This window comes from Rattus rattus, chromosome 7 (assembly GCF_011064425.1).
Source record: "Rattus rattus isolate New Zealand chromosome 7, Rrattus_CSIRO_v1, whole genome shotgun sequence".
In the NCBI taxonomy this organism is placed as follows: Eukaryota; Metazoa; Chordata; class Mammalia; order Rodentia; family Muridae; genus Rattus; species Rattus rattus.
This window is the reverse complement of record NC_046160.1, coordinates 107,538,481-107,682,659: the sequence shown is the minus strand read 5'-3', so window position 1 is coordinate 107,682,659 and position 144,179 is coordinate 107,538,481. Positions and strand designations below refer to the sequence as shown.

General features: G+C 40.0%; 1 protein-coding gene across 2 annotated transcripts; it reads left to right on the top strand.

The window, feature by feature from the left end:
- The first annotated feature begins 42,087 nt into the window (after positions 1-42,087).
- Flrt2 (fibronectin leucine rich transmembrane protein 2) lies at positions 42,088-133,407 on the top strand. 2 transcript variants are annotated; one of them, XM_032908233.1, is made up of 2 exons: positions 42,088-42,774; positions 129,174-133,407. In XM_032908233.1, exon 2 carries the CDS (start codon positions 129,567-129,569, stop codon positions 131,547-131,549), a length of 1,983 nt encoding a protein of 660 aa, XP_032764124.1. In that variant the 5' UTR covers positions 42,088-42,774; positions 129,174-129,566; the 3' UTR covers positions 131,550-133,407. The 2 variants fall into 2 exon arrangements, with proteins under 2 accessions (XP_032764124.1, XP_032764125.1); XM_032908234.1 differs by lacking the exon at positions 42,088-42,774 and adding an exon at positions 45,852-46,120.
- The last annotated feature ends 10,772 nt before the right edge of the window (positions 133,408-144,179 follow it).

Genomic DNA, 144,179 nt, shown 5'->3' with positions numbered 1-144,179 from the left:
TCGAATCTTAATTTTCCACTGGGGAAATTGATTAAGGTCATTTGTTTTATTGTACAGTGAGTTTTAATTTTTCACTGAATAATTCCAAAGCCAGTACCTAGTCCACCTTAATGAACCTATTTGACTCTTAGAGTTTTATAAAGATTCAACTATTAATGGCTCTGGCTTTCAACTAACTGGGAGGAACTACAATCTGCATCACTCAGAAAGTAAGTTCATTAAACTATGGTCATGCTTTCAGGCTTAAAATTTGGGAAAGTCTTAAGTGGTAGCAGGGTAGTTCAAATGTTCTTGGAAGCTAACAAATGCAGCAGTATCCTGAGGTGTTATCATTCCTGAAAAACCAGGGTCAAATTTGCTTTTCAATATCTAGAGATAATAATATCAACCTGCAGCATTGATTTTTTTTTCTCCAAGCATGTTCGAAGCTTCTACGGTCTAGACTCTACTGACATACAAATGCCAGTCTGTTGCTCGTGTCATTTCTTTGATATATGTACAGATGTAAATGGATACATAAAGCTCTCCTCATGTCCTTACCTTAATTTCTAGCTCTGCTTAGGTATCCATGGCCACCCATCAACCTGCAATGGTGTCATTTTCATCTGGCCTTTGTCTATTCAGTACAGAAAAATCCCATTGCCGTTCAGGTGCAAAGCTCCAGGGCTCTGGACAGTGGATGACTCATACCTCAAATTACCTCTTTCTCTGTATGAGTATGTCTTCTTCTATGAGTTTCTTAGACTATAATAATAGCCTGAGGGGTTCATTCCAGGTGACGGCACTGCCATCTGAATGCAACAACATCCTGGAAAGGAGCAGGTAGGTGGTTTGAGGTAAAAATCTTAAGATACCTCATCCTGTCTAACTGGCAAACATGGATTTGCATCCCTTCCTCCCAGAGTCTTATCTTCTGAGCTCTATAGATGTACCTCTCTATTGTCTGGTACTATTGATTGCCATGGAGTAAATATTGACTCTGTCACAGCCAGCATCCAAGGATAGATTGTGACCATTAAACGGCCATATATATAGTTTGCCATTAACAGACATAATGACCAGGCAAGTTAGAGCACTAATCTTTGAGAGATCTGTGACTAGCACAGTAGTCTTCTGATTGGTTGGTTTTTTTTTTTTTTCTGATGATATTTTTTTCTCTTTTGAATGTTTCTCCTTTAAAAATGAAATCATGCTTCTTTAATTTTGTAGAAATGTTCAGTAAGGAGTTCTCAAGAATTTATATCTAGTTGTCCGGTGAGTGGCATATGACATCTTTTTTGATGACATTGTATCTGCCAGCTTGAGCTGAGGGCTGTCTCTGACCTTTGATCTCGTACAGTAGTGTTCTGTTCTAGCTGTCTTGGAATCATGATATTTGGCCTGGGTTAAAAGAAATTTATTTTCAAAACGCAGATGGTGAGCTCTCGAATACACTGACCTTGCTTTTACATCTCTTGAATCTTCCACATTATGTGTTTACTGAATGCTAATTGATTGGCTGAAGGATTTGTCCTGGTCTGACACTGTGTCTATGAATAACACTTCCTAATTACTCATAGTTATTTCTCTGAGTGTCATGTTTTGATACAACTTATTGGGGATAGTAGATGAAGGAGGTTGGAAGGCGAGGACTAAGCAGTTGGAGCTTCATAATTAAAATCATTTACTCCCAAGATATGTTGCTAGTTAACAGCTGGGGGAACAAAGATTTAGCTCTCTCAACACTTAGTGTGTTGGAATTTCCATTTAATTATGAGGAATCTTTCTGGGCTAATTTTTACAGATTTCTTCATGAAGAAAGCCATCCCTCAATTCAAAAGGCACAATGTAATACCTGATGTACAGACACTGAAATTGAGCATATGACATATGACATACAGTACTTAGTATTTGTATAGCTGTCCATTGGGGAATTGGAATATGGAGTCTGTGAAAGTTACTTACCACTGTCACCTTGGCTGAATTTTAAATTAGTGTGCAAACATATCTCTGGGTGTGCTATGGAGGCTTCCAGGGAAGGTTTTCTGAGAAAGGAAGACCCATGCTGAGTGTGAGGGTCACCATCACCTGGGCTGAGTTCTAATTTAAATAAAAAGTAAAGAATGAAGTGGATGTTTGCATCCGTCTTTCTGCTTCCTAACTACAGACATGAAGCAACCAGCTGTCTTACTTTCTTGCCATCATTCCTTCCCCACCATGATGGATGGATTGTCCTCCCGCCAAAACTGGGACCCATAATAAATCTTTTCTTTCCTAAGATTCTTTCTCAGGTATTTTCAGGTCCTTTGTTATAGCATGGAAAACAGAAGCAAATAACAGATTTTTCATGATCAGAATCAGAGAAAGTCAGTCTTAGTGTTATCAACACTCTGCCTTGTTATATAGACACTACAGGCCTAACTCAAGCGCAGTATGTGTGTGTCTCTGTGTGTGTGTGTGTGTGTGTGTGTGTGTGTGTGTGTGTGTGTGTGTGTGTGTGAGAGAGAGAGAGAGAGAGAGAGATTTGGAATATTTAAAAATGTCCATGGCATAGTTATGTAACCTATACAACAGTCATTACACGGTAAGAACTGAATCTTGTTACCACAGCAGCATCAGCAACTGTGACTCAGAATGACAGGCATGATTCTCCCCATCACATGCAGCCTCGGGATCTGCAGTATTAATAAAGCAACCTCCTCACATTAAAAGCTTTTAATGAACAGCAAGAGGCAATTAGGAAGTCCTAATTTAAATTTTTCTGACACACTTAGTACAGGAATGGCAGCAATGTGTTCCTCATAAACAGTACCATCAAAATCAATCTCGTTTTCTCTTGTCTACTAAAGAACAGGATACACTCTCTTTGCTGCAGCCTAATAGCTTAAAATGTCCAGTATGAATACCCCATGTTTTAAGTGCACACTATGTTTTAACTAATTCTATTCTAAAACACTTGAGGGTGGGAGAATGCACATCGTACTAAGTCTTGTAGTCTGGATTCTGGCATGACACCTAAAATAAATGAGAAGGTATTTTCAACAAAAGTTTAGAAAGCAATAGTCTGATGAAATTGAAGGAGCTTTTTAAGGTGTACAGCACCTTATCAGTGTGTATGTGTCAACCATTTACCCACTAGAGAGGAAGAAGCAGGGAAATCAATGTAACTCATCTCTTGTTCTGAGAATACTATTCCAGAAGAGTATGAGTATGTATGAGAATACATACGGGAGTCACAATTGCATAGGAAATAAAGTGATATGCCTACCACATCTGAATTCTTGATATTTAACTTTAACCATAAATCTCCATATAATTATAATTATTACATGATTTTCAGTAGGAGACATTTGGTAACTGACATGTATAAACATGTGTTTTCTAAGCAACAGAATATAATTACAGTTAGACATACCAAGAGCTCGGCTTCTGGACATAAAAAGAAACTCATCATCTTCTGATCATTTTTTAATTATATCTTCCCACTAATTATATACTTAAAAAGCATAACAAATATTTTATCACACTTTATATATAAAATTTAATATATTTCATTTCATTGCATATATTACCTGTGTATCACTACATTATTAAATGAAATACATATTATTTATCATATTATACATCACATACAATTAAGTATATATACATATATCACATATCACATGTAATGTATCATATGTAATATATCATCCTACATCATATATTACACATTACATATCACATATTACATGCCACAAGTCACATGTTACATGTTGCACATTATTTTTATATATTATACTGTTATCATCTATTGTTATTGTATGTCATATATCAAATATCATATATCATATAATATATTATATATCAATGATGTATATCACATTAATCATATTTCAATCATGTATTACAAGTAACATATTGCTTGTTACATGTTACGTGTGAGTTGTATGTTTTATGTTATATGTTACACATATCACATCTATATATACAGATGTATTTTATATATATATATACATATATATATAGATATAGATATAGATATAGATATATAGAGAGAAGAGATCTATTTATGTATTCCAATTCATGTATGAGTATTTGTTAAAAAGGAAAAATATGTTATAATTTTGATTTTAGTAAGCCTACCTTAATGGAGAGTTGCTTACTTGGTTTTAGAAAGCCCAAAATTATTTAACCATTACAGATAATAGATAATTAGATGGATAGATAGATAGATAGATAGATAGATAGATAGATAGATAGATGGAATAAAGATGTGTACTATCTAGAGAATTTGTTGGATAGCTCAGAGATAGACGTGTAATCTGCCCACAAGCTTGTATGGTCTGAAGTTTGACCATTGTATACTTCAGCAAATCCCTTCTTATGCACCATCCAATCACTATGGTAGAGAAATAATGTATGTTTTACGACATATTTAGTTGATATTCTTCTATTTTACACTAAAAGAGATCAAAATGATAACTGAGGACACGACAGTGACAATAGACTCCAGGATATGTCAAGATCACTACAGCCTTCCTGTGCTTTCATGGCCAATGTTTGTTATCTTCTTTTTCTCAAGGATCACACAAAAAGCATCAACAAAACCACAGATTTCCTCTTAGTAAGTTTAATTTTGGACATGTACATTAAAATATGACAGAATGTCAAGGTCTTCACAAGTCCTAAAACAGTTAAGTCTAACACAAGTTCATATCATAGTATTTCACAGATTTAGGGCTAAGATTTTAGGAACACCACCCCTGCCCCAAGGATGAAGCTTCAATTTCCATCCAGTGCATCAGCGGGTGAAAAGCCAAACCAAGCACAGAATGAGCAGCTATCACACTAAGAAGACAGTGCCATCTTAGACACTGAAGTGGAGACGAATAGGTGGCACTGGCTTTTTTAAGAGTAGTAATCTCATGATTTTTATCCATTTTTTCCAAATTCCCAAGAACCATTTCTTTACTAAATTATTACTAAAAAATTCTTTCTCTCTGATTCTTATTAGCTTATATATAATCTGATATAACAACAATCTCCTTCATGCATGGAATATCTCTGTCACTGTATTAGACTCTAAAGAAGTCACAAAGGGTCCTTGAAGAAATGCAGTTTAAAATTCTTGAAAATAACTTTGAAATAATAATGTGCATAATAACAATATAACAAACACCTACGGAATATAAAAAGTCTTTGGCATTACTTCACACACATTGGTAGAATATGCAGCAGGTCAAAGTCATAGAGATGGATTTCCTTTCTGTCTTATTTTGGGATGATGCTAGGTTCTCTCTATAGTTTTAGAATACAATAGTTGCAAGTAAGTTTGAAAGTTGCACACATGTGCAGGGGAGGGAAGGGGAGGGAGGGAGAGGGAAGGAGAGGGAGGGGGAGAGTGCAAGACAGAGAGACAGAAACAGAGACAGACGGAAGCAGAGAGAGAAATAAAGAGAGAGTACAAAGGGAGCTCAATCATTATATTACCTCTGTGGTAAGTAAGCACACCTCATTAGCAGTCTTAAAGCTTTAAAATCACTACAGCCAAAACACTAACCTTGGTAACTCTGGCTTCAAAAGCTGAACCATTATCTAGTATGTCGTGCTGTTTACAGCACTCAGTATCCATTTGGTGCCTGCATAGTTTTGCTTCTTTCTAGACAAAGGTCCCTCTCAGTGTCCTATAGCAAATGCTTCCACCAAAGTTCGTTAATGCACACGTTAACTCCCTTCACACATGTTCCACAGCACTGTGAACCTCTGTCAGTGTTAGAGACTATTTCCTACTGTTCCATCTGTATGGATCTGTGACTGCAATGACCACCAAATGTAGCAGCATGCTAAGACTGGTGTCATGATCTTCAGGAGGACTAGAAGCCTCTGCCTAGGTTTTATAGATTCCTTGTTCTTGGATACCTTCCCTAACAACACTACCACCATGCTGAGATAAGCAGAAGCCAGATGGGTAGGATATGGGCAGATTCCCCACAGACTGAGCCAGCTTTGCTCATAGGCAACAGTCAGAACCAACTACCAAAGAAGGCAGTAATCAGCTTCATACACAGGGCCCTGCCCAGCATCTGTTGATTTTACCCTCATCTGCTATGTGACTACATTCAAATGAGACCTGACAGAGGCTCTTTGTTTAAACCAAATTTTGTCAGGATTCTGATCCTTCTCCAAAGCTCGTCTCTGTACTTACATTATAAATACAGTTTTAGCAATAATACCTGGAACTGGTGCCTAGGAAGTATCTCCCAGCTTTTTTTATCTGATGAACTGTTTTTTTTTTTAAATCAAATCAATTTTCCATCCTCAATCTATCCCCATTTGACTTCTATCATGTCCTGATTTCATTAAGAATTCTTCTCCTAACATACATTTTCTGCTGATAATTATTTTATTTTTGTTTCTCAGGCATGTTTGGCATTTTTTTCAATTAAATTTCTCCTTGGAGAATTTCATACATGCATGCATCTGACGCACTGCGATTGTTTTCATCACACCCTCTCTCTTCCCCCTCCCACTTTGTCAAGCCGCTTCTCTGCAAGCCTTTTTCCCACAGTTACTCTTTTGTAATTCCCTGAATTTGACCATGGATGTGGACTTTATCTTTGGATCCAGGAGTGGTTATAAATGGGTCTACAATTGCAGACAATGGCTTTAATACTCTTAGCAACCATCAGTAGCCAATAGTTCTCTAGAACTGCCTTGTGGCCCCATGAAGTCCTCCCCTATCCATGTGATTTGACTGTTGACAGGCTAGTCTAGTGAAAACCAGTGCAAGAAATGAAAGCTGCTGTGAGTTCATGGTTGCAATGCCTGTGTCATGCTCAGAGGGTAGCATTTAGAAGCCCTTCAACTCTTACATTTTTAAAAAAATGTATGTATGTACGTATGCATGCATGTATGTATATATGTATGTGTGATTGCATATATGTATGTCTTTAATTATTTATTATTTTATATTCCAATCATTGCCCCCTCCAAGTCTCCCCCTCACAGTGTCTATCCCCCATCCCCTTCTCCTCTGAGAGAAGGAGCACTCCTGAGTATACCCCTATCCTGGCACATTACGTCTCTGGAAGGTTAGGCACATCCTCACACAATGGGCCAGTCAAGGCAGCCGTGATTGGGAAGAGATTCCACAGACAGGCAACAGTTTTAGGGCTAGCACCTGCTCTAATTACTGAGGGATCCACATGGAAACTGAGCTGCACATCTGCTACATATGTGCAGAGGGTCTCAGTAGAGCCAGTGTATGCTCTTGGTTGTTGGCTCCATCTCTGAGAACTCCTAAGGGTCCAGGTTTGTTGACTCTGTTGGTCTTCCTGTGGAATCCTTATCCCCTTCAGGACCTTCAGTCATTCCCGCAACTTCCAACCTCCAACATTCGGCTGTGGAGTAGAGCCTCTCAGAGTACAGTTATGCTAGGCTTCTGTCCGCAAGCATAACAGAGTATCATTAATAGAATCAGGAATTTGTGCTTGCCCGTGAATGGGTCTCATGTTGGGTCACTTAGAGGGAGGTATGAATATCCTCTTTAGGATTATTACTTAACTCTCTCTTATTCTCAGATCTTAAACCATGAATCTCTTCATTCACCATTATTCGCTGAAAAGAGCAACTACTCTGATCCAGACTGAGAGTAACATTTATCCGTGTGTGTAAAGATAAATATTTAGAAGAGAGTTTGCCATGTCAGAATAACAAAACAACAGCAGTAGGCTCCCACCTATGGACTCGTCGACTGTGAATTTTTGACTAGGTTTAAAGAAACCTCCATCAATTTTGTCTTGTGGAGTGGGCTTCAAACTCAATCACTGAACTAGCAGCTGGTTACCTCCATAATAAACATGTCACTATAACATCAATGGGCATAACTTGCGAGGTAAGTGGTATTACAGCATACAATGCAGAGATTGGATGATATCTGTTATGGCTTCTCCCACAGTAGCCTGAATATTGCCCTCCAGAACTATGTTCCAGGAAAGGAGATTCCAGTTCAACTCTAGCTTGATTTCTCTATGTGATACATCCATTATGTGTGATGTCTGTAGCAATAAGGTCTTAACACATAGTTCTAGTAGCCAACTTAGTACTACAGCAAAAGCATATTGTTTGGGGGTCCTTCAGGTTTTCTTTGACCAACCGGTTATTAGTGAGCTATCATATATCTGGCACTCGGGTTTTTATTTGATCGTTCATGGCTTCTGGGAATAGCATTATCTGTCCATGTAGCATTCTCTATTTCAAACTAAATTATTAAAATGTATTTTAATTAGAATTACCTAACAGCATCAGAGAATTCCAAACACTTTGTCTTATGCCCTTAGTTCTGTTCAATCCTCCCCTTTTTCTTCAACTGCCCCGCCATTCAATCGCTTCGCTTCTTATATCTAACCACACCACAGATGTATTAATTTTGGTGTCCAAATTATCCTACACTATGAATATGTGTTGTGTGTGAATATAAAGGCATACACAAGTATCTAGGAGGAGGGGACATAGTGAAGACAGCAGTCAGGGTGATGAGACTCATCCAAAAATCAAAGCATTGTCACCGAGAAATTTGAGAAAGTCAATTAGGATGAGTGAAGGCTAATCACTGGTAAAAGAAAAAAAATTGTGTGAGTCAATGGCAGAATTTGAGTGTATGGATATAATTACTGAATAAATGAATATTTATGAGCATTCACACATGAATATTCAGAAAAGAAAATCTCAAAAAAAAAAAAATCAAGACCTCAATTCTAAGGGAATCTTAAAGGATTGTCTAGGCAGGTAAATAAGGAACAGTATTAAGGAGGACACCAAAAGTGACAGAGCTGAATAGGGTCCTCAGAGACAAAGGAAGGTTAAAGACTATTATTAGAGATGCTTGAGGTCACGAACCTGTAAGTTGCTTGGGAATTTCTTCAGACCCAGTCAGTTTCTAGTTCAAATTGATTGCAGAATCACAAAAAAATGGACTAACTTGGAAGAGAGATATAAAAATGAGACGATTGTGGGAAATGAGAGGCTACAGAGATTGGAAAATGAAGGGGCTTGACATCACTGAGGAAGTTGTCCAGAGTTCTGACAGGCTGAGGCTATCAGTTAGTCAGGAAAGCCTCAGCAGCAGAAAGCACAACTTCCCTCTTCTCACACAATAATAATGAGGTCTAGCATTTTTCAAGTTGCTCACTGATTGATGTGGATTATAGATCAAAACCCTGAGCATAAATGCTGAGGAGATGGGTCCATTGGTAAGCTGCTTGTTGCGGAAGCATGAGGGCCTATTTTCGATGGTCATCGTGTCCTGCATATGGCGTTTCATGTATTACTTCATGTGGCCAGGAGCAAGTAAATACAACTATAACCCAAGTTCCGAGGGGGTAAAGACAGGAAGATACCCAGAGCTCAGTGGATGGCCAATCTAGACAGGAAGTAAGCCTCAGATGCAGTGACAGACTTTGTGGTAACAGCAACAACAGCAATAATAATGATGATGATTAATAATAAGAAGAAATAATGATAATGATAATAATAAGAGAGTGATTGGAAAAACACTGAACCTCAGGCTACTATTTCTTATATTAACTATAGTTACTACAATAGGCCCAAGTGGCTGACACAAGTCTTTTCAATAAATTGAATTCATATGAGTTACTGGTCATCACTTCCTAAGAATCTAGGATTAAAAAAAAAAAACATGATGTTGTTCTTCTTTCTCACTTTCATACATAGAATAAATATCTAGATGTCTCATGGTTTAAAATCACTTCAAATTTCTCAGGCACTTTTTTTTCCCTTAACAAATGGTATAATGAAATATAATACAAATGCACCCGACCATTTTTCTTTTTTTTTTTTTCTTTTTTTTTTTTTAGATAAAGAGGCACAGCTGCTTTAGACTGGGACAATATAATAACCTCACCTTTTAAAAATGTATGGCTATTGAAGTAGCAGCTTAATTAACACTCCTACAGCCCAGGTTCATTCACAAGGTAGTGAACTCGGTGGAGGTGGCTTCTGGCCAAAATAGGACTGATAAGTTGTTAATTAGCTTTCCCTGTTATTTGTCTGAAAGCATTCAGTCTGTAAATGAGAATCAAGTGTATATTACAGTTACGTAAATTATATGAAACCTGATGCATTAAGGCTATGTAAAAATAGTAATGGGTAAAAAAAGAGAAAAGTATACCTTCATTTTCCAAAAGAATTTTTGTTTATGTTCTGCTTTTTTCCCCCTCTCCATTTAGTTTTTCTATATCAAACAGCTAAATGAGTGATGCATCACGATGCTGAAGCTTCCTTTGTCAGGGATCATTTTTCCAGATTCCTTCCACTGTCATTTTCCCTCTTGTCTATAAAGGCAAAGAGTCAAATTGATTCCACTCAATTTCTTCCAGACCTGCCACTATTGTTTGATAAGAGCAGAAAGCCAAGGGCAAGCCCATCGAGGTTTGGAACACCCAATGGCAGAATTACTTGAGAACTCTGGTCCACTCTATCTCTGTAGGTGAGCTGTAAATTTCAGTACTTTCCTTTCTCTGCCTGTATTTCTTTATTGGCACACTGTAGCAACGATCGTCGACCCTATTATGGACCTATTTCTAAAGTAACATTGAGGTTTTTAGACTCTTCTTTTCCTCTTCAGTGTCAACCTCTCCCTCAGGGACCCTGGTTTCTCTTACTAAGATGACCAGCATTTCACAGAAAAGTACAGACAAACTACTGACACGTGGCTCTAAAACACTGAGACCGTTATGCCACATTTGGTTTCACTAATGTTAGAACACGTTCCAGACGATTGTATCTACGATAATGAGTGACATTGTCTCTACCCCCCAGTTGCAAATCTTGAAGGCTAGAGATTTAGTAAGGTGTCAGCAATTATAAAGTTAATATTGTATATGGAGGTCCTCTGACTGCAAATTCGATATTTTCTATATAACATGGCTCTAAAGAACTTTAACACATGGGAAGGAGGGCACTCATTTAGGCCAACACTAAAGCAGTAAGATGCAACACTTGTCTCTTTTCCTTTTGCTTCTTTCCCCTACAGCTTAGAAAGTCACACAACACGGGACTTAAAGAGTTGGAGTTGTTTTAGTATAGAGTGATTGGCTCTTAAGATCTTGGAATGCATAGCACAGTGGAAGGTGATTTGTTCCTCCGAATGGATGAGTGCTGGTTGATTGTAAGATAAGTTCAAGATGACTTGCTCTTGTTTTCCTTCACATGGCCCATCAGACAAAGGATGGTGTAGCATCACCATCAAATATTGGTGAAATATTCTCATCAAATATTGGCATTTTTATCTTTGACCTCCCAGCCTTTAGATCTGTGAAATTTTTTCACCTTGCTAAGTATTCTGTATTTTTATAACAGCATAGAATGAACCAGGGTTCATCTTCTACCGACTAAGAGTTAGGATCTCCCCTTCTAAAGGGATGTCTTCTACCTGTCCAACTACTAGACTGACCTTTGAAAAGGCTGTGTGGCTATTTCTCCTAAAGGAAGAATTCCCTCTGGAGAGAGGGTGGAGACTCACAAGGACCAGGAAGCAAACAAAATGTTCAAGTATCAGGAAGCTTATAAAAGTTACAGGATTCACGAGGCCCCGTTCCATGATTGCACGCATAAACATTTGCCAGAAGAAACTTTTCCTGGCAGAGCAGCCCACACGTTCTACAGAGAGTCCCAGGGATGGCGCTTTCATGACTCCTTGCCAATCCTGAGGTGGGCTTGAGAGGGATGGCAGACGCTTTGAGCTATCCACACGCCCATATGTGTTCTCTCATCTGCAATGCCATAAGGAACTCTAATACTCTCACCGATTCCTTAAAAGGCATGAGTAGAATAGTTTCTCGGATTTGTCATCCGTGCCTTACCCAGGCAGGGATGCTTGATCATATCTCTCAAGATAACGTCACACAATAGAAAGTTTGTGTTAATCTCTCCAGTGACGCTATTCCTAGGTCACACTGATTACACAAAGAATGAGCTATAATCCTTGGGCAGTGAAATCACAGCCTTGTAAACTAACCTACATTCCCAGTGATCGCAAATACACCCATCTTCGTTCAAAAGACCTAGATTATGAGAAGCTGAAAGACTAAACAAACGGAAAAAAAAAGTTTACAGAGTGGGCAGATGAGGACCCAGGCTTGGAAAACAAAACTCGTGTGGAGAGTTGAGATAAGAGAAAGCCGCATAAAGTGAATGAAAATGCAGGAAATCAGTTTATAGGGGGAAGGGAGTGGAACAAAGAGGAGACCTGAGTCTCTGAGTAAATGAAGTCGCAGGAGAAGACCTGCTTCCTCTGTGTGTCTGTCTCTGTCTATAAATCACTGCTTTTAAGGGGACTTGAAAGATCGCTTTTCCTTACAGCTAGTGCTGGCAAACCCACAGGTTAGGTGTACTATGGGGTCGTGTTTGTATAAACTATGTTAGAGATGCATTCGGACAAATATTTGATAAGTTGGGTGTTTTTGCCTGAGGATTTCAACAAACAAAATTGTAAAGAATCCCAGCTCAACAGGGAAGTGCTTAGGTCAACCACAGAAAACAATAATTTTGCTGAATGGCATTTTTAAAAATAAGTATGTCTAATGAATTACTTGCAAATAATTCTGTCTATACATATAAAAAAAAAACACTGGAGAGGCTCAGGAGTATAAGTAATATTTCAAACTGAGCTTAAATTACCAATCACAGGGACCTCGTGATCTTTGGCATTGTCCTGAATTTTTTTCAAATACTAAGTAAAATATCAGCCATAGCAAGGGAAGATAGAAAACTATCTTTTGTAAGTGGATGAGGAATAATACATTTTCCTTGGTGACGCTGATTCTGTGGCATCTATTGTGTGATGGTGACAGAAAAAAGTGACACCAAAGACATTAATCACACAAAATCTGTCAAGATGGAGGGACACAACTAACAATTTCTCCATCACACCCAAACCCACAGTCAGGAGAAAAAGGAGATGCTCTGCTTCCCCTGATAACCAATTTAATTAGATGCCAACCGCGAAAGCCTGGAGCCAAGGAAGACAATGGACCTATTTTCCTCTTTTATAACAAAGACATTTACAAATGGACTGTATTTATATTTACGAAATTTCATTTCATCAGATTAAGATTTGAAATGAATAACCTTTAGGTCTGGTCACTAAAATTCCTAAAAGATTAAAATTTAAAATTGAAAGGACAAATGGATGTGATCAATAGCATTTATACCATTTATCTTAGAAACCACATTTTCTGCCCCTTGGAAATTCTTAAACATTATTGCTCTTGTGTATTAAGATTTAAACAAATATCAAACCAACAGAGCCAAGTTTTATGTAAACATTAGAATGGCATATGTTTTTGTGTACACATGTTTTAAATTTCCTTTTTGAGGGTTTTTCAAAGTAAGTATAGAAGAGAATGGAATGAAAAAACCGTCTTTGGCTTTTAAATTTTAAAACTATTCAAAGATAGGTCTTAGGGCCCTGGGTAGTGTTTGTATGAATTGTTTTTTTTTCTTTTCTTTTCTCCCTATTCCAGTTATTAACTAAATTAGAGTTATTACCCAAGAATAGAGGTCCCGGAATCAGGCCCAGGGGGAACTTGAGGGCAATGGCTTTTGTGTATGAATTTGTGCTTCTCTATTCAAAGAAAGCCATTCACACTTTCAATAACTTCCTTTGTTTCCATCAATGATTTGGGGGAACAAAAAGGGAAGGAATAATATAGTGTATGCATGAAGTTCATTTAAAAACACAATTGGAGTGGTTAAAAGCAAAAGCAGGCCATGGTGGACTTTCTATTCTGGGCTTTAAATGTTCAACCCAGTGACAGTTGTTAGCAGGTTTTGCTGGGAATCAGTGCAAGTAACCACCATCTAACGTTTCCTCTCACGGTCTCTGACGTCCACTAAGAAGCAGGTTCTGTGTCCTTTCTGTATCTCAGACTAAATTAAGCTTCCTCCATCGAAGCATTATTCATTTCTCACTGAGCGAAAGTGATTTCATTTTTATTTTTATTTATGGCACCAGCCACTGTATTTTTACTGTATGCTCATCCTGGGAGTCTAATCAACGTGGAGCCTCCTAGAGTAGCCAATACTGGTTAGACCTATTTCTTGCCTGCAGGCTTTTGTTTTCCATAAACATCAGGTATAATGCACATGAAATAAACCTGAGGGAGGAAAGGATGAAAATTAGACACATTGTAATGGTGCTCTTAAGGGTGAAGTAAATTCCCTTCTGCAGCTTTCTCAATTGCTTTATGACTGAATGTGAGGGAGAATGACCATAGAAGACCATTGGATTCTGCATACAATGCTGGTACTCATATACAAACTTGGGTCACTTGCAATCTCTACATTTCAAAAGGCAAAATCTTACCCCATAGCTAGTTGATGTTAGTGCTAGCTAGTTTTCCTTCTGCACTAGCTGCAACACTGCTTGAAATTTAACGGCACTGTTAGGTTGCAGATAAAGGAAAAACAAACAAACAAACAAACAAACAAACAAATCCTACATCCTGGAATACTTCTCTACTCCCCATGCTTAGGTCTTAAGGTTTCCCCAAATACAAAACTTATTAATGAAATGTTTTCTATGATTTACAGTATTTCATCGGTATTTCTTCATAATGTAATGTCCAATGGTATCTTCAAATAGCTTTTCATAACACGTGCCTGCGCTATCTTTACCTGTCTGAACAGGACAATTTTATCTTCATATAAATATGGAACTTGGATACATAGCATCATTAGTTTTGTAAAATGTATAAATGCGACAATGGGCATATCATGTTAGTTGTTTTATTGTGAATATTATGAAATTAACATTTTTTATCTTAGTAGATTCTTTTAGATACCACATGATATCGCCTTTTCAAGTTCCACGTGTTTCCCCATCTGTGCGTTTGTTTCCACACACCCTTGAAAGCAGAGTTCCTTACTGAGAGAAGATCTAAATTGACTCTGCTATATCACTAAGTTGCTCTCTGAATTTCAACAAATCTCATAAAATCTGTGGCTTTTATCATAGCAATCATAGAAAAATAGCATAAGTTAAAACACAGAAAGAGGACAATTCTTAAGAAAATAAGCTATGTATATTGTATGCACAGAAATAGAGCCACTAATCTAGAAGACAGAATGCATTGAAAGAAATGAGAAATGCAAAAACGTGGGTATTGCCGTCCTACTTATGGAAATTTTAACATGTGAATGCACACTTGCATGCCCACATGCAAACATACACACACCCTACAGACATACCACATTCACTTTTTCTCCCTCTGAAAACACAGGTAAAGGCATCCCCGTGTATGGTGGTAAATGACCATAGAAGGAAAATAATAACCATGAAGTTCTGAGAAAAAGAAAAAGAGAAATTAAGAGAGCTTGGCTTTAAGATGGTTCACATTGCTGCTTTTACACAAATAGCAAAAAATATTTTATAAACTCTCTGTACCTAAAAATCAAACAGAAGGGAAAATGTAGTTAAATTTAGGTAGAGATATTTGGCCTTCAGTGCTAACAATTGTATCCCTAAAAGGGGCTTGGGGAACTCAGTGGTCCTCTCAGAAGGGAGGAGAAAATGCCCTTGTCTATTCGCCATGACTGCAGTCCGTGGTCCTGTCATTTTCATGAATTCCTGGTTTGAGTAGAAAGCAGTTCCTTCCTCAGCGCTGCAGAAACCGAATGAAGAGGATCTAAAAACGCCATGAAAATGTGGCAGGAACAAGACCTTGGCTCAAAGGACAGTTCTGCTTGTCGCTTTATGGGCTGCAGGGCTTTCGGGAAAGTATTTATTTCTATTTTATAAGCCTTGGTTTCCTTATCTGTTTGTGGAGATAACAGAGCTTTGCAGGGTTGTTACAATGGTATACTTTATCCATTTAATTCAATAAATATTTATTGAGTATCATATCTTGCCATTCCTTAGGGCTGGGATATAGTAGTGAAGAAATTGAATTAAAACTTAAAAAGTGCCCAGCTCTTGTGACTTACCAATGGAAGAAAAAAACTACATAAAATAAGGAAAAGGTGCAGAATGGTAGGTGGGGAAAAAATGTAATATAAACAAATGAAATTCCACAAACAGAGACTGGAAGTCCCCCTCAGTGGGACAATTTCACTTTAAGTAAGTTAAGTTGTTTAGAAAAATCCTTGTTAGGGTTTGAACAAAGGGGTTGGTGGTTGTTGTTGTTGTTGTTTGTTTTTGTTCTTGTTTTTTTAAACAAAATTTAAAGCCCCTGCTAGGGGTTTTAAACAAAGACTTAGGAAAGGTACATGGGTATTCTGTACAGATAAAGCTAGTCAGATATCTGGGGAGGAGGTGGGGGGTGGACTCGGAATCTTGACAGCCAGAGTTAGAAGACCCTGCCCTGCAGAGGGAAAACTGCAACCAGTGCACTGCAGGCCAATGAGAAAATCGGAATCTATTTCTCATTGGGGAGCTTCAGGGTAGAAGCCTATGGTTCTCACTGCAAGGGTGTGTGGAGCCTCGTGATGACGTCGACCTCCACTCTGAGCAAGAAGGTGCTGAAAGAATGCGAGCAAAGGAGACTTAGGACAACACTTCCTTCCAAGAGGTCGCCGTGTTCACATAGATCAAATGATAGCAAGCATGGAAGGAAGAAACAGCCGTGAAGCAGCGACCTTGCCGATAGGTAGTGGCGACTTCGGTTTTAGAGCAGGGACTGAAAGGGTCCTTTCTGGATCTGCTTTAAATATGCTGACAGACATGGGGACAGATTGTGAAGACTTACAGCTGGACTGACGCCCACTTGGCACAACCACTTTGTACAACACTCACAATCTCATCACATCAAAAAGCAGTTGTCTCAAATGTGGTTCTCGGCCTTAACTCCTTAGAAGATACGGACTAAGCATATACTGCTGGTGCCTTCATGGAGACAGCATCCGTCGCTAACTCGGAAATGAGCATTTACAGAGATGGGTTTCTCTGGACAGTTTTATTTGGTAACTTTCCCCAAAAAACATTAGTAAAAGGCACATGGTTTCCTTTTCAAACATTGGGGCAATTTTGGAAGAAGTGCAGTGAAACTGGGGAATAAATGTTTATGAAAATCGTTAGGTGTAGGCTGCATTTCAATCCTAGGACAGAGAAAATGGACATCAGGTACTACGATGTATGAAGAGCACAGTGTGGAGGTGCCAGGGCATGTCGTAGAGGTAGGTGTTCTTCCAGTGAAAGTAAAATCTGACATGACTGAGTGTGTCTGCAAAGTTACATTTGATACATTTATCCATAGAATTCGTTTGAGATATAATTGCGGTGGAAGCATAAATTGAGTTGTGGGGTGGAAACCAAATCTGTGCCAGCTCGTCTGTCGATATCTGGTGAGTATGATAGCAATGTGTTTGTACATCAGGAAAGGAAAAACAAATATCTCAAAAATAAAATGGAAATTATCGGCCACTGATCGTCTCTCAGCTTGATTTAAAAATTAATAATGTGACCATGAGCAATCAATGAAGGAGGGGAGAAACCACTTGGGTTTTCCCTAGTGTGATTGACCCTTTCCTTACAAACAGCAAATATAGGAGGATATTTGATGAGACTTCCTAATGCTGTTAAATGAATGGATCCTAGATTGAGGCCAATATAATACATTTTTCCAAAGAATGACAATTAAGAATGCTCCTACTCATACTGTAATTTTAATTCCTTATCAATGGTTGACATATAGGTATTTCCCCTGACATAAAGAAATTCCTCCAAAACTAGCTGCTTTTCGTAAAATCCGGGAGCTAGGGAGAAAGGTGCTTCTTGAGTTTTAAGCTTAGTGTTTTGGATGTAGAAGTCAAAAGCCTGGCTGTTTAGATAAGGTCTGAGTGAAGACCCAAACATCTGGCTTCCTCTGAGTTCATCCGATGGTAAGAGGTAGACCCTGAGAGAACAGCACAATGATCGTCGATGCGGATGGAGTTGCTAGGTGACTATGAAGAACAATGGGAAATGTTATCTTTTAGTAGTTTTTAAAGCCAGAGATATAAAATAAAGATCATTTGGTGGTCTCAGGGAGTGAGGAGGTCTGGTGGGGTGTGGGGAATGGAGACGGGGGAGGAGGTGGGGGATGTGGAACGGTCTGAGGGTAGACTGGGAAGGGGATAGAGTCTGGACTTTGGGAAAATGGTTAAAGAATAAATAAATTAATTAATTTAAAAAAGAAATAGGTAAACACAATAAAGCTGTCTGACAGCTGATTGTGCACAAACAAAATGAAAATTATGACTTGGAAGAGACTTCATTCATGGGACATCACTTTTTAAGAAAGAAAATAAGAGGTTCTTTTCTTGCTAAAAAGGATGAAAAAATGTCTTTGGTGACAAATTGCTATGGGTCATTAATGAAAGAGAAATAAAAGTGTTGGGGGACAGATCAATGCAGCTAACACGTTTTAACAGCTCGGGTTTGAGGTCAGATCAAAAACCTTGAACATTTGAGAAAGTTAACACCAAAAAAAATGACTTTTGAATAAAAAACTCCAATAGAAAAGCCTTTGACTGCTGACTGAGACAGATGCAGATACTTACACCCAACCAATGGACTGAAGTCAGGGACATCTATGGTTGAATTATGGAAAGGCTAGAAGAAGTTGAGGAAGAGGGCAACCCCATAGGAAGGCCAGCAGTCTCAATTAACCTAGACCCCTCGAGGATCTTCCAGACACCCGACCACCAACCTGGCAGCCTGAAGCCCCAGACACATCCACAGCAGCAGACTGCCTGGTCTGGCCTCACTGATAGAAGAAGTACATAACCACTGATCACAGAAAAACACACATGGTATGCACTCATTGATCAGTGGATATTAGCCCAAATGCTTGAATTACCCTAGATGCACAGAACACATGAAACTCAAGAAGGATGACCAAAATGTGAATGCTTCACTCCTTCTTTAAAAGGGGAACAAGAATACCCTTGGCAGGGAATAGGGAGGCAAAGTTTAGAACAGAGGCAGAAGAATACCCATTCAGAGCCTGCCCCACATGTGGCCCATACATATACAGCCACCAAACTAGATAAGATGGATGAAGCAAAGAAGTGCAGGCTGACAGGAACAGGATGTAGATCTATCCTGAGAGACACAGCCAGAATACAGCAAATACATAGGCGAATGCCATCATTAAACCACTGAACTGAGAACGGGACCCCCATTGAAGGAATCAGAAAAAGGACTGAAAGAGCTTGAAGGGGCTTGAGACCCCATATGAACAAACAATGCCAACCAACCAGAGCTTCCAGGGACTAAGCCACTACCCAAAGACTATACATGGACTGACCCTGGGCTCCAACCTCATAGGTAGCAATGAATAGCCTAGTAAGAGCACCAGTGGAAGGGGAAGCCCTTGGTTCTGCCAAACTGAACCCCCAGTGAAAGTGATTGTTGGAGGGAGGATGGTAATGGGGGGAGGATGGGGAGGGGAACACACATAGAGAAAGTGAGGGGGAAGGGTTAGGGGGATGTTGGCCTGTAAACCGGGAAAGGGAATAACAATCGAAATGTAAATAAGAAATACTCAAGTTAATAAAGATGGGAAAAAAAAGAGATAGAGACTTGAAATCCCAAAGAGTGGGAGGCCTGGAGGGAGGGGAAAGGGGTGGGGATGATGTTATCAGAAATATTTTAAAATTTTAGTAATCTTTGAGTTCTCTTAGATCAAATATTTTGGGTCACAGAAGTAGAAGTAACAGTTGAATATGGTAAGACATAGAAGTGAATGAGAAACCCAAGAAATAGGTCAGGGATTAAGAACACACACTTGTTGCTCTAGCGGGAGATCGAGGTTTGGTTGCCAACAATCATGTGGCAGCTTGTGACCTGTAACGCTGTTTGCAGGTGATACGTGGCTATCTTCTGGCTCCTTTCTTCACTTGCACATATGTGATGTACATAAAGGCACATGGGCATATGCATAAAAATAATAAACAAACAAACAAACATTTAAGATTAAAGTTGATAGAGAGGAAAAAAATTGGAAAAGGCAGGGACCAGAACATTTCTCATAATAAAGTGTAATTAGATAAAACCGGCTATGGTATCATAAGTTTGATTTTTTTTCTTGTGTCGAAAACATGTGTTTTTATATAATGTATTCTGTTCACAACTTTTCCTCCCCCACCTCTTCTCAGATCCTCGAAACTTCCCTACCACCCACTCTATACTCCTTCTTCCTCTCCTTGCTGAGAAGAAAACTCAACATGATATAACAAACAGAAGAAAAACAAACAATAACAAAAAAACCAGGTAATGCACCCACAAGAAGCCCTCACAGAAGCACAAAATCAGAAAACAAAATACAGAAGGAAATGACCAATGCTACAAAGAAAATAAGCAAATGCTCAAATCGAGCCACACGAAACAAGCGTGTCTACAGAAGTACTACTGATTTGTTTGGTGTTGGCCATTGACTATTGAACACAGGAGCTACTCTGAAGTGTATTTAATGTACCCAGTGAGACTCCACTGGGGAAGACTGTTTTTTTCCTTTGGAAGCAAGTACCTACTGCAGATAATTTCTTGGTTAGGGGTGGGAACCCATGTTCATCTCCTCTCTTCAAGACTAGAACACCTTTTTGCTTGAGTCTGTGAAGGGGCTCTACATGCTCTGTCAGTTCATATATGTATCCTTCTTTCTGTGTTTGTAGAACATTACCTAGAATCACCCATCACCTCTGGTTCTCACAATCTGGTTCACTGTGTTCGATTTTGGGACTTGGATTTTTAAGAAGTATTCACCTAAGGAAAAGTTTTACAACTTATGTAACAGGGTCACTTAAAATATATATTTAAAACATTACGACAGTTGATTAATCTAAGATATTTGAAGAGAAATAACACTTAGACTTGCACCTGACATTAACAATCCTAACCGCATACCTTGGGAAACCCATGGGGAGAGGGATGTTTCTGTGTCAATCTCAGGATATAGTCTACATTTCTAGGAAGAAGAAAGTAAAAATTTTTACGAAACTGTGAGAAGTAGGGTAACACAACCATTGTCCAATATTCCCAGTGATTGTAGTTGTCGAAAGTCATGTGCTATGATGGGTTGTGGGAGTCTATTGAGGAACAGCAAGCAATTGCATGAGTCTAGAAACAGCTTTCATGCAAGAAAAAGGATATTAAGAAGTGCCCATGGCATGTACTTGTCCACATATACTAGAAGGATGTAGATAAAGAAAGCTCATTTAGTAGCTTCACATTTTTCTTCAAAAGAAATATCACTTGTTAATATAAGCATACACCAAAAATAGAAGCAAAAACTGTCTAAGAAATGAGTAACCCAGAAACCAAAGCATTTCACTCTTTTGCCATATCTCCTTTCCATTGACATCACTACTCCTGATAAGGTCTGGAGTTTATTAGCTAGTTGAAAGAGATAAAACTCAAGAAGCAAAGGGAATCTAGATTTGATGAACACCAACATTTCTACTTTATCATAGAAAATACATTTTTCTTTCGTTATCTACATTTGGTTCTCATTTGTTCTTTATTAATTTTCCGTAAATATCTGGGGAATTTCCAGAAAAAGCAAGTTTTATCTGCAGGCTATCAAGTTGAAGGGTTTATGTGTTATACAGAGCCATTGCTACAGAAGATTGCTGATGTCTGCAACGGTGGCTCAGTGGTTAAGAGTGCTCCTTGCTCTTTCAGAAGTCCCTGGTTCAAGTCCCAGTACCCACATGGCTGCTCGCAACTATATGTAACTCCTGTTCTAGGGGCTCCAAGGCCCTTTGCTGCCCTCTGTATGTAAAAGGAATACATGCAGTACACAGACATATAAATTAAATAGGTTTATGCATAAAATAAAAATAAATTTAAAAAAAGAAATATTGTTTACCCTTTTTAAGGTCTCATTGGCAGCTTGCCATTGGATTAGCAGAAGTCACTGAATGTGGTGAAAATTCCAGAAGCAATATGTATCAGTGATCATCAAAATCTGTGATCATTTCTCTGCTAGGTAACTATGCCTGTTGAATCTTACCTTTATAATTTACTTAATTAGTCAGGAGTGAATTCTTTGCATCCTCAGAAGCTAACAAACTAAAGGAACAATATACTTAAGATTTTGACTTGGTGTCAACCAGAAGAGTTCCGCAAGAATTGTCTGTCACTCTGCCAAACTTCAGATCGCTAATGTTCTTTTTGTACATGTTGGCAATCTTTTGACAATTAGTTGACAATAATGGTGGGGCTTACTTATCTGACATAGGTACGTCATGATAGTTAACTAAAACGACATCCTAGCCTTTCATTTCAAAGGAACAAATGGCAAAGGAATGTGGCTACGAGTGTGTCCTAGTCAGCTTTCTGCTTTTACCGCCCAGTACGGTTGTTCAGGATGTTTGTGGGGAGTTCTCAATATCTGTAGAAGTCAGTATTTCCCAAGTGTCTTGACCACAGGCAATAACAACATTTATATTTCTACTGAGAAACGTGAAGTGTGAGAATGTTGAAAGACTACACCCCCTTTTCTGAGGGGGGTACCTGGTATAGAGTTTTGTTCAGATAGAACATAAAATGTGTGTTCTGAGAGGATTTTTCACATGGTTTTGTTTGGGATTGGGACTTTTTTTTCCTTCGGAGCTGGGGACCGAACCCAGGGTCTTGTGCTTGTTAGACAAGCGCTCTACCACTGAGCTAAATCCCCAACCCCGGGACTTTTTATTTCCTTTAATTTTTTGTGCTTTTAATTTTTTAAAATGTATTTTTTGGTAGATGTAGATATATATATATATATATATATCCACTACCTTCTCTTTATTCCTCCTCACTTTGTTATTTTTATGTTGTGTGTGTGTGTGTGTGTGTGTGTGTGTGTGTGTGTGTGTGTCTATGCTTAAAAGGCTTTTTACAGGGTTGTCCAGCCTAAAACTTATGATATAAAAGAAGCTATTCTTGAATTCTTTATCTTCCTTTCTTTACCTCTCAGGAACTGGGATTACTTGTATGTGAACTCACCAACCCACCAATTTTTCTAAGAGTTTTTAAACATTAGAGACAGTCACTAGAAATGTGTGTCTCTCTAGTGATTAATGTCATTTATAAAATTGGCACGGATGAGTGGATTTTGGGCTGTCTCACAACTACCAGCCTGGGATAATTTAGACTGAATAATGTATATTTGAATATTCTCCAAATGACTTAAGTAGTTATTGAACAAGATAAAACTTTCTGTGTAAAGCAAGGCTTAATTTTGTGTTGTAAATTGTCTGAGGTGCATTTGATGATCAGAAGCTATAAAATTTTAAGTTACAATCTTGTTTACTCTGGATTTGTTTCAGACAAAGCAATAGTGTTTTACAACTAAGGGCAAATAGCACCTTTCACTGGATTTAATGAAGCTAATAAGAGATATGGAAATGTTCTAGGAGAATTATTGTAAGGGCATATTAAGACAATAAAACCATGTTAAATATGAATGTCTGCAATATTAGAAATACACATAGTCTTGTTTGCATTTATCTTTGAGTAATGACATTCTCTCTCACATCAAAACAAGTTTGTGTGAGTGTGATACATGTGTATATGATATATGAGCATCTGTGTCTGGAAGCTAGAGGAAAGCCTCAGATACCCTCTTCTCCCACTCCCCATTTTACTATGTGGAGGCAGGATCTCTCTCTGAACCGAGAGCTGATGCTTTATGGGTCAGTTGGTGGGCAGCAACCTACCTGCCTTTTTTCTGCTGGGTGCTGAGGATATAGGCTCACAGAAGACCTTGTACCCCTGTGACATAGGTTTGGAAATCTCAATGCAGGTTACTTAGCAAGTGTTATTAATCAATAGGCAATCTCTCCAGCCTATAGATTACGTTTTTAATATGGTGACCCATCTACAAATGCATTTGGTAAAATAGTCAGTAGAAAGCTGGTACTTGCCCTGGGTTTTTTGCCTGATTTTGGTAAAGTGAACCATGCCACTGAAAGCATAGGTTGTTATGCCTATGTCCTTGTTACCGTATAATAGACAGGATAACTAGAAGGAACTTTTGAAGTTCATAGAAATTAAGATAGTAATGGTAACAAGAAAATGATCTAAGAACTACAGTTTGAAACACAGATAAACTGAATTTACTTATTGGATTTTATTTTATTTTACTCTGAAAATATAAATCACAAATTTTATACGCACACACACACAGACACACACACACACACACACACACACACACACAGATACATAGTCTCTTAGTACATAACCTTCATCTGTTTGTCTGCACATTCATTTTGGCAAGCTACACGAAACCTTGCCCACATACATCTGGACATACTCAGGGCTCATCAGGGTAGAGCTGAGAGATGGGGACGGAATCCGCTCTGCTGTTATTGGCTTTTGACATTTGCATCTGTGCCATTGCTTTAAATGGAGAGCATTTGCAAACAGTTTGCAGAGTGGCACTTGAGATCTAAAGCACATTGACACAGCCCGGTGTACATGAAAAGGAAACGTTTCATTGTTTGCTGGTGGTTTTCATGCCAAAAGTTTTAGACGTTAAAGATAACGATGCCAAGTGTTCAGAGAACAGAGATTGGTGGAGTTACAGTAAACATTGGTATAGTCAGGGCATTCGGACATTAGATGCTAAGAACAATGAAAGCTTGAAGTTCCAAGTTATGTTCTCTGAGAATTACAAAGTGATATCTCTCTCTCTCTCCCCCCTCTCCCCCCCTCTCTTGATGATCTGTCAAAGATCAAGAGCCAAGCTTGCCAGGAAGGAGATGGGTAGGCATTTTTTACTCACAGTGTCAAAAAATATCTGCCAATTTCTTGTAGAAACACTACTTAGAAGTCACCACACCTTTTCACATTAATTGCAATACCCCTGCCCTATATCTACTTTTATCTATAAAGCATGAAGGATGGGAGGAATCAGTGGGATGAGAGAAGAAGTTGGGGAAGAGGGAGAGAATGGTTTGAGAAATATCTGTCTTTGAGGTTATAGCAGTGATGTTATTTAAAAAAAAAAAGATGAAATCCAAATCTTGAATAAAGACAAATTACAGGCAGAGCCATTCTTCAAAGAAAAGTAATGTAACAGAAAGCACGTAATATTTTGAGAACAAAATGCTGATCCCTCTCTCATCTTATCTCGTCAAATGAGATAGTACACCATCTGCTCTCCAAGCCGTTATTTCCTATCGAGCTGGATTTCTGCATGGTCTCCTCCCTTCGTTTCTCTGGGTTTTCAGATTGGCTCCCTTCCGGTGAGTCACATCCTTTCTGTAAATGTTTCCATATTTTCCCCCATTCTCTTCAACTGATGTGTAACTCTTGGGTAAGCATTTCAAAACACTACATGTATCGTAATAGTTTCCTTGTACCTAACACCTCTATTTATTTATAGGAGTGAGTGGTGCTCAAGCAAATACCATCTTCCTTGGGACAGCATTAAAAGTGGCTATTTGCTTAGTGGCTTGTGAAGCTGCGAGAATGGGTGTCTCAGTCTTTGATTCCACTATGCCTAGTCTAACTCGGGGTCTTGTCAGTATCATTTCGAGACATCACTCCTTGTATAATCACATATTATCTCATTGTCTTTTTCAGACCGTTCTGTGTATTATCATGGGAGGTTTAGCATTACTCATTGGTAATTATCATTACATGTGGACTAGGTCAGAATCTGGCTATCTTCCTCTCCCTTACTTTTACCCATCCCTTCCCTTGCAATTTTATCTCCTAAGTTGTTTGGTAATTCTTGCAAAGTTTGATCTGTGAGTCAAAAAATCTGATAGCTGCTTTTTTTAAAAAAAAAAAAAAGTTTTATGGGACTACACCCATGCTCGTTTACTTTCACACTGGCTATAGCAGGATTTTTTGAAGTTTCTTTTTCTTAAATAATTTTATTTGTTTACATTTCGAATGTTATCCCTCTTCCTCGTCTGCCCTCCATGGTATGGCAGAATTTTCACCGAAAGCACAGATTGGAATTTATTGCTATCCTACTTTAAACAGCCAGAGACTTCGTCCTTCTGTCAGTAAAATGCTCACATTTTACCTCAGTTTGTGTGGAGTTTGGCCACTTTGGGAGCTTTCTTTTTTCTGCTTCCTACACAACAGAGATTCTAGGCATGAACACATTTGAATGAGTTTCTGTATTATCCCATGCCACATCAGAAAAGGCTCCTCATTCTGACAGAGTGAGTTAGATGCCCAGCCACTGGGATGTCATAAAGCATTAAATTTCTGGCACTTTCTAGAATTTCTCTATTGCTTCACTCACTGTCTAAATTACAATGTACCCCATACAGTTCCTGGCATACAGGAAGAGTTGAGAATTATGCATTGATGCAAATAATAAATGGTACCTACCGCTCACATGCTTTAAAAAGAAAAAAAGAAAAGGAATGATAAGAAAAGCCAATAAGTGCAGAGATGATTCAGTAGTTGCTAAACTTACTGAAGATTTCGTTTTGGCTCTCAGTATTCACATCTGGTGACTCAAAATGACATCTGGCTTCTATTGGCACACGGCACTCACTTGGTCCATATACTTACACCAGCCACCCCACCCCCCGCGTGCGCACTTTATTTTTTAAGAATAAAAAGTCTCATATCTATATGATGTTCGTTCTGAAAGAATTCAATTGAAAAATAAAACAACTGAAGGAAATCAGGTAAATTCCCAAGAGTAGTTAAGAGGATATGTAAGTTCCTGAGATATTTGTTAAGTTTCAACAAGTAATACCATTGTAAGACATAATGCTGTAAGGGTAGGCATACATTTTGTTTCATACAAAAGAATAAAAATTAGAATAAATGGAAGAATGAGTGGAAGAATAAATAATTTCACAGGTCTTATGCTAATTATGAACATACTTAGTTCATAACTGCACATACATTGGCATTTCCATATTCATGTCATACTTCTGGTAATGATTATGAATAATTCACTGTTTTTAAGTGAGATAAATATTTTTCGATTGGCATGACTTTTATGACTCCTTACCTAGATCTGTTTCAGTAATATATGAAACGCCTTAATTAGTGTAAAATTACATGACCGATACATTTGTCTTATTAAACAAGACTAAACCGTGGTAGCTGTAACTGCATCTGGGATAGACGCTCAATGCTCCCAGCACATCTGTGTTTGATATCATTCAGTAGTACCTAATGTTCGGAACTCCCCAAAGAACTTAGAGATTGGGAATGGTATTATAATACGTATTTATATGTTCTACTCAAATTCTGTTCAAAAAATAATTGCAGTGCTCTCTCTGGCATTAATTTGTTGACATACTTCCTGTTACAGCTCATAAAAAAGTCCTCTTTATTACAGCCACTCTATGTATTTTCCTGACATTTCTGACAAGGAAAAGATCAGTATTTGTAAATTTGTAAAAATGAAACATTTGCAAAAGAGAGGATTTGAGAGTGTTGGCAGAGGAATCCTAGTGAATTTCAAAGGCAGCCTGACCACCAAGAGTGACCTGACCTCGTGGGTTGAGTAACCTGCTTATTCTCCACATGAAGCTTTATCATTTAGCAACTGGATAAAAACAAGGCTTTCCATTTGATCTCACCCAGAAAATGCACAGGAAGGACAGCCGGCACCTTTTCCTTACTATAACTTTATAGCATTAACTGTCTAAAAGCAAATAAATGTGGGATAGTATGTTATTCACATAAACAACTTGACTGACCCCGGGAAAGGAAAGGCCCCCTACAGTTCTCAATGGTTATATGACAGGGTAGACCTTGTTTGAACTGTTTGAATGCATATCTCCTTACTTCTGCCTGGTGGGATTCGGAGTCACCCACTAGGCAGGGTTAACTAATGACTGAAATGAAATCCAGTCATTTAAGGAAATCTCAAAAGCTTCCTGGGGCTTGGTTGGAAAGATGTTAAACTAAGTGTAGAGTTGTACTTGATGCTGCTGCCCTGTGTGTTTACAGAACCTGTAACACAATGGAGCGTGATTAATGAGGCTCTTCCAACTCTAAGCGGAGCCTAAGTCCGTACGTGTCTACATGATCTACGGATCTTCATGTCCACAGATCAACCTTTATCACCCCCGATAATGACAGAAATGTAAACCAGAACCTCGTCATTTCCAGAGGGCTAGCCCTGGCTTTCATCCTCTACTGAACGATAGGGTTAAAGAGGGAAGGCTCTCATCTTCTAAGTGAGATCAACACTTTTTCATTGTGAAATGTTTTCTCCTCAAACATCTTTCCATCGGTCATGTTATCCTATGCTTAGAGAGTGGTGTAAAGTGAGCTTGCAAAAATCGTCATCATCTCGTGATGCCTGAGATATCTGGGGCACAAGGTCATCGAGTAACTGCAGAAAACATAACAGGTTGGGAACTTGTTCGGTACTAGAATTCAGTCTGGATCTGTTATTTTTATTGTGATTACCACCACCAACACCAACACCATTGTCATCGTCATTGTCATTGTCACGAGTTTTATTTTGTTTTAGGAAACATGGTTTTTCTCTGTAGCCATCCTGGAACTTGCATTTTAGATCAGTCTGGCCTTGAATTCAGAGATCCACCTTCCTCTTCCCCCAAGTGCTAAGGTTAAAGGCATGTGCCACCATTACCTGTCAGCATTATTATTATTATTATTATTATTATTATTATTATTATTATTATATTTATAATTCAAAATAATAGTTTTATTATGAAAATCATACCTCTATATACTTGCATTTGTTCAGACCTTTTTTCTCCTACGTTTTACTCCCTCTCCACTTTTGTTTGTTCATATTTTATTGCATAGCATACATAAGCATATATATTTTAGTCTTAAAATATACTGGCCTGTTTTAATACCTAAACTCATCCTATAAGACATTAGCCAGAGAACCTGAATAATGAGCCATTTTTCCTAACACCTCCAAATTGATTTGCTCCCCATTTCCCTAAAGTAATATGCAAAACAAAGGCAATGTGATTTATCGTCTATAGGGAAACATTTTCCATTGTTTCGATCAAGAAAGCATTCTCAAAATCGTCCTAGTTGTGCTTTCTTCGTTTAGTCGAAGATCACACCTTCTAAAATGTGCTTCCCCCTTCTTTCTCACTGGGGCTGTTTCCAAAATCACAGCCGGTAGACGACTCACGGGATCAGTAGGTCTAGTCCTAACCCCCTTCATCCTAGAAAGCTTTTCGGGGTCTGAAAATCAAAGTCGTCTGTTCCGTAAAAAGCCATTAAGGAGCATGTCCCATTGATTTTACTGCATCTATAGTTGGAGACACATGAACAGAGAAAACCAAAGAGGACCTGTCCTCACTGAGAGACCCTGTGTCTAGTGTCTTAACACTTCCGGTGTGCAGAGCGCACTCTGTGTTTTGTATCCTTTTTTGCCCTTCAAGGTAGATGAGAATTATTCTTCCAGAAGATTTTCCTTAACAGCACCCTGAAAGCGCATGGTGACAGCTACCTACATGTAACGGACGGGACCCGTGCTTGTCGGATTTTCTTCCTTTGTTGTACTTAATTTTGTCAGGTCATTTTCCCAGTAAAATGACAGATTTATCTTTTCAAGACACCGCCGTGTTAAACAAGGAAGCGGTACCTTCGGTGGCTTTGGTTGTTTATTTAATGGTTACTCAGAGTTCTGGACCTGTCTCCGTTTGAGTAAAAAAAGGTTCTTCAGCCGAGTTTCTTGAGGCACAAGATGTTGTCCTTGTTCCCCACGTTGGCAATTGATACCGTGTCTGATTTCCTTCTTCGCCCATCCGTCTTGTGTCTCTTATTTTGCTAGAAGTGAAAAAGGAAAACGTAGACATTCTCAAAAACTGATATTTACATTGCTGTCATTAGACAGAGGCAAAAAAAAAAACAAAACAAAAACAAAAACAAAACGATGCTCGGTGCTTGAATCTCTAAAAGAATTAAGCTTCTTTGTGTGCAAGAAATTGATAACTCTGTGATCAAAACTAGAGTTTTACGAAAAAGGAAACAAAACAAAATAAACCACCCATACGTTTTACCGTGAACTTAGAAAACAAGATGTCCCTAACGCTGTAACGGCAGGAGGATTTTTTGGCATTGGTGTCGGGTGCAAATAGCCACACAAATCAGAAATTTTCCTCTGCATGTGAATTTACAGATCTTTTAAAAAGTGTTAATGTCTTTTTAAAGAAAATGTAGTGGGAAGAATAAGTAATTCGAACCTTGCTTATTCTTTCCCCTCTAAATTTAACAAATCACATGGAAGGGTTCAATTAAAACAATGGTCACCTGTTGCTGTAAACTGCTCTGTAACCACAGACAATACTATTTAGACTTGCACATTAGTTTGCTATTTCTCTTTTACCCCCCAATACCTCATTTACCACTCTTAAGAGTCATGTCTCATACAGCAGTGGTAAAAGACAACTTTCAAAGATTAAATAATCAGAGATATGGGCATTGTTCCTTTAATCTTGTTTTTTATAAAATAATTCCACTTAGGCATAGTTTGTATCCTATAGCTCATTGCTATTGAGATTAAGGCTCAACATTTCTAACAAGCTTAGCAAGTGATGTATCTTTCAACATTATTATCATAATATATATAACCCACTATATTTTGATATTACTTTTATTCATTTCTTGAGGACTTCACACATATATGCCATGTATTTTGGTCCTGGCACCCCTCTCCCTTGTCTGCCTCTCCCAGATTCCCCTCCAACACATTCACCCTTCCACGATTAGGCCTCCTCGTTTTTGTTGTTTGATTTAATTTGGTCTGGTGTCCCAATGAGTCCGATTGGTGCTGTCCATGTGTGCATGGGGAGCAAGCCTTCCAGTGGAGCATCCTCCCACCGAAGAAAAATGCCTCTCTGTCCCCTGGCAGTCATGATCTGTTAATAGCCTCTCAGCTAAGAATATGGCCTCAGGAGACATCCATATCAGACATCAATAATAGCGTCTGGGTTTGGTGACTGAATATGGGATGGATCCCCAGGTGGGAGAGTCTCTGAATGGCCTTTCCTTCAGTCTCTGCTCCCCTCTTTGTCCCTGTATTTCCTTTAGACAGGAGCAATTCAGGTTAAAATTTTGAGAAGGGTGGATGCCCCCATACCTCAACCCGGGGCCGTGCTTAACCTCTGGATATGTTCTCTCTCCTCTTTGTTGGGTGTTTCAGCTAATGTCAACCCAGTTGGATGTCTGCTGAGAGGCTCTGCCAGAGCCTGACCCATACAGATGCAGATGCTTGCAGTCAACCAAACCAACCATCAGACTGAACACGGGGACCCCAATGGAGGAGTAAGGGGAAGGACTGAAGGAGCTGAAGGGGTTTGCAACTCCATAGGAAGAATAACAATATCAACCAACCAGAGCAAGCAGAGCTCCCAGAGACTAAACCATCAACCAAAAATTACACATGGAGGAACTCATGGCTCCAACTACATATGTAGCAGAGTATGGGCCTTATCTGGCATCAGTGGTAAGGGAGGTCCTTGGTCCTGTGAAGGCTTGATGTCCCAGCATAGTGGAATGCTAGGGTCGTGGGGCGGGAATGAATGGGTGGGTTGTTGGGGAAGAAGGGGGAAAGTGATGAGATAGAAGGGTTTGGAGGGGAAACCAGAAAGGGGAATAACATTTGAAATGTAAGTAATAAAATCACCAATAAAAAATTTTAAAAAAGAATATGGCCTCACAAGCCCTCCCCTATACATTTAGCAATCTCTACTCTTTTCCCTTTGTTCAGATCGTATGCAGATAGACACATTGCAGAAGTCATGAGTGCAGCAGCCACCTCAGGCTGGGAAGATAGCAGTTAACAGCATGCCTTCCCTTCTTAATGTCTTCTGTTCTTCTCCTATTTTCCCCTTTGTTTACAAAGCCATGTTGACTAAGGGAAGCCCAGGAAGAGAATTGATATAGATGCCCCATGGAGGTCTGAGTATTCGACAGGCATTTATTCTGAGTTTTTTGATGAGTTATAAGTCTCTGTTTGGACTGCTGCCTACTGCACAAAAGAAACTTCTCGGATCAAAGCTGAGAAAAGTCCAGCTCTATGGGTATAAGCGCAATTATCATCGGAAGGCCAATATGAAAATCTGACTATTTAGCAAAGGAGTAAAAGAAGGCTCTCTATTAGGTTCTATGACTTGCCCAGCTATGGGTTTTAGAGAGGTTCACAGTTTCAGTTATGAATTCCATTCTGTAGACCAGGCCTCAAACATGATGATGATGATGATGATGATGATGATGATGATGATGATGATGATGATGATGATGATGATACGACGATGACGATGACAATGACGATGACAATGAAGACGATAAGTGGATATCTTCATAAGAGTAGGGCTACCACTATATCAGTACAACTTACTTTGTATTGTAGCATACAGAGTCTAGGAGGCAAGAAAGGAAACACTAGGGTGTGGGATGGGTAAACAGAGGAGGAGTAGAATAAAAGAAAAATAGAGATAGGTACTTTTAGGGGTGGGAAAGTTTAAGCAGGGCAGAAGTTAAGGGTAAGGGTTAAAATTTTAAGTACAGGAAAAGAGAAGTTAAAATCATTAAAGAGTGTATGAAAAGTCATTTGGAAACCTCCTAGCTTGCAACCCAATTACACACACACACACACACACACACACACACACACACACACACACACAGGTTTGATGGGGTTCAGGTTTTTTGTTTGTTTGTTTGTTTAAAATCTGGGATGAAGGATGTGAGACAAGGAGGTAGGTTAACCAAAAGTAATGATGTATGAGAAGCCTTATGAAAGCCTACTAGTTTGCAAGATAGCTACGATTGTTTAAGAGAAGTTTGAATAGAGATGCCCAAATGGATGGATAAGGCTGCTCTCAGAAAATGAGAAATTAAATGAAAAAAATCTCAGTCCTAGTCCTAAAATGCCTTCTGATGAGTTATTGTTCAGGAAGCACTGAAGCTCTCCAAAACAACCTAGGCTCCCCCTATTGCTTTTAGCTACCTACCATAAAGAGATACGAAGACTTTATTATTGACAACAGAACATGTTTGGACTTTAGGACAGAGAGGAATTAATCTTGGCCTGACCAGAAAACTTCTTCCCTGTATGCTTGCTTTCACAGTGCTCCTAGGATTACTACTCTGGTCGCTGGATAAAAAAAGACATTGATAGCCTTACTCTGCACTGTCTCTGCAGGCTACCACTTCATATTCTTCTACTGTTAATCTACATCCCTGCTTCCTTGCCCAGCTTCACCTTCCATAAGAGCCATTAATTAATATGCTTTTAGTCTTCATAGTTTTAACTTTTATATATATTTCCATAAACTAGATCATATGATTTAATTTTCCTCTGTGTTATCTTTCATTGAATACAACAATTTGTTGTAGAATGTATCCATAGTCATACTTTTCGTTGTCTAATAGCATATCACTATGCAGGTAGGCCACAGTCGATCTGTCTGTTCCCCCACTCCAGGGTATTAATTGGTGCCTCACTCTAGTCTGGGTTTGTAGTTTTTTTTCATGACCTTGAGGTCTCCTTAGCTTTCATAGACTCAGTTCTATAATATAAAGATCCATCTGTTAGAGACTGACAAAGGAGAAAAATATGGCATCTTTTTGGGTACCCATCTTCTAATTCAGGGATAATTAGAAACAACTGTGACTACCATTGATTTTACCTACGATTACAAAACTAATATTTGTGCCTATATAAAAGTGAAATAAATACTCATCAGGAAAGGGGCCTGACTCTACAGTCTTCTGAGTCTTCCTGCTACATGTTATTTATTTATTTATATCTATTTCACTTTTTTTAAAAAAATCTAACATTACATCAGAGACACAGCACAAGTAAGTCAAATAATTAATTAATTAATTAATTAATTAAATGGCTCTTCCTACAAGCAGTTGAGGTGAAAAATGAAGAAAAATCACTACTCTCTTGACCCAGGAAATCCAACAAAATCATGCACATCATAAGATTCAAATCTTTGTGTCCACGTTCAGAACACCTGAGAAAATACCGGGGCCATCAAAGGTATGCATATCTATCAGCAAAGCCACCAAGTCTCTGAAGGATGTCACTTTAAAAAAAAAAAAAGAACAATGTGTACTATTCCAGCTTTCTAATAGTGGAGTCAGTAGGTGTACCCAGGACAAACATTAGTGCTGTACAGAGGGATGGTGGCCAAGAAAGAGTACCAAATTACTGCTGCATGTGCTCTAAAACACAGAGAGTAATGCTGAACTTAAGGTTTTAGATGTAGATTCTTTATTATTGAACATATTCAGGTGAACAAGCCATCTATAAGGTGCTGATGATGTTACAGAGCTCACAGCTGGATTAATCCACATTGAGATGATCTTCACTGAGAAGGGACAGGTTCTTCCAAAGCCAGAAAAGGAGGTTGCACAGGAGAAAAAGATATCCAAGAGAAACTGAAGAAACCAAACTTGATGGCACAGGAATTAATTCAGCAGTAAATAAATGCAAATAAAAATAAAAACAAAAAATGTGTAGTTCAGAAGCAGAATAATCTCAGACTTCCTAAAGTGAGTATTGTGGGTGGATGAGTAAAACTTTCCTCATTCCTTGTCATGTGAGTTATATTAATAAATCCATTTTTATAATATATTGGTCCTGTTCCTTTAGATATCTGACTGGCACAAACATTTTTATTATGAAGTGAAGCTATTTCTTCTCTTCTTTTTCCTTTTATTGAAAATAGATTTCCCCCTCACGCAATGTATCTTGGTAATGGTTTTCCCCTCCCTCTACTTCCAGGCCTTCTCCATGTCCCCTCCCATTTAGATTCGCTTCTTTCCTTCTCCTATTAAAAGCAAACAGGTTTCTATGGGATAATAACAAAATAAAATATAATAAGATAAAATTGTCACAGCCTGTCTGACTGACAGTGAAGTCCTGCCTGGAAGATATACTAACGCAGTGATAGCCCACAGTTGGTGGGAAAACTGGAGCTATTGCTGTGGTGAAGTTGGTGATGTGCCTCATGGGCCTAGTTATTGGGGTTTCAGAGTATACCATGGACTCTCTCAGGAACTGGGCTGGATGTCTTTCATGGGAAATTCTGAAACAGAGCCTGGCTTCATCTGCCCATGTTCTGAGACTGTGTTCAACAGAATGCAGGTTATATACTGAGCTGACAGTGGTGTCTAAATAATTCTCGTTTTGTAAGCCTGAGAGATGCAAGAACAAGTGGTTGATGGTGGCCAGCACCAAGGTTTCCAGAAAGCTACAAAGGCCAGCCAACGTGTAGCAGTGTCAGATTCCCTCCAGGAAAGTCTTGAGGGCAAGAACCAGGAAGCTGCCAATATAAGGTTTAAATGACAACGAATACCCCGGGATGTTAGACATGACATCTGTGAGATGTTTACCTCATCAAATTTTAGGATGGAATGGAGCCTGCCCAAGACAGAATGTGCTGTAGGCACCAGGGCTGGAATGGCAGGGCTGCTCAGAGATGCAAACAGGAGGTCCATTTGCAGTAGATTTGCAGTATATGGAGGTTGGCACCTGCTCTTTTGCATTTCAGTCTTTGATTTAGACTTTCATGGCTATTCTGGGAATGTCTATTCTATTGTATATACGATGCATATAGCTTAATTTTCTTTAGCTACATTTTACTCTTGAGTCTTAAAAGACTTTGGGCATAAGAACCATGTTGGGATGTTAATAGATAAGGAAACTTCCAGAGACAAACTTTGAATTATACTATGAAAATGAAGTGCTAAGAACCAGAGACAGAAGTCTGTATTATAAAATTGATGTGTTTGGGTGTCAGGTTGACAAGGTGTGGAGGTGTGATGATTGTTCCTTGTCAATCTGAATAGGCTTAGAATCACCATGGATATACACTTCAAGGTCTTAGACTGTGTTTCCAGGAAGGTTTAACTGAGGGTGGAAGGCCTACCCAGAATATAGCTACTAATGATCCTGTGGGCCGAGGTTCCAGACTGAATGAAAAACAGAGAATGAGTTCATTATTTCAAAACTCAGTCTTTCTCTGCTTCCTGAGTTTGGATCACTACGATCAGTTGCCTTCTGCTCCTGTCTCCATGACTTCTCTACCACGATAACTGTACTTTCAGAGAAAGATGCCAAATAATTCATATTTCTCTGGCGCTGTGTTTCAGCAGAAAAATCCACTAACACAACTTTTCAAAGCAAATATCTCTGTGAACCTCAAAATAGGCTAATAATCTAGTGTCTCCTTAGTGTGTAGTGGCAAATTTCAAATTGAAGTTATATGGATGGAGGGGCTCTGTGAGAAACTATTTTACTTTTAAAGCACCAAGTTCTAGTGTTCATTTTAATTTTCAAAAAGTGTTTCTGACAGAAAAAGGAAAAAACACGGGACCCAGGTAGTTCCATCTAAGTAAACGAGATAACTAGATCCTGGGAATTTGGGTCTTAAAATAATGCAAGAATACAATAAAGATAAGGGATAAACCTACTTCTTCTGCTGCTGCTAGCCAGAAGAGGAAGTGTAATAACAATTCTTCAGCAAATACTATGACAGTTTTAAATGACACACGACACTCTGACAGTCTCTGAGATCAGGTACTTTTCCTCCTATGAGTAAAATTTGGTACCAAAATGTGACTGCTGAAGGTATTGTGCAAAATAACTTTACAAGATCTCTATGGTTCTATGCACTGGAAGTTAAGAGAGACTGGGTAAAAACAAGTGATGATCAGCGTGGGAACTAAGACACGAGGAAAATCCTACAAGGCAGCACTGCGCAGTCTAGAGTGGAATATGTCGAGTGGTGACGTATGCTTTGCAGGGCACCTTAACTATATACAGATACGTTCTTCCTATGTTGAGGCTTGAACTAGCTCAGCAGAGTTGATTTTTACACATGCATCTGGATGGTAGACTTGGTTTAACATTTATTTCATAGCAAGGAGCCTGGGGCCTGAGAGCCATGTAATGATTTCCTGATAAACTGATGGCAGACTTGAAATAAGATCTTCTAAGTCCAAGTTTGGAATATCTGTAATCGAACAAGCCAGAGTGAAGATGTGTTTGTTTTCCTAATAAAAGTCAGTCTTGCAAACGGTCTCTGCCTTCCTAAGAAATTAAGTTTATTTTTCTAGCATGCCAATAAACAGAAACTGAGGGAACGTATATCAGTTTTAATTCAGAATCTAACATAGACACATTCAATTAACTGTGCTTTCTCAGATTCCAAGATGCTGCCTCTGCTCATCAGAATCACAGCTAGATATAAGAAGCTCTATTACGTTTACTATAATGGAAACATCTAAGATTAAATAAGTCCCTGTGTAGATCTTGCATTTCTTTTTATACCCCAGTTTTTAAAAGGTGTGTCTCCAAGTTATTCCCCCTAGTGCAGTTGAAGAATATACATCACGTTTTTGCTAGCCTTCCTTTGGAACAGAGCAACTTCAGAACAAACAGCAGGTTTATGTAAGAGGAAATCTCCATGGTTTAATGTGCTTTTGTTTCCTGTCAGTGTGTACCTTCTGTTTTTGTTCACGCATAATCATCTTGTAGCCTACACAGAAATGGGGAAAAAAATAACATGGCTAAGAAAATGGATGTTCCAGCAATTACTTATAGGCTGGCTTTCCAATCTTGGTTTAAAGGGCTTTTCATGAGACCAGAGACTCCAGTAGCTGGGCTGCAGCATGCAGAAGGCTGGATATAAAATAATGCCACAGAGGTCCCTGTAAAATCAGTATACTGTCAAGAGGTCTTCACCATCACTTGAATGAGTCCTCCTCTCTAGAGAGATGTCTTTCAAAGCACTAAAGCACTTTGCACATACTAAAATTGTTTTATTTCTGTAATGAACATGTAATTATGTGTCTCTGGGACTTCACTGGACTGAGAATTTGACAGGGCAGACACAAAATCTATTCATCAAAGGCCTGCTACGCGTCATACGTTTTCTACAGATGTTTGCGGGGAGCACCCTGCACTTGGCAGCGTAATGTTTTCAAATCAGAAGGGAGTGTATCCCAGAGCTGCAGATGGCAGGACAACAGCCCCAGTGACAAAGTAATTTCATAAATTAGTAGTCTTTTCTACTTGTGGAAAAGAAGAAGAGCAATCTGCACGCTGTGGGCCAGCCACGGACTTCCTTACAATTGTCGCCACCTTAGAAGAAAGGATGCATTTCTATGCCTGGCAAAGAAAGCTTATTTGTGAAATCAAACATCTACTGGGAGCATTTGAGCATCTATTGGGAGGAAGAATGATAGACTGTGCACAACTGAGGTAAAAACACGAAACCAATATAATTCTTGGAGATGCTAAGGTCCAGTTGAGAGACAGAAACTGCAGATAGTTAAGAATTGCTTTATAGAAAACCAAAATGAACAGCCCTCTTGGGGAAAATGTGAGAGGGAGAGACAGAGAGCCATGGGTATTATGACTGTGATCTTTGCGTGAATAAGGGGAGGTTTGGAACAAATAAAGAATGTGATGTGGGGATAAAAAGAAAGCACAAATTAGATGGAAGAAAGACTTTTTGATACAGATTAGTTGATAAACTGATCCAAAGTGAGTAGACAAGGGAGATTGTGGAATGATCTTTCAAAGAAATACTGGAGGCTTTCTAGTACTAGAAGATGATCTGCATGCTGCCAAGGGAGAGGGTTAATAGCTGAGTCCTACCAGCTATAATTTCATGTCCACCACAAAAAAATAGCCTGCATTGGTGAGGTATCATCGATGGTGCAACTGGACTGAAGGCCTGCACAGTAGGAAAGAATTAGTGCCTGGCATTGTAAACCTGGAGATGCCGGAGAAGTCATAACCCAGAAAGAAGAACCTAGTCCTTCCATTTTCCAAAGCTTCTATACTTCTTAATCATATCATAAATACTAATCTTTAAATCTATAGGTAACTGTAGCTCTTACCCTCCATCAAAGAAGCTTCTTTTGCAACAGAGGAAGACTGTTACAGAGATCCGCCCCTTGTCAAAAATGCAGAGAATAAAGGATTGCAGGTGTCCAGTCACCACTGAAACATCTGCACTGCGACCTCTACACCCAATAGGCCCAAAGGTCATTATGGAAAAGGAGTCAGAAAAGTTGTAAGATCAAGAATCTCAGTATGTCTGATGTTGAATAGTACCTACCCCGTGAGCATAGTAGGAGAAATTTGCCCATGAAATCTCATGATGTAATTGCCTGGGCAAGATCTGTGAAGTAGCAATTCCAGTTGACATGTCAACAGCAGAAACTCCACATAGTCCCACACTTCCAGGTAGAGTTACAAGTGGTCATTTAATGGCAGAGGAGAGGAGAATCAGTCTTTCCCAAGGACCAGGTTCCTCAGTAGGATGTTCAATCCTAGGTAGATAACCAAGTAATGGTGAATGGACTGATTTCTCTCTCTCTCTCTCTCTCTCTCTCTCTCTCTCTCTCTCCTCTCCCCCTCTCCCTCTTCTCTCTCCCTCTCTCCCCCTCCCTCTCCCCCCCCCCTCTCTCCCCCCCCCTCCCCCTCTTCTCCTCTCTCCCCCTCCCCCTCTTCCCTCTCCCTTTCCTCTCTCCTCTCCCCTCCCTCTCCCTCCTCCCCCCTCCCTCCCCCCTCCCTCCCCCCCCCCTCCTCCTCCCTCTCCCTCTCCCTCTCCCTCTACCTCTCCCTCTCTCTCTCTCTCTCTCTCTCTCTTTCTCTCTCTCTCTCTCTCTGTGTGTGTGTGTAAAACAGTAGTGATTAATGAGACCACTGATTTACAAGGAGGAACTTGAGGTTAATTTGAGGCATAGAGGAGGGTGGGAGTGATATAAGTAACAATGTTCATGTATGAAGTTCTCAAAAAATAATCCTAAAATGTTAAAAAAAAAATAGAAGGACCAGCAACATCCCTTGAAGATGCTTTCTTTTATCCACTGTATGCCTTTGGCTTCTTTGTCAATGATCAAGTGTCCATAGAGGTGTGGGTTTATTTCTGGGTCACTGATTCCATTCCATCAATCTGCCTGTCTCTATACCAATACCATGAAGTTTTTTTTTTTTTTTCATCACTTTTGCTCTTTTTTGCAGCTTGAGGTCAGGGATGTTGATTCCTCCAGAAGTTCTTTTATTGTTCGAACATTTTCTGGCTATCCTGGATTTTTTTTTTTTTTTTTTTTTTTTTGCCAATACATGCCTAATGCAGCTTGCCTACTATACTGATTCTCTGAAGTAGTTCATGTTCATTTTCTAAATCAAGTAACCCTGGCTCAGTGTGGAGTTTAATTTGCACAATATAGAAAGCTTTAGCACTTGGAGTATCAAACATGGTTTGTGATCCAGGTAGTGTACTATCATGTCGTATTAGAAAAATAGGCTGGTCCCCATTCTTTCTCTCTCTCTCTCTCTCTCTCTCTCTCTCTCTCTCTCTCTCTCTCTCTCTCTCTGTGTGTGTGTGTGTGTGTGTGTGTACATTGATGCAGAATTATTTGAGAATTTGAGATGTTAGAAGCAGAGTCATTAGTCTGAGATGGCAACCATATTTCAGTTGCAATAAAACATCAATTAAGAACTAAAGATTATTAGTGGTCCAGCAGCCTTTTTCCATTTCTCTTCTTCCCACTCTAAGACTATCACTAACATTCTACTGTATTCATGATTGTTTCTCAATACCGTGTAAACATTGTAGCCATAACAGATGGCCAATGTGTAAAATCACTAGACTTTGGAACCCCTCCGACCGCATCTACTTGTCTGACCTCACCCCCATGCATTTCCAAAGTTGACTCTTTAATCATCAGACTTAGGACTTTTCAGGTTGCTTCTCTTCCTCTCCAGGTTATAAAAATCATGATCATAATGATCATACCCATGGCTTTATAGAAAATAGAGACTAACATTGTACTATTTTTATTATAATTTTGAATCACCATTACTGGAAAATGAAACTTTATTAACAACCGCCCCTCTTCCCTTTCTGGATTAATTCTGTTCCCACCAACATAAATCCCAAAGTAAAGCCCCTTCAGGGTTCCTTCTTGTCAGTTAACCGATATGTGTACCTGAGGATGAACTTAAGACACTGTCCTCCCAGAAGAAGGATGCAGAGGAAGATTAGTTCTGCCGACACGTGCCTACTTGCACCGAAGAATAGATATTTAAAGGACGGTGGGAATGCATTCGTCCTAAAGTGTGATCTTTGCTGATTCAAGAACTAACGGATCTATTCCTGTACTCTGCTGCCGCCTTGGCAAATCAGAAGGATTTACAACGGAATTCTTCAAGCTGGAGTCTGAAGCCGCTCCGGAGGCCTCTCAGACTTGCTGGGCTCAGATGGGCGTTTGAAGTGGCCGCGATTCACATCAGGTTGGGTATGTTGGGTCCGGAGGAGGGCGTCGATTCACGGCGCTTTGCTCTCTCTTTAAAAGTAATCCCTCTCAGCAATGCCTACCTGTAACTCTCAGAGCTCTCTAACAGTTTCCAACTTCTTTAGTGCTGAATAGAGCCCCGAGAGAAGCGGTTGTGGGTTTTCGCTCAGATCACAGTCCTGGCTCATTTGACAGAGAAAGCTGCAGCAGAGCAGAACTGTGTTCTTAGACTTGTGTTTCTTTTCGGGGTCAATGAGGTGGTTCTCTGCTTATTCAGTTAACTTTCTGGAAGTTCTGAATGTCTGGGCAAAGCTGTTCACTAAACCCAAGCACGAGTTTATTATATAATTAGCCTGTTTCAAGGGAGCTGAGGAAACACTGTTGGTTAAATCGCCCTACAAACTGTCCTGCTGTCTTAAGCCCCGTCCCCTTTATTTTTCTCCCTTGTTTTTAATTTTTCGCATTTTTTATTCTTGTTTTTTCCTTCTCCTATTTATTCCATACAAGCCACTGTCTTTATGCTCCTCTCCCCAGCCACGAATCAACTTCGTTCCTTTTTCTTTTCCACCGGGTCTTCAGGTGGTCTTTCTTACTTGACTGATGTCATTTAGTTGACAAGGGCTTCTGATGGGTAGGTGGGAGGCAGCTGTCCCCGCAGTTCATTTAAATTTGCCAGGAGTGGGTGGGTACCCTTCTCCATTCCTCTCCCACTGCACTCTGTTAAGAGTTAGAGCTAGATCAGAGATTTGTAAGTCTTCAAAGCGCAGCTGGGAAAGGAAATTATATGAGAGGCGGGGGACACAGAAGTAAAGGAATAAAACCCAACTTTGCTGGCAACGTCAATAAATCCGGTAACTGGAGGTAAAAAAGAAAATAGATTGTGAGGGCTGGGTCTGGTCCGGATGAAACGCTAGGTTCCTTCCCATCCCTGAGTCTGGCTCGGAAAGCGCGCCATTGGCATCTTGCCACCCCAAGTGCCCCTAGACAGCCACACGCCCACTGGAACTGCACGTGAACAAAGCTTTCGCCCCGAGAGCCACCGACTGCGGCTTCTCAGCGCAATCTAGATTCTCTGCGGAGTGTAGGGTGAACACAGGGTTAAGCTAGTTCCCTCCTTGATGGGAGGGAAAGGAGTGGGAGGTGAAGGAAGCTTTCGGTCTTGCCCGGTACCTTGGCAGTTAGTTGTACATTTGAAAGCAGTCGCCATCACTTGTGAGTTTGGCGTCATCCATTGTCACCACCGAGGAATGTGCGCTGGGAGATAACACCGAGTGCAGGGCTTCTCACACACGCAGCAGAGCTCTCTCTGCTTCCAGGTGCGCTCCTAGCTGGTCCTTGGCGCCGAATTTCCGGCACCCGGAGGCAGCACCGCAGAACCGGTCACCGAGTCCTCCGAACCTCAGGATCAAGCTGGCAGTTCTCAACGATGGGCAGGAGGGACCTCAGCGGCGACCCCTAAAACAATACCATGCCCGGAGAGTCCCTCGGCTGCCGCACCAGCTTCTTCCCTTTCCACCTCCCCGACCCGGTCGGCTTCGGATGAGCTAAGGAGACAAGGCTACCAGGTAAAGGGATGGCAAAGCCAGGTGAAGTTTCTAGTGACTGCCCTAGCAGTCACCACGTTATTTGGATCCCTCCGCCCCCCCCCCATTTTGAGCAAGTGGTGGGTGGTCACCGGGTGGGCGTTCTAGGTTTGGTCTCTTTAGCTGCAAAGAAAATGTTTTTCTCTACCCTGATTGTGGGGTTGGGGGTGGGGGGGCTTTTATAGTCAAGTCTATTCCAAATCCTCTTGGGAGTTTTGGAACTGAGTTGAGGGGAAAATCGCTCATTTGCTACCTGCCAAAAACATGGATCCTAAATGGAGTTTTCCAAATCCCCTACGCTTAGAACAGCCTTTCATTTCCTTAGAATGCTTCTCTTAAGTCCGGTAAGTAGCAACCTCCCAAACCCATCTGTGCTGAATGCAAGAAGTGGTGTATCAAGCCTCAGTATCTCAAGCCCCTACCTGCCCCATGCCCCGAAATCCAGGATCAGTTAGCCACTAAGCTAAGGATACTAGTTCGTTTTCTTTCCAATCGCGCGTGCTTTTTTCAAGCCAAAGACCTTTCCTGCCCTGCTGTTGCCCCTGGGACTGGCAGTTCCTGAGCTGGTGTAATTGTGCTTTCCTGACTCACCAGCCAGGGATGAAGAAGTCCCCAGGACCCGGGGAAGCCACTTTCCCTGGGCCAGGTTCCTGGGATGCGAGGATGGGTCCTTCTACGCCCTCAGGCGCTGAATGCAGATACCCAGGGTAGTAAGGGGGAAGGACCTACCCAGCTGCCTTAGAGTCTCCAGCAGACTCTGGGCCTCCTGGAAAGAGTCTCCCTCTGAGCTAAACAGTCCAGGGCTCCTCCCGGAGTTTTCAGAGCTGCTGCGGCCACTTTTTTTTTTTTTTTTTTTTCATCTCCAGGATCAAGAAGCCCAGCTAGCTAAGTCTGTCTTGGAAGGGCTGGTCCCACACTTGCTATTTGGATAAATCATGTGGCCTGCCAGGCGCCGTGAGAGAGTCGGGGCAGTAGCTCCTGAAGGCTACCGCCATCGCCACTCTTATCTTGCCACTTACTTCAGACGCTCCCAAGATGACTCTCACTATCTGTTCTCAGATTAGAGTCTCCGTTGGAGCCTCTTTCTCTCGGGGCTATTTGTCAGTTACACTTTGGGTTTGGAGAGAAGACCGACAAGGATGTGCCTATGTGTTTTCTAGCCTCCTTTGTATATATAAAGCACGGGGAGGGTGGCAAGCTCTCTTGAACCCCAGCGGCGTGTGCCAATGTGAGTGAATGCAGGAGTCGCGGCGGGTTTGGGTGGATCCCTGTGTGGCTTGGGAGACATCGGGCGTTTCTCCAAGTAGCCTCACCAGGGTTTAAGAGCTCAGATCCATGAAGGTAGCAGACACAACAGCCAGCCCTGCAAGGAAATAAAAACAATTGGGGAAGTGCTGCCAAGTGACTCAGACTTTGAACTGAGGACAAGGAGTGCGGTCGCGCCGGGGGTTCGTCCGGAAATCACCACCAGCGCGTTACAGCCAACGCCCCTGCCAAAGTCCTCAGCGGGGCGAGCTGAGAAGATCCCTAGGGAGTTGGTCCAGGCCCGCTTTCAAGTTGCAAATCGCTTTTCCCGGGGCCCTTACCCACAGTGTGCCTCCATGAAGACTAAAACTCTGTGACGGCTTGTTCTCGCTTTTCTGTTAGTATTCCGCTGGTCTCCAGACTAGTTAAAACAGGACCACAACTTGCTGGAGACACAGGGACAGCAATGAATGGAGGAGCAAACCAGGCCACTATTCCTTTGCCAGAAAGGGGGGTGGGGTGGGGATCCAATAAAGAATCATGTTGCCGACTTCTTAGATTACCCTTTAACCTTTGCAAAGAGAATCCCAAGTGAGAAAGCTGTATCGATTGGACATCTTAACTATACAGCCGCTTCTCTTAGTCTTTGAAGCAGACGCTGTCAGTTGTCTGTTGTAATTTATGGAGACAACTCATCTACTGAACATAATTCTTTCCAGGAGCGGCCAGGGTGACAGGGGAAAGTGGACGTGTCTAAATATAATGCCGAACTCTAATTTCTCCAATTAAAGTTTATGGAAGAAAAGCTTGGTAGGCGGACCTTTGAGGGGCTCGGGGTGCAGCACGTCCCCAATGTTGCCTCTGAGTGAAATAACGCCATTTTGGTTTGAGAGACTTGCTGTATTTTTACCCTCTAATGTTCCGTTTCGATCATTTCTGAGTGTAAGTAACAGCTCCTCTGGCGTAGGCACACATCCGGAGGACTACAGGGAAAGGGTCTTTCCTGTTTCAGAGAGGAGTTGCGTGTGGGGACGGAGGACCTCCGAGGAAGCGTAGAGAGAGGGAGAGGAGAGGTGCTGGGTCAAGTTGGCATCCCTGGGTAAGCGGGATGCACTTAACTCTCTCCAGGGAGGACAGGGTTAAAAGCCCCATTTGACTTCTCTTGGAAAGCTTAGAGTTGCTGCGGCTCCTCCCAAGCATTCTTTAAACTAGAGAAGTGGGAGGGACTCCGCAAGGGTGGGAGGAGAGGAGGGGAGCAGAGAAAGAGGGCTCCAGGAGGGGAGCGCGCCAGAGCACGAGGGACCGAGGGAGAGGAGGGGCGCGCGAGCAGCGTAGCCGACCCCGCGAATTCATTACAGTAAACATCTCCCGCGAGGGGGAGGGGGTTGTCAGGAGGGGTAGGGGTGGGGACCTCACTCCGAGCCTACATTAGGCTGACCGGGTCCGATCCCGGCTGCAGTGTGGCTGGAGCAGCCTCCAGACCCGCGCCCCGCAGACGCTGCACTTGGAGCCAGCTCCGCGCCCGCCCCCGCGCAGCCCGAACTGCACGCCCCGCTGCTCGTGGTCCGCGCACACTCTGCGACCGAGCTCCCGCCGGGTTCCCCAACCGACCCGCGCAGCCCCGGGTTTTTCAGCAGTCCGGGACCCGCTCGGACGCCCTCCACCACCCTCCTAGATCGCCCTACTTTTTTTTCGGGGGTTCGAAGCGGAGAGGGTAAGACTGAGGAGAGGAGACCGGAGCTGCGGCGGCAGACCGAGTCTAGAGAAAGTGGCATGCCCGACCCCTGGAGGCGGAGGTGTCGGAGGACGGGGGAAGACGATGCCGCGGCTCCGTAGGGGACGTAGGCGACAGCAAGTGAGGCGAGCCGGGTGCTGGGGCGCCGGCAGGCTGCCGGGGGGCGCGCACCGCTCTGAAGCTCCAGCCTTTGCCTCTCCCGGCTCCGACGCAGCGGGAGACCGAGCTCGGTTCCAGCAGCCGCCGCCGCCACCCGGAGGACCTAGCAAAAGTTTGGATCTTGGGGAGGGCGCTGTGCTGAGAGGAATTACCGGCGGGGCTGGAGGGAGACCTGAAAACCCTTAGCAGGTAAACGCGCACTCTTAACAGTGCCTTCCATTCTGGGCTTCGTTTCCTTAGAGAGCAGAGTTAGCTAGGTTTGACTCAAAGTAAGAGGGAGGCCAAGTTCAAGGTCCCAGGGGTGGATCTCCAACCCAGGCAGTTCGACCCTCATGTTAGCTGGGTGTGGAAGTGTGTGTGGTGGCGGCTGGGGGAGGGGGGTGTCTTGGTGTTTCTTCTTGCCAGATAGGCAGCTGTGCGAGAGTCGACCCCCTCTCTCCCAGGAGTTCAGGAGAACCCTGGGCCCCAGCTGGTGTCTGATTTTGTATAGTTTGGAAATTTGGAATGTGTCGCCAAGGACTTTTAAGTGTGCTCGAATCCAGAGAAGAGATTGATGGATCTCACTCACCTGCACCAGCTCTTTATCTCAGCCCTATTTCGTACAAACGGAAAGGAAGCTCACCTCTACCTTGCCAGCTTCTCTGAGCTCTCCCTGGATCTTAGACTTGGAGAGGGGTATGAATATTGAAAGCAAAGTGGAAAACTGTATCTTTCCCTCCTGCTTTGACATCCTCGGAGTGGAGTCTTCCTTACTTTCATTAACCTTCGGGTGTCATAAAAGCATAGACTATAAGATTCACATTTTCACTGAAGGGCAAAATGAAAAGTGCTAGCCATTGGTGGTTTAAATTTGCTGCCTCTGTGTGTGTGTGTGTGTGTGTGTGTGTGTGTGTGTGTGTGTGTGTGTGTGTGTTAGCATAAGGGGGGGGTAAGGATGTGCATACTGCTGCCTGAGGCTATTGATGTTATAGACAACCCCCCCTTTTGCCTGATGTTCAGTGATGCAGGGCGGCGGGGGGGGGCGGGGGGAGGAGTAGAATGGCCTCATGTGTGCAAGGAGGCTAGGGTACCAGAGGGAAGAGGCTCACAAATTCTGAACAGTAGCCCTACGCATTTCAGCTAATAAAAGAGCTACTGCTCCTTCCCAGGGCAAAGAAGATTCAGCACCACCATCACCCCTTAAGGCCCTATTGAGTTTTGAAGCTTCTCTTGGGGCCTTGCCCTCATCTTTATTATGATGATCACTATTAATTCTCCTGGAAACTCTTAGTACTTTCCCTGAATGAATATCGTCTCTCCGTGAGCTCCTGATTAGTTCTAATAGAGGGAATCTCCTATAAAGCTAACAGTAAACTAATCAAGCAAGCGCAAGGCGCAAATCCCTGTAAATGCTCCTACAGGAGTGCAAAGTGCTGATCAGATTTCTTTGCATGCTGTGTCTGCTGTGCAAACCCTTTTCTAAATGGGAGCCATTGCTCCCCATTCAGCTGGGAGTCTACTTAATCACACAGGGTTCCAGGAGCTTCAGAGCATGTCCACTAGCTTACAGGATTATTGCTAAATTTATTATGTCTAACTTCCCCCCAGCCCAAAGCTAATATGAAGGATGGCTTCTATACCAGAGTGGGATTCTGTCTAGTTCTACCTGGCATGACCTTATTAAATCTGCCAAGAAGTACCCCCCCCCCAACATTCCGAGATAAATAGAATGCAGGCTTGGCATTTATACAGCACTGTGCGATTGTTGCTGAATGAATATAAAATTCTAGATGGGGATCTGAAATGTTAGAACGGGATTGTGTCTTTTAAATCAGCAAGGATATTCACCAGATGCATGTAGCAGGCTGGGCACCATATTAGAGGAGAATTAGTCTTCGGGGTATGTGTACATCAAAAAAGTTGCTCTTTTTTATGCAGTGGTATCGCCTCTGAATGTGGACAACTTTTCTCTCCTCGTCTGTTTTTTTTTGTGACGCCTGAGATGTAATCAAAGCAGGATAGGATAAAACCCTTTAAGGGTCTTTACTAATGACTGTTGTCAGGGCAGCCCACGCTCTCATGTCAATACCTGTGACAGAAGGAGGTTGGAAGATGTGATTTCAATCATTTTTCCATGTGTCTGATAGTAGGACCATGGAACTGTACAAAGAATTGGACCAGCTGAGCTATAGCAGAACCTATCATACTGGTACAGGCCTTGCCCAAAATGAATGCTAGGTTTTGTTTTTGCTGTTGTTGTTCTGTAAATGGGCCCATGTCATTAACACGCATGCAGTTTCACTGCAGTTCTGCAAATTCTCTGGGGCGCTTTCAAGGAAAATAAGTTAGGTTCCAAAAGATGTCATGCTGGCCTTCTGGGGCGTCCTTAGAGCAGTCAGTCATGGTTCTTTTTCCTATGTGCAGGGTTTGAGTCGATGCGAGCATATCTGAGTGTCGAAGGATGGATCTCATTTGGACCTCCTCTGAGGTCCCTTACATTTATCCTGGCCTGCTGGAGAGCTTAACTTAGGATTTAAACCAACCTTCCTGAAGCCGTGTTTCGGCTCCCCAGTCTGAGGTTGTGTTTTAAAGTCTGTGCACAACCAGAAAGTCTGATTCTGTAGAGGCTCAGCTGGAGCATCTAATCTAGTTTGACCCTTCAGGTTTATACCGTCCTAAGGAAGAACGTCTGCTCCTAGGATCAGCAGTGCCCAGGGTTCTAAATAAATACACACAACGAAAGAGTGAGGGTGCTCAGAGACCGTGGCTCTCTCTTTAGAACATTCCAGTAAGTAAAGTGAAGAACATTATTTCTGTTTGGGTCATAGGGTTTTTTTTAATCTACCTAATCATCTCCTGGTATCCTTAATTTTAATTCAAGTTCATATTTCTTTTTTTTACCCCACTGGATTGCTTTAATAACTTTGTGGTTTCTGCCACACTGATTCAAATTCAGTCCATTAGTGACCTCTATCTGTGAGAAGGGAGTACTCAATTGTTTTTCTTTCTTCTCATCAGGATCTGCAGACAGATGATGTGTGTCTAGGGACCCTACCAGCTCCATAGATCTTTCTGAATATTTCATATTTTTCCCTAATTCCATTTTTTTCTAATACAGAGTTCAGGGTGGTTAATGATATTTAATAACGGTAATATGATGTTATCAGTGAATGGAATCAGTCCTACTAAATGGTTATTCCATAAAGCATTGACGATATGATCAAAATAAATTAAATCTGAGCAATGTAAGCTGCCTGAACGAATTGCGCACTCAAGGTGACTGTTGTCTTGAGGTTGCTGCTGAATGTCTGTGAAATTTTATTGCCCCTAAGTGCTTACATAATAGGGGAAACTTGACACGGGCCCAGAACATATATGTGGTAACTAGACTTCTCAGTAACTGCTTGCATGCATCTTTAAATTCAGCTTGGCTTCTGTGAACTTAGGTGATGATGAGGGGTGAGGTGGAGTGTGAGAAGGGCATTTATACACAGATGGCCCTTTTAAGGAGTCTCTTAAAAACTTGACTCTTTATCCATCACTGTCTTCTGGGGCTTTTCAAATAGAAGTCTGAGTTTTAGTTGATTATTTGAAATATCAATTGAAACTAAAGTTTACTTCCTATCTTAACTTGAGTGGATATCTTTATCTGACGTTTTCCGCATGTTTTTGATGTACTGGTGTTTGAGATGTGGAATTTTTAGAAGTTTGTCTTTATTCTTCCTTGGGCAGGCTTTACACAAAAGACATTTTTAAAGATCAATTATTGTCATTGATGTCAACCATTGTTGTATCCCCATTGGCTTTCTTCCTTCCTGCCCTCATTTATTTGCTTTCATGAAATCATATATTTTTTTTTCTCTGCCACTACATGGTGAGGGTAGGAACAGTATTATCAGTATGTTGTGACTCAAATCTAATAAAAAAATGCAAACTCCAATTAAATACCTGTTTATTATCAAATACACATATGTGTACACCTCATGGGCAATTTTCAGACAGAGATTCTTTTCAGGGGTCTAAGTGTGTTCTTTTTTATAAGGGCTATGACACAAATATTGTAATAAAAATATCCTGTGTTCTGATGAATACAGAGGCTTATTTCAGTTGCTCGGAACAGTAAAACACTGTATTAGCAAAATAATCAGCGGTATTTTGAGTACATGGTCAAAATCTGTTAGAACTTACATGTTTCTTTCCTTTTTTTTTTTTCTTTCTTTTTTCTTCCCCTCTACCCTTCGGCGAATTTCACATCTACTGGCCTTTTCTTGGTTTTCTTTGATTCCTTCTACTGTGGTTCTTTGAAGTGCTTCAAAATTAAACAGTAGCCACTTTTTAGGGAAATTCATCATGTTACGTTCAGGATTCCAGGAGAGTTAATGACGCAGAAAAAGTCCTGTAAAACATCTTTCTAAAAGAAGCCCTTCTCTCACAGGCTTCCTACGTACTGGCCTCCTGTACCATTTGCAGTGGATTGGAACTCCGTTATTTATTTATTTTTCAAATACCACCTTTAACTTAATTTAATGTGGGATGTGTTTCTGCAGAAGAGTGCAGTGCCTTGTGTGTCTCGAGTCCCTTGAACAAAGCAGCATAGTTGTTTCCAAACTGCAAACAGAGAGGGTAAAAGAAAATCCTCCCGTGTAATTGAGGAAGTCCGAAGACCTCATTCACAATTCTCAAACACTGGCCAGGTACTCTACTGATGTTTAATGAAGACATACCCTTTCTTTTTTTTTAAAACCTGGCAGCTTATTGGTTAAAGACGTCAGCCATCTTTGGAAACATTCCCAAGACAGATCTCGGGAGCTGCCAACGCTTGCCTTCTCTTCGTGCTTCCTACTTGCTTCTCTTGTTGATTTTAGAGGAATGGCCAAGAAACTTGGAAGAAACCTTCTGTTGACCTAAAAGTTCAAAAGTACCCTTGTCATTTCAGTTATATTGTTACATGTCAGCTATTTCTATCCAAGCTTTCCCACAGATTAAAGGATCCCTCATATGAACTTGGGGAGAACCTGAAGGATTTTGGAGCGAAGACCACTGGAAAAATAGCAGGTCCCGAAGTACACAGAGAGCAGTGACCGCCCTCGTTTGGGGGAGTAAAACCGCAGTGGCTTCTGTGAAGGTTTAGAAGTCGCCTGCTCACTGGAGTTCACCCAGGTCACGTGGTCCAGTGGAAAACATTAGATACGTGTTAGTCCTAAAATAGGTTCACCTGTTGGTGTCACTCTTAGCCCCAGCTGGTTGTGGGCATTGCTTTCATGAGATTCCAGTGTCAACCCAACCCTGAGATAATTTCCTCTCTTTTTTTGATCCAGCTTGTACACACATGCTTGGATAAAGGCATTTTGAAGTGGTTCTGATACTCAACTCCATGTAGGACGAAGGGGAGTTGAGGAGAATAGTGTAGTTGAACATTGCCCTTAAAGACCCTATCATACATTTCATTTAATTTTTTTTCTGGCCTTGTGGATCAGCTTCTGAAAAATTAACATCATGAAGGTGAGGGCTACCTTGCTTTACGCAGAGTTAATAATGAACATTTATATTAAATTTTAATTAAGCAGATTCAAAAATACTCCAAATACAGATAAAAAAATTTTCATTCATTAACAGATCCAACAAAAATTATCAGAGTTGGGTGTTTTTTTTTTTATTAAAATACAAAAACTTCATGGCAGTCTTTGACATATTTACATTTAAAATAACAGTATTTTCATACCTTTCTGCTATTCTACAATTTAGTACGTTTTTATCATCTAAAGAATAATTTTGTGGTATAGGTATTTGATCTCTCAAGCATGATAGAGCATGAGAGATATCATTTTTTTTGGTAGAAAAAAATACAATGTGAATGTTAATGCCCGCATATTTCTTCCTAAATTTGACCTTGTAGGAATGGCTTAATCTACTGGAGACTTAATTTCCTCTCTGCAGAGTTCAACAGTTGTTAAGAGGTCTAATAAGATTAATGTGTGTGGAACGCCTTGACAACAATACAGGGTTATATTCTCATAAAGAAGCATTATTTGGGTTGATAACATTTATCATTGCATGACTGTCTTGTGCTAGGATAGGCTTGGTTTTGTTTAATTAACAAGATATGCAAGAGATTCCTTTGTCCTTCAGGAGCCTTGGTTCCTGTGTGTGTGTGTGTGTGTGTGTGTGTGTGTGTGTGTGTGTGTGTGTGTGTTTGTTTCACTTAACTTGTGAAGTGTTTTCTGGGCCCATGAATCATGTTTTTAACAACTTCTTTAGTGATTGGTTGCCTCCTTTGATGAACTTTCTCAATTTTGATGCATTTCTTCTTCCAAGCTTAAATGTAATTTAGGGCAAGTTCAGTTCAAGGGCTAGACTTTGCTTCCCTTGATTGAATTGATCATGGGTGAATTCTGCTATGGCTCTTTATTGGACGAAAGCTTGACAGAAAAATTCTTACAGTAAAATCATTTCTTTTTGGACTAGGTTTAATTTTTAAATATGAAAGTTATCTGTTGTGAAAATAACAGCATTAATGAAAAAAGTGTGACATATTTTAAAAGTTGGTCTTATAAAATAAGACTATTGTTTTAGTCCTTTGGTAAAAAGAAAAAAAATACTCATTCCTTATCAATGAGTAAAAAGATTGGGTTTGTTATGATGGAGAATATTACAAATTTTATGTCATTAGTATAACAAATTCCAGGTAATACGGTACTTTATGGCTTATTTTTATAAATTTTGTTCAGTTGTATTCCTCGACCCAAAGTTTCACAAACTTAGGCATTTGGGAAGTGTGCAAAATTATCTTGTCATCATGATTCTTGCTTAGAATGAGTATTTCAACCAGTGATTCTAAGTTCTTCTCCATTCCTAATTGTTATCTTTCCAGGTCCTGAAAGTTCATGTTTCTCTCTGTTTTATTGATGTTTGATATTATTTATTTATACTTTTTGAGATTACTGAAACAGGCTTTTGCTGTGTAGCCTTAGCCATTTTACAACTGGTTTTGTAGACCAGACTGGCCTTGAACTGATAGAGATCTGCCTGCCTCTGCCTCCAAGTTCTGAAGTTAAAGGGACTTACCACTAGTCCTAAGTCTTCCTTAAGTATGGTATTATAGTATCTTGTAAAGGCCATGCTTAAAGATATATATTTTAAGATGGAAAATTGCTTTCATAGTTTGGCAAGATGGATGAAAACACTTTTGGGTCTGGCCTTGTTAAATACTGTAATAATAAGATCTTAAGAAGGAAGACGTTTTCCACTGCTGAAAGTTTAAGTAATCAAATGAAAAGAGCTTATGTGTATCTGTGTGTGGGGATTAGCATATTAGTGTGTACCCTTGTAGTGCAAAATTATATCCTAAGTCTTTGAGACTGGAGAGGAAGAAGTATATATGCTAAAATAAGCTGTTGTTTATTGAGCTGTTAACCCCTTGAGATAATAAAATAAAGAGGTCTCAACAGTACTCCTCCCCCAATTTTTCTTTCTTTGTTTGAGTTTATAATATAATTATTCTTTTTCCCCATCCTTTCCTCCCTTTGAGCATGCCCCTCCCCCACCCCATACATCCCCACTTGCTTTTTTGTAAATTCAGGCCCCTCTTGCAATCATTGCTACATACATATGTGTATATCTACATAATATTTATTTAGTATTATTGATATCTAAATATTTATGTGTATACACATGTATTCTCCATCAGGACCGTCTCAGTCTGGACAATGCCACTCACATGGATGCCCTCAGAAGTCACCGTTTAGTATTGCACGGCCAATTGGGGTGCTCTTCCCCAGAGAAGACTATTTCGCCCACTCTTAGCATTCCGTAGTTACTTGTCGTTCTTTAATTGGAGATTTTCTTTTCCACGTAGGCTGGAGGGAAACAGCAGGCGACAAATGTACCACATGCCACCTGAATGTCTGTCCCTTGTGAAGTCAATTGTGATGCTTTAGACCCAGAAGGTATATACTACAGATGGTGAAGAAAGTTCATTCGTTCATTCAGAAGATAATCTTTAGATCTTGCCATGGACCAGGAACACAATGCAGGCGTGAGCAGCGACCAGGATTACTGGAAGGTCCTGGGGTGTAGTGAAGGAGTCCTGTGTGTGTGGCTCCATGCTGGTGGCAGGAGAGGGGGATGCAGAGCCAGCTTACGTCGTTGGGTTCCGCATGACTGAAGATAGCGCTGCCAGCCTGAGAGGGTGAGCCAGAGATGTGCAGTGAAAGGAACTCTGCATCCAGATAATGACACCCTGGGGTCCTAATGTTGTCCCTTCTACTTGCTAATTTTGTGAAATGTGCAAAATTTTGAAGTGTTTCTAAGTCTTTGTCTTCTTTAAGGAGAAAATGGAAGGGCTAGGCAGGTATCTCTGTGGCCAGGAAACTGCCTAGCATGTAGAAGGCTTTGCTGCCCATGTCTAGCACAGGAAGGACTGGGAAAGGAGGAAGGAAGGGGATGGAGAGGTAGAAGGGAAGAATGACAAAGAAAGTGGGAAGTCCATTAGATACAGAAGCTGTTCCGGTGAAAATTAAGTTAGTTATATAAAATGTCTAACTGGGCACAAATAAATACCGACTGTACATCCTTATGGCCTCAAAATGACACACTCACCTTCCATAATACTTTGGCCATTTCCTTGGAATCACAAAGATTTTTCCCAGTTCTTGAGCAGATGTAGCCTCTACCCCATTTTTCTAAAATGACTGGAACTTATAGGCAACAAGAAAGGACAAAATGTAATATAGTGACAAAAAGAGCCTGTAGTTAGTAGGTATAAGAAGGTAATTCGAAAAAGTGCTGGAAAAGAGAGAGGGAGGACCATTAGAATGAAGACCTTCTCTCCTTAGGAAATCAGATAGTTATGTCAGCTAGTCCATTGAAAGCATAATTCTTTAATTATTGACAGTTTTGTTTAATGGCCTTTTACCCATGGAAGTATGTCCATGAACCACTGGCCAACTTTTATAAGAACCTGGATAGGTTCTTGACTACTACACTGAGCACAGTGAGCTCTGTTGATTATGTCTTGGCTTAGGTACAGCGATTTTTTACCAAGAAGGATTTTAAGCACTTCCTTTGCCCAATTCACTTCACACACGGCTCTTGTCAGAGTCATGAAAATACTTGATTATAGAAAATTAAAAATTAAATTCTTGTTATATTTCTTAATACCATTTTACGTCCTGATTGCACCTGAAGGGTCACAGTTAGTTTTTATTGTCAACTACAGTGCAAACTAGGGGAGGTGGGAACGTCAACTGAAAGAGTCAGCTCATTCAGATTGTCCTGGGGCCAAGTCTGTGAGGCATCTTCTTGACTGATTTATGTGGGTGGGGTAATCCCACTGTGAACTGCACCGTCTTTAGGCAAGTAGGTTAGCACTGTCTATTGAAGACAGCTGGACTTGATCCAGTGACTGAACCAGTAAACAACTCCCCCAAGTTGTGCTACAACTCCCGCCCTGACTTTCCTCAGCGTTGGAATGAGTTCTGGAAGTATAAGCTGAAAGAAATTCTTTCCTTCCCAAAGTTGCTTTGGGGGGCGGGGGGGTCATGGTATTTATCAGAGCAACAGGAGCCAGGCTAGAACCCTTATATATGTTGGATGTGGGATAGTGCCGTTGGGCTATCAGTTCAGTGTGGAGACCTCTCTTTCAAAAGCATTTTTACATTATTTAAGAGGGGGGTTTTGCACAGCTTCTGTAACAGGATCCTTAGCAAGTCAAGTCCTAAGATGCGCTGTTGGAAATCCATTTTAGTTTATCATTATTTGCAGAAAATACTACATATTTATAATTCAGAAAGTATAATATATATTACTGTATATATTATTTTGATTTTTTTCTAAAATTGTAATTCTATGAATGTCTCGGTTTAGCAGGACACTTGGCAGTCCCAGGCCACCAGGTAGGAAAACACAGTAGCTTTTCCTTTTAAGATCACATAATATATAGTGTAACATAAATACATGTAATTAATTAAATTGGATCAGGGGCAGCAGGCCCCAGAGCACACTTCTTAAGCTGTTACTGTGTTCTTAAGTAGCTTCTGAGTTAACATTCAACCCAACATAAAACAATAAGGCCTTGTTTTGCTACTTTTGAAAATATAAGAGAGATTAAAATTCTTTGGAAAATGATTTTTTTAAAAAAAATATTTTCCTTTTTACCAAATAGGTAAGGAACAAGTCCAGTAGTGCTGACAGCAGTGGAATATAAAACTTCAGTGTAATAGTCTCAGGCTCCAAGGAATGCCAGACAGACATCCGTTGAAGTCAGGAGCTTGTAACTGAGGTCCGGGCAGAGACTGAATACTAACCGTGTACCACACACCATGCTAAGTTTGTGCAAGGGCGTTTGGGATAAATGTTGAAGTAAGACTCCATCGGTGCTCACAAAATGGTGATCGTTTAACCCTTAGTAGTGTGAAGTAAAGACACAAGCTAAAAATGCAAGCTTTCAGACCTTAGCATTGGAGATTTTGCCTAAGTAGGTTTTTATAGAAAAATGGCATTCTGGGCTCATCAGAACTCCTTGATTGTAATCAAAGGTTAGACGTTATTTACTCTGACCTTGATATTCAGTAAGTATGTGGTCCTCTAGCCGAGAATCAATCTCTCTCTCTCTCTCTCTCTCTCTCTCTCTCTCTCTCTCTCTCTCTCTCTCTCTCTGTCTGTGTGTGTGTGTGTGTGTGTGTGAGAGAGAGAGAGAGAAGAGAGAGAGAGAGAGAGAGAGAGAAGGAGGGAGGGGAGAGAGAGAGAGAGAGAGAGAGAGAGAGAGAGAGAGAGAGAGACCACTACTACTTCTCCATGTACTTTTTATGTTTTATTCTTTAAATATCAAGGCTGGCTTCACTCTTGGAAGCAGCAATGTCCTATGGTGTCCCTGCACCACCAATACCCCCTTGACCTCTTATACTGTCTTTACTATTCCCAGAACTAATGTACTAAAATATCAAACAGGTCAAAGGATATAGTTGTGTCATACTCTTCATTCTGTCTCTTGGATTCTCTGTCCTTGACAAAGCCTGTCCAAATATATCAGCCTGTCTTTCAAGATCCATTCTTACCCAGTTCTCAAAATGCCTCTAAGCTTTCAAAGACCCCATTCTTTGTACTTAAGTAACTTAAGAAACTCAACCTTCCCCATAGAGTTTATCAGTTATGTAGAACATGAACTAATTGTCTTTCTTTTTAGAAATTTTCCAGTAATATTCATTGTAATATAAACTTTCCTCCTGGTCATCATAAATCATATCTTTCTTTGGATTTCTCATTGAAAACGTCATTGACTCTTGGTACATGTTATATTATAATGTCTTTGTACACAGCTCTGTGTCTCTCACTGTACTCCAAAGCCTGTCTTAGTCATTCTTTTTTCCTGCTGCTAATAAAAATGCCTCGTGCAGCAAATTCTGCATACATGCAATTAAATGAGTTTATGTGTAACTGCATAAGTTGATCAGGAAAGACAAGATCTTTATACTGTAACAGAGAAAGTCTGTCAGAAGCACATTTCATTCCCATACCTTGGTTGCCTAATAGAAAGAAATATAGCCCCCACCTTTTGATTTTCTCCAAACAGGTTTTACAGGCAAACAACTGCTGGTTAGCCAAACCCTGATCAGCGACAAGCTCTCCAACCCACACATGAGGTAATTCAGATGCCACATAGCATAGATATGTTAAAAAATAATCTTGTTTCATGACATGTCTCTCCTCGTGCCAAATGAAACTGCAGTAGATGCTCACATCACTGTGCAGTTTCACATAGAATTAAAAGAATAACTCTCTGAATCACCTTTATGTGTCTGTCTTGGCGGACTTAAGTAGAACAATGCAAAGAACATGTGAGACTTTGTGCGTTTGCTCTCTTTTTATATCTCTTGTTCTTTGATTTGATTTTATTTATTTTATCTTTGATATATTCTTTCTTGACGGTGTTCTTTGAGAGGCAGGAGCTCTCCAGGCAGGGCAAAAAATGGACTAGAAATCACTTTTCTTCAAAAACACAGGTCTGCTGGGTCTATTGATTTGCATGTTGAATGCAGCAAAGGATATGTGAAGGTTATGATAAGCTACAATATGTATGGAATAACTCGATTCAACAGTTAACCATGGTAACTGCAGAAAGTAAACCTTAGGTCTCTTCTTGTTGACCAAAACACAAATCTAATTGTGCTTTTCTGATTTCATGGCGGGTAGATATGACTTGCTGGCAGGTGCTGTGTCTGTGGTTGCACCTATTCCTATTTTAGAGGAAAAAACAAACATAAAACAGAGGTAGAAAAGAAAGGGGAAACGACTCTGTTTTGATACTCACCTTTTAAGTTTCCTTTACTGTTACATATATACGTTGTCCATTCTTCCAAACCCTAAAATAGTTTCTCACAAGATCAAAGCCTTTCACAGGACAGACCAATGCCAAGCCAGACTTTTAGTGAGAATCTGTTGATTGCTGTGAAGCAATGACCTCTCTCCCTGGTTGTGAATTTCACAGAGTATTAGAGAGGCTACATTCTCACCCAGAGGATCAATAGTAATAACACTACCAATAAAGGTTAGCAATAATTTTATCAATCATATAGTTATTCTTCCAGAATGCTGCTTAATCAATTCATGTATGACACCACATTAAATTACTTACAAAGTCTGTGTGAACTGCATTCTTTGGATTAAACTTGTAAAGGCTCTGCCTTGCACATAGTACAATTGATAAGCTTACTTAGTTTTCTTCTCTTACTTTATAGTTATTAATAGTTCTCCTAATACAATGGAACTGCCTACACCATTGTGATGTTTTCTGGCTGTTGTTTTGACTGAAGAAAATGATTCTTGAATCGATCAATATAATTCATCGGAATGGGAATATTGAAAGTGTCACTCGCTCATTTGTAAATAAAACATGACAACTTTTAGTAGCCTTTGTGACGGGAATCTGCGTCTGCCGATAAAAGCTAGAGGTGGAGAACTACATTAATCGTATAGGAGGCTCTCCATTATTTTCCCCCTGTCCTCTTACCAGCATTGCTAATACATAGTTAAGTGGATTGAGTTGAGACTCACCTCTTTTCCCTGCGGAGGTGATAATGGGCAATGGAGGGACCATAGGGCCAATAACAGCAGACGGTGTATAGCTAGAGAGCATTTGGAATAATGGAGAATTGACTGTGTTATAAATAGGTCAGCTTCACTCCTTTTTTCAATCTATGTAATTGCTTGGGTAGTAAGCTTTTATTGAGTGAAAAAAGGAATGAGTCAGGGATGGGCTGGGAAGGACTTGTTCCATGTTGATGACTTGAAAATAAGAAAAGCATAAGCTTCCAAGTCTTCCTGTCAACTCTGTGGATGGAGTCTTGACTGCCCGTACCTCTTTTTGACTTTCTGTCTATGTAGTGCAATTTCTGCACATATAAAAGTCGTAATTTTGTAAGCTCCAGAATTAAAATTAAGATCCTCCAGTTATGTGTTCATTATGTTTGCATGTAAATACTTTTAATACTGCTGAAATTAAGGGGTCTGTTTATGAATCCTTCCCCTTCCCTTAAGGCAGGAGACTGCCGTTTCTGTTATTTCTGCACGCGTTTGTCACCATACCCAATTAACTGTTGTGAGTCATGAAGACACTGCGAATTATTTCTGACCTAGGTCAGCGCAGAAGAGCTCATTTCTGGGTTTGTCTGACAGAATTCAGTACCCAGGTGTGGGGAAATTTGGGAGAGCATCTTTGAAACCACCCAACTCCCTGACTCCTGAGAATTCTCAGCTCATTTTAGCTCTCTGCAAACGATGTAGTGTTTCTTATCTAGGACTCTGTACTAGATAGAATATAAACATTCGTTGTATGGTCTAATAATTAGAAATGATCAAATCCAATTAAAACAAAGTCATAAACTTCCCGGTGTGAATCCTTCTGGAAACCCATGGTCAGTTGGCATAGATCTGGGGCATGGGATCGCTCTCCATTCCTCCTCTTGTTTCTGTGCTTACTTGAACATTTTAGATTTCAACGTGGGCACTTCTTAGGCTGATAGTTCCACTCATAGTCATCTCACTGTGAACAAGAGATGTAGCCCACATCAGATCACACGTTTGAGTCGGTCTGGTCTTCTTGTCTATTGCAGTGGGGATGGCCAATCTCACTCTGAGGCTAAGGCCTGCCTCCAACACTTGATCCAACGCCTTAGCCTTTAAAGTGGTAGAAGTAGAGGTTTGCTCTACACTGGCTGGCCTACTCTGAGCCACCATTACCTCTTTTCTTCATTTATCATCATCTTTCCTCTCATTCTTCCTGTACATTATGAGGGAATTCCTTCCTTAGTGTTATCCACGTGTCTTTACAATTGTGACCAGTGTAGTGATTACCACCCGAATCTGCCCTACCTTTTTCATTCACTGCCATCAAGAGCGGTTGCATGAATCTTTCTCCTTCTTCTCAGTGATCTCATTCTCCACTAATTGTGGGGTTGAGGCCGATTTTCAGGGTCTGCAACCTATATTTCTCTATTAGAAATATTCCATGGTCTTTCCAGGACACGTATCATCTTTTCTAACTAAAATTTAAGATAGGCTGTTACTTTATGTTTTTTTTCCTCTTCCCAATGTGAAATTAAAGTATCCCTCAATCCTCTTTGTCTTCTCTCTGACTGTGAGCTCACTCAGAGCAAGAGTCAGTTTGCAAAGATGAGGAGCTGAGTTGAACTCAGTTGTCTGTCCCTCCACCTCTGAAATATGTATTATAACGTGTTAAGTGCATCATTAGAGAAATGTGTTCCTATTGGGGTTTTAATTGCTGAACATGCTAGCCTTTACAGAGTTTGTGCAGATGTACAAACGGTTTTAAATGATCTAATAGAAGAAGCTTCCTTTGTTCTCTCTGGAATACTTTTCAAAACAGTGTCGCTTCTTACTTTGAAAACAGGAAGGTAGAACATTCCAACAGCACCATGAACCCTCTGTTTATATGGGCAAAGCCTTTACTCTTTCCCCGCCTCTAGGCAAAAGCAGATAGGAACAATCAGAGACATTGGAACTTGATTATATTGAATTGGATTCTTAAAACCAAAGCCTGGTAGCCAAATTATTGGTGAGGTAGCTTATCCTGAAAGATAAATCCTTGTGATATTGCAAAATCATAGATTTCCAGCTTGCTGGGATCTCTGAAGACAGATGGATACTTTGAAGAATACAATCACTCATGCCTTTGATGATATTTTGATGATCTTCATAGTGAACTTGGATGAGAGGGAGAAGGTGGAAAGCCAGAGCTTGGACTTACATAGATTCGATTTGAATCCTGATTTGAACTCAGCTTGTTAGCATGATTTCTTCCCTTCGTATCTGTTTTCTCAATTTTTAATTAGAGGACAATAATACTCATAGGGACACTTTGACTGATAGCTTATGTGGCACTCCTATGTATCATGTCTAGCAGGCATGAAGATTTTTCTTCTCTACCCTTCAACTTGACACAGGGAATTTTGTGGCTTATAAGGCTTTTCCTTCTGAATTGTTAAGGAAGTCCTGCAAGATAGTTACCAGTTCCCCCAAAGGAACCTTCTGTCTGGCCTCCATAAATTTCTCTATAACAACATTTGTTTCTGAGGTCCGGGGAAAGGGAAGATACTCTGGAACTAGTGAGAACCCTCTTTTCTCATAAAAATCAATTCTTCTGAAAAAAAATGAAAAGGAAGAAAAGGAATCTCTCCAAGAGGCTCATCATTTCACAGGCACTGGATAATAGGGACTGTTGGAAAGGAGTTACCCAAACAAAGGTTCTTCAAAATAACTGCCTGCAGAGGAACGCTGCGGATGAACGGGAGAAAAGAGAGTTTCTACTCAATTTCCTCTTGTCACTATAAATGAGAGTGCAGCGTCCCTGACGTATTCTATGGGGACAATGCTGTGTTTCCACCAGGTTCAGTTCTCTGATAAGAGTGTCTGAGAATGAACATGTACTCTAGAGATTCCCCAGAGAGAAACTCTTAGGACACAGACAAATGAACAAGTGAGAGAGAGAGAGAGAGAGAGAGAGAGAGAGAGAGAGAGAGAGAGAGAGACCTTGCGAAGGGGAAACCAAAAAATAACAATAAATAATAAACAAGCAAATCATTTGACTAAATTCTAGACCACATTGTGATATGAGGCACATTTTTCTCAGAATGAAGGATCAGTGTGATTATAGTTAATGAATATAGTATAAAATAATAATAATAATAATAATAATAATAATAATAATAAAACTGGTTGTAGCAGTTTGAAAAAGTAGCGTGTATTCCTTCATTCTTTAAAAAAAATATTTGTTATTTTTTATGCCCGTGAGTGCTTACGTACTTCTATGTATGGACATCACATGCGTGCCTTTCCCGCAGAGGACAAAACAGGACAGTAGATCCCCAGGAACTGGAGTTATGCATAGCAATGAACTGTGGAGTAGATGCTGGTGCATAACCTGGGTCCATTGTAATAGGAAGAATGGTTAAGTGCCTTTAACCATTGAGCTGTTTCTCTATCCAATGTACTTTTACTTTTTTTTAACCCTTGATTTAACAGTTTACTGACAATTGGAAACTCAACTTCAGAACACATATAAAAGGATTTATGGAATCTATTTTGTGACCTACAGCAAAAGTCCTTGTGTGGGGGGACTGACCTCTTATAACACACTTTGGAGATCTGGAAGTGGTCTAAGTCATCTAGGTGATTTAGAATCAGTTGCTCTAATTTTGACAAGCGTACAAACAAGTTGGCCACCATTGTCCTCTCCAGATCCATGCTTCTTACATTGCTAAATCATTAATGGAGTTTCTCTGAATACAGCATATAAATTCCTGAAATAAACTGCTATTCAAATAATTCTTCCCTGTGTCCAGAAGCGACTTCTAAATAATTGAATCTAGTGACAAGTCTCTAGTTTCATTTAGCAGGTAGATTGGATTCAACTCTGACTACAGCTGCTTATCAGGGCTCCTAACAGGATGATGAAACAGATCTAATCTTCAAACCCCATTTCTTTTTCTCTTTGAAATTGAGAACTCTATGTTGTATTAGAAGGAAGGTGATGAATGGGAGCAGTTTACCATAGTTAAAGTAATATGAGAAGTAGGATTGACCAGAAAGATTAGAAAATGAGGGGTGGGGTGAATAAAAATGTACAGGAGAAATGCCCATCTATGTTATGGATAAAAACTCATTGATTGTGTGTTTTTTGTTAAGTAGATCTTATACTTCTCCAAGGGGCATTACTCGTTACATTAAAAAAAATTTAAAACAGGTGAAACTCTTGCTTTCATCTAGTTAACTCTTGAAAGCTCATTTGATGACAACACAGATTCCAGTGTCACCCATACATGTCTTGTTTGAGAGGGAGAGACTGGAGAGGCGGTGAATGTTCTCCCTTGCTACCTGCAAACATGATTGGACATGGATGGAACTTTAGGCACCACATCAATGTAGTATTAAATAGGCCTGGACGCTTAAGAATATTATTAATTTTATCTAAATCCTTCCGAAAATCAAGGACACTCTATGCAGTTAAGTGAAACAGGGAAGTTAAGTGAAACAGACTGACCCCCATACTGTGCATAGGAATATAGTGTCTTGTTCTTGATATTGTAGATGCCTCACAGGTGACCACTATATTCTCATTGTTTAGTAAATTCAATGGACAAAGGCATTCCTGCAATAAATGAATGTGTCTGAATGAGAGTTTAGCCCTCAAAGTCTGTGGAGACTTTTTTATTTAAGATGGCAAGGAACCCAAATAGATAACTAGAGATTCAATTCAAGTATTACAAAAAGGAAGCATATTCATACAACCATGGGATGAGAAACTTGGAGGGGAAAATTACTTTTCCTAATCCTTTTTACTTTTGTAATTCATGTACCTTTGACTTAAATTTACATTGTACATATAACACTTACCAGTATGTGGAACGACATGCAGGGCATCACAGAAGGTAATCTCTTTTTTATATAGTTCTACGCCAAGAGACATTTCATCAACAATTGATGTTATGAGCCGAGCCCCAACGTGTTACATAGGATTCTCAACAGATCTATACTATTATGGACAGCACTGCATTCTAATTTTTATGCCACTTCAAAAACACCCTTTGTTTAACGTGAAATTATTTAACCTTGGTCTTCAGTTTCCTTATCTTTCGAAGGCTAACTTCTGACATTCACAGTCTAGGCTGTCAAGAGTGGCAGATGAAGACTTGGCCTCAGCTTAGTCTGCATGAATTAAGAACTTGCCTACCTTGTTTCATGATCCTGTTGTGTTGGCAAGGTGCTTAACCTACATATGAGCCTCATTGTGTACAGTGTAGAAAACACTGATCAGAAATAACTTGATAATTTGTCCTGAAGATTAAATGGCGGAGTTAATAAGAAGCCTTTAGCAGAGTGTGTAGTACAGGTAAGAGATGGAAAAGTACCAACGAGTTTTCAACGTGGCTCTGTAAAAACATTAAGAAAAACCACATTTAGACAAGTATTTCTGAGAGCATTACCATCAATATATCCTTCTATGATTTACTCAACAGCCTAGATGATGTTCAAGGAAACACTCCCAAGACTGGGTCATCATGGCTAAACTTGGAATGTCTCACAGGCTTCCTCAAAATGAAAATTATTTTCTGTAGGCACTGGGATCGGGAATGATAGTGATGCTGATTTTGTCAGACGTGGAGGTTTCCAGGCGAAGATAGGTAAAGCGTGGAGACCTATGGGGTATGGTAGGTTACTAGGGACATTTTGGAAGAAAGTTATTTCGAGCATCTAAGACACCGAAACTGCTGACGTAATGACACTTGACACTCAGCCATCTGATGTGTCTTCCACTGTATTAAAAGTCTCTGAAAATTATGTACAGCATAATTTCTAGGATCTAGTTCTGAAGACTGCAGGAACAATGCTCTGATTTTTTTAAATGCAGTGTTGGACATGTGAATCCTTCACTGAATTTCAATGAGGGGAACTTTGTGATTAAAGACACTCGCAAAGCAGGTAAAGTGGCTCAGATAGTGCTATAAAGAAGAGCTGCTCTTCGCATATTGGCTCTTACCTTTCTGATCCAGGTTAAGATAGTGTGAGCCTCGGTGTTAGTGATCCTTATGCAATGCTCTCCCAATAATCATTCACAATATTCAGAAAGGCCAAAGTGATTCCATTAATGGTGAAGCTATGATGTTTCATTTGCCAAGAAGCCCGCATAAGGACAAGATACGAAGATGAATCTTCTTAACACACAGAGTATTTCCTAGTGGTTGACTTTAACTGACTGTCCTTTGTGACCCACAGGTTTCATCTTAGAGCAGATGTCACTGGTAACATTGACGGCAATCTGCCTTTGTTGAAACACTTGGGGACTAGAGATGTTAGTTCCATATTTTTATCCGTAGACCTGATAGTAATTGAATATTCAGTAAATATTTGTGGAAGGCAGGAGTTAAGCAATGAAAATAAGGAGAATGAAGATTACAGGGCTTGTAGTCAACAAAAACGGTTGAAGCTTACTTCCAAAAGTCACTGTAAATTGTTTTTTATTTTCATACTGTACTTTAATTTTTGAGGACAGGGACTTTGTGAGGGCTATGAAAGAAATAGAATTAAGAGGTGATTTTCAGGGTGTATTAAAATTCAACTCTGCCTAAAGAAACACAATAGATTCTATGTGGGTTTTTTCTTTTCTTTCTTTCTTTTTTTTTTTTTTGGCTTACAGGATAGGGTAGATACTTGTCAAATGTGCTTTTGAGGGTTTAAATTGGGAAGAAAATCTTATCAGAAACACAAAGCAGAGCCTGCCTTTTCATTTGCCGGGAGAAGAAAGGGAAAACTTCTTATTTTATTCTCTTTTAAGAGCTTAACTTAGTAGAGGGTTTTAAGACACTCTGCAGGACACCATATATGTTTAAGCAAAAAAAGATTCTTGCCAGAGACAGCAATCATCAAGTATTTATTGAAGTTCCAAGTACCAGAAAGTTCTAAGACTAGTTCAGTGGCGTTCCTGAGAGATTCAACAAACTGTCATCTAGTCAAAAGCAAAGCATTAAGGATGGACATTCATCAGGCGTTGTCATGGCTATGATGCCCTTCCTGATAGTTGCTTGTATACGCTTCCTTTGGAACATGGTAGTGCATCTATGACGTATGGTCCAGAATGCACAGAAATCTCATTTGTTTATAAAGAACGTCATTGGGTGACAAATCATTCTCATGTCTTAGCATGAAATAGACTTATGATTTTTAATAAAGACATTTTATTAAATGTCAATAAAAAGACAAGTTGTCTTTTACTAAAAGTAGCTTTTTTTCCCTGCATATATCCTGATTATGGCTTCTCTTAACTGTACTCCTCCTGGTTTCTACCTACTTTGTGTCTCTCAGAAAACAAACATGCATCTAAGAGATCATGATAAAATAAATAAAATAGAAGTCTTCCATTTCAGTCCTGCCTAGGAAACTATGAATCCAACTTGTCAAATAGGAAAGAGGTTGCTTCCTGTGATGTCTAGGTGAAACATTTGGAAAATTCAATCCATTAGCCTGAACAATTAATGCTAGGAACATTAGTGTATCCTTTAACCTACTCCAAGCAATGTTTATCTCTGCTCAGTATTTCTTTTCTAAATGTAAACTCAAAAAGAAAAGATCTTGCTTTTGAACTTCTGGTGAAAACACTTCTGCTTCAACACAGAATGAAGGTGACTTTAAGGTTTCCTTTTTTTATATGCCTGAAAGCAGTAGTTTGGTGTCCTGCAAGGGTGGGATCAGCCTTTACCGTGTGCCAGGACCGAATATCCTCAACCCCAGGGTACTTATCACTCCCTGAAGAATGCTATGATTTCACAGAACAAAAACAAACAGACAAACAAAAACATTGCATCATCTAATAGTGTTTGTTTGCCAGAAACAGATATCACTTTGGTAAGGTAGTTTTGCTCCTTAGATGTTCAGTATGCACTTAGGAATCATACCTGACTCTGTAAAAAGTTCTCTTAGTATAGAGGGGAAAGGAAGATCTAAGGGAGTAGGAACACTGTAAAGTCTGTTTTGTCACTCATTATTATTTGGCACCAATTGGAATTGAACCTGGGGCCTGACACATCCTACTATAATGTGTTGCCGTTAAATAGTTAAAATAGGTCTGGAAAGGACATAGGAAAAAATGGAGCCAGGCAACTTAAAATCTTGATAATGTTTTTAAAGATGAGAAGAGGAAATAAGCACTTAAAATGTAAAAACTAACTAAAAAGAAATGAATTAAGTGCACATGATTTGGGGAAACCGCTCAGTGCGAAAACACATACAAGTCACACAAGCATGAGTGGATCCACTGAACCCATGTAAGAAATCAGGCACAGTGACACATGCCGTGAATCCCAGACAAAGAAATACCTGGATGCTTGCTGACAGTTAACTTAGCATAAACAGTGGTAAACAGCAAGCCGCCGTGACTCAAATAAGGTGTAAGGTGAGGACTGACACTCGAAATGGTCCTTTGACCTCCCCACGGATCCTATGGCATCCATGTACCCATACCAAATGCACAGGGATTAAAATTAAAATTATTTATTTATTTATTTATTTATTTATTTATTTATTTATTTATTTATTGTGTGTGTGTGTGTGTGTGTGTGTGTGTGTGTGTGTGTGTACTTGCATGACATGGGGTACATGTGGACAAAAGAGGGCAACTTAAAGGGAATTGATTTTCTCCTTCCACTATGGGGGGCTTTGGGGGTCAAGCTGTGGTTTCATGGAAGTGTCGTTATCCACTGAATCATTTTCCCAGTCCATAGAAACACACTAACCATGTGCCCCCATTACATACCTTCAACCACTTGGGTATTTGTAACACTCCGAAGAATGCCCAGAAGTGGATTAAAAACCCAGGGCATCATCTAAGGCTCTCTGTGTAGGGGAAGCAGCCATCACTTTGGTAGTTTAGTACGATATGGAGCTGGGGAGACTATGCCAATGATTCCTCAGAGTAAAAATCAAAGCATCAATAGTAATTATTGCTGCCTAGGCATTTAAAGTGAGCAGGCTTCATGTCCTAGAGATAATGTATAGATTCTGTCTCTACTACTAACCATACAGAAAGAATTGCCTACTGCTGTTGCCTTGGAATGTCCTTGGGAAGCAGCTTGTGAAGGATGGTCTGTCACACAGTTTCAGCAACAGGCACTTTTTAAAAAACTTCACTTTTGAAACCTTCCCCTTACTCCCCAAATATCTTCTTTTTTATTATCTGTATTTCCATTCAAATAATGCTGTAATCTTTAAAAAAAATTAGAGATACAATTCTGTTGCTAAAATATGCTCATTTGAAGTGGAATGTAGTTTAGATTTAGACGATATTCTTGTGGGGAAAGCATGTTTATTCTCAGTATTAAATATACCCTGGGAGGACACTGAAGTTGTAGAAAATGTAAAGCAGGCAGGGGAGTCAGACTCCCTAGTTTCAGAGACTATCTCTTACATAACTCTTGCTGAATCAGTGTGGACAAACTTGTCTCTGAACACTTTAAGGTGGTTCTGTTAGAACCTGGGCTACTGACAGGAAGGCCATCTTAAGCATCTGGGGAAGAGACTGCATCAGTTAATATACACACGAGTTCAGAACACGTTTTTGTGTGCAGTGACTATTAGGTTTTACTGTTTGTTATAAATAGTGCTTTCTTGGCACAGATTTTATACCACTTAACGGTTTGCCTGCTAAATGAAGTTACAGATGCCTATGTAAAACAAATATATTCCTACTGGAGTACAGGCTTAAAATACCGATTTCCAGTGTTCTTTCTTAAAGCATTTTTAATGAGATAGCGAATGTGATAGATTTAAAGTATTACCAAATCAAGAGTGTTGCTATGAGCATCTCATGATACCTCTGCAGCTCCTATCCAATCATTGAAATGACAACCAAATCTTCCTTAATGTTTCCTTCCCTATATTTATACTATGAATGTGAGTAATATTAGTGGTTATGTCCCTGCATAGGCTATAGGACAGCAAGAAACAAAAGGAATCTTCTTAGAACTGTTTTTTTCCCCAGACTTGCTCATGTTAAAAGGGAAACCCTGACCACTGAAATGGTCTGCCTAGGAGCGTTTTCAGGAACTCTAACAAGGAAAGGACTGCCACAGACAGCATCTCCCAGGACCTTCTAGAGACAGATTGTTGTGATAATGAAGCCTCTAGGTATTCTGTGTTGCCCTTGGAGTATTTCTGCATATGTGTGTGTGTGTGTGTGTGTGTGTGTGTGTGTGTGTGTGTGTGTGTGTGTGTGTGTGTGCCCTAAAGTGCATTTGTGCCTGTGATTTCAGTAGTGTCGGATAAAATTCTTATTTCCTAAGCACAATGAGAGGTAAATTGTTCATTTTTTAACCCTCCAATCATACTGAAGGTTTCTTTTTTTCCAGAAAATTTTCTTTTTACTGTATTTGCAAGGTTTATTCTTGCTTCTAAACTTAATTTGAAAAATAAGAAAATGAGACAGAATGAAAAAGAGGCAGTGGACAGGTGGGAGAGGGATGAATCTGAATTTTGATAACGGGCCCATGCTTAGCTGATTAGAAATGAGAAGTCAATCTGGGGCCAGCAATCCCGGGTAAATGTCAATATGCGTTATTACATGGAACAACGCTAAAGGACAGACTGTCAGAAGAATTTGTTTTCTTGCAGAGACACAGGGTAAATTGAAATACGGTTTCAAAGGAGAAGTTTCTCGCTGTGCTTCTTCAGTAATTTTCTCTGTGAAGCATTAATTACAGTCCTTCTTGCTGCTGCCTAATGCTTTAGGTTTAAATCCCCTCACAAAAGAGACTGACTGCTCTTCTGCAGAGCGGAGAGCTGTTTCTGGCATCAAGGTGTTCCTTCAGCAGGGAGTTCCTGCTAAGTGGTTCCTTTCTAGATCAACGTTTTGTTTTAGGGAGTGCGTTCCTGTCCTGCTTATCCCACAGTGTTTCTTTGTAGTGATTGCTCTGACGCTGTCATTAACCACACTAATAGTAACCTGTAAGAGATAATGTATTTGAAATAAAGGAGCGCACTATTTGCACAGTATTTTCTAGATAAAACAATGTATGCAAGGCGGCTAATGCCTTCCCAGGGATCTAGCATGCTAATAGTGACAACTTGAATTTAAAATGTGTTTACATAGGTAGAACTACACATGGAGGCACGTGTACACACGGATACACACACATTCACAACCACACATAGATTATATGTGTGTAAGGAGCAGACACCTAGAGGACTCTGATCTCAGGTTGCTCCATGGCTATGGAAGAAAATGGTGGGAGTGCGGATTACAGTTGGATGGTTGAGGACATTTACACATAGTTGTGAGCTGAACAAAGAGAGGCTTTTTCTCCTTGGCAGTCTATGGGAGGGAGTGACCTCCGAGTTGATTCTCGATGAAAGACGAGGCATTAGATAAGCACATAAGCAATAGGAAGTTATATCAGGTGAGGTAAGAATTCATTTGGGGATTAAATTTACCCATGAACAAACAGTCTTTCATTTCCAAGTAATTTCACTGTTGTTTTGGTGTCCTGGGCTTATGTACTGGAAAGGGAGATGGGGGACTGGTTTATTCCATAGTGCCTTGCATGAAGACCTTTCAATGTTCAGTACATAAAATCTATTTGCATACATGTATGCCTTTATTTACATATATGTAGCACAAATATATACTTGTATGTTGTTTATAAAATTCTTTTATATTTTCTACTTTCTTTCCTCCTGTTCCTCCTCCTCCTCAATTTTTTTACCACCCACAAATCATATTAATGGGTCTATTGTCTTTCATTAAAAGACATGAGGGTTTAACAGTGTCACTGTCACAAGTTCACAGATATCTTTATTCCCAGTGAAGTTTTGGGACTCATCTCCCTTGCCATGACCCTTAGGTTGAATTACAGGTTGTAGATGACATTTTTGATCTTGGTCCCCTGGTCATTGTCAACATCTAGCTAGTGACTTTCCTGGGACTGTCTGGCTTATTCTCCACTCAGACTATTTTAGACATCCTATCAAATCTAAGTAAAACGTTGACTTCCTGTCAACTCTGCCAAGTCCCCAGGAATTTAAATATATCTCTTGGTGCCATTTCCTTTTTTCCAAACCTCAAATAGTTTCTGCCAGACACACATTGCCTGAACTACCTCTGGACTTTTATTAAAATTCTCATTTCTTTCATGCTCACATGCATAATATAGGGAACTGCTTCACCTTGCCTCATTTCTGTAGTCAGGAGGTGTAGTCACTCAACTAACTGACAGGATTTTGACCAGAACCAAAGAACGTATCTTAATCTAACAGAATTAGATATGCTGTCACAGTGGTTCTTCACATACTCAACACAGGTGGATCCATGTTATAGGACCAGGAATTTGTAGCTCCTTTTAAAAAGACGAAGCTCTTCCCAGGAAACACAAGTGGGAGAAGTTGTGTATTGTATCCATGTGTCTAGCCATGCTTCCCTGAAGTCTTGTGATAGCTGGGGGAATATTTAAAAAATGAATACAAGTATCGATTTTTCTTCTTTCCTTTAACATTAGATCATTCTAAAACTTCAGACAGAAAAGCAACTACCTGGTTATGATAATTACCCTCCTAATTATAACGATAGCCGTGTCATATTATCATAATTCCCCAAGCAGAAAATGCAAGCTCCCAATCACACCAATATTGGTTATCTCACTTTGTGAACGGCTCGCTGTCAAGACCCAGGATGATAAAATTTTTCTCCATTACCTTTCTCTTACCCAGCACATATTTTGTTGCCTCGGAAAATGATAATATATTCAGTCTGATGTGTTTGTGTTCCACCACTCCATGATCTGAATATAGCTTTTTGAACATCTCCACAGTGCTGACACCCTCTCCTGAGCAGTATGTAATTCTCCCTGGTTGTTTGATGGTAATGGGAACCGTACATGTAACTGAGGAAAGTAAAACATAGCCTGGGGTGAGCAAGGCGCTATTTATCAAGGTATCTTACAACCTTGGTTTATGTTGTTATAAAAACGCTACTGTGCATGCTCTGTGAGATTGCATCCCCTAGAAATTTGTCATCCATTGTCAACACACTGTACGGGAAAAAAAAAGAGTGTGTATTATTCTAGTCAGCTTAATTTCCTTCTGCATTTCTTTGCCCTCATTTTGAAAGAGACTATCAGGGACACCGTTTAATGGTGCCATCTGTTAGATTATGAACTGTACAGAATGAGCTGAGGAAATATACCAGAACACTCCCTGAACCCTGGCAGGTGGATGACAAAACACCCTGATACATGGATCCTGCCAGTGTGGAAACTCTCCCTCCATTATTATAGCAGATGATACTGTTGACAACCAATAACGGTCCAAAATGGCTGTCTAAAAAATAGTGATGAAATGGGGATGCCATATAATAGAATCACTTTCTACATGCAGTGGGAAATTGCCCTAATTTTAAATGCATTGCAATGGCGCCTTTAAAACAACGAGTCCTGATGCTGGAGAGGTGGCTCAGTGCTTAAGGAGTGCTTATTACTCTTGCAGAGGACATGGGTTCAATTCCCAGCACCTGCAAGGAAGCACGCAATTGTCTGCAGCTCTAGTTCTGGGGGTACTGATGCTTTCTTCGAGCCTCTGTAGCCTGGGTGTGGGCCATGACATGTAGGCTATCAAAACATTCTTATACATAAAATAATACAAAAACACTGTTAACTCTTCAGTTCTTCAGGCTTCTGTGATTTGGAGAAATAATGTTTTTTCCTGTTACTCTGTTTTCTGTAATTTCTGGGGGTTAGTACTCCTAACATTCCAGAGGGTCTCCTCCTTGTGTGCTTTAGGCACTTTAAGCACATAGTTTACGTATGTCCTGATGTTTTCTGACTATCGGAACTGGGTTCGGCGAATTGGAGACTCATTCTCATTACAGTGACTCTCACTGTAACCCATGTCGTAAGGGACTTTTTCAGAAGGGTTTACCCTTTAAAAATGTGTGTTAGGCTTGGACTACATGCAATCATGTGCTAAAATGGACTTCTGGATAACTGATGACCTGGGTAACGGTGTTGGTGGACACAAAACTACCACTGTCTCCTTAAAGATGGATGCCCTTATATTTCTAGGTTCCACGGTATTATCTACTACATTTTGAACCTGTGATCTAGTGAAAATTGTTAAAGTTGCCAAAAATCGAGTCTCTATTGTACATTTAATGACATGGACACGTAGACTAATTCCAAGGCTTAGAGCTACTGTTTGAATATCGTCATAGAGAATAAATGACTAGATATTGTCTGCTAGATGGTTCTTGTTTCCAAGATGTCCCTTGGGCCTGTGTCCTTTTGTTTTTATGTTCTATGACCCATTTTACCATTTTACTTCTCAAAGACTGATGGTCACAGGCCTACGTCCTTTTTTTCTGCTGCGTGGACATTCATCAGGATGCAATAGCTTACGTGCAGGAAACAACGCCATCCCATGATTGCCCTGCCAGTGTTGAGAAGGGGATCTGTTGATGGCTCGACAGCGTAAACAGCAAAGAGCATAATTGGTCAGAGCGGCCCAGGAGAAATGGCCCAATGAAATTACGCAAATGACATTTCATGCCTCGAGTGAAAATCAATGATTGTAACAGCACCCCGCACAAAGAGAAGTTCTCTGGTCATTTAGAAACAGGGAGGCATTGGGAAGCAGCCTAGGCCAGGTCCTGGACCCTTGTTTCTACATTTCTATGACTTTCTATAATGCTGATATGAAGATAAATAGTAGCCAAATGTCTTTTCTTTTTACTGATTTTCCTCGTGATTCAGATGGCAAAAAATACCCCATTGGAAACCACCCCTTAATATCTGTGTAACATCACAGCCAAAAACCTTTGGTTTGTGCTTCATGGATTGATTTGGCGAACAGTTATTAATAACGTGAATACACATTGAATGGATCGGTTTGTATTGTCTGTTCAGAAGCTCTGTCGCTCTTTAAGCCCTATTCTATGTCACGTAGGACAAGTGGTAGCAATTTAGAAATAGTAAAATAGGCACTTGTTTATCTCCCATGGGTAAAAATGAATTTTTTTTAGAATGGGGTAGTTTAACTAAGAAACAAACAGAAATAACCACTGGCAACTTGAACATATTTATGTTATTAAAAGGCTAAGTCATTGTATCATTATCGGACCAACCAATACCATTAACAGGTGAGTTTTTCGAAGTCTATTTGGAGATATTTTGATGTCACCAAGAAAGGCTGGCTCTCAGGTATAAATAGTGCTCTGAAATAACAATAAAAACATTAGAAAGCAAGATTCTATTATACAATTTTCTAGGTCTCTCTTAAATCTTGGTAACCTTATTATAAGTGTATTACCATTCCTATCCCGACTGAAATAAACAATATGTCATTTAATACTGTTAACTTTTAAACTGCAGCTTTCCTTTCTCTGGGGATCAGCTGACTCACTCAGTCCATGAGGCTGGTACTAGTGCCCCTTCGAGAGGGCTTTTTGTGAAACTGTCTAGAAGGGACTTTGAAGTCGACGAACCCTGTTCACAGGTAAATCCCACGACTGATAATTACTGTGAGTCTCTGAGGAGGTTCAAACACTGAGCAATTTCGTGTGGCTTATCTCAATTTCATACAGTGATAACAATTTGTCTTACTAATTTCTCTTCAGTCACTGAATGGCTACAGATTAGTTCTTAAAAGACAATCCTGGGTTCCTTAGGAAGCAAATGGTTTTAGGACTCAGCCTGATCTTTGAGATTTTCCAAATATGATTTTTTCAACATTCAAAGGGAATTGCAACTAGTGACTTGTTGGGCTTTCCTAATTTCTACTATATTATTAAGGAAAGATGTTGAGTGTGTACTGGCAATTTTCTATTATAGAGGAGAGTCATCATTTACTACGTGATAACGGATTATATCATGGCTTTATGTCATGTCTATGACAGCAAGAAATAAGCACTGGATCTCTGAACTGTGCGTTAGTCTCATGTACAGAGACTAAGGTCATATATAGCAGAGTATGCATACAAAGCCCTAGGAACCCCAGTTTCTGACTCAAGCTGCTTCTTACATTTTCAGTTGTCACTGCTATTCCTTCCAAGGGTCTTAGGAACAGGAATGAAATGACTGAAAAACAAACAAACAAACAAACAAACAAACAAAACTGAAAAGAACTGGATACTCCTTTGTTTTTGCTTTTCTTCCCTATGAATGAAAATAATAAGCCTCTATGATTCCTCAACTGATGTTCAAGAAGGGTGTGTGTGTGTGTGTGTGTGTGTGTGTGTGTGTACACACGTGCTTTTGACCGTGTGTGTATAATGTATGCATAGTTTGCATAGATTAATGTGAAAGTCCTCTATATATGGTAATAAAAATAACTTTTGTCATAACATCACTAGTGTGCTATTACTTTTCTCATAAGGAATCTGTCTCTTTCGTTTTAAGTTACAATGCGGCTGTGACACAAGCAGAAGCTGCAGGTTTTAAAAATGGTCTGTGGTAGAAATAATGATCTTCCAGTAGCTGTTCAGAATATCATATGCTAACTGAAATTCTGACAATTTCCTCGTCTTACTCACAAGAATTTTATCATCTTTATTGCATGTCTGCTAACTGGGTTTGTTTGTCTGTTTGTTTGCTTGTTTATTGACATTCCTTGTAATAACAAAACTCCAACTATAAAGATATATACTAGCAGGCATATATGTTGGGGGCAGGGTCCTTGAACTCTGGTTTCAGGTTTTAAAATGTAGGTTGTTAAGTCTTAAAATAAACGTTGCTATTTTGAGATGTCTCGGCTGAAAGACATTTGGAAATAGCATGAAGGGATTCCTAGATTGAAAGCTGCCACATGCCACAAGGGAAAAATGCGCTTCCTGTGACAGTAATTTACTCACACAGGTTGAATCCACAGGGTCTTGGAATCTGTGATGGAACTTATTGTAAAATAGCACCAGGCTCAGTGTTAAGGGAGACAGAATGCTGGCTTGTTGGCATCTTAGGCAGAAAATGCCCTGTTTAAGGAGAGATTTTGATAGAACACAGATATATATCATGTACTAAATTTTATAGGCTTCTCCTGACAGCATTTAGAATATAAAAGAAAAGTCTTTGTCTTTTACCAGATCTATGCTATCCTATCAAATGAAAAAGTTAAGAAAAATTAAAAAAACTCAGGGAAATTTATAAATCTTACTGCCAGTAGTAATTTCCTCATGTTGTAGTTTGATGACACAAGCACTGGACAGGGCTAGAAGACAGAGGAATTGTACCTGGACAGAGGGTGAAACTTATCATGGTACTTACCTATTCATTCTGCTTGGGGTCCTTAAGAAAATATGTGACCAAAAGCACAGTGACCTCTAGACATATTAACAGGAGAGAGAGCACATTGTTGTGGTCCGAGGATCCCTGATGAGCTCTATATGCACGGCGCAGGAATGATGGCGTTCGCCAGAATCTAGTGACTTCATGATGGGTGAGTTTGACTGGAGAAATGCACAACCGGTTTCAACGGGAAAATGCAAATATAACAAAGCATTTTTGACAAAGTTTTCTCTAAGGATAAAATGGTTGTAAAAAGGTGAAAAATATCCTGACTTTTCAGTGCATAATAATATGCACAGAATTCACAAGTTTAAGTTAGGCAAGTTAGCTTATCTATTTTATTGCTTTCTTTCTTTCTTTCTTCCTTCCTTTCTCTCTCTCTCTCTCTCTCTCTCTCTCTCTCTCTCTCTCTCTCTCTGTGTGTGTGTGTGTGTGTGTGTGTGTGTGTGTGTGTGCACTCTCACAAGCACGCCTACACAAACAAAGCAGACATTTCTTCTACTTTAGAGAAAGAGTTCTGGAAAATGCAAACGCTGTTATCTATTTGATAGAAATGTGTGTGCTCCAAGTTACAGGTTTCTATTGCTAGCCTACTTTGCAGCAAAAAGAAGTATCATCAGCTGGATGAAAAATAATGTCCATGTTTAGTCTTCTTAAACCTTTGACACGATGAAGGAACTTATCCTTTGTGTGTTTCAGCTTCCTAAAACTGCACCAAGCATGAATACTTTGTGAGGTAGTCATTTGTGTATTAGTCATAATTAAAAAGCAGCCAATTTCTGCCAGAGGAAGGGTAATATACTGTGAAATTTCAAACACTATTTTGTTTGTATTGGCATTAAAGTACCACGAATCCTAGTTTAGTTACACGAAATGTCTCATCCTACCATGTCATTGAAACCCGAGTGGAAGAAGTGTCTCTTGAAACTTGTTTAAATAAATGATATGCGGATGTTTGTATCAAACGCTAATTTATGTGAAAGAGGCTGGAGCTAGAGAAGTTTATATTATACACATATATACATATATGTAAATTAGGTGAAGAATTATAGGTTGAAAATTTGAAACCATCAAAATTATGTGACATAGTTGACATGCTCTCCCTGAGCCATTAGACTAGACATGATCACTGTTTTTGTTTGTCTGTTTTGCCCAATCCTGGCTCTGTTAGGTGCTCCTAGTATGTTTAAAGCCTCTTAAGTTCCTTCTGCCTCTAAGATAGATATGAGAAAGAAAGAAAAGAAAAAAGGCTGCTCTTTATGTATACAGTGTGTACTTCTGCTTTTCATACTGTGTTGGTTCAGAGTGCCTGGTCATTTCCTTAGTAGCTGAGGCATAGGCCTTCCTTCTGCTTGCCTGTCTCTCTTTGCAGAGTGCACATGGGATCTCTCACGCTTCACATGAAATGATGCCTGAATGCAAAGTCATCTGCAAGTGGCTTAGAGGACGGTACTTGCTAGGGAAGGTGTACCTTTGTTGGTGCTTCTATAAAACACTATGATTTGCTCTTTCCTAGCACAGATGTTCTAGTCATCCTGTAACATGACCCTAGTAAGTCACTTTGACAGCTGACTTGGTAACTAACCACTTCTGTTCTTAACTTGGGTTCCCTTGAGAATCTTTTAACTTTCCTGCTTTGTAAGTCGACTAATAAAGACCACAGTTGTTCTTATAAAACCCTGCTGATCTACACACAGGCATGTTACAGCTCAGAGCAGAGTGGAAGGGAGCTTTGGAGCATAGAACACTTGAATTGTATTGTTAATGTCTTCCTTGTATATTGGAGACATATTGCCCAAGTCTGTATTTAAATAATAAACCAATTGGACATCCTGAGAGAGAAGGATTAATAACAAAACAGCAGCCATTGCTAGATAATTTGGTCTTCATTTTAAGTGAATTGTCCTTATGCTACACACCATTTATAGGGATGATCATGTAAAATATATCATGAAGAAGCCTAGACTAGCTATTCACTGGATGCAAGACACTCAATTTACTTACGGGTCCCTCTTCTTTATTTCTGTGAATTTTCTTAGGGATGGAAGTTTGATTCTATGCCCTTTTCCATTCAGTTGGTTACTATGAAAGCCAGCCCCTGTTTCGCTGTCTACTGTTACTTCTTCAGTGTCCAGTGTCTGTTGTATCTTTGTACTATACGCCAGACAAACAAACAAACAAACAATCCAAGGAATTGTTAATCAATTATATAACATTTACTCCACAACTCAATCGTTAAAAGAGTGCCTTCCATTTATTCTATCTTTCCTATAGCTAGCCTCAGATCAAATTAAAGAATGAGAGTCCTGAATATTACATAAAGTAGCATGCAAACACAGACATGCACACACACACACACACACACACACACACACACACACACACACACACACACACACGAGAGGCTTTCACTTTACCCCTGAGTCACTCCACCAGCCCTATTACTTAACAGTGTGTATTCCAGTTCCACTGTAAGTAAAGTGGAAAAGCCATTACAGACTTTGGTGAGGTGACATGAGGTACAGGCCTGGCATTTTTGTGTGTTAATCATACATTCATACATTTAACTGATTATGGATTAAAAAGAAATGCATGGACAGTTTTCTTGTCATCCCCCCAAATAGAATGAATAACTATTGATACAGCAATCATGTGGTACTGAATATGACAAGGCATCAAGAGATGATTTAAATGTGAAGATGGATGGGTGTCAAGTTCATGTAAATGCTATCAACTTATAAGAGGGACTCGAAAGTAAAGATTTTGGAGCCGACATGTCTTGACACCAGTCCCTCTCAGATGCTGAAACACAAGGGCATTCTGTTTGTCTGGCTTGATTTTCCTACACACTATCCCTGACTCTCATTCACCCAATTTTCGCTTTACTTTGATATTACTTACTGTTAAATGATATGTAAGCCAAGGTCTTTGTTATGTTAGAAAGAATAGGACCTGTGTGAGCGATAATTTCTTTCATGATTGGGCAGTTTAACCGGGATTTCCTAGGAACCGCAGTCTTTCACAAGACGGAAGCTTCCGCAGTCCTGTAGGTTTATGTTTGCATGTTGTGTAGGCAGGCAAATGCCATACCAGTGAGGGACCTGTGGGAAGAAAAGGTGAGCACTGGAGAAACCACAGACGCTCGCCATTTTGCTTTTGATCACCACTCTTGGCTTTCTCCTGGGAAGAAGGAACTGTGTCTGTCCAGAGCAGCTCCGCCATTCCGCAACTTCTTTGGCAGCTGAACAGCCTCTGTCAAGGCTACCACTCTCTATGCAGGTTTTCTTTGTACCTGAAGTGAAGGGAAATATGATACCCTCTTGTTCCCTTCCCTGATCAGGATATGGCACCAGGAGAAGGACAGTGGAATCCTCTATTCTGGGACTGTGGGACCAGAGCAGGGCAAAGACTGCAGGGACAAGGGGTCACTTCATGCTGCGTGAGCCCACACAGGTTGAATTCACCTCAGCGATGCAGATAAGAGTTCGCAGCAAGGGACCATTCTGAGCCAAGACAACGCACACAGGCTGGAGGGTCCTCATCTCAGTCTGTAGTCAGTCATAGTGAGAAGTGCTTCCGAGAATTTCAGGTGAGGATTATTTTGTTCCTGGGCCTTTGTAACTATGGGTCATTAGGATTTTATCAGAGATACTAAAGAAATACATTTATCTTGGCAAACAGTGACAAGACAATGACAGAAGGCCAATCCTAGGATACAGTTAAGGCTTTAGTCCCGTGTCCTGTGACTTTGGAGGATATTTGCATCAGCAATAAACAGGATCACCAGAGTTTTCTTTTAAGTATTTTGGCCAGATTGAGTTTCGGAATCAAGTTAATTGAATGTGACAGTGAGTCTCGGTGGTATTTATAAGATGTTGCTGTGCTCATTTTGTTTACCCCAGGATTCTTTAAACAGCCTTCCTCTAAATGGGCATATCATCTTCCAACCTTACAGAAAGTCAAGTGCTGGAAGTGACAAGCTTTCACAGCAAATAAGAAGGCAATTCTACCTTTCTCTCTGGCTTCTGTTTATTGACAGCCATCATCCAGGAGCCCAGTGTGGTCATCTCAACACAGGAGGAATATTGCTGCCCATTCGAAGCTCTTTTCTGCCTTCTGGGCCAAGATTTGACTGAGCACTAAAGATAAAGAAACGTGGCCTTCGTAGATTTCAAAATCCAACTTCAGATTAGAATCTATGTGAAGATATTGTAGATAACCCACAGTGCACATGGGAAATGAAAGTGTTAATAATTCCACACTCTTTTGTTTCAGACATTAGAATCCTTGCTTGTGCCTTCTCCTCTTAATTTGAGCATGTTGTATTAAGCAGATAAATGGCTTCACGTTTAGAGTTTTATTGCTAATTTAAATTTTTTTCTTGATATGCTTTAATTTGTACAATTAAATGAAGAAGCAAAGAATGTGTTGGATCACATATTCTTTCCTTATTGTTTTGTTTTGTAATGCTTTATTTGAGGGAAGGTTTCATGTATCCTTGAATGGCTTCCAACTTCTAGTTGTCAAGGCAGGCCTTGAACTCTTGCCCTTCCTTCCTCTACCTACCAAATGCTGATTCACAATTCTGTACCACAGTGCTGCCAGTGTACAAAACTTTGAGGCATATTTTGTATTTTCCTTTCAACTTCCATTATTTTTTTGAAAAAAAAAAAAGGAAAATGTTATACAATACACTCATTAAACTGTCTTAGAAATCTGTGCTGCTACAGGAGTTGTACTTATTAATATGACCTTGAACTTACTGCTGCCATTAGCAACCTCCAGAAAACCTGTCTCTGGAAGATGCTTTATTAAGGTTCTCCATTTTGTTTGAGTGATGAAAACTGATAACAGGAGATCTTTGGTCCAGGCCCTGGTTAAAGATTTGGGACCGTGCTTTTCTTCATATGTTTTTTAGCAAGATTGAAATGGTTTTAAATGCAAAGCTGTATGTTGACTCAGAAGGCTGGTGTGATTCTGTAAGTGAACATGTAAGTGACAACTTTAAGACAACCATGGGGTTGGGGATTTGGCTCAGTGGTAGAGCGCTTGCCTAGTAAGCGCAAGGCCCTGGGTTCGGTCCCCAGCTCCGGAAAAAAAAACAAAAAGGAAAAGGAAAGACAACCGTGATGTTAATGTGGGGTCTGCTAGTTTGTCTGTAGAATATAAATATTCTAGCATTTTTTTTTCAAAATGAAACTTATTACATTCTTTATGTATACATTTCAGAAATGCTCAAACTCTATTAACCAAAAATTGTGAAGTGGTGAGGACATTGAATTATTAGATGGCCAAGCCTGGATTATTATGATATTCCATTCCCTATACAAATTGGAAATGTAAAAACATAACCCAATCCTGTTGTTAGAGCTTGGTAAAGGCATAAGAAAAATGCTTATGTAATCCTTGAGATCTCTTTTTTTTTTTTCCCATTGATTGACATGTCCCAAGGCTATATCAACAACTAGTTTCCCCCACAAAGGTAGAATGAAAGGTATCCATTATTCATCTGGAATTCTTTCCATGATGTTGTCACAGTAGTAGCAAGGGGGAAATTCTAACAAATGGAGTGGCTTGGGATGACAGGGGCAGAGCTATAGAGGATTGTGTTTGTCTGACTTCTTGTGCATTTGATGTCTGAGGAACAGCGTCAGCATCTTCTTCCCTTATCAAGTGTTCTATGATAGGCCTTGTCAAAGTGTCCAGTGACTCCTGTTCCCCAGGCTGGTGATGTAAACCATGTGTCCAGAAGCTCCTTCACTGCATTCCATGAAACAACACGAGCTTGTGCTTATATTGTTGAGGGGAGGCAATTACCATTCATGGGCTAGTTCGTATATTTTGAAAATGGACACTACTTGACTCTGACTGTTATATACTCACGATATACTGGGAAGATAACAAACGATTGGAAACCCCTAAACATCAGTGGCTCAATAATGGCTCTGAAGACACGGACAGCATCGATAATGGGTTGCAGTGTCTCCCAGTCATTGTCTGGTTCTGTATTTTCTCCTTTCTGAGGCTTCCCTTGTGTCATAAGGAAAGGATTTCCTCTACTCTGCTTATCTGAACTCTGCCTCAGCTTCAAAGCCTGTCTCCAATGGCTTATCTTCCACGAAGGATTCCCAGACTCCTTTTAGTGAAGGTAGTTCCTTTCCCCTCTGAGCTCATAATTTTTTTTAACCAATTACAACAATCTTTGCAGATGCTCAGTGGCTGCTATGTTTACTTTTATGCAGTCATTTTGTAGTTATTATTCCACTCGTTGCCATTAGCTTTTCAAGCCAATTACACATCATCTTCCCATCCAAGATGGGGAGGCCAAGTGGAAAAGTCTTAGGATTTTTGTACCATCCACATGATCATATCCCAAGTTCATGGCGAGGGTTTGTATTGAGCATGGATTGATTTCCTTAGTAATATGACCATCGATGGGCAAGGAAAACAGTAGATGTTGATGTTATTCTGTTGTTCCTTTGTCCTGTTCACAACTAGGCACAAATTTACATTCATATCTAGGCACAGAGTAAATTTGTGCCTGAGGCGTGGTAAACATATGGTAATTGGGAAATCCTTTGGGTGCACAGAAATGTTCTCCATTGCTCTCTGTTCTTCTCATTAAATGGTCAGCATTATTCTGTATGCTGGATACTTAGTACATATAAATCTACTTACCCTTGATGGATGATCAAGAGACTCACAGAGTTCAGATTTGAATATTCCGTGTGTTAGCCAGTGATGGGGAACTTGAATTTGAGCATAGGTCTGAGTAACTATCAAGAGGAAACTTCTATCACTCATTGCTTTCCTGTATGTAGTTTTCAGTACGATTATCCACACTTCATATCAGCTTTCCCATTCTTGGTCATTCTTTGCACTGATTTGCAAGGAGTTTCCTCTGGATATCTGTCCCTGTCTAAATCATCATTTTGGAAGTATGGAATTCCTAGCAAAACATCATTGTCACCCATACACTTCCATAGGGAAATTCCTTTCAATTATAAGTGACCACACATGTAATGGGGTGTGTTAAAAGCCTAGCATTTTAATCACAAGATGATATGTAGCTTTCATCCCTCTTCAAAGAAGTTTCTTTGTTGCAGCAGAAGGAGACCATTAAGGGAAGCCACAGCTGGTCCACATGCAGAGACTAGCAATTGGCCATGAGGTGTCCAGACCCCGTTGATACATTTATGTTGGGATCGCTACATGCAGAGCTTCCGGAACATTCGGAAAGGAGGCTGTGAAGTTGTGTCTTCTATATATGACAGGGAGGTTACACCCATGTAATCTCTACAATATGGCTGCCTGAAGAAGACCTGCTCAGTGACACCAGTTGGCAGGCCAACAGAGATGAGAGAAAACTCAAGGAGCTCCACCCTCAGATGAAGAGGTGCAGGCTAATTACTTCCAAGAAGGAGAGAATCAATCTTCCCCAGAAGGGAGCAACTTAAATGTTTATGGAATAACAAGTGGTCAGCCCTGAAAACACACACGCGCGAGCAATAGCAAACGGAATCGGAAAGTTTTATTTACATTATTATTCATTATGTACACACGCATATGTAAAATTAGTAATTAAAGATAAAAGGAGCATGAATTGGAGGCAGGACATGGGCCACTGGACAAAGGAGAGGGACTGGGAGCATGGTACAATCATATTTTAATTAAAAGAAAATAAATGTCAGAAGTTAATGATGTTAAGGGAAGAAAGAAAAAAGATAGGAAGAAAAGCAAAGGGGCTATTCTCTTCTCTGTCCTACTATACCACAACACATCAGCTACTACACATGCACATGTACAACACATACACCTAGAACAGAAAGGTTTCTGTTTATTCAACTTCAAATATGTATATATATATATATTTATATATATATTTTTTCATGTTGTATGAGCTTTTGCTGATAAAATGAAGAAATGGTTTACATCTGCTCAGGTAATTCCTGGTTCGTATGTGGATTTCCTTACGCCGTGTGAGGATTTGACAGTCTCGCTGTGGTGAGGGAGTTAGCGCGTTACCTAAGCACAGAAAAATGTCTCCACTCCTCTGTTGGGTGTGCCAGTCCTTTCAGCTGTTGAAGAAACAGGACTCGAGGGGGATTGTTCAGCAGTGACAGCATGGGTGAGTTCTGGCATCGGGTGCCACGGCTTCTATTCTGGTCCTTCTCGCTTGCTACTTTAGCTGACTTTCTCTGTAGCGTCCTCATCTTGCTTAAAGAAGCAGACTGTGACTTGGATTGTCATAATCGCTTTGACCATCCCCAGGCTGAGGCTGCCTCCCGCTTCTAGACTTCTAAACTAATCTCTGGAGATCTGGCAGAGTGACGTGAGCTGTCACAGGCCTGTGGTGCGTTGGTCCTTCTTCAGTTCTCTTTATTAGTTTGGGTTGTAACAGTTATTCAAAGATTGGTGTGCACAGGGACTATGCCAGGACGCTTGATTCATAAGAATCCTGATCACAAAGGGGAAGACTCCAAGAGTTAATGCTTTTAAATTATGTACCGGGAAACTGAAAAGTGACTGCCTTATGAGGACCTTTGGCTCGCATCATTAACCAAGAAGAAATCATTCTGTATTTGGTTTGCGACTGCCAGAATTTTCTCTTAATACAAAAGTGTTAATAAATACATTTCATTATAATAGACTACCTTCGAATTTCTGACAAACACCCAACGCATTTTGTGTATTTATGCCTCCTGGAAGAACTGGTTTGCTTAGTATCCTGCACTTTATGATTCTCAGAGACAGGGAAAGTTCTGTTCTTCTCAAAGGTTAATGCAGAGAGAGTACAGAGGGTGGGGAACTGGGTTGTACAGGAACTGGTCCCACCATGAGCTTGCCTTCAGATCCCTTTTCTAGACTTGTTATAATAGAAATATGGCAATGCTTCGTTCATATCTTATTCAGTTCTCTTCATTTCTGCCTCTCTGTGACAATTCAGCCTTCACTTCTGTCCTTTAAATAAACTGAAGATGGCTTTGCAGAGCGCAGAGGAGCATATAGTCCCATGGCTCTTGCTAAATCATCTCTTCACATGGAAACTTGTTCCAGGTTTTCTCATCTGGGTACAATCCCTTTTCCCAAATACAGAACTGTATTTTGACTGGTTGTTTATGAGGAAGCTGGGATGTCCCCATTGACTACTTTGTTCTCTTCTCAAACAGCCATTATCTCAAATGGAATATTTTTCTAGTAGTTGAATGTCACTTTTCCAGTCTCTGAGAACAAAACCAACATCAACAAAAACCCTTCCAGGACAATCCTAGGCAATGCAGAAAAGAAAGTTTTTGTCTACCTTCCAAGAGTAAAACAGGTCAATACCAAGGACAGGAGGATTCATTTCCACTCAGATCTCTGCCTACACATTTTACAAATTCACCGAGCAGAAAAGTTCTGCGGCCTGGATAAGCAAATACCTTCTCTATGGCTCTTAGTAAGTTTGTCAGTGGTTTTCTGTTCTCATCATAGGAATACACATCTTGCTCGTGTTACAGATTCTGATAGAGAACCGGAATGTCTAGTTAGGATAGCGAAGGAAACAGTTAAGCTGGCCAGATTCAAACTTACCATACTTTTGTTTGTTTATCTCCAAATGCTTGTCCTTAGACATTTACAATCTGAAATTGAGAAACTCGGAACCAGGTGAAACTCCACAGTTGTCTTATGTCTACAGCATGAATGGTATTAACTTTACACAGAAATATCGAGTGTCTGTCTCTGCTACGTCTAGAACATCAGGATGGAATATGGATGCTGTACAAGAGGCAATTGTTCACCTGCAAACCCAGTCCCCCTTTCCCAAGACTAATAGCTTCATTGTTCCGTATTGAAACATTTCTTCCAACTCCAATGCATCTTTTTTTTTTTTTTTGGAGCTGGGGACCGAACCCAGGGCTTGTTAGGCAAGCGCTCTGCCACTGAGCTAAATCCCCAACCCCCCAATGCATCTTTTTGATCCATTGTCACCTCGGAAGTAATGCTTTTCAAAGAAAAGTTAAGGTATTTTGTATGTACCACAAGTATTCCAGAATTCATCCTTAGAGTAACTGTAAGTTAGATTGAAATAGGGACAATAGATATCTTTGCTTTTGCAATGGCGTATCACCTCAGGTTAAGCAGATAACATGGAGTAATAGAAGATGAACAGTCAGGATCCTTGAGGCCCCAAGCTACCATGTTTTATGGTCTGTGCAGAACATCCTTTGCTATGTTGGTTTCCGTGAGTACAATGTCCTAGTGAATAAAGACAGTTTTTGACACTTCCAAGGCTCCGTGTAGGAAGTGCTCGCTGAGAATGTTTAGAAGCAAAGACAAAGGGCCTTTTAGACACCCTCTAACTAGAGGACGGCAGCCTTACATAATGCCTACTTCTGGTTGTCAGGTGTTCATGACAAGAGAAGTGGTACCTTCATTTAATGCACCTGAGCTATGGGAAGTATTAGAGCTCAGAGCCTAGCTCATTGCTAGGCAGAAGGACAGCCTTCAAAGACACAGTAAACCTTAATCCTTCTTTGCCTCTTGGGAGATCACATTCTAGAACTGAAATGGATGCTTGTTGCACGAGCCCATAGGCCTATTGACTTATTTTCTGTGTATCCTATACTTAATGGTCTGGTTCACAATGAACATCACGACAGGGGCCTCAGAAACTAATAACCATGCCTTCAGTCACTCAATTTTGTTTGTATTCAGTGATTTTTAAAAAACGACATGTGCTTTCTTTTTTTTTTTTCACAACAAATCCCATACAATTTTATTATGACAGTGACCTATGAACACTTCAATGTATTTGGCCTTTTCCTTCTCTTTGAGAAGAGAAGTAAAGGCCTCCTGATTTGTTTGAAAGTATTTGCTGTCTCCAAACAGTAGACAGAGTGGCTTACATTTATAATGTGATAAAACACTGCTGTTGTTTGCTGTTTGTGGCTCCCAAACTTGGGATTTTACATGTTAGTAAAAGCTTTCAACACCCTTTCTCCTTTGAAGAATAATCAGCATATTACTTGCCTCTAGCTTTCTTCCAAGAAAAACGAAAATCGGTGTTTGCTTGTTTCTGAAAATTCCAATTCTAAATGCAGAGACAGTGCACACTCGTGTTGTTTAGGACGAGGTAAACATGCTATTTGTCCTTTTTATTTTTGTCTTCAAACTCATTTTTAGCTTTAGAACTCTCCTTGGATAAAACTAATTGCCTGCTCAGTGGAGGAAATTTCTTAGTTCATAGGGGAAAAGACATCATAGATGGAATTTAGCAGCATCCCTGACATACCTGGGAGAGCGTTGACATCAGAGGTCAGAGTGGAACTGATAATTCTGCAGCAAGGCACACACCATTGACATGGCTGCCTTACTGTGTGCATTTGATTTCTCTTTCTGTAGAGAAAAAGTAGAGAGCCAGCTCTGTCAGTGTGTGCTCCTGATCTTAAATATTATTATTCCTCTAAATATAGTGCAGGACATTTGTCAGCGGACTGTAAAGCTCTTGTTAAAAATAAAATGGAAATTCAAATCTCAAAATAAATCAGGAGCAATCTGCAATGCTTGAGCGCTTGCACTTTCCTTTGTGGGCTGGTTGAGTCCGTGGCCCATGGAATTCCATTGTGGGTCACCCCACTTAAGTATTTGTTCACAGGCTGTCAAATCTTTTAATTCTCAGGGCTCCTTTTGATGCTTCAAGAGAATACTACAATACAAAATTGATTTTTTTCCCTTAGAATGTATTTTTATATTCTGTCAATATATATAAAAATGCAGGAGAGGAAGCAAAATTAATCATTGCAAATGACGTAGGAATCCATTTCCCTCTGCAGTGCTGTAGCGAAACTCCTGTTGGCGTTGGAAGAGAGTGCATTTATAGATAGGATTCTAGTCACAATCTCACTGCTGCTGTGACTAAAAAGAGATGCTTGGATTTTTTACTAATTCCTCACAGTCACACTATTTATCCAAGTTCACTTCCTAGGCAGCATTCTGTCCTTCGGTGTGTTTATTAGTTCCTGAGGACCATGCCCAGCCTCCAGAAGGTGTTTTACTTCCTTGACTGTCAGTAGGACGGGCAGGAGAAGGTGAAGAAGAGACTTGGGCCTTCGTTCAGCAGATGGTCATCAGCATCTGTAGAGAGATTCTCAAAATGTGAGTTGAGAATGAATGGTCCCGCATCCTTTTCCTGTTGGGATCTGTATTACTTTCTCTTGCCACCTCTCCATGAAAGGACCCTCATTCCCTGTTACTTCAAAAGATGCTATGAACGTCTTTTCTTTTTCCTCTCTCAGCTCTGCACGTAGCCATCCCGAAAGCTGCCAAACACTTCACTGCCCTGGCTTTGGTGGTACAGCATCAATTAAATGTATGCTGGTTTAACTAGGCAATGCGAAAGCACATTACAGAATTAGTATCGGAAGGCTCATCTGTATAATCTGTATTAATTTTGAATGATGATGAAGCAGACCCGATGATGATGATGGATAGATGATGACGGAAGAATGAGTGTCCAAATGGTTGTTTCAAAGAAGTCAGCTTGTAAAGCAGTGACAGACTGGACAGAGGGAGGCATCGACCCGACTTCCAGGCAGACTCCAATCCCTGACACAGCACAGGAAACAGATGTCCAAGCTAGGTGGAGAGGTTGAGAGGGTTGGTAACACAGCAGCCTCTACTTACATTGATGTGTATACACACACACACACACACACACACACACACACACACACACACATACACACACACATATTTGATCTAGGGTCATCTTTTCCTCAACAAAAAAAAAAGTGAATTATTGAAATTACTGAAGTACACAAATACAGACAGATTAGCTCTCTGGGAAACGTAGTACCCACTGCCTTGTCATGGTGGGGCTTTCCCTGCTCATCAAACAGAAACCTGGAACAGTCTTAGAAACCTGGGAATGATCTGTGCAGCAGAAACACACCCCTCCCAGATGGAAACTCCTACTTTCTGAGCCACACCAGATCCCTGATAGAAATCAGCAGCATTGGGAGGATTCCTTGAACACACGATTTGAGATGACTGGCATGTGCAATGAATCTCTGTTTCTCCCCGCCTCTCCTGTGGATCAGAGCCTCCTCCTACCGCCCCCTTCAGACCTCACTGCTCCTGCTTTTGCAGGAGCTGGTTTTGAAGCCAGTGGGAGTTGTTCAGTGGGCTGGGGGAAGTAGAACATCAGGAAGGAAGGAAGAGCCAACAGAAATCCGTGCTGCTCCATGTAATGATAGCTTTCTCCTCTTCCTTCATTTTCATTCTTTTTTTTTTTGAAATAGGTATGTTCTCTTTGTTAAAATTAAATAAAACAAATCAGGATTTCAGAAACCTTTGAAAATCAGTCTGTTTGTCCAGAGTGGGGTGTGATGAGCCCCTGTATGCAAATCTATTGGAGCAAGGATTTGGAGGCTGGGCAAACACTGATTTCGTTTAGTCATAGTTAATGAGAACGAGTGAAAGCAAGAGAGAAGTGTCACAGAATTCATAAAAGTCTCCAATGCCTTCTTATACCCATTTTCTCCACATTTACTATATGGATCAAATTACCTTTTTCCTCCCAAAACTCAATTTTCTTTACTGTAAAATGGAAAACATTTATTGCTCCTTTGGTCCTTTCGAAGATAAAAAGACACAGTATGCTTAGGCGCTTAATATAATTTCTCATTCATTCTAACTGTTCAATGACCTAAATAATTTGTTGAAAGCAGAGACATGTTTATGGCAAGGCGGTTTCTACTGGATATGCATAGAGACTGGGAGGACAAAATTTGACCGTCTTCTGATGACAATACCACCAGAGTCAGCATGGATACCTTCGTGTGAGCACACACGCGGTACTGCAGATTCGACCACTCAGGGCGGTCCTGCCCCACACACAGTGGGGAGGCTTCCTGGGTCAGAAGGCGTCTGCGTCTATGGCACATTTGTCCTTGAGCATGTGCTAGCCTGTTGTGAGTTGCCTTAGATTTGTCTCTCCCGTTTGCCTCCTGTCTTTGGATTTCCCCCAAAAGTATTTGCAGCTGAGAAACCTTTGGACTCTGAGCTGCCTTTTTTTTTTTTTTAACATAAGCTTTGGATGAGAATCAATAGAATGTCAAGATGCCAGGCACATTCAGTTTAATCGCAGGTGTGTGTCTGCTGGGCGGTGTGACTGCTTTCCTGACAATGGCAAACTTGGGCCAGAATTAACGATCTAGAGAAGGTGCTGTTGCTGTCGCAGTGCTGGTGCAGACTTTTAGAAGTCTGTGGTAGAAGTGTGGGTTATTTTTTTCTCCTGATAGGTATATTTACACAAGAAATATCTGTTCTTGCATACATGTGCCGCTTGTCGGTGTGCCTTCATTATGGATGGATGGTCCAGCTTAGTATATGCAAGCTCCGTAGGGTCTAATTTAAAGTCATGGTTTTACGCTGGTTAATGTTCAAGGGTACAAAACAGGGGAAGGCTAAGTGGGTTACTTAAGTTCCTTGTTGCATTTGTCAGCCCCATGTTTATCACAGGAAAGGACTCTTAGAAAACGACTGTCCAGAAAGCAAGTCAGATAGACTAAGAGTTAAGGAAATGGGTCAGATCCAGATCTGACTGCATCTGTATCTGATTTCTGCTCTTGCCGTATTTTGAAAGCCCTCATAATTCTAGATGCCTTTACATATTAAATGCAGATATGCAAGTAAACTACTGGGATACCTCATAGGCACTCCATAAATGCTGGCTCTCTAGCTAATCCATGCAGAAAGGTAGGACACAACAGTGGTGCGTCCTCTTGCTTTCACATTGACAAATTTTACTGTCACTCTGTTTCCCCACCCCCCAACCCCCTCTCTTTGTAACAAGCTTTTTCTAGCTTCAGCTATTAATGTCAAATGTAAACTGAGTTCTGGAGCATGTGCCTTTTAGTAACTGACCACGTACTTCAATGTTAGTGGCTTCCCACATGTGGACATTTCCAAACCACCCTGATCTAGATTTAGGCCAAAGATGAATGAAGTAGAAATCAACCTTACGCAAATGGGTTTCTGCTCTGTCCCACCATGAGGAGGAGGCGGTAGGGAGGTCAACCCGTATTCCAAATTTCAGACGAGAACAAACAGTGCTCTGAATGAGATGCTTGTGGTCACAGTGGCTCACTGAAGAAAGCCACCGGGTTCAGAAAAGGCATGCTTTAGTGGTAAAGAGGGGAAAACAAAAAGTGAGAAGTGCCATGGAGTTCTGGCTGTAACAATTCAGGAAACTCTACCACATTGCGATTTCTTGGAAGCCTGTTCTGGTTGTTGTGGTGCCTGTTTCCTTCTTCTAAGTTCACAACCCCAGTCATCTCCAGCATGCATGCTCGCCATTACAGTATCTGTAGAATTAAAATTTTATTCTGGAAGGCAAATGCTCATGTGCTACTGGAATGAGAGGATAAGTTACCTCCATACAATGCATGCATTACAAATATTCTTACAGATTTTTTTTTCTCTAGAATGTTTTATGTTTCAATTGTCAGGAATGATTTTCAAATGATAAAGTTATTTTTCTCCAATTTAAGCAAAGAGTATGCATATTTACAAAGACTATGAGAATGGTAACCCAGTATCCCTTTCCTATATTTCATTTAAATAAAGATGTGATATAATTTTTAAAGATATTTTTGGACTGTTGTTTTTTTTTTCATTTTATTCTGCCCACAGAACGGAAGTGTCATAAACAAAATTGTGTGCCCTTTTACTTCAACCAAGATTATCACCTTTGAAAGGATGCAATTTGGGCTATAATTGGTAGATGTGCATGAGAATAAAAGTGTTCTCTGGTATAAATATACTTTGAGAGAAATGTTATGCTACCTTTAGTAATGGGAAATCTTTACTTAATGATGACTGCTAATTTATATCCTGTGGGATATATAGACCAAAATGTATGTTTAGGTCTTGCTATTGGATGCTATAGGCTGAAGTAAGGTAAAATAAATAGAATTGGGATGTAATTATGTTCAGTGGTCATGCGAGCATTATTTTGGTATGCAAGAAATATTAGTTACGATTGATTGATGTGCATGGGTGATTTTTTTCTCTAAGTGAAATGTAGCTGTGGTTTCTTTTGATTTAAGACTAAAGGAAGCAGACCTGAAGTTTGAACGTTTGGACGGCTGAGCAGTACTTTGCGCAATATCTTTAGATAGCCTTTGGAATTTCAGCCATTGATTTTCATTTGCACCCAGCATTTCTTTGAAGTATATTCATACTGTGACTATGAAGTTGAGGGCCCAGGCATTTTGAGTTCAAGTTATTCAGAGAGGCACTAAGTCATTGACTTTCCGTGGTATCAGTTTCTGACTCTGTACATTGGAAATAACTGAAGAACCAACTTCAGTACTGTTACATGATCTAAATGAAGGCACCTTAATTATTGTGCCTGGCAGGTATAGTGAATTTCCTTTAAATCTTACTAGTATATTCACTACCATGAGTATATAATAGCAATGATAATTAGTCCTTTCTCAAGTGGTCATTTAGGGGATAACATGAAATATTCTTGTATAGATTCTTTCAAGTCAAAGAATAAGTTCTGGCTTGTTATTATCAACTCAGTAGGGAAAGTTCATCATTCTGAGAACTTGTTAAGTAGTGGCACAATACAAAATGTAATAATAATAATAATAATAATAACAATAATTATTATTATTATTACTCCCTCTTGAGGAATGGAATAACTTGTTGAAGGTTAGTTCTCAAAGAACTATGTATAGAATAGTCAATGAAAGATAGTTTTTAATACACAGTGAACATGCTGTCAGGGTTCAGCTTTGAGACTGAGACTCTCTCTTATGGTCCTTGTATAAATGATACATAAAGAAGTGTATTAATTTGTGGTTGTCTGCCTTACTTTTGAAGGTATGTCACAGCATTCTCAGAAGCAAGGGGATTTAAAGTATCTTTTCAAAGGGAGTTAATTGTCATTCAAATTCGTAAAACCCTCCCTGGTTCTTGCTACTTGGAAACTAGAACATCAGCATTTTCAGAGTAGTAGTAATCAAGGGGTAAATCCATTGAACGGTGGATGGATGCTCCGTCATGAGAGGAATTCAAATGTGGGTTAGTACAAAGAATTTTAGGAGTGTGGTCCCTATTTTGGCAGCAGGTGCTTAAAGCCACAAGCACTTCCAGAATCAGGCCCTGATGTCTCTGAGAGTTAATAGGTGCATATCCCAGAACTCTTCTTACTGGGTTAAGGCAGCCAAAGCTCCTGGCAACATTCAGGAAGGTTGTTTCAAGGTATCCTTAAAGAAATATTGTTCCCTTTGGAGTCAGTAAGTGCATAAAGTTGACCGTCATACTCTAGAGAGCAGAGTGCGGTCTGAGGATCAGCTAGGAGAACCAGGACCTTCTTCAGCTAACCAGAACCTGGCCGCGTGTGCATGGATGGGATGAGAACAGCATGTGATTAGCACTGGTTTCTTGTTATTGACTGGCCCCTGTGTATGAACTGTCTTTCCCACTGTAGTCGGATTTATGTTCCAAGATATGGGCTCCCGCGCTCCTTTGCTATGGAGATTGAAGGTTCTAGAAGGCCCTCCAATTAAATTGCTCTGTTGTCTTAACCTCCCTAAGCACCGCTGAGCTAGGTCTTCTTAGCTACGTACCTCATACCGTCGACGAGTGAGATGATTAATGTTTGCCTCAGACTTGAGACGCACGTACCAGGTTGTAGAATGTTGACTCAGGATGTGATACTTATTTCCTTGTTTAAATAATTAGGGAAGATATTTCGTGACCAAACCATGGAAAAGTATAAGTGAGAAAAATGCAGAGGCCATGAAAAGCTGCAAAAGCTGTTTTTTGTTTTTGTTTTTAAACTCTGTATGTTCATTCTGCACAGATTCTGTAACGCAGCAGATATTGGTCCCCTAGGCTGTCGGACAGAGTGGGGCCGACGTTCTTCCATTGACAGTGTTTGGCTGGCTTTCCTCTTCCTGTCTTTGAGCATGTGACAATACACCCTCCAGAGCCACAGAGGGTGGACATTCTTCTCTGACTCCCAGGCCCTTTTCTCTGCTCACACGCGGGCCTGCCCGAGTTCAGCAGAGAATCGCTCACTGTGCAGTGTCTGGCTTGGGCCGCAGATGCACACTTAACACAGAGTGCTAAGAGCTGCTGAAGGCTGCTTTATGAGCCGCGCAGAGTCGGTGCGCATGCCTGCAGCTGCACTTCTGTGAGAACGCTGCGGGGTCCGGGCATGGCTGACCCCACATTAGACAGACTTTCTGTGTGGGAGCTGGGGCCCGGTTTTGTACCCTTGCTTACTTTCCACGGAAAGGGGGCGATCGATATTCAAAAGGTTGGGAGGGGACAAGCTGGCAAAATGACCAAGGAGCAAATAGAGATATAGATGGACCAAGGAAAAGTGAGAGGCAGTTCGGATATTTGTGACATAGTTGAAGGAGCGTTTGACTTCGTTCCAAGAAATAGGAATTTCAAAGTCCTCTCCTGGCCCGCTGTGTGGCTTTGAACTCTGATTTTGTTTTCTCTTAAACTACTCAAGTTTGCATACCTAGTTTATCTAGCGATACCTCCAAAGGGGGCTGGGAGTAAGGGAGATAATGCCTACCACACTGTCTGTCCCTCGCGCTCAGTGAGCTCTGACCAGTGCAAGCATCTCTGATTAGGCTTTACCCAGTCAACTGTCGCTCCTCTTCGTTGTTCGCTAAGGCACTCTGTTTGTGTGATCTCAGACTGTCATTTACAGGACAGTATTTGCATTGTACTAGTTTTATCCCGCCTTCCCCTTCCAAAGGGGAAGTCAGTGTTCGGCGATGATGGTAACCCTCAAACCATCCTCACACTAAAAATAGAAACCTTCTTCCTTTCAGAGGATAAACGAAACTGTATTATTCATGGTTTCTGAAAATCCGGAGCTGAAGAGTAAATCACCCAGGGACTGGAAGCTCAGTACACAGAGGGGATCATAATGTGTGCACCTAGGTGTGTACACGTGTGAGTAATTTTTAGACCTGTGTGCCAGGGTGGATACACAGTATTCTAGTGTGTGTTGTATTCCTTACTGTTTATTTAGGTTTTAATTAGAGAATGAGGATAGGTTCTTCTTTTCATGTTTATTTAAATCTGAACAATAAGAGTTGCAAAGGGTTCCTTGGATTTCTTCCTAAAGTTCTCTGTAAGGACGAGGAGAAGACGTCAAACCAGACATGAGGGGTTCGCTGCGAGCCTTTCCTCATGCTGAGGAGGAGAAACAGGGCTTCAGTTCTGCTGATATTGCAGTAAATATTGTGATCCATTTTCCTCCTTGGCACCCGCTCTCTATTCCTTAAGTGAGTAAGTGAAAGCATTTTGTTAAAACACTTCAATTCTAATGTGGGATTAATGTAAGCAATGCTTATATAACGTATAAGCATAAACACATATGCGTTAATCATGTACTTACGTAGTGTATATTAAAATGCTATTGATTCTTACTAAGAATTGAAGCTAAGACCTTGTGCTTGCTAGACTGCTATTTTGCCATTGAGCTGTATCCTTAGCCCGGATGATTAACTCATAAAACAACACTACAAGTCATTATTGCATCTCCATTTGTACACTGAGGGAAATGAAACACCATCTACTGAAGTGATTTACCTTAGGGGTAACCTTTGGGTGACAGAATCAGTGTGAGGAACTAGGTTTTTATCAGATGTGTTGAGCCCAAGCTTTTCTCTGATTTGGGCTGACCAGGCATGGCAAACTCTCATCCTTAGTCAGCAGTCAGAAATTTTCATGTATGAAAGAGGAGCCTATGGGGTATGTAGTACATCATTGCCCTGTGGTTACTATGCCATACTCGACAGTTAACAATTTGATTAGTGGGTCTGTAACGTGTTATATGTGATTGCCATGGTGTGGTGGAATTTCTAAAACAAGAGATGGTGCTAAAATGGTGTTTAAAGCCCTTCTATGTGTACCAATGTTTATGTAGTAATTTAAGTCATGTAATTTTTTTTTTAATTATGGCACTTATGGGGCTGCAGAGAGTGCCAAGTGGTTAAGAGCACTTGTTGCTTTTGCAGAGGATTCTGGTCCAATTCCCAGCACTAATGTGGTTCTTCATAAGCATCTGTAACCTACACAAAGAAAATAAAAGAACCTTACACATAAATGTAAAGGTAAAATAAATGTTTAACAAGTTGGTATACCTATGCATGTATAATACATAAAACATGAAAATACACGAATAATTTCTATGTACGAAATAAACATTTTCATGGGATTTTTTTAACACAGAATTCATTTGGAAAGGAGCTTGATCTCCAAGTAATAAGAAAGAAATTCACATCGAAATGGTTGACACACAGCAAAGGCTTATTCTGAGGTACTTTGGGGGGACAAGGAGATTCCCAGAGAGTTTAAAAATGGTAGAAATGGTTTTGTATTTATTTTCCTATGTTCTCCTTTGCAGACCAATGGTCTCTATTCTGACCGCAGCAAAATCTAAGTGCTTTTGTTCAAGCAGCGTCTAACAGCCAGCATCTAGCTTGGTATTTGCTACTCGACTGTATTTTAGACAAGCATGCTGTGATTGCCTCTTATCACCAAAGGAGGAAGCTCGCTTTAGCCTTGTTTCCAAAAGTGACACTTATGTACATGCAGGGTGACTCACACATAGAGTAGGAGTCTTTCTGCATTTCAGGAAGTGGGCGCAAGTGTTTTTTTTTTTTTTTTTTTCTGCACTGAAACTGCTTTGTCATCTAGTTTGTAGCTGGCTAAGGAATGAGAGAAAATTAAAAAGCAGAGGTCATCTTGATCCCTCTAATTGACATTGACAGCAAGCACCAATGTGCTAAGAGTTGCAGTGAATTTTTGCTGAAGAGCTCCTTCTGCTGTCGGGATCCTCCTGAGTTGTTTTGTTTGTTCATTGGCTGTGTAATCTTGTGGTCTCTGGCTCTGCTCACCTCTTAAAAATGGAGAAACATAATGGATTTTTAGGACATTTTAATAGGAACTTGCTTTTCAAGTGCCAACTGTTTCAATAAATTAAACGACTGGACCAGGGAGGAAACCCACCTTCCCTGCCCTATTGAAGAAGTCCCTGTTATTCAAAAGTCACCACACAAACAGCAGACCCATGCAAACTGCCTCTTCAGATGTGGTCACAGTTGACAGTTCAAACAAACCGTATCAGATCCCTTAAGACTAAAAAAAGTTAGCTTTGCCATAGGAACTCCTGTTTCAAAGATAATACAAATATAATGTCATTTTAACATCCCTTTAGGTGTAAATTCTTTCTGCTTAAACACTGACTATAATTTGTAATTGCCCTTCTCCTTCAGCAAAATACTCAGGTTTGTGGGATGGCAAATGGAGAGACTGTTCTGGGATTGTTTATTTTACATCCTGTCTTCTTGGTGGTGATAGGATTAAACCGAGATCCTCCGAAGGGTAGCAAGTATTGTTTATTTTCAATGATGGACTTTCTTAGTGGTATTTTAAATTTAAAACTAGGGGCTTCAAACATCCTTACCACTTCCTTAAGTCATCAATCTACATTTCAAATGTTTGTCCTCCATAATAAAATAGTTAAAATACAAATAAAAAAAACAAACAAAAACCAAACCAAACAAAGAAAATACCCTAGCAATTTTTTTTTCAGAGCTAGTTTTTCTTCATTGTTCACGTGTGTTCTGAAGCCTTCTACATGACATTCGTGCTAAGATTTCAGGAGCCTTTCAGCAATTGAATGAGTCGTTTTGACTGAACTCTTTCTTGCCACACCAAAATGTAGCTTTCAAGAAAGAATCTGTTTCATTGGGGATATTATGTAGGTGGGATACAGAGGCTTTCAAAAATCAGTAGCCTAGTCAAGTTCCTGTCACCTCTTCAGTATTTCTTTGAGGTGACACTAGGGAACATCGACTTTGTTACAGAAAACCTTCTGTGTTGTGCATTGTAGCCATCGCTGTCCTCTCTGTTGCTGCCCAACCAATGCCAATCACACCTCATACTGAGACTTTCAAAAGTGTCTGCATCAGGCCTGTCATTTAGAGGAGAGACAGATGTAAAATTCTTATAACGGAGAGCTATAATGTAGCACTGCCTGGGGATAGTCCTCCTAAGTGTCATATTTCTCTGTTTAGCTTGTAAGTAGTAATAACTGCTAGCTTTTGTCCCTTCTGTCTTCCTGGACACATTCAATTAAAAATAGAATAGAGATTTGAATATCTGAAGGCCATACATGGTATCTATACATTATTATATAGAGAGGCATATGTGAAGCACCATGTGATTATCCCCATTGAGTGCGTGCTAGGAATGTCATAGGTTCACTGAGTCAGATGTTTAATCACTGCTTCCTCTGAATGCTGAGTGGCCTTGAGTAAGTCACTGATTGCTTGTGTTTCCCCTTTCTTTTTCCTCCTCCTCCTCCTCCTCTTCCATCCTCCTCTTCCTCTTCCTCCTCCTCCTCCTCTTCCCCTTCCTAGTGAACGTAATACTTGTTCTCTTTTGCTATTCTTTTTTACCTTTTACTTTGAGTAAGTGGCAGAAGTCTAATTGCAAGGTAGCATAAAAGAAATTCCAAGTCAGTTAATTCATTCGCAATGAGATGCCATGCTTTAGAAAGAAAGTGTTTATTCAGAGGGCTTCACCAATTGATGTGAAAGTCATCATTTTACAAAATGCACAGTTAAGCCAGGAAGTTTTCAAAGACCTGCAAGCTGGTGTTTGGTTTCTGTTTTCTCAGTGTAGACACATTTTTTAGGCCTTGAATTCTAATCTTGCCCAAGTGATACTTTCTGCGTGCTGCTGGTTCAACGTAATGAGTGCCTTGAACCATCACCCCTTTACTCCGTTCTCGAACTCCAAGCTTAGCATCTCTGTGACATACCCAAATGGGTGAGCCTTTCTGATTCTCACCTAACATGAATCTTTCAAATCTTTAGGTTTAGACTGGGTCTCACATATGTGCACTCTCCCAGGTTTCCTGCATGTGCCTCCTTCAACTCTCATGCCTACCCTCTATCACAGCCCTTACCTGGCCCTCACCAGCAAGTGCTTAAGGCCCAGGCCCCCCCACACATAATCCTCACACCACCAGTAGCTCACGGAAACACAGCTGACACACACAGCCCAAACATACCCAGCTGTTTTGTCTCTGTTCCATGGGATTTTTTTGTTATTTTTGCTGGAATTATATCCTTTCCTTAAATGTACTTTCAACACTGCATATCTGAAAGATTCCCTACACACTTCTTATACCTGAGTTGCAACCAATCCGTCTTGAAACACAGCAAGTACCCAGGCATTAGGAAAACGTAATGAAGGTGCGAACTTGATGTTAAAGACATCCTGAGAGTCACCGAAGCTAACTAGAACTTGCCATGTAGGTGCTCTGGAAGGACAACGAGCTGTATTGAAGACTTCTGTTGATTAGAAAGTCTGCAGGGTGAAGAAATTTGGGTTCTGAGCATCTGAGGATACACAGGGTGAGCATACGGCCCAGCCCTTCCTTTTGCTCGAAGCAGTAGAAGAGGTTGTTATGATGCCATTGAAATGTAGCTGACCACTTCGGAGACCTAGGCACTCATCACTTCAAGTCTTCAAAATAACCGCCAAGCTGAGCTGTCTTTGCCAATTACTACATAAAACTATCTGAGAATAATACAAATCTTCATATATCCGGGGTTATCGGAGACTGCGTGTTTCCCTTTAATGACTGTTGATGTATTGAGTGACAGGTGAGTTGCTTCCTCCTCTATAACTGAGCCATTGCTTTACCTGGTGAATTCACAGCAGTTTTATTTTTATTGTGTAATAAATATTTAGACGATAAAACCTTGACACTCACAGATGTGGAAGACAAAGGGACATTATCCGCACACAGAGTGTCGTATGATTTTAGTGCGCATTTATCCTACTGTTTAAAACATACAGAACAGTGAAGAAATGAATAGCATAATACACTCATTGAAAATTCACAGGGTGAATCGCAACATGATTCAGGAATTGTCAAGTGGACAACTTCTTTACACCCTAGTAATAGGTTTGGCCCTACTTGAACTTGGTCATTAAAGTAGATGTTTTTGAAATGACTAATAAGTTTTCTTTGACATAATACAGTCAAAGTATCATCATTGTAAGACAGCGGTTGTTAAAAAGATTATTTTGAACTGTTTTCAAATAATTCTTGTATTTTAAAAATTATGACTAAATCATTTCCACCATCCATTTGCTTCATTTAAATTCTTTCATATATCCACCAGTTCTTTTCATATTTAGGGCTTCTCTATAAGTTATATATTATACATATTAGTTTCTCTAAATATATTAAAGCTTAGTCTTCACAATGCTTCAATTTATTTATGCTTTCAAGGCTTAGAGGCCACTGTAGAAGATGGTAAGAGAATATTGTTTTTATTTAATTGATTATTTTATTTATTTACATTTCAAATGTTATCTCGCTTCCCAGTTTCCCCTCCAGAAGGCCCCTATCCCCTCCTCCCTCCCCTTGCCTCAACGAGGTTCTCCCCCACACTCCCACACAACTCTGCCTCAACAGTCTAGAGTTCTCCTATCCTGGGTCACCAAGCCCCCACAGGACCAAGGGGATCCCCTCCCACTGATGCTAGATAAGGCCATCCTCTGCTACATATCCAGATATAGCCATGGGTACCCCCTGTGTACTCTTTGGTTGTGGTTTAGTCCATGGGAGCTTTGAGGTGCTGGTTGGTTGATAGTATTGTTTTTCCTATGAGTTTGCAAACCCCTTCAGCTCCTACAGTCCTTGCCCTAACTTTTCACATGGGGTCCCATTGCTCAATCCAATGTTTGGCTGTGTACGTCTGCATTTGTATTGGTTCGACTCTGTCAGAGCCTGTCAGAGGACAGTATACTGGTCTCCTGTCAGTAAGCATTTCTTGGCATGAGCAATAGTGTCTGGTTTGGTGTCAGCAAATGGAATGGATCCCTAGGTGGGGTGTAGCAGTGGGCGAGGAACTGTAGATAGCCACTAGAAAGTCCCAGAAGCCAGGGACCTAACAGGGAAGACTTTAGCCAAAATACCCAACCAAGGGGAGATAGAACCTACAGAGACCATATCCAGAGGATAGGCTCTGCCCCCAGTTGAGGGATGGGGCCACCCACCTCAAAAATATTAATCCAGAATTTCTCCTGTCAAAAGTAAAGGCAGGCACAAAGAATGGAGCAGAAACTGAAGGAAAGGCCACCCAGAGGTAAGAGAATATTGTGAGAGCTAGAAGGACAGGCATTTCCTGTAAGATTGTATCTCCTAGGAACATCAGAAGCTACACCCATAATATCTCACCAACATGACTCCCTAGTCATGAGCTAAACAAGGACAACAACAATAAACCTCTTAATGTAGTGGTGGGAAATCTCAGGAGACAGTCATACCCAAAGAACTACAGGGAACTAAGGAACGCTAAGAGTAGGAGAATTGTCTTCCCCAGGGAAGAGTGCACCAACTAATTATCCAATGAAAACAATTTGTAAGACAATTCTTTGGGGTGGAGGGAAGTAACTGGATAAAGGTGGCATATAATATATACATATACACACATATATTAATATACATATATATTAAGATCAGTGTACATTGCAACATGAAGTGTAAAAGTATGAAAGTGAGTCCAGAGAAGGACAAGCACTTCCCTTTAGTGCCTCCCAATTTGTCGAGAACACTCTGGGTTTTTCTCCAAGTCTAGAAGCAATCCATCTGCAAATAGTGGGGCAGCCCGTGGGTGAAGCGTTTCATCTCTCTTCCTGTCATGTAGTAAATAATATAACTTTCTGTTAGAACAGAAGTCTGCAGCATGGGGAAATTATCTGCTCCGTCAGAAAGTATAGCTTGTGAATTTTGCCTTTCTTTGTGTACAATATTACATGGTGTTCTGGGGAATTCATATGTGGAAGGTAAGCTATCATGTTTGTTCCATGAACATGAGGCTCTAATGTATGCCCAAATTGTGCGTTTTATATGTGATTTTCAGATCAGTGGGTGGATGTGAAGTACAAAAAATATTCTTTCTTGTACTATATACTGTTTCATTTTAGATGTAGATATAAGTGACACCTTTTTTCTTAAATAGTAGGTCATGTTTCTTTAAGAATGCTGTGGTTAATTGCAAAAAGAAATGCTGTACAGAGTGTTCTACATAATGTTAATAGTTTATTTCTGTTTCTTTTTGGCACAAAGAACTTTTATGGTTAATCAGTTTGCTTTTGAGCCTTTAGGTTTTTAAATTTGGTGTATATTCCACGTGTTCCCTGTTAAGATGCAGTCGTGTGTTGCTTGTGAAATTGCAGGAAGCTAGCCATGTCTCCTGCATCTGATCTTGAAACTTTTTCATTTTACATCCTTTGATTGCGTGGATCTCCATCTAAGCCTTGTCCTACTTTTTTGTAAGTTCCCTCTTTAACCTAAAGCTTGGGGGCCCTGATGAGATGGAAAATGTGTTGAGCGGAAATCCGGAAGTGATAGAAAAACATTGCATGTATCCTGTGCTCTCTGTGGGTAAGCCCCGTGGTGTGGTATACAGTGTTGATTTTTTCCTCCTGAGAACCAAAGGATAACATTTGGTAGTCCCACCACAGTTCTACGTCATTATCAGCCCTTAGCGATTTTTTTTCATTGTTTGGAAATGATTAAAATGCTGCTTAGTTCCCTACATGTTTCTCCCTTTTCTTGAAATCACTTTGCATTTGGCTCTGAGTATTAGATAGTTAACACCTTTTTTTTTATTATTATATTTTAAACCACTAGTCACCATCCACTCTAGATCTTGTCAATCGTTTGCTTCTCTGAAAGCTCAGGTATTTATTAATGAAATAGATTAAAATATTAAAATTACTAATGAATGCAATCTATGACGTACAGAAGCATTTAATAAGATTACTTAAGTAATCTTAGGGAAATCAATTAGTGAGAAATTTTACCACAAACATTTGGCCCTAACCGAGGCTAAAACTCATATTTCTAACAATAACGATTTCCTTAAGTCCACTCATACTGTGGTATTTCAAGGAGTTGATTTCTCTGATTCAGAATCAAGTTTCTACAAGGAATGCAAACAAGGGTTGGGTGCGTAGACCCACCCAACTCACCAAGAGTGAGAACTAAGGCTGGCTCTGTCTTGACAGGACCAAAATATGTGTCTTTGATTGAGGACGTGATATAGCTGGTATGGGAGAGAACTCTGAGGTACACGCGCCTAGGAAGCCGCTCCTCACTTTTGTTCCAGTGTAACGTACTCTGGGTGGTGACCTTCCTTAGGAATCCCCTGGAGCTTTCCTGCACTGAAAATTGATAATAATGCCTGAGGATTGTAGGCAGCCTTTAAAGTTTACAAGTCCTCGCACTGGGAGGTTTTAAGTGGTCTAGTTATTAATGTTGCTTTTCAATGCGATTGTCTATAGAATCACCTAGGGTACAAACCTGACCATGCCTGTGAGGCATTACCTAGACGTAACTGACTGATCTGAGTCTACCTGCCTAGAATATTGGCGGCTCCAGTCAATGAGCTAGGGTCCTGGACTGAATATAATGAGAAAGTGAACCGAGTAGAAGGATCCTTATCTCTCAGTGTCCTGACTACAGATGCACGCTGTCACAAGCTCCTGCTCTTGAGACGTCTCTGCTGCAGCAGACTGCAGTTTGGGTTGCTGACCCAATAATCCCTCCCTTACGTTACTTCCATCCATCCGGTACGCTTTCACAATATCTGGATAAGTAAGTAACACAGCTATTAGTGTAGGACAAGGATATAACTGTGAAACATGTTTGCCTGGAAGGGAAGTGAGAAACAAAAAAGGCAGCTGAGTCAAGACGGCTCCACAAAGCAAGGACAGAAGAGATTTTACCGGCATCTGTGCGTGTCGAGGCTCATATTTTGTGGGAGTTAAAAGCTTGACAAAGGGGCAGAAAGTTGGAAAGGATGGACTGACTAGAGGGCTACACGGGTCTTGCTGGGAATCTGCCTGCATTTGAAGTTTGTGCTCAGTGGAGGGGGAGGAGAATTGTGGACCATGATGCCTAGAGCCAGGTCGTCTGCCATGTGTGCAGTGTAAGACGACATATATATGTGTCTTTGCCTGCAGGTCTGGGTGAGCTGGCAGAGATTCCCAGATGTCTTTGTGTCTAGATCCCTTGTATGTATAACTCTTATTTAAATACCTTGGTGAGATTTAGCTTGACCATGGCTGTGTAAAATTGCTCTGACACAGTCCTTTACTGCACACCTTAAGCTCCACTCTCTTAGGTCTGAGAAACTCAGGTTAACCTAGAAAATACTTGGCAAATATCTTCCCGAACTCTGCAGGAAGCAGACAGAGCCTTTGGGATTATCTCTGTCTTGCTCATTTGAAGTTGACTCGCATATACAATTATGTTTTAAAACCTTCAAATTTCAATTCCTTTCATTGTTATCCTTACAATCCTGTTACGAGCTAAGATGTTCTTAGCAGTTCCATGCACATTCCTATTAATTAGGTAATAGAAGATGAGTGTTATAAATCGTTATGATCCTGGGTTGGGGGAGTTTCATAAGCATAGGATCGAGTGCCGATTCTTAAAATAATTTCCATCACGTTGAGTGATTTTTAATTTTCCTTCATCTTAAAAGTCTTGTAAATGTGTGAATAATCAGAACCTCCAGGGATAATTCTGGAGATTATTAAGAGAAAATAGTAATGATTAAAAAATGCCTGAAAAAAAAATTTCTGACATAGGTGATGTTCTCAGAGGATGACTTACAGACCTTTCAAGGACTCTTTTCATGTTGATTTGTTTATATGTATGTATGTGTACATGGCTATAAGAGATTATAGATTTCTTTCAATGACCTAAAATAAAGAACCTTTTGAAGTCTATGGAAGAGCTCAAGAGTTAATGTTCTGCTTTTATCCAAGTTCTAAATGCCTGCCGTGTTCAAAGGGGACCAATAGGATTAATATGAAATTTTTCTTTGAAGTTCTAATACAGAGGAGCCCAGGAGTAAAATCTATAGTTATTCCTATAAGGGAATGTATAAAGAAACATGCACAGTGGGAAATTCCAGCATTCTTTGTTGGTTATGTTTTCCTGACTTTTATTTGTTTTGCTGGTTCCACGAAGAGTTGAGCTGGTCACTCGATTGACAAGTGATGACCTTAGTGTTTGGTGTGCTGTTAGGTGTCTGTTGGAATCCTTGGGAGAAGGTCTGCAGCTCTGAGAAAATATACACACTGTGTATATTTTCATATTACACATATTCAGGAAGACATACATCACACAGGAAGTTCCAGTTCATTTTATTCTGTTGTTTTATTTTTTTTCTAATTTTTTTGCATGGCCAGGAAGAGTCTTTTAAAATTCTCCTGCTGCCCAAACAAGCAGGACCTCCTTGCACAAGGCAGGGAGGCTGCTGCTTGCCCAGGGTGCGGAAAGCAGGTGCCTCTGAACTGTCGTCTCTGTTTTCACTGGTTATCATACCTTGTAGATCTGGATCTGGGCACAGATTCAGAAATAGTCCTTACAAGTTTGAGTCGAGCCAATACAATGACTGCTTGCCCTTATCTGCATAAGCACACACACATGAAATGCATCATTTTATACCTGTGACAAAGTTGGACACACACTTTCCATGTATTTCTGTCCCTTCTTTGTTTTTTGTTTCTTTATTATGCTTTCTTTTTCTTTTTCTTTTTTTTTCTCGGGGGGGGGGAAGCAGAAACATATTTTTTCTGTTCTTGGTCTTCTGTCTTTTTATAATTCTGAACCAAGCCAGAATTAGAGAGTAGCAGAAGATAAGCTGATTTTTGATTTGAGAGAGAGAGAGAGAGAGAGAGAGAGAGAGAGAGAGAGAGAGAGAGAGAGAGTGTGTGTGTGTCTATGCCCATGCATAAATATGCCTGTGCTGAATGCAGGTATGTGTGCATTATATATGTGAATAGAACTATTTACATGTGTGTTGGCCTGACCAATACCACAAGCATTCCTAAAATAAATCTACAATTTAGTTTTTGAGGTAGGGTCTCTCACTGAACTAGCTGAGGTATGTAGATAGATTGGCTGGTGAGGAAACCTACCTGGCTATTTTCCAGGACTGGTGCTATAGGAAGTGCTGCAGTGCCCAGCTTTTTATACGGGCACTTGGAATAAGCACTTGGATCCTTGTGCTTTTTACTGTAGGCACTATTTCTATTAAATGATTTCTTCAGCCTAGGAAGTAACTTTTAATGTGAAGATAGTAGGGGAAATGTATATTTTCTAGATTTGTACAATGTGCATGTAGATAAAAAAAATTAAGTTTAGGAATTTTAGCATAACTCTACCTATCATCTTTCCTGTGACTCAATTATGTTCTGGAAAATTCTATGTACTTAAGCTTTTTCTGCCTGTCAGCATGTCCCTGGGAGAATTCAGGTGTTTTTTTGCATAGATCCAAACATGCTAGCTAGGCTTTATTATATGATGTGGTGACTCTCAGTTGATTTTAAGCACACTTTAAAGGGTCTGCTTGCATTAAATGCAAACGCTGAACAGGGAGATAGCATAGAGCTTTAAAGATCTGATTCTCAGAATGCAAGCAAATTTTTTTTTCTTTTTTCTTTTTTTCGGAGCTGGGGACTGAACCCAGGGCCTTGCTAGGCAAGCGCTCTACCACTGAGCTAAATCCCCAACCCCACAAGCAAATATTTTAAAATGACAGTTTTGTGACAGTGGAAATCAAGGTGAAATGAGGATGTTTGAATGGCAGAAACGATTTCTTTCTCCCTTAGTTTAGCTATGGCTCATTTTGTTGTTTTGAGCACATATGCGAAAAGGCAGAGCCAGCTATCCAAGTTTAGATAAAACTGGAATGACGTGAAAGACCACTATGGTAACATGACTACTTCAGGGCTTTTGAACTAAAAAATCATTCTAATAAAAGCTAATATGTAAATGGGAAGTATATTCTTTTACTAGTCTAGAGAAATGTGTGGCTGAATATGATGAGACCATAAGAGTTTATGCTGACAGAACGAGAGACATCTTAGCCATAGCTATGGTCTTGCTTGATAAATGAATCCTGTCCACATTCCCAACCTGTAAAAGAGAAGCAAAGTCACTAAAACTCTCATCCAAGAATTATATACTATCTTTGGTGGCCAGACTATTTTCTCACTAACATTAGAACATGTAAAGAGTATGAGAGAAAGCCTAGGTATGTTTTAACTAATCATGATCCACATGTTACCATATAAGTGCCTCGGGCAGCTAAATTCCCCCTCTTGATGCTGAGTTCTAGTCAAGATAAATTTTAATCCTTATGTCTATGACATATTTTGGAATTCTGAAGTTATCTGTGCCTTAAGTCTCAAGGTATTTGTAACAGTAGGAGCTAGATGCTCGGACACCAAGAATGCAGTCAATTGCAGTTCTTTGATTGAATTATGCAGAGAAATATTATATATATGTATATATATTTACATATTTAATTTATAAATTTACTTTGTAAGTTGTTCCAGTAACAAAATAGCAAAAAATTTTCTAAGTTAATTTTAAAGCTGATACTCTTTTCTCATTTGAGAGACAAATACTGGAAATATCAACACACAGTTGTCTCTAAGATATTTAATGGGTGCGAACAAGCCAGAGAATCCCAATATGTTCACGGAGACTATGTATTTCTCTTCTCAGTGGTTTCTACTTCTGCAAATAAATACAATGGTATTGAGTTTTATTCAGTAATATTTGGCTGAAAGTTATATAACACAAGATGTTATAGCTGAATGGAAACACAGAGACGATAGAGTCTGATAGTATTGCCTTTATACCAGCAAAATTTCTATATTTACAGTCACGACACACATCCTCATTTGGAAACTCAGCTAGGTTGATTGCCCTGGTGTCAAATGGTCTCTGATGGCCAGTGTACATTTACCACTATTTGAGTGTTGTACCTTAAACTATCAAGCTGGTCACATCATAGAGATACAGCCTATGTCTAATGCTAGAAATGATTACTTTTTCTTCAGCATTTACTACATGTAGGCTATTTCCTAAGTAAAAGCTTTGCCCGAGTGGTCCTGTTTAATCTCTGCAAGTATGCTGCAATGAAATGTTGCATTAGAGGAGCTAAAGGACTTGTTACATTTGCCCACAGCTCATTAATGGCAGAACAGTGTTTGAACTGGCTATGTTTCATTCATCCGGGTCTCAAGTAGACTTCTTAGCTCTTGAAACAAGTTATTCCAGAATCCTAAGCTCCTTCAGATTTTCAAGTTAACTATTGGCCACAATTCAAAGTAATGCCAAAAATTCCAACTATGCGCTAGGAATTGTCTTTTCTCCTAGCTTCATTCAAGTTTCAAGTCTAGTGGTACCATAAGCTATGGATTTTGATGGTGGATTTCAGATGCTCCAGACATCTCTAGCTGATGGGATTTTTTTCTCAGTTGGACTCAGTGTTGCATGTCCATCAGACTCTCAGGATCTCAGGCTGATTGAGACCTTACTTATTATGAAAACTCCCTCCTGTTTCATTTTCAAAAGACTCAGTCCCAGATAACCAAGGTGTCTAGTCAGTGACAGAAGTAAGATAAAGATCTAAAGCTTGGAACCCAAGGTCTCCCCTTCATACTATGCATGTTACATGGCTGACTTAATGGTGTACGATCCATTTGGTGTGGTTACTCATTGTAGGGGAATAAGAAGAATGCTGTTATTCTTTATGTTAATGTGGCAGATGGAATTAAGGTGACGTTTTAGTGTCAATAGGCTAACCATATTGCCAAGTGTCAGAGATAGCCATTTTGTTTGCTGATCTAGATCACGATCTTAGACAAGTCTCAGGAATAGTTTCAATAGAAGTGGGGACATGGCTCTGTGGTTAAGAGTGCCTTCTTGCCAAGCATGTGGAATGGAGCTGAGAATTCCCAATATGTGTGTGAAAAGCCGGCATGACCATGAGTGTCTGTAACCTCAGTGCAAAGGAAGCAAAGAAAGAAAGATCTCTGGGGGCTTGATGAACACTAGACGATCCCCCAAAGTTAACTCTCAGGTTCAAGTTCAATGACAGATCTTTTCTCAAGGGAATATGGAGATTTGTAGACCAGTATATCTCATGGTCTCCTCTGACCTCTGTACATATATATGGGCACATACACTCTGACACCTGTTTGTCTATCACACATAATATACACATAACACTCCCTCTCCCTCTCCCCTTTCTCCTCCTCCTCCTTCTCTTTTCCTCCTCTCTCCCTCCCTCCTCCCTCCTCTCTCTCTCTCTCTCTCTCTCTCTCTCTCTCTCTCTCTCTCTCTCTCTCTCTCTCTCTCTCTCTCACACACACACACACACACCTACTTAATAAAGACAGTGGAATGACCAAAGGTAAAATACATTTCTATTCTCAGTTCTCTATTATGTATACAGTGTTCTGCCTGCATTTATATCTGCCTGCCAGAAGAGGGCACCAGATGTCAGTATAATGGTTATGTGCCACCATGTGGTTGCTGAGAATTGAACTCAGGGCCTCTAGAAGAACAGCCTTTTACCCTTTGAGCCATCTCTCCAGCCCCATCAAAATAACTCTTAAAGTTAAGTATTTTTATTGCCTTATATTGAGTTTTTTTAAATTAAAGGTCATAGTGCATAGAGTCTTCTGGTAACACACATATTAAAAATATCTAGCAATTTATTTATGCTTAAATGTGCTTGCTTACTTGCTTATATAACATATTGGACTGTTTGGACACATATTATCTTGATCTAGTAGTGCAATGCACAAGTGAAAAAATTGGTAAATTATACCTTAGTCATGTATTTGTAACTGCTCTTTTTTCTCTCTTTTTCTTCATCCTGAATTCCTGCCTTTCTTATCTCTCCATCCTTGACTACCCCCCTCCTTTCCCTTCTTCCTTTATACATGGCATTCAGTATTCCAAAGGTTTAGAAGTATAGAACTGAATTTCTATACTTCTATAGAAATTCAAATGCTATATCTTTATTAAACATTGAGGGTTCTTTTTTCTTAGTATTGAGGCCATAGTGTATGTAATCAGTTGCAGTTTCCTTTGAGGTTGGTTCAGGGATTGGAAAGTGGACAGGTGCACTGAAGAAGAAAAGAAAAAATATGGAAGAAAATTTTAGGTGGGTGAGGATAGGGAAAGAAGAGATGGCCACCTCCCCTTTGAGTCTAGGGAAAATGCGAAGACCATGAGACATGAGATAGTTCCACAGCTAATTCAGTAGGTCTAAGTTAAAACTGTATGGAGCTAGAGAATAGAAGACATCATAATTTACGTAAATGCAAAGACGAAATTTGGTGAACAGTGAAAACATGACCACCTTTATCCTCCAGGTTGACTTTGCCTGAGGCCCCATCTTTCTTTGACTTATGCTTCGTGTTGCAGTATCTTGCTTATGTGTTTCTGATGACAAATTTAGCCCTTTTTTTCAAAACTAAATTATACATATTCCTCACACTTTGTATTGTTATAGCACTAGCGAGTCATGAATCCAAACACACCAAGGGCAGCAGGAGAGTGGTGCAGACCGGGAGGCGAGCAAAGATGCTCTGTGAGAGGTGCAACGTTGTCCCACTGTGGCCAGAGCTACTTGTGTGTCACACACAATATTAAATGTGGCCAGAACGTCATAAAAGTGTTCTGAGATATAGTCAAAGTTTAATGTGCCTAAAATAATCCCCAGTATCACCCATTACCTATGGAAAGAGGGGAACCTCTCATTAATGAGAGACAGCACATACCTTCGTGGTCAGTGGCCGGGTCCCGCAGATAAATGGCCCAGAGAATAAACCTTGACCGTCTTGCCAGACCAAAGGAAAGAAAAAATACTGTGGCTGGACTCCAAGCTCTGCTGTCTGCTGCCCAGACCAGCTTATGCAAATCCTTGCTAAGGCTGTTTTGTCATTTTCAAAAGGGAGACCTGTGATGATATTTGCTCCCAAGATCTATCCAGTGAGGTGTATCAGGATAGTGTTCAATGGGTAAGTTGTATACAAATATTAGATCTATACTAATCATCTTTATTGGTAAAGCTTCAGAGGTTGGGTTGGCTTTGAAAGAATACTAACAGAGGTACTGCCTTGCACCAGGCACAGAATACTCGGGAATGGGAACCGTTTATAAAGGGTTTCTTTTAACCATATAAAGGGGAACATGACTTATCGACAAACATTTATTAATGACATTCGGTAGGATTTTGTCCATGCAGACATATTGTGGGAATACATGAACATAGTAGATGAAAATAGAAGTTTGCATGTATTTCTCTCAGGTTACATGTTTGATGGTTTTCTGTGCTGTGTTCTGTCAAATGTTGGTCAAGATTTTCAGACAGTGATGCGATGTAACTTTCACACAATCCCTTTTACTGTAACTAGATTTCTCTTTGTGAGAGGATTCTCACTACAACCCTGGTTCTTCTTTCTCCCCTGCTATTTTGTGGGATGGGAGATGACCCTTTCTGATGTCATAGAAGCACCCTGTAGCTCAAAGGACAAATGGAAGAAGTCAGAATTGATTCCATTCTCTGCTCCTCTTGTATGCATTGAGGTTTGTTCAAAACTTTGGAGTTTTCAAAGTGAGAGTCACCAAATGCCATCCTGTACTCAGGGAAGAGAAGTGTAATTTGAACAAAATTCTGATTACTCTCTATGAATGAACTATAAAGGGAGTAATTATAATTTATCAACTGCACTTCCAGATTAGTGCCTTTTGTCACATCAACTGTATTGGTCTGGCAACATATTGGAGAGCAAGTTGCTTATGTCACACATAAATGGTGCATGGTTCCAGGCATGCGATTCTGTGTGGAGATCTTTGCTGCTGTGGAGAATGATAATTATCTCCCATAACTCTGGACTAATAGTATCCATGTTCTTGGGTTATGTTTCAGCAGAGAGGGTACCTGTGGTTAATTTCTTAAAACTCACTCTAAAGTGTAAAGAGTCAAGCACAACTTATCTCTCATCCAACTTTCCCTCTTACCTATCAGATCTCCCTAATCAAATAGTATCTCTTTCTTTTGAACAGGGTACATTTTGGACCACTATTCATGACCCTCTGCCTACAGAGCGTCTTTGTCATTATCCTAAATGATATGTAGGTGGGATGTTGAAGTGCTTTATTGGTGAGTTCCCCAGAGCTGCTTAGTATATACACTGTCTACATACAATCTCACTTATTAACTAATAAGTTATTATTCTGGCATGAGTTGCAGAAGAGAGGACATAGAGGTCCTTTTTATGCTGTAGGGAAGAGTGAAGTTGAAGTCCTGGGTACTGGTTTTTAAACATGTTGTAATAGACCCAAGGATGCTTTCTAGAACAAGAGAATTTACTGAATAATTGAGAACCACATCAGAAAATTTCTGTAGTATTATCTACTGCTAATGGAAGCTTTCTCATGAGGACATAATAAGAACAGATAAGAGATTTTTTAATTCCCTTTCAATTATGTAATGTTTGTGTGTAAGTGGGGGGCTGGGTTATTCTGGCAAAGATTTAGTTTCTGCCCTAAGAATGCAAAAATAAAGTTCAACAATTAAATTTGTCCTGATTTCCAAGTAACAAAATATCTTTCTAGTGTTGTAATTGGGGCTGTTTTGATTGTATTGTTATATTTTTTTCATAGATGTTCATGTCTGTTGCTTTTTACATCAATTTGATGAGTTAAAATGTGTTAAGAAGCTGTTCTCTTGTCTTATAAGTTTAAAACCTTATAAAGACAAGAATTGTTGTTGCGGAATGTTGCGTTGTTTGTTATAGATGGGTGGTGGGGAAGTGTCACACATTTTAAAGTTGGAGAGCAGGTTACATCATACTTATAAGTAACCATGTGTTGTGCCCATGAAAGCTGAGGGACACATCTGCATGTGTTTAACATTCAGAACTCAAAGTAAATGTTCCTAGCATTTCTCCAGACTTTGATTTTTTTCCTGTGTTTTCTACATGCTTAGCTCTTCTTTATTGTATAAATTCTGTTCATTAAACTAGGCTATATTTCTCAAGGACTTTATAAATATTTCAAAAATGTTATCTTTGACATCTTTTGATTTTTTTTACCACCTACGTCATGTGTTGGCCATTATCATTCTTGGTTGGTCACACTTTACGGATGCATGATTCTTATCTAGCCCACATCTTCCACACTGCAATTCTTAATAGGTCACACTTAAAGGATGAACTATGACTGTGGGTTGCATTTATTTTTACAAATGGATATGAGTGACGAAATTGAAAAACAATTGGAAAATTATACCACAAAAAGTGTTAAGTGGAAACTCCGGGATTTCTCAATCAGTGTGTATTTCACTGGTTATTGTTAATTGGACAAATTACAGAATCAATAATTGGGTACAGATAAATGTAGTTATTCGAAATTGCTGTAGTTCAGAGCTGTGCTAAGGAAGTATTTTCAAAAAGGGCTTGCAACAGAACAACGGTGGGAGATTAGTTGTCCCTTACTGGGTGTATGTCTGCAAAGAGCTGAGATGCAGGAATTAGGAAATAAAACAGGAAACTGGGGAATACGTTTTAGATATGCCTGTCTATCAGTGCAGTCAACAAAGACAGGGGGACACTACTGTGCAGGGTCCAGCGTCCTCCCAGGACTCAGAGAAAGTATCCCTCACTAGTGATAGCCCTTTGGGGGCCTGCAGGCAGCTACCTGATAAATTAGGCAGATAGAGAGATTTGTGTGTACCTGGAAGCCCATAGTTCCCTTCTCTCCTCCAATGTTATCCTAGGCCTTTCCACCTGACTCACATCCTTCTGCATATTTGCTTTGGTCCAAGAAGACTTGTCATGGAGTCATGGGTTTGGCTTGCACTCAGGTGATTTTCTTACAGTAACCACAAACACAGGTGGAGATCGACCTTAATCTCTTTGGGTAATTATATCTCTCTCCATTGTAGGATAATTTGCATGGGGTTTTACCTCAACGACTCTAATGTTTAGGGCTCATAAAAGCATTTTATGCATTTGGAAATTGCTACTGTATTCAGGTTACCTAATATCAGACAAAGTTGGTTGTTACTTCGGTATAATGAAGACATAAACATAAAATGTCAGTTTAAACATTAAAGTGTGCACAGTTTGCCATGAACTTGCCAGGCGGTGGAGCCCAGGTTTCACTCTGCCCATGGAGATACTGATTGAGGAGTCGACATTGCTTTTTCCTCTCATGGAGGCTCTCCTTCCAATGTTCTCTCTTATATCGGAAAGAAGATTTTAAGATTCTCTCTATCTTATCTAGCCACAACCTCATTTCAGTCAGTTTGTTGACTTAGTATTAAAATTTTCAACATTGCTGGTGTTTATTATTTTCTCGCTTTTATTTAATTTGAAAGTTTCATACAAGTTCTACTGTATTATTGTAATTTTATCACATTCCTGTCCACGCTTCCAGGGCCCCCTTTTGTCCTTCTTCATCCTTCCCTCCAACAGCAGAAGAGTATGAGTATGAGCAGGATTACATCGTCTTCAACTCTTGATTAGCAGGGTGCTCAGCCATCAAAAGTAGGCAGAGTCGGCCAGTGCTATGCTGTACAACTGCAATCCCAGCACAATGGAAGCTGATGCATGACGATGGCATGTTTAAGGTCAGCCTGCTCTACAAAATGAGTCTCACAGATTCAAAAACAAACATGTAAACAGAGGACTGGTAGAGACCCAAGAAGAATATATGTTCTTGGTATCCTGTACTCACCGAGTGCTTTTGCCTATGTATTTACTGAGGGTGTGAGGAGAGTGTTGGCATGGAAACCTCCAGTCCATGGATCTTAGCAGGGAGCTCTCAATCATGTTACCTTAGGAAAGCGACCTAAACGGTTGACTCTTCAGTGTGTACATCCCAAATGTGATAACTTAGTAATGTTTATTTCGTAGTCCTGTCAGGAAGATGAATTCAGTTGACAAGTTTCACACAGTCATGTGACAAACTTCCTGTCCCATGATGCAGGAATCTCTTTTATAGTGGATTCCTTCCATGCTTGCTGGTCTATGACACTGTATATTTCCATTTCTGTTCTCTGAAGAGGTACCTCATAGACCTTTCTTCTCTTTACTTCATGTCTTTGGAGGGACACAATATCACATGGCTAGGTGATTTTTCTCTTCTCATCAAAAGCCAATTTTCATTCTTACTGTCTTCATTGAAGATGGAGAGTCTGTGTCCAGTATTGGGTTCTCTGTTGTACCAGGGTAATGGAACCACATTAAAATGGGAATTACATTAGTTGGGGTTTGATCAAATGTCCACTTGAAAGTCCCACTCCACTCCTTTCTCTCTGGCATATGTCCCTCCTTAGATAGACATTTAGCTTTGGAAGCTGTTGGTACAAAGGGTCAGTAAAATATTGAAGTACATCAGTGACTTTTTTCATGGTCTGAGAAAGCAATTAGAGTTAGCTGATATCACTTATCTTAATGAACACTTAGCAGCAGTTTTCATTTTTGTTAATGGCTTGTCATTGAAGACGTGAAGTCATAACTCACTGCTCTGGACAGGAGGGAGTTGGTCCATTCTTAGAACTGCTAAGAACACAGCACCTGGGATATGACAGGTTTCATGTTCTCGAATAAAAATGCTCTAGGGAAAATGCCTGGCAGCAGAAATTAGGAGCAAAATGGGCATCAAGTGGAAAAACTAGACTCAGAACATATCCATGCTTGGCAAGACCTATTATGGGGATTGGGTGCAAGTAGATTGTTTCTTTCTCCCTGTGGTAGAGCTGGGGTTGGATAAGAAACCTATGGCCCTTTGCATGTTAGAGCTCCGCTGTAGAGCTATGTCCCTGGCTAAATCTGCCTGTTTTTTAATCATCCTCTGTGATGATGACTTTTACTTTCTTTTATGCTATGTGTTTCTGCACATGTTGCTGTATTCTGAAGTTACACGTCTCTGTATTAGCTACCCTGCTGGACAAAAAGCACTGCCCATTAGGTGACTGTGGCTTAGGTAGCTTATTCTTTTCTTATTCTGAGTGTGAAAGTTCCAGAGTAGAGATATGGGCAGAATTTGATGCTTCTGAGGGCTCTCTCCTTGGATTGCATAAGACCCTACTTTCTTCCTGTTTGCCTTGACGTGGTCTATCTTCTATATAAATCTGTCTTGTTCTCCTATATTTTTATAGCAACACCAGAGATATTAGCCTCTATCTATAAATATAGCCTCATTTTAAAATATTAGGGGTTAAGACTTCAACAAATGAATTTGCATGCATGAATGAGTAATGGATTTCTATTTAATTTTAGTGTGCATTAGGAGTTAGAAATTCTAGCAGTTAACTAATGTACCATTTTCTCAAGTTTCTATGCTCTGCTCACCCTGCCAATATGCTTAGGAAGCAAAATTCCTTAGTGACATTTCTATTGATTCAATAACTGTGCCCATATTTTCTTCATGTAAGTTGGTTAAAGAACCATTATATCTACCATCAGACCCACCATAACCCTACCATTCAAAAGGATATCTGAGAGGTTTGCAAGGCCCTTGGGAAAGATATTTAGAGGGGTGTGCTACCGATGGAATCATTAAAAAGTTACAAACCTTATTAATCAAATTTTTAAATGCATGTGTGGTTTGTGTAATATGGATGACCTATGTCTCAGAGCATGCTGGATGGGCAAGCAAGTTATACATTAAAATTCTCAAAGTCCAGCAAGTTCCGACTGGAAAACTGGCAGTGTACTGAGGACTGGCCTTTTCTTCTTCCAGCTGTCTGTACGCACACTCTAATCTCCAGCTGCACCCTCTGCTCCTCCTTTGTCAACAAGCCTAGAAACATCCTAATGCGAGCCACCCAGGCCCAGAAGGTTTTAGCACAGAATATGATGGGATCTGTGTACCTAGGATGTTGTCTAGGTAGGGCATTACCAGCTTTAGTCAAGTATGCCACTTTATACATTCCAGCCTGGTATATAGAGACACCATTTGTCTAGAGGGGGTAATCTGATCAGTTTGAACATCTACAACTGTTATCAGTTTGGGGGATTATTTCTAGACTTTGAACTTTCTGAGAAATGCTCGAGAGCAAGGAGGAAACAAGGTAGTCTCTGTATCCATAGCCTGACTCCAAGACCAACTCACCACTAGTAAGGGGACAGGGCTCTAGAAACACATAAAATTCTAGGAAGAGCTACAGCATGAGCGGAATCCTGCGCTCATTGAGAGGGATCTATGCTGACCCATTGTTTCCTTCTCAGGTGAGGCAGCACAGATTCTCCCCCTGGCAGCCTTCAAGGAACCTGCCAAATGCCAGATTAATAATTAGGGCCACAAAGCTAATTTTCAAATGATCCTTGGTTGCTTATCACCCTGTCTGTGCTTAGAACTCACATAGAAGAAAGACGGCATAGGAATGTCTTCACCACATCAAATATTGCTTGATAGAGAACAGCAGGTGCTCTGCGACTTTCCTTGTGGAAGAGACACTATGGTAGGCTGGGAGGAAGGCTGAGAGAATGAAGGAGACCCTTCTAGTTAATTACATGACCCAGCACCAGTAGATCACTTTGTCATCCAAGCCCTGTTGACTCAAAGCTGCGTTTCACTTATCTATGTCTGTTGCTTGCTCACTTGTTTGTTTATTTGACTGTTTATTATGCTTTGTCTAGTTCCAAATTTGAGACAGCTGGACAAAATATGTTGAGTGTTTGGGGGACACTCAAGTAGCCATTGAAAGAATTCTGACAGTGGTTGGAGGATTCCTCTCCTCTTCATTTTCTTTCTCTTGACAACATTTCTCCATCCAGTTCTTTATGACTTTCCTTTGGTCCTTCACTGCACTTAGTGACAGGGTTGAATTCTTATGTTTTCATCAGAGCTACACCTTGCTCAAGGGCATTCAGATGAAGCTTTCCCCACATGGCTTGCACACCCTAACCCAGTAGAACTCTTGACTGTCTCCTTCTTCAACACAAGCTAATTGTTTCTAGTTTCTTAAGGTAGTCGGTAGGTTTTCCCTCATTGGCATTGCATGTGCCTTAGGAGTGGATCATGAACTCACGCATGTTCCCTGATAACTGCCCTTTCTCATCTTCAGTCCTGGTGCTTAACAGCTGCTGTAGCATCTCATTTTTATTTTATATCTATCTTTCCTGTCTACCTGATCTTAATTCACTCCTGTGTGTCTTTCTGTTTATTCTATATCACATTTTATTTTCTTCATGACACTGCTGATAATCTAGTCATTCCCAGTCTCCTTTGCTGTTAGTTTGTTTTTATTTTACATGTTTTATTTCTATCCATGGGACTGTGCTGGCTGTAGGAAGTTCATCCCTATTGCCTTGTACTACACAGGAACCACTGAACAATGGATGAGTGAATAAGAAAAGATCCAAGTCTAGCAACTTGACTCATTCAGTAAAGCACTGGCTTCACAAGTGTGGAGTTTAGAACATGAAAATCTCTATAAAGATCTGGGGATAGTGCCCTGTGTCTATAATCCCAGGAATGGGAAAATAAGAGGTAGAGACAGAACATGGTTCTGTGTTCACTGGCCAGCTAGTCTAGCCTACCTGGCAAAGTTCCAGCACAATGAGAGACACCCTACACCCTGTCTCATGCAAAAATGTGAAAGGCACCTGCTGTGATACCCATAGTTGTGGTATAAACTCGGTGGGTAGTAATAACAAACACATGAATAATTCTAGATGACATGAACAGTGCTTAATTAAGTGGAGGAAGTCCATTGGAAAACTACCATCCTGGGTCATCTGCTTATAGACTTGTATCGTTCTCCTTGACATGTGTGCTTTGTCATGTTGTTTTAAGTAACGATCTCCCATCAAATGCAGTTCTCTACAAGTTCATAATGGAATCTCATTCTCTAAAATGCCACCCATGGTGACCACATCTCAACTCATTTTTTAGAACTCTCTATCAAAATAGCTCCGATGGGTGGATGAGAGGGAGTGAGGTTGAATGTATCAGCAGAAGCAGTTCCAACACGTGAGGGACCTAGAATTGTTGCTTTAGTTCCTTATGTTGCTTAAATCTAGCGATAAATAGGACCAGCATGCTGAACACTAACTTTCTGAACTTTATGTGATTGGAAAAGAAGATACTCCCTGGACATAATGTGAGCAATAGGACGTACACAATGGTGTTGTCATGTTCCCAGCTTAACTTACTAAAGGATCATTACTTCCAACACTCCTTAGAACCAGGGCCTGCATTGCAGCCAAGCTAAAGAAGGCATGAGTAGCCCAGTCTCGTGCAAGCATGTAATGATCTCCTCATAACTGTCGGTGTTTAAATCTAATTTATGACCATTCACTTCCTATTGCTCTCTGACATGTGCATGTCATTTACAATTAGCAATGAAGGCTGTGGGTATTCTGTCCAAGCACCATTTGATTAAAACCAAAGGTTAAAAATGAATCTTAGCTATCTTTTCAAGTGAATGCTCCCCCCTCACCTTCCACCCCATATGTGTGTGTCTCTCCCTCTCTCTCCTCCCCACCCCCCCGTGTGTGTGTGTGTGTGTGTGTGTGTGTGTGTGTGTGTGAGAGAGAGAGAGAGAGAGAGAGAGAGAGAGAGAGAGAGAGAGAGAGAGATGAGAGATTTGGGTCATTTTGACTGATGTGGTAATTTTATGCACACAGGCCTGGGAAATATCTACCAAACCAAAATGAGGCCTGAGTTCTAAGCAGAAATGTAAAAATATGATTTCTTTATTTGTGGACATGGGTGTATGTTGTGTTCTCCTCTCCTCTCCTCCTTTTCCTTCTTCCTCCTCTCCTTTTTCCTCTAGAAGTAAATAGCTGTAACCTATTGACAGTATATAGATATGAGTGAAGGAAGAATTATCTTTTTGCATTTGCAATAAAATCTAAGAGCAGTGTTCTGATACTGTGTAACCTTCATTTGACACCTTTACAAGTTCTCCTTTTATCTTTAAATATTTCTCAAACAAATACCACTATCTCTCTGCTTCCCTTCTTCCCCTCCCCATGCTACATAGGCATGGAGGCTTCTATAATCTGTTATGTATTTTTAAAATATGTTGTTCTCTGAGTAATTTCTTCTGTAGATTGTGCAGCCACTCTGTGTATGATGCCGATTACCCTCATCAGGGGTTTTATTTTAAGAATTAGGAATGCATAATCTTAACCTATATCTTCTCTTGTTCTAGGGGTAGTACATCTTTGAGAGAATAAGAGGGTCAATGATACGAAAAAATAATCTTTCTTCTGTTTCTTCTCCTTCTTATTTCCAAAATCCAGAAATAGTCCCCAGAATGTAGTCTTGACACCTCAACATGACAGGCTTCTGAGGATGAGAATGCACACTGTAAAACTACTTATTCAGAAAGAACGCTCACGGGTTGGGATTTAGCTCAGTGGTAGAGCCCTTGCCTAGGAAGCGCAAGGCCCTGGGTTTGGGTCCCCAGCTCCAAAAAAAAAAGAACCAAAAAAAAAAAAAAAAAAACTATGTTAGAAAGAACGCTCACACCATTTACATTCGGAGCCATGACTAGTACCAAAATGAACTGATGTGATGAAATTTTCATTTTTTAGACTCAAAATTAGATAACTCACCTGGAAATACACACTATGTAATTTTATTTCACGTGTACAAACCTTATTGCCCACTGAAATCTGCGTTCCCCTTCAGAAGCGGGCATAAGATTTTCCGTTGTGATATGTATATTGTATGTGGTGAAATATTTTGGTGGAGAACTAGGCCATGTTTATATTTTTGGAATCAGTTTCTCGTTTTTCCCCCATTGGCTTTTTTATAGCTCTCAAAGATACTGGCCTATTTTTTATTGATACTGACTACGTAAAATGATAAAATACCATGTAACAAAAGCTCACTTGAACAATGTGCTTATTTAAATATTTAGAATCTCCATAAATATTTATAAATTCAATGGAGTTATGTAAATATGTAGAAACTAATGGCATTTTGTGGGCAGAAATATATATGTTTTATAGTAGATCACAAAAGGGTTTCTTAATTTTAGTTCCCAGTCCTCATAGGACAGAATTATTAGATAAGGACACGCCTCTTTTGAAACTTAGTAACCATTGCTCCAGCTGGATCAGTAGCAGAGGATTGCCTTAAGTGGCTTCACTGGGAGGGGAGTCCCTTTGTCCTGTGGAGGCTTGATGACCCAGGTTAGGGGACTGCTAAGCTGCTGAGGCAGAAGTGGGTGAATGGGTGGGGGATCACCCTCATAGAAGCAGGGGGAGGGAGGCGTAGGGGCTAGTGGGTTGTGGAGGGAAAACTGGGAAGGGGGATAACATTTGAAATGTAAATAAATAAAATAACCAATAAAAAGAGAAACCTAGTTTTCAATAATGCTTTACCTACCCTGACCCCATTTCTAGGTTAAGAAGACCAAAAAACTTAGTAATTCTTACAAAATAATTTATTATTTTTTAAACCAAGCACAGTGCTGCATCAATTTAAAGTTCTCGTCAGGATTCATGTTTTATATCTTTTTCTCTGGTCATTAGTTTTCTCAGTATTCAGGGGCTGACTATTCATCCATCTCTGTCACTCAGTCCTTCTGCATAGGTTAGGGTATCTTAAAACAACTCTTAGAAGCCATTTTGAAATATTATCTTTGTGATTTCTTATGGGACTTCAGATTGAAGATGTTGCAAAGATTTATAGATTGCCTCTTCAAATGGAGGCATACCTGAAGGTCATACTTTGATTTGTTCATATTTTTTTATAAGTAGTTCTTAGATGTTTGCCATACATAGGTGCAGATTCTGGGGCAATAACCAAGATAAAATCTGACCAGCCTGCAAGGAGCCTACATGGAGAAACAAGGTCTCATAGCTCACATCTGTACGTATATTCTCACCCAGTCTTTTATTCCCTGATCAGCCATGTATGTGTCCGTATATCTGCATCACCATTGGCTGGGAATAGATCTGTGTCTAACACCAAAAGGAACCTCAGTAATGAGCGAATGGAAGAAGGAAACTGAGTTGTCTGGATTTTACAGAAGCGCCCTTGTCAGAGGAGGATCAGATGCTCTGTGATGTGGGAAGTCTTGTTGTCTAAACTAATAGTTGGACATGCCAACATGGGGAGCCTTATGTTCTGGGTGTTGAGGAGAAGAGATGGCCGTACTCTTTCCTACAAATTTACCTGGATTATTTATGTTACAGAGGTGAAAGAAACTGTCCAAGTTAACACATGGGGCAAATGGAAATGCTGCTTGAATTTATATGTCCTCATAGGTCACCCTTTGCTCAGTAGATATTCTCTCTCTCTCTCTCTCTCTCTCTCTCTCTCTCTCTCTCTCTCTCTCTCTCTCTCTCGCTCTCTCGCTCTCTCGCTCTCTCGCTCTCTCGCTCTCTCTCGCCAATGTACTTTTTGTTTAATTGCTGATGTTCCCAGGCTACCCTTTCGACATATAATCTTCCACAGTGTTCTGAAAACACAACTGATTGTTACCTCTACATAATAGGCCCATTCAAAGTGAAATCTGACATTATCACCCTGCTCCTAGTGCGTGGATGACCTAAGATCAAAACCGATTTGGATTTTTGGATTGGCTCCAAACCCACCTATCTTTCAAAATGCTAGACCAGCTCCTTCATCACTGTTGTAGAAGAGAATGAGCATAATGTGTAGATGCCAGGAAAGCAGTTCTTGAAGGGAGTACCTGGGTAGATGCATGCTGAAGTTGTTAAGTATCCTGTAGTTAACTGGGGGAAAGTCTATACCATGTGCATGTCTATCTACCTTTAATGGACTAAAATGTTTATAGGCATAGCTGCAGGATGGTCATACTCAGTGCACTGTGCCTTTTGTAGACTATTTGTTCTTTCTTTCTTCAGTTTCTCCTTCTGCAGTGTGCCTCACATGGCCACTAATGAGGAGCTCTGACAGTGGTCAGAAATTGTTTTACAGGCTTCTATTACAACAGCTGGTCATGCTAACTGCTGGCTCAAACTAACCTGGGTGGCAAATGTGCAAAGTGGTCAGTGCCCGGCAGTCCCCGATATTACAGGGATTCCAGATGATTGCTCGGAACTCCCAGTGAAATGAGGCAGGCAGGTGGCAGTAGTGAACGTGTATTCAGATGTTAGGTATCTGACTCTGTAATGGTGGCTGTTTGTCCTAAGTTTATTTCTACCTCTCAAACTAATTGGAAACCGCAGGAGAAAAGCCTTTTAAGCCCCCTCCAGTCTGTTCCTGGCTAGAGTAGGTTTTATTTTTACGTTTACTGTTTTCAGCCCTAGACTTAGCGGAGCCAGGAAATTGTCCAGTGCTTGAACTGTATCTTCCCCCCCTCCCAATCATCATTCTCTCTTCTCTGGTATTTTTCCTTTTCCCTTTCTTCTTGCAAAAAGAAGAATATTCACCTGATGGTGTATTTCAAGAGGGCAAAAGTGACTTCAAGGGGAGGAAGAGGATATTCTTGTACTCTTTCGATTCCCTTCCTAATCAGCTCATCTTGGTCAGTGCTATCAGGACATCCTTACTGTTACATCACAGTACCTGTAACGTATGCTTAAGAATGAAGACCTGCGTGCGCCATCTCTAAATTGCTTTGGTGATTCTGGATTGCAAAGAAATCATGTATAGGCTGGTTGGCTGTGTGGGGCTTCACCTGAAAGGAAATGACTTTAAGTTCAAATTGCTGCATTCCAAAAAACACCTGAGTGGAACTTGAACCTGGAAAGCTTTTCTAAGACGGACCCTAATCAAACCAGCATCCCCTGCCCCTGACAAATATTTTCATGTAATCGAGGGTGGCCTGGATCTCACTTTGTAGCCAAGGGAAACCTTGAACTTCCGATCTGGTTGCTAGAATTATAGGTATACATCAGCATGCCGGTTAATGTGGCGATGGGTATTAAACTTAGGCGACCATACACTCTGAGCATGGACCTACCAACTGATCTACATTCCCCAACCTACGTTCTCCTGTGTACCACATCACACCCAGGGCTGTCCTGTTACAATCGAGCTAGCATAACTAGCCCTGGAACCCTTAAGGTCTTATTAGGTTTGTCCTGGTATCATTATGAGATGCGATTGGCAGTGCTTATTGACGATTCTTATTTTCTGTTCTATGATTTTTATAGTCTGGGTTTATTAAGCGCTCCTGGAATCCAGCCTTCTGGAATTAATTTAAAAAGCCCTCTTCTTAGGCAGTATCCTGGCAGGAATGTGCGGAAAGCTTTTTGCATGACTTAGGTGCTTTGCATCTCAGTTCCTGTGAAAAGAGTTATTAACTAGCAGTAGCCTAGAATAACTGCTCTTGTCCCTGTCTTCTTTAAGCGATTGGCTACACCACACTCTCCTTGCCTCCAATCAGCAGTTGTACATTCTGCATCTTGATGCTGCACTGCAAGTCACTGTCCATGCAACTTTCTGCTCGTACCCTTAAAGATCTCTATAGCCATTATTTGTAACCCTGTTTCCTGGGCTGGTGGCGGGGAGGGTCATATTCCAAACCCTATTCATGTGAGTACGGGAAAAAAAAAGTTTGGTTTCTATACATTTTGGTTTCATCTTATAAAGCATTTTTTTTATCGCTGCCTTTTAAACACTTGTAAATGGACTGTCGAATGAATTCTGAAATGTTTATTACTTTCTAAAAGGACAATAAAGAGTGGGAGAAAGTGTTCTGCGGTAGAAACTTCAGTCACTCTCTGGGTTAAGCTGGGTTCTATTCCTTGATTCAAACTGCAGGCGGTCTGCACTCACGGTACAGACTTTTCACATGAACCCTTGTCATGAGCCTTTTGCCCTTCAGATCCAGTCCCACCTCCCCCGTGTTGTTGGTTGTTCTGGTTTGTTTTTTCAGTTATGCCATGGATTAGGTTAGAGACCCATGCACAGTGACAAATCTCTGGGTATTATAACCTCACAGCTCTTGTCATAATTTGCTAATTCCCTGCTTACACATTCCTTCCCCTCACTAAACATGAAACCCCACTAGGTCAAAAATCCCATGGTCCCTTTTATCCTATATGTGAATTAAGCACATTAGCAATTAACTCCAAGTAACCAATAATTCATACATGGTATATTAATGAAGTAAATAAAAACTCTTCCTTTTTGAGTTATTTAGCCACGAATGAATCCATATTTGAATTTTCTTACTTCATGTTCCTTGCCTGTGTCTTCCGTCTGTCTATCTGTCCATCTGTTGCATAAATCTGAATCGGTGCCTTCCTGAAGGCTGTCTTGTGCATCTGTTTCCTGTGTCTGTCTGTATCTGTCTCTCGGCGTGTGTCTGTTGTATGACCTTGTGTCTGTGTGTGTCTGTTCCAAACAAAGGGCTTTGCTTTGTTTTTATTGAGCAGGACAGAAAGCATCACTTGTGGGAAGAATGAGAAACATTAATAAATATCTTTAGCAGTGTTTTATAAGAGATTAAGTCATTGGCATCAAATGATCTCAACTGACCCAGACAACAGTACTATAAATGTCATTATTTGTCAACCAATATCCATAAACCCTGTATTCAACATTTATGGTAGATATTCATTTTAGAAGATTGAACATCTGAATTTGTTGTTTTCAGCAAACTATGTAGATGCATTGTTCTACACTGGGAGCTTGCAAGAATACATGACTTCAGATTAAAACTATGCAGTGGCTTAGGCTGTAAAAGCTAACCATATGGAAAATTCATAACCACCAAGATTTGTTGTTTTATCGGTGTGTTCTTGTTTAATGCCGAATACACAGTAGGATATCAGTCTCAAGTCTTAAGTGACCTCAAGCTGTATTATTCATTAACTCTTGTCACATACAGCCAAAGTTGGACCACCTCCTCTCACAGCTGGGTTCTCATTCTATTCAACAAATATTGGTTGAATGAGAGATTTGTGTTGGAAGGATAGCTTAGTACTAATGGACTTGTCACTTAAGTGGGACAACCTGATTTTGAATACAGGGCACTCATATAACTGTCAGACGACTGTGGCAGCCCACCCTAGACTCCAAGTGCACAGGAGGCGGGGCCAAGACCAAGCTGGCAAGGATCAAGCTCTAAGTTCAAGCGACTTTAAAATTGGGTCTTTCCATGAATTAATACTTGTCAACTAAATCCACATACATGTTTAGAACATGCATGCCAATGTAAAGATATGCATACATACCATATGCACATATACAAACACTAACTCAGACATTAATGTTTTCTAAACTTATATAACAAATAATTTTTTCTACTTTATGAAACTGTGCTCTTCTGACCACACATGAACCTGTAAATCGCTACTGGACTTTTGTGCTAATCACTAAGGTAAAAAAAAATTCTATTGAAAACAGAATGGCCGTGTATCCATTGGACTTTCATGCCTAGAATATAACATTTACATGGAAAATTTGACTTGAGGTTGTTTTCTGGAGAAAAGGTGTTTAGTATATTTTCTGCCTTTCTTCTCTGAAGAGATATATGACATGCTGTCACATTTTTCTTATATTTAATATTTTAAAACAATTAAGGCACCTTGGTGCTTAGGGGACTGTTTGCCCAACTTTAATGAACATACCCTAAGCTTTTCCTCACATGAACATTTTATTCCCCGAGATTCTTCCTTCCTACCAACAACCCATGTCAGACTCATGCTGCTGAGAAAACCACTAGAGTAAAAGGTAATAAGGAATCACTAAGACTATTTTCAAGTTATGCTAAGTATGGCACCAAGGGTGTGTGTGTGTATGTGTGTGTGTGTGTGTGTGTGTGTGTGTGTGTGTGTGTGTGATTTATATAATCTTTAAGCATATAGAGAGATTTTCTTCTGAAAGGAATGTCTCAGAGTCAGTGACTAAACATACTTGTGAATAGTTATATTTTGTGTGTATGTATTTACTTGTTAATGTGTCCATTTGTGTTTGCCTGTGTGTACATATACTTTTGCATGCATATATGTATGTGTAGAAGCCAGAAGTTGAAATTCTGAATCTTTTTCAAACACTCTTCTTGTTCTCTTGAGACACTCTTCTTGTTCTCACTGAGATCGTTCTGCAATTCATTGCCAGCAAACTTCAGGCTTCCTCCAGTCTCTACAGCAGCTGTGTTGGGACTATAGATGTTTAATGATCTACCAGCTTTTTACATAGATTCTGGAGATCCAAAATCGAGTTCTTGTGCATGTGCTTTGAGGATTTTACCATTCTAGCCCTCTCTACAACCTCAACAGCCTGCTATTTAATTAAGATAGATTTTGTTTGGAAAAGGGATCATAACCCTTCTGAAAACATCCTTCTTGCTTCAAAGGTTCCAAGGAGTTTTACATTCTAATAATTGATTATATATTATAAAGTTCTAATATGTTTGTGCTCCAAGGCCTTTTCTGATGTCTTTTATTTGTTCGCTTGTTTTTGTAAAGTTTGTTTTCACCTTTAAATTTCAGAATAAGTGTATACTGCATTTGACACTTAGGTAACACTGACAGTACTCCTTTTTACTTTCAAATTATAAATTTTAAGTCTAAAGAGAGCTAAGGAAATAGTTTCAAACAGAATCTCTTTGCTGTGGATACCAGTTCTTCCAATCTCCCTGTTGGTGAGAATTGAGGACCTTACAGCCAGTCATGTCCTGTCATGTTAGGGAAATCAAATCTGTCACCTTTCAATTAACTTCTTTCCCTCTCTATCTAAAAACAGATGAAAAACATTGTGGAGCAAAGAAGGCATGAGTGCTATCCGTGGGTTACACTGACTGTCTTAATTGCAGCTTCTCTCCTTCCAAAATTGGCAAAAGTCCTTCCGTAAAGGCAAGAAGTGCTCTCCCACTGGAAGGTGGTCCCATCGAAGCAAAATTCATTCTCATTTTTGAGACTGGCAACACATAGGACAATCACAATTGCCTATCTTTTTTTATAGCTAGAGATTCCAAGGGAGGGAATGTCTAAGTCGAAATTTGCCTGGTACTGCTGTTTGGTTCATCTCCTGAGTAACACGTTTAAACTATTCTACAGGGAGAAAATGGTGTGTGTGGGGGGTGGGGTGTAGAAAAGAGATTTCTTTGCCTTCCTTCTTGAGCTATGTTTCTTCCAGTTATCAGATGAAAAATATGTGATGTTTTTAGTGATACTAGTTGTGTGTAGTTATGATATTAACTATCATAAAGGGAGATAATTATTCCCTGTACATGTGTGTGTGTGTTCATAGGAAAAAGTGGAAGAATTTGTCTCATGGTACCCTTATTCTCTTCTTACCTTCCCCCCTGACCTTTATAGTGCATCCTCTGGAATTCTCGACTAGGCACAAACACTATTTTGTACTAGAATGTGGAAATACATTTTGCAGGAGATAGAAACTTAGAGATTTTCAGTGCTCTTACCATATCTTAAATTTTACATGTTAACTATATTTAGGAATACAACATATTTGGGAGAATTTCTTAAGAAGGATGCATTTTAAAATGGCTTAGTACCCGTTTTGCATTGATAATTCTGTAGGGCTTCCTGTCATTTCCAGACCACCATCTAAAACAGTAGAGCTTTCAACTAGTCATTACAGACACCACATATCCAACAATGTGTCATTTGCACCTGCCTTTCAGTATATGCAGATAGATATCAGGAAATACTGATTGGGTTATAGACTTTCCCTAGGATTTTTCAATGATCTCCCCATTGTTTCAGTCCCATCTCCTTTGGAAGATTTTGTACAATAAACATTTATTTCTTTTTTTCATCTTTATTAAATTGGGTATTTATTTACATTTCAAGTGTTATTCCCTTTCCCGGTTTCCAGGCCAACATCCCCCTAGCCCCTCCTCCTCCCCTTCTATATGGGTGTTCCCCTCCCCATCCTCCCCCATTACTGCCCTCCCTGCAACAATTCCATTCACTCTTAAACTTTCAAACTAAACTGTTTTCACTTCAAATGCCACCTCATGCCAACCTGGCTCCTAGTGCCTCCGTCATCGTTTTGCTCCAGGGCTTAGATGTAGCAAGTGCTTCTTCCTTTACAACACTTACTGACTCTTCTGTTTTCTTTTCTACAACAGATTACAGACTCTGCTTAACCAAGAAATTCCTAGGCTGCTCTACCCTGGCCTGACTCATTATAGAAGAAGGAAGATTTGCCTGCCTGGCGGGACTTCTCTTGACAGTACTTGGCATCACGCTTTGCTTGTGTTGAAAATTCTTCCTGTTGAGTCATTTTGCACAAGGAGGACCACTTCGTGAGGGCAACCTAGGGAGATCAGACTGAAAACATCAGAAAGATTGTTTTACCATTGTCCCTCGGATCATTTCCTCTAACAGAAGTGCTAGACTTTGACAGAACCTGGTCCAGTCATTTGGATTTTGCTTTCTGGTTTTTGCTATTGTTTGTTGCGCTTTTGTTTTTGATTTTTTCCCCCCCATATCACTTAGTATTTTATTTCTTTTCTTCAGAAATGGGCCTGCAGACTGCAAAGTGGCCCAGCCATGGGACTTTTGTTCTAAAATTTTGGCTCATCATGTCCCTGGGACTGTACTCACATGTGTCAAAACTCCTGGCCTGCCCTAGTGTGTGCCGATGTGACAGGAACTTTGTCTACTGTAATGAGAGAAGCTTGACCTCAGTGCCTCTTGGGATCCCGGAGGGCGTAACCGTACTCTACCTCCACAACAACCAAATTAATAATGCTGGATTTCCTGCAGAGCTGCACAACGTACAGTCAGTGCACACGGTCTACCTTTACGGCAACCAACTGGATGAATTCCCCATGAACCTCCCCAAGAACGTCAGAGTTCTCCATCTGCAGGAAAACAACATTCAGACCATCTCGCGGGCTGCTCTTGCTCAGCTCCTCAAGCTGGAAGAACTACACCTAGATGACAACTCCATATCTACAGTGGGAGTGGAAGACGGGGCCTTCCGGGAGGCGATAAGCCTCAAACTGTTGTTTTTATCAAAGAATCACTTGAGTAGCGTGCCTGTTGGGCTCCCCGTAGACTTGCAAGAGCTGAGAGTGGATGAAAACCGAATCGCGGTCATTTCAGACATGGCCTTTCAGAACCTCACAAGCTTGGAGCGTCTGATCGTGGATGGGAATCTCCTGACCAACAAGGGCATCGCTGACGGTACCTTCAGCCATCTCACCAAGCTCAAGGAATTTTCCATAGTCCGGAACTCGCTCTCCCACCCGCCTCCCGACCTCCCAGGTACGCATCTGATCAGGCTCTACTTACAGGATAACCAGATAAACCATATCCCATTGACAGCCTTCGCAAACCTCCGTAAGCTGGAAAGGCTCGATATATCCAATAACCAGCTACGAATGCTAACTCAAGGAGTCTTCGATCATCTCTCCAACCTGAAACAACTCACCGCTCGGAATAACCCTTGGTTTTGCGACTGCAGCATTAAATGGGTCACCGAATGGCTCAAATATATCCCTTCTTCTCTCAATGTGCGTGGTTTCATGTGCCAAGGTCCCGAGCAAGTCCGGGGGATGGCTGTCAGGGAGTTGAATATGAATCTCTTGTCTTGTCCCACCACGACTCCCGGCCTACCTGTCTTTACCCCAGCTCCCAGTACAGTGTCTCCAACAACTCAGTCTCCCACTGTCTCTGTTCCAAGCCCCAGCAGAGGCTCGGTGCCTCCAGCTCCTACCCCATCCAAACTTCCCACCATCCCAGACTGGGATGGCAGAGAAAGAGCGACCCCACCTATTTCTGAAAGGATCCAACTTTCCATCCACTTCGTTAATGATACTTCAATTCAAGTCAGCTGGCTGTCTCTCTTTACGGTGATGGCCTACAAACTGACGTGGGTGAAAATGGGCCACAGTCTCGTAGGGGGAATCGTTCAGGAACGCATTGTCAGCGGTGAGAAGCAGCACCTGAGCTTGGTTAATTTAGAGCCCAGATCCACGTACAGGATTTGTTTAGTGCCACTGGACGCGTTCAACTACCGCACTGTGGAAGATACCATCTGTTCCGAGGCCACCACCCACGCCTCTTATTTCAACAATGGCAGCAACACTGCGTCTAGCCATGAGCAAACAACTTCCCACACCATGGGGTCCCCTTTTCTGCTCGCGGGCTTGATCGGGGGTGCGGTGATTTTTGTGCTCGTGGTCCTGCTCAGTGTCTTTTGTTGGCACATGCACAAGAAGGGACGCTACACCTCCCAGAAGTGGAAATACAACCGGGGCCGACGGAAAGATGACTATTGTGAGGCAGGTACCAAAAAGGACAACTCCATCTTGGAGATGACAGAAACGAGTTTTCAGATTGTCTCCTTAAATAACGATCAGCTCCTTAAAGGAGATTTCAGACTGCAGCCCATTTATACCCCAAATGGGGGCATTAATTACACAGACTGCCACATCCCCAACAACATGAGATACTGCAACAGCAGTGTGCCCGACCTGGAGCATTGTCACACGTAACAGCCTAGAGGTCCAGCGTTAGAAAGGTGGACAACCGAACTCTCAAGAACACACACACGTGTGCACACAAAGACACGCAGATTACATTTGATAAATGTTACCCAGATGCATTTGTGCATTTGAATACTCTGTAATTTATACGGTGTACTATATAATGGGATTTAAAAAAAAAGTGCTATCTTTTCTATTTCAAGTTAATTACAGTTTTGTAACTCTTTGCTTTTTAAAATTAAAAAAAAAATGTTGCTGAAGTACTGTACGGGGTTGTACAATGAGAACCCAATGCCAAGGCAGAAGAACGAGTGATTCATCCTTAAGATGCATATTAACCACTTCGCTGTTGAGGCTGTCAGAATAAATTCCTTTTCTAGAGCGGATAGTCATGCGAAAGGATAATGTCAGATGGGCTCGCCAGAGTAAGAGGGAGAGTTTGAGTGAAGAAAGAATGGCCTAGTTATTTCTATATTTTCTATACCTCTTGAATGAAACACTTTGTGGAAAAAATCTATAATCTAATAATCAAGGTAGTTATTCCAGTTTGACTGAGTGCAGGAAATAAAGAGAATATCGCGATGAAGCCAGTTCCCATGAGATAAGTTAGGCCTACTTGACCAAATCAAGGAAACTGCGAGATTTGAAATGTCCTTAAAGCCCCAAGGTTGGCTTTTTGACTGTGAACTTGAAAATCACTCTTCAGGCTTCCCTGGCCTTATGCGATAACAGATTGGAAACCTGAATCTCCTTCTAGTTGTCTTGTATCATCAATTCTAGCAAGAAAATTCCCCTCAAAACTGTCACTGTTCAAATCACATGGCAGGTTGAATCTTACCCAACAGAGTTATATTCTAGAATAATTTTTTAGAAGAGGCTAATAAAAAATAATGGGAAAATTATATTGAATGGAATTATTTTTGATAATGAAAATTATTTGGGTATATTCACTAAAGCTATATCAACATGATATTTAGACCAACAAAGGAGCAGTGTTCAGAATCTATTACGGTAATGTGTTGATTTCAAAAGTACTAAGGACATTTAGGCAAAAATATCTGTGGTTCTCTTTCACTGTGTCAACAGACTTTGTTAGTACCATGTTGAAATAGCTTGAATTAATACCTGTATTCTCCCTCAAATTCTTGTCTTCCGATCATCTTGCATATATTTGTTTTGTAATTAAGTTGTATATGCCATCTCCCCCCTGCCCCTTGTTGGGTATTTCAAAGAAAAATATGGATGCAAGTTTTGGTTGCACAAATATTCCTGTGTATTTTTGCATAGTAAATTCCATATTACCGTTCATTGCCAATGATTCTGTGAAGGCACCCAAGCTGGCCAAAACAATGAGTACTGTTAAAAGCAATACTGTGTTTTCATTTTGAATGAACTTTGCTCCTGTTCCAAACAGAAATTCCATTTGTTCCTTTTAGATTGTGGATCCTTCTCTAATTTGGTAATTTCAGAACAATAATCAACCATATGGTAAAAGACCACCAGTAAAAACGAGTAACTCAGAGAATGAAAGTTTCCCCAAATCATGGCAGACAAGGGCCAAAAGCAGAGGGCATGGTAGGAGAGAAGTATATTCATGGTTGATTCTAGATATTTTTCAAGCAAGTCCATTTTCAGGAAACAGGCATAATTTACCCTAATTCTTGTCATCACATAGGTGTAGAAGGGCTATAGACCTCATGTACTGTCTAAAAAAATTCACCCTTGGGGATTTTTTTTTCAAACCCACTTTTATGTATTTCATTCTCTGCTCCTTGACAATCATCCTCCACCTTAGGGACTCATGAAATCAATGCCATACTCTCTCTCTCTCTCTCTCTCTCTCTCTCTCTCTCTCTCTCTCTCTCTCTCTCTCTCAGCAAAATAAAACTGTGATGTGTCTTCTTGTAAAATTTAGGTATACAATGCTATGCAAGCTTTTCTTTATAGTGAGAGCTTTATTTTCTTTAATAATATACCCTGACTTATATGTTTTAATCTCCTTCATCCCTCAGAATAGGCAGAAAGCTATAACTGCAGTGATAATGTTGTAGACACAAGCATTGAAACTGTGCAATCAGTAGAGCTGAACATAGTTATGAATTAATTTAATTAATTCTAAAATGACTCGGGTTTCCACTTTAGTCTATTAGCTCAAGGGTTTGGGCTGTTGGTTTCTGCAAAAGTAGGTTCACACAGTAAAGGGATAAGACCATCTGGAACAGTGATCAGTGTAGCGTTACATCATTTAAAACCAGGACAGTAACATGGGGCTCTGTCCATTAGCTGGATGTTTCCCTTTCAATGTCCTCTTGCCTCTCACTATGTAGGTAAAACCGTATGCTGAAAAATATAATGGTACTTTGACTCTTTTGAGGATTTTTATTTTGTTATAAAAGAAAACCATTACTGTCTCTTGGTATTGTGTATTTAACTCCCAGTTGGATTTGGGACTGTGGAAGTGTCTTTTCTTTGTCCCAAGAGGAACAAGAGTGGAGAGGTTCCTACAATACTGAATGGCATCCACAAAGTGGTACCCGGGGGAGAGCCAGTCATGTGAAACCTTTAGGGTGCTCTCAAAACTGCTCTGGTAGAAGGCGTTTCTGAAAAGAGAATCTTTATTTTGATCTCATGAACAACATGGAAAGGACGTCTACCACAAAAATCAGACGCCCATCCATAGTACCGTGCCTGAGGGACTCGCCTACATTGGTTTAAAAATCACCTCATGAAATCTGTACTAGCATATGAAAATTTGAAAAACAAATGGCCAGCAATCCTTACTGGATGGCATTTTGACTGGAATCTTTAATTGGGAGACTGCATTCTCCTCTGGTTTTGGTCCTCTCTCAGCTTCATTATTTATTTTGGGGTGATTAGTCAAGTGTCAAAGTTGAGTTGATCCCATATATTGTCTACCCGCTGTCTGCAGACTAACTTTACTTGCACAGGACATTGCAAAAGAGAAAGCAAATCCTAGCCACACAGATATTATTGGTAGTTAAACAGAAGGTGGTCACCCATACCCCCTTGCTTGTAGAGATGCATTTGACCCTGGAAAGGTCCTGGTTTTCACTTAAACACTGCCATATGCATTGGACAGGTGGTACAGCACATGGGTCAATCACAGATAGACATGACAAGAGTGTTCCCTACTTAATTATGATACAAGTGGAAAAATCCTCCCTTGTGAGAAATAATGCTATTTGTAATTTTCCAGATGTTTGTTGATACAATATTAGACATTTTCTCTCAAGAGTAAAACAAAATCTGTAATATCAACTCTTTGATAAAGATGTATTAATGGCATAGCTAATATTACACCTTTGTTTTTTTTTTTTAATAATGGAGGTCATATTGGTCTTAGGCATGGTGCACAGCCAGAATTTCCTTCTCCCCTTGAGAAAACATAGATCTTCATGTGAGGGGACCATCTATTCCAAACACAAGGCACCATTGTTTTTTTTTTTTTTTTTTTTTTTTTTTTTTCCCGGAGGCAGGTGCCACACTGGATCAGTGTACTTCAGCTGCAGCATCCCCTGCGGCTTTAAACAGTGAAGTGGTTAATTTCCATTGATGTCTTTGTTTATAGCATTTATCTCTGACCTACCAAAACAGGATTTTAGACGTTGCTTTAAAACTTGAGGAGAACATATCAGCTTGTAACTTGCTTTTTCCAAGTGAATAGGAAAGCAAAATGGAACAGTGCCCTACCCAAAAATAATATTTACACAAAACGACTCTCAATTCTTAGTCTTGTCAAACTTTGCTTCTTTTAAAGTTGAAGTAAGGAACTATAGGAAGCTGTATCTTCACCCTTTTCCAGTTTTATCAGAAGGATTGAAGGAATTGTTGGCAACAGGGATGCTGTTCACTGATTGTGGGGAAAACGTTTTGTACTCAGTATAATACTGTTTTAGCAAACCAGAGTGTTTTGTTATAGCATTTGGTTTTCTAGCTGCACATCCACCAGAAGAGCACAAACCAAGGCCATTGCAACAGGCATTTTAAAATTAATATAAAACATGCAAATCCATGCATACACATACATGGGGGTGTTTGTAAAGGTGTCTGTGGGATGTGAGATTTGTAACCAGTTATGGGAAAAGTGAGGTACCAACACTGTATACACTCCTAGGATGATATTTACTGAACCAGTAACTTTGACGATCTGTTACTGTTTGAATCATATGTTGATTTAATTCTGGTTTGTGTTTAGTGTGTTTCTCTGAAAAGGGACTGCAAAGGGGCTGTAAGAGTCTGTGTCATGCATCCTCGGAGACCTACCATGTTGCACACTTTGTTAACTACAAACTTCACTCTACACTATACAGTACCTTGTTGATATATTCAGTAAAGGCTTATTTTAAAAGAAAACCTATTGTGTTTATCTGAGTTAGTTCATTGTAATATAACTTGTACTTGTGCTGTAATGTAAGTGGAAAAAGGAAAAACTTTTCACACAAAAACATGCCACCGGGGAAGCAGTTTGTAGAGTGTTCATATCCTCCCACTATTAACCTCTGTTAACATTATCTTTGAGAATTCTTGTCCCTTCTATTTAAGTATTCCTCGTGCATATTCATCTGTACTTTTTGATGGATACTCAAGATAGTGCATCTACTCATATAACTTACATTTGATTCAAGTTAGACTTCCAAAAGTCTTCCAGAATTCCTGTCTCTTATACTTGATTATTTCACCACTGATGTGTTTGACATGGAACAAATTAATCAGGAAATAAAATTATAAAATGTAAGTTAACCACCATCACAAACCCAAGACCTCAAATGGATAGTTAACTGTGGAAGTCAGTGTTACTCATCAATTTATGCTACTTTGAGACTTTCTATAAAATACTGAAATTGCTAATCTTGGTTATTTTTGACAAGAATTACAAACTTTACCGTACAAGGGCTCTCAGCCAATAAGAACCATTCATTCAGTAGAATTTATTAAGGTCATCATTCACTGTTTTGGGCTCTAGGGGGACTGTAGAGCCTTTCTAAAAATAGACTGCAATCTTAGAAAAAGGAACTCTATTTTCTAAAATACTAAAAATCTGTGTACACAGCATATTCACTTATGACCTACTTTCTACAGGATTAGATTATGTTCCACTCTGTTAGATTCAGAGAAGAATGATCTTGCTATTTAGAAACTCAAAGACCACATCCTATACACCTATGTCCTATTTACTAAGACACTATCCTAACAGTATGCCCACACTAATAAAGGAGGTACATCTATGAGGAAGATGATGCCTTTGTCATAAGGTGTCATTAACTATCGCAAAGTGATAGCGTATTGGCAAGTAGAGGATAATAAATGAAGGTGCAGTTGGATGAGATTAATTATATTCAAAGCAAAAGTTTCAAATTGTATTTCCAAATGACACATGCAAACTATTACATTTTTATTAGTAAGCAGAAATGTAAAGAACACATGGACATAAATTTTCTCATTCTTTCTCTCCCTCCCTCCGTCCCTTCCCTCCCTCCATCCTCCCCCATCTTTCTCTTTCATCTTCCCACGGTGCCTTTAAGATATCCATGTAAGGCCCGGTCTCAGTAATTTCTCAAAATTTAGAACTGTATCTCATGAGACGCTCAGGGTTTGGTCCATAATCCAAGTGTGGTGGAATGGTGGAGTTTGAACTTAGCTTCCAGAAAGACTACCTAGAATCTTCAGTACACCGACTAGCCTCGAGTTTGACCTTCAAGATAAAATGTTAGTCTTTAAAGAGTTTTAATGATACAGTTTTTGCAGGGTTTTGGTGCATGCCAATATTAACTCCTGTGTCTAGATGGACACACTGATATTTCTCTGGGAAAGGTGTTTTTTTTTAATAATTTAGTTGATTTATAAACCTCCATATTGGGGTAATCTTTCCCTAATGATATAAAACACAGCCTTAGAGTTTGTTAACCTTCCTGAATTGGCACTGCCCCCATTTTTGCTTTATTTTTATTACCATCATTTGCTGATCAGTTAGGTGCTGAACTGTACAATATTCTAAGGAAGTTAATATGTCTGCTGCAAAATCTGTCCCAGAAACTGCCAGTACTTGACACATGACCCAGATTCTCCCCGTTTCTGCATCCTTCAAGAGCTTAAACATACATAGATATGTTTAAATTACCATTCATGGGTGTTGCTCATTCCAGCCTTTGAACTGCTCAAATTTGCTTTTTCCTCCCTTATCCTCTCTGTCTTCAGATTCTTTCAGGTTTTCCTATGCACTGCAGGGAAGCAGTCCTTAGACAATGCCTAAGCAGGACATAGTCTTGATTTTAAATTCTATTGCCCTCAGCTTGTGAGATGAAGGTCAACTGTGCAACTTCTTGAAGTCAGAGATCTGTTCTCAACATGTGGGTCTGGGGATCAAACTCAGGTCATCAGGTTTGACAGCAAAAGCTTTTACACACAGATCCACCTTTCTAGCCACTGCCATGTCAATTTTAGATGGAATTGTTCCATTCTTATATTCTAGACACCTTGGAAATCTTCAACATATTCTATTAATTCTTTAGCCTCTCCATTGCTGAGGAAAATTCCAGACCTCTGCTATGCGCCATCCACTTCAGCCGTCTTAAATCTAAAATGCATCCTACGAATGGGAGCTTGAACCATGTGGGGTAGTCCTACTCAAACAGTTGAAACGTCCTTTACATAAATGAAGGAAAACAGTCCCCCTCCCTCAAAGATTCTTTGACTACCCATTAATATGTATATAGAAAATTTTTGTGGCCATATATTTGATTTGAAAGTTTTGTACAGAATCATAATGGGGCCATGGAGTGAACTGAGTGAACAGGTTACAAGAATGGAAAAACTTCATTTCATTCAAATTTCTGAGCCAGTTTTGAATATAGAGGCATATAGAGGAACTATTATTTTTTAATTATCTTGCAATGAAATCACATGATCATGAAAAGTCCACAAAGCACCAGTCCACATTAAGTCAAACATTCTGAAAGTTTGGGAGGTAAAATGAATTTTCTCGATTTGGAAAACAGTAGATATTCCTTTTATTTCAAGTGGTAAGCTCTGACCAGACCATCAGTATTCACTGTCATAGCCCAGATGAAAATACAAAATATTACTTAAAGGTTTGTATTGTTTCCTCTTACTTTCAGCTATGGAGAATCTATAATCCTTCCTAGAAACAACGTCTCCCTACAGAAAGTTACATTAGTGATCATTAAAAACTCAGACTTGAAAAACTCAGTCTGATTGGTTAGTAATTTGACCATACTATTAACTAGCCAACTAATCTAACTAGTAAGTTACATTTGAGGCTATTCATTTCTTCTTATATAAATAGGGATGATACTCTGCAAATGTCAACACTAGAGCAGTGTAGCACTGCATTTGATCCTGAAAAATCACCAAATGAATGACATTAAGCCTTATGCTTTGTGGGATTGGTTTTTGATTTCTTTAATACGAGGTGACCTACATCCATTCCATTATGATGAAAATTAAACTTTAGAGTAACTGACAATTATATGTAGAGGATATCTATGTAAAGACAAATCCAACTTAACTATTCATGTGTGTGTGTGTGTGTGTGTGTGTGTGTGTGTGTGTGTGTGTGTGTGTGTGTGTTGAAAGAGCAGGGGGAAGCGAGTTGTCTCATGACAGCATACAGAACATCAGGCTTTTTGCTTCTTGGTGAAGTGAGAACATTTCACTGTTGAGAACTCAACCACTGTTGAGTGAGGGAAGAAGCCACTGCTTTGTACGTGTAGCCTATTCCCCCTAGTGTGAAGAACGCCAATAAGTGTGCTTATTATTGAGAGTCAGCTCAAGATATGTAAGCATGCCTAAAATGAAATAGTCACAAGACACTAAAATACAGAACGCATGATTTAAAAAGCAATGAATTTGCCTAAAATCTGTAAGTGATTTTCGATTTGCCATGCTCAGGGTCAAACTTACTGCTTTTATTAAAACACACACCGAATGCCACACAAGTCTAATTTAATTGGCTTCATGGTACTTTATGCTTTTATGCCAGCATCATCACATGGAAATCTATTCTGGAATTACAATGTCCAAGCAGACACTAACCCAAAGGAAAACCATTCCTATGTCTCTGGAATGCACATGCCATTTTACCACTTGCCAGTCACTTTTCGCAATTAATCAGATTCTTAATCTTGTATTCTGATCTTAATTTACAGTTATGCATCCTGTTCCACTCTATCATATTTAAAAAGGTTTTGTTATTTATTTTTATGTTATTTTTCTTTTAGATGTGTGTCTGTGCACCACATATATGCCTTGTGCCCATGGACCCAAAGACGCCTTCGGATTTTCTAGGAATGTTACAGGGAGCTGTGAGCTGCTACTTGAGTGCTAGGAATGACCTCTATAACCAGTAAGCCATCTCTTCAGCCTCTGTCTTGTTATTTTATACTTTCTTACTATCATATTTTTTTGTCAACCAAAGTAAATAGACTCAATTCAGCTTTCTCACTGAGGTTTGTATCAGCATTCCTTTCTCTGATACATTTTTCTTAAAAAAAATGGAGAAAGGCAGACATTTCATTCGTTCATGGAAAATATTTTTCTTTCCATCCCTAAATTCTTTATCCAACTGACTTCAAGAATATCATTTGACAAGGATGCCAAGTATCTAAAGAAAGCATCATTATGTGATTCAATAGAACCAGTCTATTCTCTTTGGACAAGTATTGACTGGCTGGCCCTCAGTTCTTTGTGTTATATTACCTTCTACAAGGCCTTCGCTAGCAAGAAAAATGGTCAATTTCACTAGTCTTTCTGAGCAAGGGAAAGCTGGAGTGAAAAAAAAAAGAATGTAATGGAGTTCATTCTCATAAGAACAAAAGCACCAATCTGTAGAACCTCAGCCTACCTCCTGGAGAGCTAGCCTATTCAAATATGACGGATCTCTTTAATTCTGAGGTGAAAGCTATCTACAACTAGGTTCAGATCTCTGCCACAGCTTGTACTAAAGGGAATCAGAAGCACACTTTACTCTGGTCTTCTCATCTAGGTCAGAGGGATTCAATTACTCACCTCCGCAGTAACAGCCGGCTGCAATGGCTGGCATACACCAAATGAACAATAACGTTGGCTACTTCGGGAAGTATGAGGAATTGTTATTCAGAATTTTATTCTTTATACACCAGTTATCTGTCAGACCGTGGGCATGGCCACTTGTTTTAGTCATCATCGAAAGCAGAAGAGCTTGTTTCAGTTGCAGCTGTACTGTTGGGTTTAAATTCCGATTCACTCTTGTTATTTTGCGTGAAGTTTAGCTTCTGTTAAGTTTGTTCGCTTTATCGCGCTGACTTGGGAAAACAGACAACAAGCAAACAAAACAGCTGAAGAAGATGCACAGAGGAAATGCACAGAGAATTGTCAAGCCATCAATTCTACCGATTGTATTTTAAAGCCGGTCACGTTGAGCATTAACCGGAAGCAGCTGCTAAACAATTAAGAGTATTTACTGCCCCTAGAGAAAACCCAGGATCACTTTCCAGCACCTACATGAGGAGGTTCACGACCATCTCTAAGTGTAGTCCCAGGACATCTGTCTCCCTCTTTTGGTCCCCACGGGTACCTGCACACAGGTAGTAAATGTATACTCATTGAGGCATGCATACACATGCATAAAATTTAAAAAAAATGATAATAACTTGAAATAGCTTAGGGATGTAACGTACATACTCATGAACGAAAGGAGCGATTTGAATCTCAAACAACTGTAAGTTTGATTTCATATTTGATTTTTCGATGCTCCAAAGGCTCAGGTGTCTTATACGTGAGATAAGATATCCGTCCTTCTGAGGGTTTTCTAGAGCAAATTATGTGGAGAGCTCAGTGGCAAGCATGACTGCTAAGTCCTGAAAAGGTGGAAAGAGAAAAGCAACTGGAAACATGCTCATTACTTCATTCAGATAACAATTATCGAAGAAGAATTATGTATGAAAAGCCTTGTGCAAAAACTTCATTTGAGTTTTTTGAAATGCTGAATCTGTCTTCTATTTCTTCAAGTCTATGATGTTGGAAGCTAGCAACTGTTTCATATTTAGAGAAATGAAATTAGGAGAATAATGCAAAGGATAATATTAAATCATAATCAGCATGCAATTTAGAATAAACAGGACAGCTTTCAACACCAACTCCCACACTCCATCCTCCAAATATGGAAACAATACATTTATTTTTTTTAAATCAGAGAATGAGTCCTCAGAATAATTAGGTTATTCTTCTTCAGCATCTTCAGTAACATTGATAAAACTACTGCTGAACAGATAACAATGAGATGCAAATTACAAAATGTTAGACTTAAAATAGTTATCTTTAAAGAGCCTTCTTTATGATCATATCACACACCTGGAGAAATAATGAAACATTTTCTTTAGTATGGATGTTGATATGGTGTAGACTTTCCAATAATTTATAATTGTCTAACAACTAAGATTTTAAATGGATTGCTTTTAAATGTCTAATTGGAAAGGGATCATTAGGACTGAAATTGAAGTATTACCTATTCTTTCGCAAGCTCTTATTTATGTTTCCAATTTTCTAGCTCTTATTATGAAATTTTAAAACTTTAATTCTTCAAGAAAATTTTATAAAAGGTAGCCAAATTATTAAATAATATTTTTAAACATGCATAAATATTATGCTTTCTCTAAGTAGAGCTAATAGAGGAATTTAACAAAGAAAATTTAATAAAAGTATTTAGTGACACTTTTATTGCAAATACTGAAATTAAAATAAGCAGTTTAGGAACATGCATATTGCTACCGAATGGCAGGAAATCAAAGGTGGTATCACCAGGGTGAAAAGGTGCCACATCCTATTAATCTCAACTAATTCTTTACAGTGGTATAAAATTAAATTTTAAAGAGATGTGTCTTTGTAATAATTTACTTTATTAAATATAGTTGCTATCAGTGAACTCATTACTACAAAGTCTGTTTCCAAATGCCAATATTCCCCCAAAATATACATCAAATTAATACAAAGAATAAATCTACTTAACACTAACGTGTTTCTTTAAAATTGGTCACATTCAGCCATTCAAAGATAAAGAACAGAATGTGGCCAAATAAATTTTGACACTACATGCATTTAAGAATAAGAGTAACGTATGTTATAGATGAATAGATGTTTATTAACCACGAAACACTTGTGATTTGGGTATACATATAAATCGTTACAACTTAGAAGCAATGAAAAATTATATTTAGACCAACAAGTTAGTAAGAGCACTGACAAGCAGTTTAGAATAGTGAGCTTCCAATACTGGAAAGCTGACTGCTATTACTGACATCTCACAGACTTACATCCTCCTCCCATATGAGGAGTAGTGATGCAGTCCTGCAGATGGGTCCATCACTCATTTCTGCCAAACCTTTACTGTTATATATTATTGGGTTCAAAATAAAATTTAAAAGATGATCCCTTTTTATATGCACTCATATGACTATAGAAAAGTCTTCACACTTTCCTTATTTTAATCTCATACTATCACAGAAGAGCTAAGCACATGAACCTATATGATGTCATTAAAAGAAATCTTATATTTCTGTACTTTTTTTTGCTCTAGAATCCTTCATTTGGCTTAATAACTCATCATAATCTTTATATTTTTGATTCTAAGCATCATGACCCAGATATGCACACTTAACCTGGGCTCTTTCCAAGCCTTTAATAAAGGACTCCTAGCTAAGTAATTGGAACTCAGGATGTGAGACTATCAGGAAATGAGTGTAAATTATTGGGTAGCAATACATTCTGAGATGTGCAAAGCCACACCAGATCATCCATAACCAGCTTATAAGAAATTAGGATAGAGTCAGCACTCAGAGCTCAGATTCACTGACCGCGACATCAACACAATGCCCATGGCAAAGGCTTCCTGACAATTTTTCTGGCTTGCCTGTTCATGTAATACATAGAGTCACACTAGGAAGAGAAGCAGGACACCACTGGAGGATACGACAAAAGTCAGGAAACTGAATGAGAAACTTAATCTGGGCCTGGAACTTTCACAAATGGCCCTTTTAATTAATGGGTTCCATAACTGACCTAGAACAACATCATCTGCTCTACTTTGCCTGCAAGCAGAACCTGTGTAATGAGAGAGAAAAAGAGAATACGGATGACCACTCTAGAGGATGAGGCTCTGATCATCTTGAAGCATCTGGCCAGAACCTGCTACAACCAAGACAATAAGAAAATGAAGCCAGAATGTGAGATCATTCCACAGAATAATGATCTTCTCAGAAAACCTTGGAAAGCAGTCATAACTAGTAGGAGAAGAGATCACACATCTGTGGGTAACTGGCTTATGATACCCCTGACCTGTAATGTATATTTGAGTCAAAGTGTCTGGAAGCTGTTTCTAAGTCGTTACAGTTTGGATGACTAAAAAGGTTTTCTGCCTACATGAATATGAAACGAATATTTCTAATACCTGCATATACAAGAGTCACCACAAGAAGCAATAAATAGCTTTTTGAATGGGCAGGGGGATGGGGAAGGTGAGCCAATATTTGTATTTCTTGGGTCTTTGAAGGAGTGATTGAAATTGTATCCATGAAGCCACCTTCACCTCCTCTTACTTCCTTTTGTACATACCCTAAGGTTCATGGA

Excerpts from the sequence above, each read along its gene's own strand:
- Flrt2 (XM_032908233.1), top strand. The coding sequence starts at position 129,567 with ATGGGCCTGCAGACTGCAAAGTGGCCCAGCCATGGGACTTTTGTTCTA.